General features: G+C 42.3%; 1 protein-coding gene across 1 annotated transcript; it reads right to left on the bottom strand.

Annotated features, from left to right (window-relative positions):
* Positions 1-26398: 26398 nt before the first annotated feature.
* On the bottom strand, positions 26399-140544 carry LOC115645872 (collagen alpha-6(VI) chain-like). Its single transcript, XM_030551082.1, has 40 exons — positions 140477-140544; positions 122888-122970; positions 120798-121403; positions 119788-120375; positions 117219-117824; positions 115825-116448; positions 113989-114540; positions 112462-113019; positions 111422-112006; positions 107505-108080; positions 101634-101983; positions 98170-98248; positions 90701-90846; positions 90518-90610; positions 87942-87995; positions 85636-85707; positions 84804-84830; positions 82054-82098; positions 81918-81971; positions 81553-81615; positions 79516-79581; positions 78113-78166; positions 77105-77140; positions 68778-68840; positions 68531-68593; positions 67391-67453; positions 66119-66181; positions 65528-65578; positions 61383-61418; positions 61204-61266; positions 60760-60822; positions 57581-57616; positions 55733-55769; positions 53115-53126; positions 52526-53019; positions 38463-38553; positions 37136-37807; positions 29751-29844; positions 29255-29517; positions 26399-27127 (listed from the first exon to the last, which is right to left on the bottom strand). Exons 2-40 carry the CDS (start codon positions 122955-122957, stop codon positions 26955-26957), a joined length of 8241 nt encoding a protein of 2746 aa, XP_030406942.1. The 5' UTR covers positions 122958-122970; positions 140477-140544; the 3' UTR covers positions 26399-26954.
* Positions 140545-144179: the final 3635 nt, after the last annotated feature.

Genomic DNA, 144179 nt, shown 5'->3' with positions numbered 1-144179 from the left:
TTACATAAATTATTAAAAACAATGCTACTGTATCAATATAGTCCATTTACTCTCATAACCCTCTCTACCTCTTTACCTTGAACTTGTATTGACTGCTACCTCAGCAGCTGATGGAAAGTGAGCTGAAACTGAGATTGGTCACAGAGTAGTTGGCATCCATTAGATTTGTTTTATTGGTTTTGTTTTCCCCTCTCTGCTATTTTTCTCCTTGCCAAAAGCTAAGAAAATCAGAAAGATCCATCAATTTGTTAAACACCAGGATAACTCTACTAAAAAAAGTCAAGCAGCAAGTTGAACAATCAGACAAACCACCATGCAGAAGCTACATTTTAAAAAGGTTATCAATATTCAGAGTGCTCTAATAAGCCCCGGGGCTTTGAAAAACCAACATATATATAAACTTCTGTGTCATGCTCAGCCACCAGAGGGGACACCATCTTTCTTTATTCCTGAAAGACTTCCTGAGACTAGCCTAGGAGCAGCATCAGTGGCTCTGGCGGGACTACAGTTCATCCTTCCTTAGCTGGAAGGTGTTTGTTTGTTCCACCTGACCAGAGATTTTCATTTTGGAAGAGATGAGGCATAGGAGACAAATAACACTGGTCTACAATTTTTGAGAAGTCGTCTGCTTCAGAGATAAAATGTGATATTTATTATGTATTTTGATGTGCTGAATTCAAATATGACAATTATAACAACTGATTGGCTATTGTTTCTAAGATATTTAAGTTTTTACATTTAATGTCTATGTATATTGTGTAGATAGTATTGTTTTAATCATAAATTGTAAACCCAGGTCTTTTCATGTGTTTATGGTTGCTTTACATGATAATATTTCACCTGTCCTGTTTATGGAACATTTTAAAAATCGGCAAAAGGGTTATATAAATAAAATTTATTATGAAACAAAAGGCAAAAAACTATTATGTACATAGTTTAGTCCTATTCAGTGTCTACTCGGTGCTTCTTGGCTTGTCCCTTGTATTCATTAAATGGAGCATCTCTTGTCACTGTCCAGCAATAGTCTGCAAGCATTGATGGGCTCCATTTGCCCTGATAGCCTGCCAGGAGATTCCACTGCTGTAGTCTGGAGCCCAACAGCTCTGCCTTACTCTTGGGTAGTTCCAAATCCCTGACGAGGTCATTCAGTTCACCTTGTGTTATGAGGTGTGGTTCAGAGGAGGATGGGAGAAAATGTGGGTCCTGTGACATTGATGGTTCAGGACCAGAAGTTTCATCCTCTTCCTCTTCCTCGTCTGACTCAAGTGAGAATGATTCTGGTGCATCAGGAACCGGCAGTCCTTCTCCGTGGGGTACTGGGCGTATAGCTGATGGAATGTTTGGATAATGCACAGTCCACTTTTTCTTCTTTGACACATCTTTCCCAACTGGAGGCACCATGCAGAAGTAACAATTGCTGGTATGATCTGTTGGCTCTCTCCAAATCATTGGCACTGCAAAAGGCATAGATTTCCTTTTCCTGTTCAACCACTGTCGAAGATTTGTTGCAAAAGCATTGCAGCATATGTGTGGGGCCCACCTCTTGTCCTGATCTCCAAGTTTGCAGCCAAAATAAAGGTGATAGGCTTTCTTAACTATAGTGGTTATACTGCGCTTTTGTGATGCAAAAGTCACTTCACCACAAACATAGCAGAAGTTATCTGCACTGTTCACACGTACGAGGCATCTCTGCTCACTTTGGCTAAACAGAAACATGTCCCTTTGCAAAATCAAACACTGACAAATAAGAGAGCAGGACACTGTATGATTTCTAGAGCTGATATAGGGCAATTTGTTCAGCAGAGTGATGTAAGCTTCGTTATGATTGCATCATCCATGACGTCTAGGAATAACATGATGCAATTCATATCATGTATGATGCAATACCAGCTTCAGATTGCATCATTCATTGTTTTGCCTAAAAAGCAAGTACTGTCCAAACCCAGTCATAGATTTATTCATAGATCCAGTCAAAGATGTATTTTAGTCATTTCTGGTTTCAATTGAGATCCCTTCCCTTTATAACTCACTTATCCTCCGCCATTCCCAAGTCAAGGGTCGTATATACTCACCCAATAGCATATCTTGAAAACTAGAGCCAATCAACAATTTTAAGCATCATTTTCGTTCTCAGTGACCCAGAATTAGTAAAGTTGGACTACATTTATTTCAGAAGCATTTTGGCTGTAGAGCAGTGTAATTGAAGGCTAGATACCCTCTGCTCTCTAAAAAGGTATACAAGTTTGCTTGTTTTTCTTTTTCATAAGGATTCTCTGTCTTTCAAAAGTGCTTGGATATCACTAAAGAAATCTCATAACAGAGTATAAAAATAGTGAAAGCTTAAAAAACTGAGCAAAAGATTATTTGTATTCAAGTCAATCAAATGGCACTACCCAGTGTATTTTAAAAGCTTGCCTTTGTTTTCTGATTATGTTTTTTTCTTTAAATAATCACCATTTGAAAGTAAATGTAGCCTAGTTAGACACTGTCAACAACCTGTAAGCTATATTCAGCTGTAGAAAAAAATATTTTGTGAAATTATTATAAAGCTTTTGGAAGGTAAGTTGAGTCTATTGCTCACAAGCTTGTATATGATTTTTTTCTTGGCTTGCTGAGTGGGTTCTGCCAGGTGCATGTATTTCACTATTATTAACTTCCCCATTGTTCTATGAATGTAGCTGTGATATACAGTGAGAAAAGTACAATTAACTGTACACAGAGACAAAGAGCAAGTTTTTAGTAGCTAAATGTAGCTATCCCTCAAAAGTAATTTTAAATTCCCAAACCCAAATGCCAAGTAACCCAAAACCCAATCATTACATTTACCATTTTTTCAGCAGTTGAGATGCTGTTATTATGCAGCTGTGCTTTCCTTCTGGCTCCAACAGTCACCACTGAAATCAACTTTTCTGTAAGCCACTCCATTGTGTTAAGCAGAGGGGCAAGGTAGTTAAATAGCTAAATATCTTCTCAGGAATACATATGGGCACTATGCCCCATATTATGGCTCTGAGAGCAAGCGGAATGCATGGGAGGAAACTCTTTAAATGACTGTGTAGTGTGGAGAAAAGCATTGTCCTTGTGCAAGGCATAGCGTCTCCTGGGACCGGGGAGAAGCATGCACAGCAGCAGGAATTTTATACACTTACAGACCTGTATACAAGGTATATGGTGCAATCTCTATCCTTGTGCGGGGCTATGGCTCAGGAAGAAAGCACACTGCAGCAACTTTATGGCCATCTTCTCTGAGAATACACTGTTGGGGGAAAGGTGCACCCTCTCCCACACCCAACACGCTCACTTAAATCAAGCTGTCTTATAATCTCACTTCTAGTGCAATATTGCCACAACTGCAGTCAGCAGAAGTGCTCAGGCTGGAGTCATGTCAGCAGAAAGGGTAGGAGGATGCCTCAGGGTGTTCTGCACAATGGCCCTTTGACTTTGGCTTTTCCTACCCCATTTGGTTTGCACTACCTAAATCCTATTTAGGTCTCTTAACTGCCATTGAAAATAAGGCAGTTTATAGTTTGAAATGAGTTAAATCAAGGTAAACGCTAGTGTAGAGGTGCAGACTCACACCTGCAGCACTTCCTGCTAGTAACTTCTGGGAATTAGCTCATTCCAGTTCCAGGCACCCTCTGCAGGCTAGTGATCCGCCTGTCCTCTGGCCCCCATGTCCCTCCCAGTGCCCTGTTGTCTGGGGTGCTGCCTCCTGGCAGTAACCCCTAGTCTTAGGGTCTCCCCAGGGAACCCCCACCCACTATCCCCACCTTACCTCAGAATACGGCTACTGCCAGTCATCATCTAGCCCCCACACCCTGGGACAGCCTGCAGTATCAGCCTACTGATCACTGGCAAGGTTGGGTTTGGACCTGCTGCTCTTGCCTATCCCTGGACTACCCTCTGCAAGCCCCAGTACCTGTTGGCCTTCTGCTAGGCCATAGCCTGGGGCTTTCCAGGCTGGAGCTCCCCAGCTCCTCTGCCTTTCCCCAGCCCTGCTCCACTCAGGTACCTTGTCTCTAGCTCCCTGCAGCCAGGACTTTCTCCCTGTACAGGCAAAGGAAGACTGCCAGGCTCCTGGCTCCCAGCCTCTTTATACAGGCCAGCTGTGGCCTGACTGGGGCATGGCCTAACTGCAGCCACTTCCCAATCAGCCCAGCTTAGCAGCTCCCAGCCACAACCTTCCCCCAGGGCTGTTTTAAGCCTTCAGGGCAGGAGCAGGGTGGTTACCCCACTACAGTTAGGTTCTGGCTGGCCTGGCAAGGGCAGCGGGGTGCCTTTCCCTTGGCGTGGCGGTGGTGGGACGCGGGGAAGGTGCGCGCCCGGCTCTTCTGCCGTGACTACACCTGGGGTGCCAGCCGACGGAGGGATGCGGCGATAGGGCAGTTGGAACGGGAGGTCTTAGAGCTGGAGAGGCGTCTGGCCACCAGCCCCGAGGATCCATCCCTTTGCGGAGCATGCCAGGAGGAGCGGGAGGAGCTCCAGGTCCTCGAGGACCATCGGGCTCTGGGCGCCTTTGTTCGCTCCCGCATCCGCCTCCTTCGGGAGATGGATCGCGGCTCCCGCTTCTTCTACGCCCTGGAGAAACGGAGGGGGGCCAAGAAGCACGTCACCTGCCTTCTGGCGGAGGACGGCACCCCCCTCACGGATCCGGCGGAGATGTGCGAGAGGGCCCGGACCTTCTACGCGCACCTTTTCTCCCCGGATCCGACCGATCCTGCCGCTCGCAGAGTGCTTTGGGACTGGCTCCCAACGCTCAGCGCGGGCGACCGGGACTTGCTAGAGCTGCCTCTCTCTCTGGCCGAGTTCTTGGACGCCCTCCGTCGCATGCCCACCAACAAGTCTCCGGGCATGGACGGGCTGACCGTGGAGTTCTACCGCGTGTTCTGGGACGTCCTCGGCCCAGACCTGGCCAGCGTCTGGGCCGAGTCCTTGCGGGGCGGGGTCCTCCCTCTCTCGTGCAGGCGAGCTGTGCTCACCTTATTGCCGAAGAAGGGGGACCTCCGCAATTTACGGAATTGGCGTCCCGTCTCGCTCCTTATCACGGACTACAAGGCCATCTCGCTGTGGCTGGGGTCCGTGCTGGAGAACGTGATCCACCTAGACCAGACCTACACCGTCCCGGGCTGTAGCATCTTCGATAACCTCTATCTGGTCCGGGATCTCTTGGAGCTTGGGTGCAGGGATAGTCTGTCGTTCACCCTCCTGTCCCTGGATCAGGAGAAGGCGTTCGACAGGGTGGACCACGGGTATCTCCTGGGCACTCTGCGAGCGTTGGGCTTCGGGTCCCAGTTTGTGGGTTTTCTCCGGATGCTGTACGCTTCCACAGAGTGTCTGGTCAGGCTCAACTGGACCCTGACCGAGCCAGTCAGCTTCGGGCGGGGAGTGCAGCAGGGGTGCCCCCTCTCGGACCAGCTGTACGCTCTGGCCATCGAGCCCTTCCTCTGTCTCCTCCGCAGGAGGTTGACGGGGTTGGTGCTTCGGGAGCCGGAGCTGCGGCTGGTCCTGTCGGCGTACGCCGACGATGTGCTCCTCGTGGTCCAGGACCCGGGCGACTTGGCGTGGGTGGAGGCTTGCCAGGCGGTGTACTCGGCGGCCTCCTCCGCCTGGCTCAACTGGGTCAAGAGCTCTGGCCTGGTGGTCGGGGACGGGTGGCAGGCAGGCTCCCTCCCACCCGTGCTTCAGGCCATCCGGTGGAGCACGGGTCCGCTGCTCTATCTCGGCGTTTACCTTTCTGCCACGCATCCGTCTCTGCTGGAGAACTGGCAAGGTTTGCAGGGCAGGGTGGCAGAGCAGCTCCGGAAATGGACAGGACTCCTCCGGTGCCTTTCCCTTCGAGGGAGGGCACTGGTGCTCAACCAACTGGTCCTGTCCATACTCTGGTACTGGCTCAACACCCTGGTCCCGGCCCCGGGTTTCCTGGCTGACCTCCGGAGGGTGGTTCTGGAGTTCTTTTGGCCAGGACTGCACTGGGTCCCTGCAGGGGTACTCCACCTGCCCCTGGAGGAGGGAGGGCAGGGCCTGAAGTGCCTGCGCACTCAGGTCCACGTCTTCCACCTCCAGGTGCTGCAGAGGCTCCTTTATGGTGTGGGTAGTCCAGCGTGGAGAGCCCTGGCGCACGCCTTCCTACGCCGCTTCCGAGGGCTCCGATACGACCGGCAGCTCCTTTATCTCGAACCGAGGGGTCTTCCGCGAGACCTCTCCGGGCTGCCGGTCTTCTACCAGGACCTCCTCCGGACTTGGAAGCTGTTCTCTGCGACCAGGTCTGTGGCGGCCACCGAGGGGGCCGACCTCCTAGCGGAGCCCCTGCTACACAATCCCCAGCTCCGTGTGCAGGTGGCGGAGTCCCCCGCGGTGCGCCAGAGGTTGGTCCTGGCGGAAGCTACCAGGGTCGGAGACCTCTTGGACTACGACCGGGGAGGCTGGCTGGATCCCCTGACACTCGCTCAGCGCATGGGGCTCTCCAGACCTTGCACTCCCCGGCATGTACTCCAGGAGGTGGAGGCTGCTTTGCTGCCCGCTGCTCGGGCTTACCTCGACCGGGTCCTGCGGGAGGGCACGCCCCGCCCACCCCCCACCCCAAGCCCTCCGGACCTTTTCATTGGGCCTCTGCCCCGTAGGCCCGACCAGCCCCCCCCCCCCCCGCCCCTTCTCCGCAAGCCGGATGCATGACCTGCAGCCGGTCCGTTTCCAAACCGCGCCAAGGAAACAGCTCTACACGCTCGTGCTCCACACCCTTCACTTCCTCACCCTCGTGTCCCACCCCGATACGAAATGGCGGGACCTCCTGCCATCTCTGGAGGGTGAGGAGCCCCGGTGGGCCAGCCTCTACTCCACCCTGGTCCCAAGGCCCACTGGGGATATCAGTTGGTGGCTCCTCCATGGGGCCGTGAGCACGGGCGTGTACTTGGTGCGGTTTACCCCTGTCCCGGACACCTGCCCCTTCTGCGGCGTGAGGGAGACCCTGGCGCACATTTACTTAGAGTGCGCCAGGTTGCAGCCCCTACACCGGCTTCTCATTAACATCCTATTACGTTTCTGGCTGCACTTTTCCCCTCACCTCCTTCTGTACGCACTCCCTATCCGTGGCCCCATGAAGTCCCGGGCCCTCCTGGTCAACCTCCTCCTCGCCCTGGCTAAAAAGGCCATCTACGCAACCAGGGAGAGGAGGTTGGCCGATGGAGACTCCGGTGAGTGTGGGGTTTGTTTCCGATCCATGGTCCGTACACGCATCCGGGCGGAATTCCTCTGGGCAGCGTCCTCTGGCTCCCTTGAGGCCTTCGAGGAGCAGTGGGCACTGTCCGGGGTTCTCTGCTCGGTGTCCCTGTCAGGTTCCCTTCTTATGACCCTTTGACCGCACTCCTGTCCCTGTTCTTTTATTAGTTGTCCCCCAAAATCAGTGGGATCTGTGGCCCTGTGGATCCTCCCCTTAGGCTGGGGGGGCATCCTTTAGCGGTGGGCGGGCTTCGCCCGCCCACTTCCCAGAAACCCAATAGTACAGCTAGGTTCTCCCATAGGCTTCACCTCAACCTGCTAACTTAGGTGAAAGGTAGGTACTGTCTCAGCTTCACTAAGATTTCGCCACCTGTTAGTTACCATGTCTTAGCTAACACATAATAAGAACATATATTTTCCCCTCATGAAGACAAGGCCCAAGTGACACAAAGGCAAATGTAAGCGATGTCATATAACAGTGACATTCACACCCCAGCCCAGAGGCCTGGGGCAAGGCCTATGTATCCCTCAAGTCCCACTTAGACCCACTTCCCGTATGCATCTGGTCCCTCTTGCAAGTGCAGGGTCCCTCCTAGACTAGTGATGCACACTAACAGCCAATGTCCTCACGGGGGCAGGGGAGGGCCTTGAAACACTTCAGCGTTTCAAAAAGCAGTACATCAAAGCACACTCGGGGACTTTTAGCGTTTAGCAACAGGGTCCACACAGAAAACAAGCGCGCGGCAGGTGGAAGCACTGTAGTCCCACCTCTGACAGCAGCAATGCCTTCCACCTACAGGGAGCCCTCTGCCCCTGCCAATGGGTTCTGCCAACAGGCGCAGGTAGTGACATTGGCTAAATTGTATTTTATTGTATACTTTAATTCCAATTGTAAAAGTTAGTTCACCCCCAAAAAGTCAAAATTGGTGCAACTGGATACAGCACTGAGGCACAATTATTTGGTTGGTGTAGGTATAACCCTCTCATTTTCTATGTGACATACTATGTCTCATGCCCATGACAGGACAATAGGTATATTTATGGCCTTTCCTGACAAACATCTCTTAAACCAGTACCAAAAAAAACTTTCATAAAAATTTGCCCTGTTACAAATTCATTGAATGGGTGCAGGTCATATGTGACAGAAAGAGCCTGGCTCAGAGGTCTATTCTGATGTTGCTAACACTGCTTTCCTGCTAGTGAAACAACACTGACTTCAGTGGAGCTGTTTCTGATTTACACTTGGATGAAAGGAGAATCTGGCTCAAAGATTTTGCTGTGAGGGCAGCTTTTTATACAGCACATTTGACTGGGTGCCCTGTAGATTTGTAAGCCACGGCTGTCCCAAGTAAGCATTTCACTTTGAGGGTAATATTTACATCATCAAATAAACTAAACAGGGTGCAATCAACACCAGTGAACTGGAAAGAAAAAGGCTATTATTTATTATAAAAAGTCTGAGTAGAACTGGTAGTGTGAATCTTTTTTTTTCTACATTATTTCTCCTATATTTCCTGTCAATGTTCTTCAACTGATTGTTAATCTTAATCCCAAAACAAATAGTGCAGGTTTTCTTGTCATATTTACAGGATAAAACATTGCACACCGGATAACAGTTTTACTGTGAGCAGCTCTCTCTTCCCCCCATTTGGTGGGGCTGAAATCTTGTTTATTGCCTCTCTCCCCTTTTTATTGTTACTATTTTAACCCTGAACAATGATGATGCTAATAATACTCTTGTACAAGGGATCATCTTGTGCTTTAGACAGATCGCTTTCCGAATCACTTTCTTCATAAATTCAGTGGGGTTGATGCCTTCACTCTCAGCTGGGATTCTGCATACTCTTAAACAGCACAAGCCTGAATTCAGTATTCAGATAACTCTCCCTGGAAGTACGGCCTTTCATGTTGCTTTTTAGATTTTTTGAGACTTTAAATATCTGTTCTTCTTGTCCCTGTGTAATTTCTTTTGATACACTGAGCCAACACTTTGTCTACTATTAGTTCTTCTGATGTTCGTCTCTCATTTAGAGTTAGCTAATTCTACCTGATTGATCAATAGTCACGCCAAACTGGCTCACCCAGGGGCTCTCCTCCCCAGAGGCTGAAAAACTAGAACTCACTGCATGGCCTGGACCATAGAAAGGTACAGATTAAAGAAACTGGTTTTATTTTGATCCTTTGGGGTACAGGACTGAAGGTACCTCAGTACCAGGGATCCAGCTTTCTGTAGAATGCTGCTAATTAGTTTACAGCAAATGCCCTGGATTGAAATATACATTCCACCTTCACAGAGTGTTTTAAAGGTTTCACAAAACACTTTGGAAGTTCGATAACTTATTGCAAATGTAATAGCCTGAAGAAAATTTCAAATTGTATCTCATCTGAGAGGATAAGTGATTGCTCTTACATTTTTGTTTAGAATTCAACAGTTCTCCCACAGTTATACCTGTGAGAGGAGGAACAGGAAATAAGTTTGGTATCTCACACATTACTGTGTGGTAACTGTGGAGTTTTTAAATTAAAATCCACTTCTCATTTTTCTTGTCATCTGTAGTGCTTTAGCATTCTCCTTCTCCCTTAAAACCGATCAAATGCTGCTGTGTTTCACTGGGGTGAATCCATTCACACTGCTAGCTTCAAGAATAGGATTTGGACCACAGAGGTTATATCAACAGCCCGTGCAAATATTTCCCCATTGGACGTAAAAGGAGAGAAAAGCTTTAGAAGGCAAAGCAAGTCATAGAAGGTTTTCTCAGTCTTATTTGTGAACTGTTTTTTAATTTCAGAATGGCTGGTTTTCACTGAATTAAATTCTATTTTCCTGAATCTGCTGCGAAGTGCTCAGTTCATAGCTTATCATTTTCTTGTTTTAGAAATCATGAAGTAACAGCTGGATCACGCTCAGACCCAGTTTTTGTATGTTACAAAAACTTCTACAATATTTTGATTTCTTATACAGCCTGTCTGAATTCCAGATGTCACCATAATATAATCACAGTGACAGATGGAGAAAATGATTGAATTCAAGTTCACGTGCCAAGCAGCAGATTTATTTGAAAAGAAAGTAAATTACTAAAGCCAACTTCCAGAAAACAAATTTTGAATAACATTTCTTTTATATGTCCCTCCCCAACCCAAAAACACTAAGATTCATGCTGTCTGTTCCTGGAAACACACTATATACTAGCATACATCCTCTCATCTGTCAATAATTTAATGAGGCTGAAGTCTTCCCAGATGTGAAATGTAGGCTTCTGCAGATATTCTGTGCCCAACAGAACTGTCAAAGGACCATGTTTCTGCTCAAGATAGAAATATTTTTAATTCCTTGCATGCCACTTACAGTTAAAAAGAAATGTGAGATGTCAGGATATGAAGGCCAGGTTGAAGCGACATGCTACCCCTTCAGGTGAGTAACTGATGTACAACAGTAACCTTATAGACAGACCATCAAACTCTGCTCATTGGAGCAAATCCTCTCCACAATATAACTGAGCTAGGTGCTGGGGACTCCACAGTGAACAGTGAAATGAGATCCACAGGCAATATGGAGACCCTGTGATTTTGCCACAAGAACAGTACTTTGCTTGTACATGTAATATCAGAATATTCACGTTCAGAAGGTCAAGCTATACCCTTCCCCACAAATACCCCTGTGAAACTTCAGTAGAGCAGTCCATCACAGACAGCATGGAGTCTAAGGGGGCTAGTATATGAAAAACTTAAATGGGTAGCTATTTACTTGCTTAAACATTCTCTGCTGAGTCCAAAGAAGTGGCAAAGTAGAAACCAATAGCAGGGTGTGTACTTGCAAGAAAGGTTTCTTCTTTCCTCTTCCCAACTATCTTTCTTTTGAAACCACAAATATTAAAATATTTTTACCTTGGGGAAATATGTTGGTGGAATGTTCTTAGAGCTGGGACAGGCTGTTGGCTACAAAACTCCATTTTGAGTCACTGGAGGAGGCTGATTGGCCAGTAACTATTAAGGGGTGGGAGTAGGAACTATAAATCCTGTGGGTAGGGGAACCCTGGGGGGGGAGATTTCAGTGAGGTATCATGTCAATATAGAGAGCTCTCACAGCACCTTTAGTGTCATATGCAGAATGCTAGTATCATGGTAAAGTATAGTCAATGGGAGTTTGACATAAATTCCAAATGCCTAAAAGAAACTCTACCCCCATTGGTCACACACAGTGTTTTGGGTAGTGGCTGGTTCTTACATGTGTTGTAGGCTCATTGGGGTTGCATGCTCTGGCTGCTCCCTGGGCCTAACCTACAGACCTGAATTTAGCTCCATTTGGGCTGATTGTGCTCTTGCATCCCCTGCAGTCCCTTCTCAACTAGAAGGAGAATAGGAAGCAGGATCAGGTTTTCCTCCTCTGGCCAACCAAGTATCAGGGGAAAGAGGAGGAAGAAGAGACCAGCTTCTCCTGCCTGTCCATCTCCAGCCAATCAGGGCTCTGGGCACAGGGCCAGCCTTCACTGCTGCTGATTTGTGGGGTGAGGCCTTCACAGCTGACTCAGTCTAGGCAGAGGTCTGGCTCAGCTTAGGGGGGGTTCCTCCATTTTGGGAGCTCAGGCTTGCTTCAGCCCTGATGAACTTATTCCATGTTGGGAGGTGAATATAGCTCAGGGAGTGAATGTAACCTGGGTCCATGGTGTAGCTCAGATGCCCACTCCAGCCTGGAAGTCTTGCTCTAGGTAAAGTGCTTATTCCAATCCTGAGTGCGTAAATAATCAGGATAGCAGTCAGAAGCCTTGCTGCCCTTAATGAGGGGATTTATAATGGGGGGATGATTAATTCTGAAGTTTAAATGCTCATGCTTCCTATGGGACCAGAGACTGCAGTGAATGTCCTTCAGGCCTGATAATTGGGAATTACATATATGGGGGTAAGTAGATTTTATTTTTTAGAGTAAATTATTTGATTTTTTTCTATGAAAAATAGTAGCTCTGTATCATTCTGTAAGACTGCACTGCTACCCATTGAAAGGCTAAAACACTGATACATCAAAACTGTGGTGTGATGAGGTAAGATCCCAACATGACTAGCCTTGCAAGAGGGGATTGGGCCAGGTGGGCCCACTCAGCTAATTAGGCTGCAAACAGTGGACCTTTTGGCTTAGGGCAGCTACCTACGGAGAGGCTCACCTGTGCAGGAACAGGTGGGGCAAGCTGGCTACAGACTGGTGTGACTAGGAAAGGCTTCAGGAAGGCAGGCAGTAGCAGCAGTTACTTTCTGGGAAGAGGGAGGAGTGTTTGGGGGCTGCAGGGAAATATTTACTCCCTGGGAGGAAGGAGTTGGTATAACCAGAGAAACAATGGGAACTAAAGATTAGGAAGCAGTCCAGGGAAGGAGCGGTGAAGGAAGAAAGAGGAAACCCAGAACTGCTGAGATTAGGGTCCTTGGACTTTGGGTGACCAGACAGGAAATGGGAAAAATTGGGATGGGGTAAGGGGGTAATAGGAGCCTATATAAGAAAAAGACCCAAAAATTGGGACTGTCCCTATAAAATTTGGACATCTGGTCACCCTACCTGGACTAGAACCTGGAGTAGAGGGCAGGCCTGGGTTCCCCTGCTGGCCAATGGAGCAGTGGCTCTGGGGCAGTGAATGGGAAAACTGCTTAGGGCTGTTGGTGGACTGAACTCCAGAAGGGGGAATACTGAGTGACTTAGCCAGTGTGCTAAGTTATAAAGAAGATGCTGTGGGTCCTGGAGCAAGAGGAGTTGCAGACCAGAGAGAAAGAGTGACCGGAAGGTGCCAGCCCAGCTGTGAGTGGAACACCCCAGGACATGTGGGATCAGTAATATTTTATTCTGTTTTCTGTGTGGTCTGAACTTTGTTTTACGAGTCTGAAAATTGTTTTATTTGGTACTGTGTCTGCACAGATGCAGATTGTTTAGTTTTAAAAGTTTCCTGTCATGAGTTGGTAATTTGGTTGTAGTAAACCTATATGATAAAGTGTAGAAAATAATTACAACAAGTGCTCCCCATGTAGACTGGGGTTCTTTTTTTTTCTTTTCTTTTTTTATATTTTTTGAAAAAATACAAAAGCTGGATTCTCACTGAAAGTTGCCCCCAACTTCGTATCAAATCCAAGGGTTTGATCATGTGATATGTAATGGAAGGTTATTTCAACCTCTTGTCAAACAGATATGCTTTTGCTTTGTGACTGTGAAAAACAGGAATTACTTGGCTTCTCAACTGCAGTAGGACCTGACAGGCAATGAGTCTGGATCTGTAAAAGCAGCAAAGAATCCTGTGGCACCTTATAGACTAACAGACGTTTTGGAGCATGAGCTTTCGTGGGTGAATACCCACTTCGTCAGATGCATGTAGTGGAAATTTCCAGGAGCAGGTATATATATGCAGGCAAGCTAGAGATAATGAGGTAGTTCAATCAGGGAGGATGAGACCCTGTTCTAGCAATTGAGGTGTGAAAACAAAGGGAGGAGAAACTAGTTTTGTAATTGGCAAGACATTGACAGTTTGTTTAATCCTGAGCTGATGGTGTCAAATTTGCAGATGAACTGAAGCTCAGCAGTTTCTCTTTGAAGTCTGGTCCTGAAGTTTTTTTGCTGCAGGATGGCCACCTTAAGGTCTTTTATAGTGTGGCCAGGGAGTTTTCACACACCAACTGGTAGAACAGGGCCTCCTCCTCCCTGACTGAACTACCTCATTATCTCTAGCTTGCCTGCATATATATACCTGCCCCTGGAAATTTCCACTACACGCATCTTGATGAAGTGGGTATTCACCCACGAAAGCTCATGCTCCAAAATGTCTGTTAGTCTATAAGGTGCCACAGGATTCTTTGCTGCTTTTACAGATCCAGACTAACACAGCTACCCCTCTGATACTATTCTAATGTGAACTTTCCTTGGCTATTTTTCATCTTCAGCCAGCCCACTATATCGGCAATTCACTTCAGTGCAGAGAGAGAGAGCACGAGATCTATGCACCACTCAAAATAGGGCTTAAATGATGCCTAGGCCTTGTGCATGGGTTGAAGTTCACCCTCGAAGTAACATTTTGATGAGCAGGGTTCCTTTGTCATTAAAACTTTTGTCAAACTTGGGTTATGGAGCCAGATACTGAAACAAAGGTCAGAAAACACACATGGGTCAGTCAGCCTGACATGTTCTACCCTCTCAACTGTGCAGTGCTAGTCCCTCCATTCTGGCCTCACTAAAATTAATGGGATATGTATAATTTACTTCAAGGACCCTGTTATTTAGGGCTTGTCTACACTTACATTTTATAGCACTCTAACTTACTGGCTCAGGGGGTTGAAAAATCACACAGCAAGTCTGAGCACTTTAAAGAGCTAGTGTAAACAGGCTCTGAGCACTGGGAGCTGTGTTCCTAGCACTCAGAGCTAATCCCCTTGTGGAGGTGAATTACTGGGAGAGCTGTCCCAGCCCTCGCGCATGACCACACTCGCACTTCAAAGAGCTGCTGCCAGAGCGTTCCCATGGGAGCGCTTTGAAGTTTCTAGTGTAGCCATGCCCTTAGTGACGTGCTTCTTAATCCAGAAATGTGACTTTTTTATGATTCCATGTTTCTTTTTAATCCAGACCATTTAACTTGTTCTCTTTTGGTCAGCAGAGCCTGGTTACAGTGCTTTGATTCTAGCTGTAATTGTTCACTTCCAGAGAAAGGTGCTTCACACGTTCACTGGTCCTGAGCATAGTTAGATGACTATCTAAATTTGGGTTCACATGACCACATTGGCATAGGCCTGGTCTAAACACATTCTTGCATGGGTTAAACTTAAGATAAACTTTTGTGGGTTTAAACCTCGGAGTATTTACACAGGGGTGGGATTGGTTTACCTAAAGTGGCTTTTAAATAGTTTTTTTTAAAACTGGGGTAACTTCTGCATTTAGACACACCCACATATGTCCCCAAACGTCACTTACCAAGGTTTCATATTTCAAATATGCTTCTTATTCCAGCATGAATTTTTAAGTTTACTTTATAAATCTTCCTCAGATGAGGCTAATATGCCTTTGCCCACAATGCCACTAGGGTCCTTGCAGAAGGAGCACTACCTCCTTCATAAATATTTTCCAGATGCCTAATATGCCAACTGGTACAGGATTTTAACATCTTGCCTACAGCAACTTTAAAGCCATAAGGCCCTGGCATTTCTCATAGCATGAGATGAAGAGGGTACAACTGATGTGTGTACACAAACTGCTTGAGATATATCTTTAGAGCAGTGGTTCTTAACCTGCCTAAGATTTCCAAAAGGGTCCATACCTCCGTTTCAAATTTTAAGGGTCCACAAATGAAAAAAGTTTGAGATCCACTGCTTTAGAGTATTAGGAGTGCCTGTTTATGCCACAACCATCCAAAGGAGTGCTAAGGATTTCTGGACCTAAAAGGATAATTGCTTTCTCCCAAGGAGAGCAGTATGGTTCATATTATATTATATTATATATATAAACAAACACACACAGAGGTACTAGTTACAAAATCTGTCTTTCAGAGATAATAGTAGTTAGAAAAGTCAGCCATAGGAATGTCTAATATGGTCCTTCTGATGAATTGACACAGGAGACCAGGGTGCCTACATAGGGAATGATGGTAAGGGTGATTGTAGAACCTCAAACAACCATCCAGGAGAAACTCTAACACAGCTGAGATTGCCAGAAATCTGCATTATGGTAGCATCTAGAGGCCAAGCCCCCATTGTGCTAGGCTTTATACAAACATAAAGGCAATACCTGCTCAAAAGAGCTTGCTGTTTCTCCTCATACCAGAAATTAACCTTTTGACCAGATCAAAGAATGAAGTTTTCCAGCTGAGTTTTGTCTGGGTACCAAAATGCCTCAGTTAGGCTAGCATAGGGTATACATTAGAGAAGTTTGTAGCTGAGAATGCAGAGATGCCTCAGCCCTCACTGCTATGCTTTCTCTTATCTTTTACTTGAACTATCTTGTAAAGAGGCAGAGAGAGAGAGAGCGCGCTGATGTCCCCCACTGGCCCAGAAGGCAAATGCTTGAACTTAGGGCTTGGCTACACTCAAAACTCCAAAGCACTGCTGCGACAGCGCTCCTGCGGCAGCGCTGTGAAGTGTGAGTGTGGTCGCGGTGCCAGTGCTGGGGGAGAGCTCTCCCAGTGCTGCAGTCAGGCATCTCTGCATTCTCAGCTACTAACTTCTCTAATGTATACCCTATGCCACCAAATTTAGATGTATTAATTAATCTGGGTATCTCTTTGGGAGGATTAACAATTCGCAGGTGTAAACACAGTTTATTTTTAGCCAGAGTTAGGGGTCATGGTTCTTGCCACAGGTCACATCAAGGCCCAGGAAAAAATTGCATAAGAATGAATATTTTATATACCACTGCAAGGATTTAACCAGAATGTAAACCAGAGTGTTGTTGCCCTCAAAGCAAGGATCATACTGCTAGACAACAAACCACTGGCTTGCCACCAAGTAGTGTGCATGTGGTACTTACCCTGGCTATTTACAAGAGGGCAGTTATGCTGTTAATCCTGGTCTGGGAACCACTTAATCAAGAAGTGTACTGGAATAAATATCCTGATGGTGGGACTAGCCTGTTGGATGTCCCTGGGAACCTGAACGGACACCTGCCTGCTCCCCCTAATACCCATGTAAGTACTTTAGGAGACCTTGTACCACTCCAGGCCTTGCTCAGTAAAACAGGAGTCATTTTGAACAAGAGGGGTTTTCTCATTTACCTCCTTGTAATCCCACAATGGTGCAGCTGCATGAGGAATGGAGTTCTCATGTGCCTCCGTTCTGGGCATAGACTGCATCAAGTGCTGTTAATATGGATACAGCCTATAGATGTGGAAGGGTGGAGAGAGAGAGACTTCTTCTCACCTGTCAGACTAAGCCTCTTTTCTCTGGCAGCGTGGAGGATCCATGGGCAGGACCCAGACCAGTACAATTCCCATTACTTTGCAGTCTGAGGCAGGGCATCCCAGGAGTAACAGGATTTCTGTGTGCCCAGATAGGGCAGGGCAACAAGCCTGGCACAGAGAGAGACTCTGGGAGGAACAAAGGCCCAGGAAACACACACTCTAAGGCAACGAGGAGTCTGGTGGCACCTTAAAGACTAACAGATTTATTTGGGCATAAGCTTTCATGGGTAAAAAGTGGGGGGTAAATGGGTAAGAAGTGGGGTTTTTACACATGAAAGCTTATGCCCAAATAAATCTTGGTCCTTAAGGTGCCATTGGACCTCCTGTTGTTTTTGTGGATACAGACTAACACAGCTACCCATCTGATACTCTAAGGCAGGAAGGCAAAGGAGAAAGGGTTCAAAAATGAGAGCTGGGCAAATAACTGATTTTTGCAATTCAGTGGAAATTTTAAAAAGATGTGTGGGTTGAAATTTTTCATGACTTGAAAGTCTGCTTTGGGTCAGGATTCAAACGTGGGTTTCCCACTGCAGAAATGTGTGCCTTGACCACTGGGCTATGGGTGATAAGCAGGATGGTGGTGCTAGAGAGGGAAGTGGTGGTGGTGCTCCTGCTCACCATTTTGTAAATGACCAAAACTATAGGTGTCCGATTTGTATAGTTGAGTCAACTGAAACTGCTCTTTGACAAACTATTCAAAAAAATTCGCGTGCCTCTACTCAAAACCCTGTTGTTGCTTTTTAATACTGCCTGCTCCTGAATGGTATGAATTACTCCCTAGAGAAGGGACTGCCTGCTTTTAGCTGTTTGGGACCTAGAGCTGCTGGAGTTCACAAGTTTTATCCGTGAACAGGCAGGCTATGAAGAGTTCTCACCTCCTTGGGAATCCTCCTGCCCTTGATTGAGTGTGTGTTCTCCGCCCCCTCGTGGAATTGCAGCTTCAAGGAGGCAGGAGAGTGTAACGCTATGTGCCTGTCCAACTCAAAGCCCAAGGCCCCAGCACAGCAAGGGTTACTGGCTTATGGCAGTGTCATGGTACAATTCCCCACTCTAAACCTTAGCGTCCAAAAGATGGGGTACCAGCATGAATTCCTCTAAGCTCAATTACCAGCTTAGTACTTGTAGTGCTGCCACCAACCAGGAATTCCAGTGCCTGGTACACTCTGGAACCCCCAAAACCTTGCCCAGGGACCCCCAAACCCAGTCCCTCTGGATCTTAACACAAGGAAAGTAAACCCTTTCCCTCACCGTTGCCTCTCCCAGGCTTCCCCTCCCTGGGTTACCCTGGAAGATCACTGTGATTCAAACTCCTTGAATCTTAAAACAGAGAGGAAAATCCACCTTCCTCCCTCCTTCTCTCTCCCCCTCCCAGACTCTTCCTGAGAGAGAACGTAATCCTAACACAGAGAGAAAATTAACTTCTCTCTCCCCCTTTCCTCCTTTCTCCCCACCAATTCCCTGGTGGATCCAGACCCAGTCCCTTGGGGTCTCACCCCAGAATAAAAAAAACAGGTTCTTAAACAAGAAAAGCTTTTTAATGAAAGAAAAAACAGTAAAAATTATCTTTGTAAATTTAAGATGGAATATATTACAGGGTCTTTCAGCTATAGACACTGGGAATACCCTCCCAGCCTAAGTATACAAGTACAAAGTAAAATCCTTCCAGCCAAATACACATTTGCAAATAAAGAAAACAAACATAAGCCTAACTTGCCCTATCTACCTAGTACTTACTATTCTGAGCACATAAGAGCCTGTATCAGAGAGATTGGAGAGAAGCCTGGTTGCACGTCTGGTCACTCTCAGAACCCAGAGAGAACAACAATCAAAAACTAACAGCACACACAAAAACTTCCCTCCCTCAAGATTTGAAAGTATCCTGTCCCCTGATTGGTTCTCTGGTCGGATGACAGCCAGGCTCACTGACCTTGTTAACCCTTTACAGGCAAAAGAGATATGAGGTACTTCTGTTCTATTAACTCTTACTTATCTGTTTATGACAGGCAGCATGTTACAGCTTGCCTTTGAGGTTCCTGAAAAGCTGCTTGCAGGATAGCACTGCTGCTGTGGTGGAAGGCAGAGGGAGCACCTTGAGAGGCAATGGACCAGAAGGTTAGGCCTTGGCTACGCTGGCACTTTACAGCACTGCAACTTAGTGTCTCAGTGTTCCCTCAGATGAGGAAAGGGAGAGTAGAGCTAGAAATTGATATGAAGTTGCAACTGCACAAAACACATGAGTATAGAAAATTGGAGAGGTTGGGGGGGCCCTTAGGGCCTCAGCCTGGAAATACTAAGAGTTGCCCTAATCAAGAAAACACTGAGTTTGGAACAGAAGCTTGTTTCTCACTTTATTAAAGGTGTACACATTCAGTCATGGTACAAAACTACTCATTAGAGCATTACTTTTTAAACCTGAGTAAACGGAACGACTTACAAATCTTGAAAAAATTCCATACAATGATCTTCACCCTGGTTTTCTTGAACTGAATTCTCCTGCTTCATCTGTAAGTCATCAGTTTTGTCCTTGTGTACATGTGAAATTATATACAAGCTGAGCCGTGACCATCACATTGTGGATCAAAGCCATGTTCTAATACCATGTAGAGCACTTCAACTGCACTCACGTACAGCATTAGTCTCTAGTACTACCAAAATCATCTGTTTCACCACTTTGGCAAACAGCTGATGTTTTGTCTGGCTGTGCAAACTGACATATTTCTGAACTGACTTCAACATGTGCTTCAGGTGCATGGTTCCAATTTCAGTCATGATTGACTGATTCAGCTTAATCTGTTACAAGTCAATTTTCAATGGTCTTTCAGTAAACTGACCTCACACTTGTTACATTTGGAATTATGAAAGTTTCAAGATTTTGAATAATTGTGTAACTGCTCTGGTCAAATATTGGTTGAATACTGACACTGTAAAAATCAATTACTTCCAAGAAGATGTACTTAAAAAACTAACCTTGCTAAATTTTGGTACCTAGGTACACATGTCACTATTTGCAATTTCTTGAGAACCTCTCTTTCTTGGAAGCTAAGGCGTTCAGGTTATCTTCAGTTTGAAACTTACTTCTGTGTGCAAATCTAAGAAAATTGTAGCTTTTATCTGACCAGACCGGCTGAAGTGAAGTCAACCAAAACTATGTATTTTCTAAGTTGTGTCAAGTTTGCTGAATAGCTTTGACTGAACTGGAAAAATCAAAATGTTTAAAAAATGTTGAAATGATCCAGTGCTGCCGCTATGCTTATAAAGCTTCTGGCCCGATGGCTAGGGCACTCAACTGGGATGCAAGAGACCCAGATTCATTTCCTCCTGATATGGAAAGATTTCAACATGAGGTTACCACATTGCAAATGAGTACACTGGGCTATGCTGATTTGAGTCTCTCCTGTTGAAGCTTTTCTAGTATTTTTTTATACATAAGTCATTGGAGTAGGGACTTGAGCTTGGGTCTCCCACATCCTAGGTGACCTATAACGCATATTTTCATAACACTGGTATTATGAACAAATTCCCCATAATCCTCTGCAGTCATGCTAAGGCAAAGAGAGAATACCAGTTTAAGAAGAAGGTAATCTTTGACTTAGTGTTTTTGCAAAGCAATTCCTAAGAAACTATTGTCAAATGTATTGGTAAGCACTGTATTAACTGCAGACTTAACAGAAATACACAAATATAACTTGCTAATGGTAAAGAATGAATTGGCAACAGGTGTTTGAGAATGTTATTAAACTTATTAAATGTGCCATTTAACATGCTAAGGAAGTACCAGGATAACAAAAGAACCTGAGTATAATAGTAAGCCATGTTATAAGTCAGTTTAAAACCAGGTAGAACCAAGGTCAGCTGCTACCAGCTGCAAGGGTTGAGTCTCTCAGACTGAAGTAATATATATCCCTTTCTGTTATGCACTGATTAACAGGTGTTGTTAATTGTTTAATAAATCCAGTCAAGCTGACTTATCTGAGGTCTCTGTGTTTAATAAATTTGAACCAAACAAAAACCACTATTTAGATAAGACAGATATATACATATCCGTCATTAAATCCATTATGTGCAGTGTAGTTGTAGCCATGTCAGTCCCAAGATATTAGAGAGACAAATCGGGTGATATATCTTTTATTGGACCAACTTCTGTTGGTGAAAGAGACAGGCCTTCGGAAGTCTCTCTCACTAACAAAAGTTGGTCCAATAAAAGACATTCTCTCCCCCATCTTGTCTCTGTCATTAAATCATGGAGTACTGATGTTAGGTTATTGACTTTTTTACTGCAGACCCTGGTGAACGGTACCTTAATCACCAGGATAGAGTCCCTCTCTTCCCTCTGTCTTCCTATTCATAGTAACAATTCATAATGACAGTGAACAGTTTTTAGGACCCAAAGAATGCCTTGTGATTTCAGTCCACCTGCTGAAACAGCCCCAGCTGGCTGGATGATCGCTGTGGCGTTCCTGAGCCAGACATAACCTATAAGTCAATATTATCAGAGATACATGTAGCCAGACCTGAAAGAATGACACTTTACCAAAACCTTCTCTGAGGTCCCAAATGTGTAATTAGATTCTCAAGCCTGTGTAGCTCACACTGAAGGATCAGGACCCAAATGATATCAGCATTAAAACTAAACAGAGAAAATGACCTCTCCCCCACACTCTTTTGCTCAAAAATGTTTTGATTACTAACAGACTTAAAATGTCTCTATTATTTTTAAAATAGATTTGTAGAGAAATCTGTCCAAGTTCTATAATTGCCCCTAATGTCAACTAAGATGAGATAAAATATAAAGGGGAAAGCACTGTCTCTCTCTCTCCTACTCCATACCAGGAATATATTTAGAAAATGAGCATATTTTAGTGAGAAATCTGGCTCAAATTCCAGTCCGTTGTACAAATCTCAACATACTTACTTAATCCTAAGAAAAAAATTTTGGGGATAGAAAAGGGTGCAAAGTAATTTTATTCCAAACCTTACTAAAACTTGCAGTCTAGAGAAATAAGTAATAGGCCAATTCTTAATAATTATTGTTCTTAATGCCAATTTAGAGATGGGATGCCCACTTTTTATCCCTTATGGGACACCAAAATTAAGACAAGCAAAATTATTAAAGACAATTCAAAACAAAACAAAAACAATGAATGACGGCTACTTCTGTTGCATTTTTTTCTGCATGCCTCGCTATAGTGATCTTTTAACAGAGATTATACTTAAAAGTGAATCTATCTTGCTGGGAGCACCATTTTTTCCTTTTAGGTATATTAAAGCCAAATTACATATTTTCTGAAACTAGTAGTGAATCTTTTTTTAGTGTATCACCACTAAAACAGTTTGTATAAAGGTAGGTGAATCCAAAACATGGATAACTTAAAGAATTTAAAAACAGACAAAAGTGGGTGATTTTAATTAGGTCTTATGAAATGGAGTATTTAAATTCAGTTACTTAAAAGAAGGCATTCAAGGAGCTGTCTGAGACAGTCAAACTAATGAATATTCAGAATCTTAAATTCAAATTTAATTGGCCTTTTTGTTTCTCTTGGTTTACAAATATTAGATTGTTTGTTTTCTTTCCAGGAATAATTTAATCTAGTGTTTAACAAGAGATGCTATTACTATCTTAAATTACAATAGCAGGTCAATAGCCCATTAAAATCATTAAAGGAATAATTTAAATCGAAGTCTTTGGAAGATTTCCTCTCACCATGGTGCTGAAGAAACAGTGCTGAACTGGAAAGTTGCTTCTTGATGCTGTTTCATGGCTTCTTGCTTCTTAGCTGTGCTGTTGTTGGCTGCTTCCACAGGTGTGTTGAAAGGCTGAGCTGAGAGTGCTGCATGGATTAAGCTACTGATGCGTGTTGCCTGCCAAAGCTGAGATGTGAGCAGAGAAGGCTGCTGGTTTGTTTATTGCTCTCTTAATTCAGAGGGTTTTATACCCATTCCTTCCTTCCTACAGCTCAGGGTGGCCAAACTTACTGACCCTCTGAGCCACATATGACAATCTTCAAAGGTTCAAGAATGGGGGTGCACCTGCTGGGGTTTGGGGCTTCAGCCCTGAGCTCCAGCAGGCACACCCCCTGGGGCTGAAGCCCTGAGACCCTCCTCCCCACTGCCAGAGGCGATGCATAGGGGAGGCATGTGGATCACATGTCCCCCCCCCAAAACTTTTTGCCAGGGTTTGCTGGTCCCACTCAGCCGAGCTATGGGAGCTGGGAGCTATGGCGGTGCGGCGAGGCAGCAGCAAACAGCTGGGAGCTGCAGGGATATATGTCAAGATATACAAAGTAAATATCCTTAAATCAAATTCTAGTTCTCAAGCAGCATTTTCCTTGCTTATCTGTAAACTTTGATTATTACCAGTGGAAATATTTTTTCATCTGTTTGTGCATATGTTGAAATTGACATTTACTAATTTAAAATCTAATCTTTCCAAGCCTGCATGGAGGTAACTCTTTTGACATCAGTGAACATACATCTGACTTACACCATTTTGAGGGGGTGGAAATCAGGCTCTTTAGACACTGATCCTTGCTTGGGGTTTGCTACCATGGATTTCTGGTTGCCTTACTGGAAGGTCTTCTTTAACCAAACAAGATAGGTTTTTAGTTATACACAATTACTGGACTTAATACAGAGTAGTCTGGGTGAAAGTTAATGCCCTGTGATATACAGACAGTCAAACTAGATCTACTGTTCCCTTCTTGCCTTGAACTCTATGAATATCCTGCTGCAACCCTGACCCATTTCAGTGGCATTACTGACTTTCACCATAGGAGATCAGGAGGCCTCGAGGCTTTCAGATAGGCCAGTCTTTCAGTGGGGTAAGCTTTAGAACATGTTTGCATCAGGTTTTTAAATAGAGAAATAGTTTGATTTCTTAATCAACACAGAGTATCAGGCCCCCCCTCCCTCCACACACAATCCAATCACACCACAAATATTCCCCAGCTGCAGACAAATGGATACCATTTGGTGGGTGATATCACTGTGTCACCTCCTCCAGGAGGGAGACTAGATTGCATAGTAAGTGCTATGTGGCCACCACTGATGTGGGGCAAGCTGCATACTGTTTCAAATAGGATGCTATGGGCTAGAGCCAGAGTCTCCAAACTATGGCCCGTGGGCTGGATCCGGCCCGGGGCTTCCATTTGTCCAGCTCTCCAACCAACGGGAAAAGCGAACAGCTGGGTAGGCATGCTGAGCAGGCAGGGGGAGGGGCCACCAGCAGCAGCACAGCTGAACTGGGCAGAGGGGTGAGTGCCTCTGGGAGCCAGTGACCCCACAAAAGGGGAGACAACTTAGGGGAGAGTTGCTGCTGCAGCCGAGCAGGCATGGACCCCTGCCTCAGAGTAAAAATACAGGCCAGATGCTTAATTACATCTCCAATAAATGGAGTAAAGAAGATGAAAATTAACAATTTCATAATGGTTAAATTTTAACTACAGCACTAATAGAACCCAACAATATGTGTATGATACAAATGTGTGAGCTTTTAGAAATAAAATTTTAAAAAAGTGAAATGATTTTTAATGTATTGACATATATTTTGTGTGATTTCACAGTACCTGCATCAATTAACTTTTATACCTGATTTAGAATTTAATGCAACACTGACACAGTAGAATAGTGTTGTTTTTTAATGATTTGCATTTGTTTGCATATATTTAATTTCTTTCACAGTTGCTTTGGCCCATGGAGCCCCTTCAAAAATCTAATCTGGCCCTCATCTCAAAGTCTGGAGACCCTGGGCTAGAGCCACAAAAAGTGGACTTAGGCTCAGTGTTGCTTCACTTTCTTGCAGGTGCCTTACCACCTAATGGAAGTCACCCTCAAGCTGAACACCCAGAGTCCCAATACACTGCAAGGGGAGAGTTAGGCACTGAAAATTAGGATGCATGCTGAGTGGGGAGCCACCTAAGCTAGCCAAGAGAAAATGCTGAGGAGAGGAGTGTGGCTTACACTCAGTCCCTCAAAGTCCTGATTCCTCTCTTAGAGTTGGGCGCCGAAGCCCTTTCTTGAGGGTGGGGAGGGGGAATGGGAGTGGTATTGCCACTGCCTCTCCCCACCCCTTAACCTGTAGCCCAGTGGTTAGAGCACTCACTGAGGATATGGGAAATCAAGGTGCAGATCACCCTTCTGTATGATATGGAGCAAGGATTGGAATCCACCTCTCTGGAGATTGCCATAACCACTAGGATATAGGGTATTCAGGGTCAGGTCTCTCTCTCCAGTTGAAGCTGTTCCACTTTGTGTAAGTAATTAAATATCCATTGGATCAGAAAAAAAAAGTGTGACTGACTCTATAGCCCAATGGCTAGGGTGCTCACCTGAGATGTCAGAGACTCAAATCCCTGTTCCAGTGACCATTTATTTAATTATTTATACAACATGGCACCACTTGAGCAGGAGGGATTGGAAGAGCCCTACCCCAGAATTTTCTGTAGCCCAGTGGTTAGGGCACGCTTCTGCCAGGTGGGAGATACGGATTCCAATCCCTGCACCAAATCAGGCAAAGGGATGATTTGAACCTGGGGTTCCCACATCCTGGGGGAGTGCTCTACCCACTGCATTAAAGGTCATAGGGGAACCATGTCTTCCTCTGATATTTTGTGCATGGCCTGATCTGTTAGGTGTCCTCTGAGAACACCTACCTGATTAGGCCCCACAGATAAGCTAGAGGGGGGAATACCTAGTCTGAGCATCCGGCTGGGCCTTAGGTATGAGCTGGGTGTCCAGCTGTCTGGACAGTGGCACTGTGTGCATGCTGAATGGCAAAATCTTAGGTGCCTAAGGACTTTGTCACCTGTCCTTGAAGGTGTCTAGGGTTTTGAGGACCTAAATTTTGGATTTAGGAGGCTAAAATGGCAGTTAGGCAAATAAATCCCTTTGTGTAGCTAGCCTTGTAGCTGCAAAGCCACATCGTTCCACTGGGCAATAAAATTCAGTGCCAGGTACCATCATGAACAGGCTTTAAAAGTCATAGCATGTGCACTTAAAAACAAAAACAAACTCTAGCTGTAAATCTTTGTACTTTAAAGAAAAAGACATGGCTTTCACAGCAGTACCAAAACACTAAAGACCTAACTCTTCTGTACTTGTCCAACACAATCATTGGCATTTCATCTGTGTATTGATCCCTCAGTGAAATTAATTTGAGCTATGCTGATTTATATACGTTGAGAAGCCAATCAACAAGGCTCTCAAAATCAATTTTAGAAAACACAGTGGCGCACACCTTAATATTTTAGGCAGAATGAATTTATTCATACTGGGTTCTTTTAAAAAAGGCTAAGAATGAGGCTACATTAGAGACAGACCAGAGGGACCTGTCATAGGTCTACATCTTTTGAGAGCTAAAATGTTGTTTTGGTCATTCTTTAAGTACGAAATTCATACCAGTGAACCAAAACACTTTGACATTAACATCTCACCTCCAATATTTTATAAAATGTCTGAGGTATTGATTTATTTTCTTCAGTACATTTAAAAAGTGCACATTTTGATGATATGGAGCAATATCAAGTGTTAGTATTTATTTAAAAGGGTAAGGTAAAAATTATGTACTGTTGGCTAAGAAAATAATATTTCCTAGATCAGTTCTTCCTAAATCAGGCCAACTGACCAATTTTTGTAACTCTATTTTCATTATTCATTTAGCAGGTAAGAAACAAGTAAAAATGCCCTCTTGTCACATGGATTTTAATAAGGATGTATTTGTTTTACCTGAAATTTAGAAGCAGTATTGTTAACTTAAAGCTTTTTTCTTTTAATCTCTTTTTCCCCATTGTCCTTACAGCATAGTTGAAGAAGTGAAACGGTTTGACTGTCTCCACTCTAGGAAGATGCTATGCACAAGGCTTCACATTCCTCTTGAGTTTCAAATCTGTTTTTGTTGCCTCCACAGCCGCCATACCAGAATGAAGTGCAGACTTTCTGCTCTTTGTCATAATACCACTTCAGAGCATAATCTTGACACTCTCCTCCATCATGATCCACTGCACAAGCATCTAAAAAAGGCAAATAAAAGTTACGATTAAAGTTTGTGAGGGAGAGAACCAAAATCATCAGAGCTGGTACTTCAGAGGCAAAGAATATTCTATTCAAGTTGGCAGACAAAAGAATTAGTTAAGCTTTCTCGGGTCTTACTAGAGAACATGTCATCTCTCTCTAGAACACGGTTGGTTGGAGGGGACATGATTCTACTCTCACTTCAGTTAGTGAGGTTTTGAAATGAGCAGAGCTAGGAAAACAGAAGTGAAGGGAGAAAAGTAAGGCCATATGGTTTTAGTGTCTAAGCTGGTGTATTAAACAGTTATACCTGGTCTATAGTGATCAGGCAAACCATGTTAGTGTGAACTGTCTTAACTATGTAAACTTTTATTTTATTCCTATTGTAGATGTGTTCATAAAGAGGTGTTACCAACACATCTTCCTTCCAGAAAACGACACTAAAGGCCGTGCTTAACAGGAGAAATCCATGAAAGTCGCTGATCCAAGTTCAGTGGTGATAAGTTAGATTGGGTATATGCTGTTCAGAAAACAGGGCTGGCTCTAGCCATTTCGCCGCCCCAAGCACGCGGCACGCCGCGGGGGGCGCTCTGCCACTCGCCGGTCCTGCGGCTCTGGTGGATCTCCTGCAGATGTGGCTGCAAAGGGTCCACCGGTCCCGCGGCTCCGGTGGACCTCCCACAGGCGTGCCTGCGGGAGGTCCACCGGAGCCGTGGGACCGGTGGACCCTCCGCAGGGATGCCCGCGGGAGGTCCACCAGAGCTGCCTGCTGCCCTCCCAGCAACCGGCAGAGCGTCCCCCGCAGCATGCCGTCCCAAGCACGCGCTTGGCGTGCTGGGGCCTGAAGCCGGCCCTGTCAGAAAATAAGTATAAGTAGTGTAACCTGCAGCAATTTGGTATGCAGCAGGCTAGATTTTGATCACATTTACACCAGTGTAAATTCAGACTCACTCAGCTGAAGTTAAAGGAGTGACTCCAAATTTTCACAAGTGTATGGAATCAGAATCTGGCACAGAAGGAAAGCCAGGTATCAGGAAAGCAAACAGGAGGATGTAAAACAGTGTGGGACAATAACTTTATTTCATACTCTCCATCCTACCCTTCTTCCTCATCAGCATGGATATGCTGAATTGCAAATCAGTGCTAGGTACAGCTCCTTATAGCAGGGAATTCCAAACTGTGATAAGTGTATGCAGTGAATTGATGGAACTTTATTTTTTTTAAGTAGGTGGAAAGTGCACCAATGACATTTGGGAACTGCTAGATTATACAAGTCTTTTGAAAAGTTGATATCACTATCAATGAATTAACTAAAGAACCAAAAGCTGCAGCTTGTAAGTTAGGCTGTATTTGCATTGCAGCAGTCGATCAACACACAGACACTCCCGACACCCATCCATCTGCCCTTTGTCAACAGGAATTCTATTGGGTTGTAGATTTTCAAACAGGTGAGGGGGAGACACTAACGTAAACGTGGGTAATTCTTATGGAATTTTTGTGACAATATCTAGTAACCAGATCTTTAACTTTTAGCCTATTGCATCTCAAAGAAAATCTGCAATGAAATACACACAGCTAGGTGGAAAGTGAAAGGTTATCACTGGCAGGGTATGATGAGCCTCTGTTTAGATGGGGACATATCTGATGGATGACTCGCTCCTTGTGCAAGAATGGGCGATAGTGGAATCATGGATGTACTGTCCCCAGGCTAAGGCCTGTCGTCCCAGGAAAGGTGAGCATTCAGAAGCAGCAGCCCTGTTAGCTCACTAATAATAGAGTAATTTGCTGAGAGTATCAGTATCCTAGCCGGCTTTGAGGATTCAGTTTAATCTGGACTGACAAGAATTAGCTGCTAGTTAATTTTGTTTAACTAGAACTGCAGCTTTATTTCTCTAATAAAATGTTCTAGATCCAAGTTAGAGACTAAATGACAGCACCAGCTCTGCCCTCTGTTACACACATGGAAATTGCATAAAGCAAATTAGGCTGTATTTCATTAGTGTGGCCAACAAAAAGCTTAAGAAGCCAGGGAAATGACTAAATACTATGAGTCTGAGCCAAAGCCCATTGCAAGCAGTCTTTCCACTGACTTCAAAGGGCTTTGCCTCAGGACCTAGAAACTATACCATAGTAAGCATATGCAGCTCCAATTTCTACTGTCTCCTCTAAGTTTTCTTCATTCTTCTCTGGGGCTTCTCTGTATTCCTCTAGCTTGGCCTCTTCAGCAGTGTCCTCTGTGAAATACTCCTCCTCAAAATCATATTTTTCTTCTTCTTTGACATTTACAGGTTCCTGAGTGGCTTCTGTAATTTCTTCTATGACTCTGCTTTCCATTAGCTCTTCCAAAGTCCCACCATCATCAATTCCACCAAATTCAGGGAAAGGCATCCTGCAGGGGAAATACAAACTATTGCTAAAGTAGGGTATGTGAAGAAGATGCAAAAGGGTCATTCACTCAAGTTATGCTAATGGAGAACTTAGGGCCCTACCCTGTTTCCATGAAATCTAATGGGAATTTTGCCATTGCCTTCAAGGGGACAGGTTCTTTTTTAGGAGAACAGGCTATACATATGCAATTGTACTCCTCACACCACTTCAACAATTCAGAAGGAGTTACCCTACCTCTCCAGAACAGCTACTTGCTGTTGTGCATCTCCTCGATTTAAGGTTTCACACTCTTCTTGCAGTTCTGGAGAAGGATAACTATTCATTCCCCCTGTAGAAAGAGCACAGATAGCAAAGTCTGAAAAAAATGCATGAAATTATTCTTATGAATTCAAGTAAGCATCTTCTAATAAATAAGCATAGCACAATTAGAGAGCCTGCAACCAAGAAACAGGACAAAGAGGAAATAAGTCCACAGAAAATAGCACTGGATATCACTCATACAGCCTGTCAAATAACAGAGGCTTAGGAGATTCCAGATTCACCTTGTGTAGATGCATCTGATTCTCTAATACACTGAGAATCTGGAGCTTCTGGAGCTGGAGCTTCTATTAAATGTATTCCTGGTGTGGCTTGAAATCAATGACAATTTCAAAATTATATTTGGTGCTTCTATATTGCTTATCTCAAAATGCTTATGAACATTAATAAATTATTCCTCATATCTGTGAAAATCTGGAAGTATTATCCCCACTTCACAGAGGTGGGAAAAAATGAGATAAAGAGTAATTGATTTTCCAATGGTCACAGAGGAAGTCTGTAGTAAAACCAGGAACAGAACTTAGTTCTTCCTTGACTGCACACCTGATCCTCTTCTTTAGGGAAGACAATGGGATTGCATGTGTAAAAATGTACCTCAGAATTGGACCCACAACATCATTAGACTGTAATGTTTTGTATTATAGGTATTTCTATGGTGCTCATCACACAGAATGGAGTTTACCTTCTTTCGTATACTAAGTGCAAGGGCCCCACCAAAATACGTTTATCAATGGGACACTAATCTTACATTTACTACATCAAGTCACATGACTGGGGAAAGTCTTAGGTAGTAGCAGCGTGGGCACTGGTGAACCTAACAATAGTGTTTTACCCTGTTATCTTATATTTGTCTCTTATTTAATATAATTGTGTTATTTCTCAGAAGTCTTCCACTATCTGGCAAGTAAGTGGGGATTACACTGTGGTTAGAATTTTCCTCCCAAACTGCCCTGGTGACCCTGCCAGGAAAAAGTGATTGGGGTGGAGGCACCACCAAATAAATTCATAGGGAAAAATAATGAAGATACACTCTGCTGAGTGGGTGGGTGGCAGGATCAAAAAGAACCCAGACCTGTCCATCAAAACCTATAAGAAGACTGGCATTAAAGAAGGCAACCAGGTGGAGAAGTTGGCAAGAAGAAGGCTGCTAATTGCACATATACGCATCTAAAAGGTATCATGAACTAACAGGATGAACATGTGCCAGGATGACACCAGAACATTCTAGTACAAACGCATTCCACAGAGATAATGAGGAACAGGCTGACCCATCCTAAAGACAGGATCAAAAGGATAATATGATGGATAGAGTTGTTTGTTTGAACCAACATGTACAAGGAGAGAGGCTGCACCCCAACACACAGAGGGGTTGTACCTCGATGCGTTAGGAGTGATGTGTAACTCATTTTACCTGGGTATAAGAATGCATCCCTGAGTCTATGTATTTGTCTGGCCTAGGGGGCAGTGGAGAGTCCCGCCACTGACTGAGCTGTGTCCATTGTCAGGGAGCACATATTCGTAGTATGTCCTGTAGAGTCCGCAGGAAACTATTACTGCGTTTCATTTGACAAACCTGGCTGGGTGCCTTCGTACCTTATGAGAGTCTGTGGCCACTGGGGGTTCTCTCAGTTCTGTTGTGTTGGCGATCTGCACAGAGCTGGGACAGCACACAGAGGGAACACATGCACACAGCCAATTGTTATCAACATTGAACAGAACAGAGCACCACACCAGTGACATCTGACGACATTGGTTACCCTGATCGTGATCTGGTGAGTAGGCAAGCTGTCCGCAGTGAGAATCGTGATCTAACCACGAGCTAGGGAGCCCCCTTAATCCCTCCCTGCAAATTCCCACAATTTAAAAAATATAATGGGGAAGACACATGTAATGTAATTTGTAAGGCTAGGGCAGAGACTGGCCTTACAATGTAATATATTACCAGCTATAACCATGGTTGTTAAATGGTTAAAGCAGCACTCCACAAAATTGGTGGGGCAAGTAACAGTAACAAAGAAAGAGATACAAGAATCAAAAGAAGCTACAAAGCCCTGGAATGCTCCCGCCCCCTTGCAGGGAGGCAAGCAGCCCAGAGATAACCGGCACAGAAACAGAATAAAACATTGCAAACAGCTGCAAGGAACCTACAAAAAAATACATGTGCCGTCCCCTGTTACAAATATTGGTGGTAAACAGCAGGCTTCAGGTAGCTACCTGAAAAATGGGGACAGAAGAATGTGCCTGAAGAATGGGGACAGAAGTGGGAAAAGGTGACCCTAATAAAATTAAAAGATGAAACGGGGTCCACTGCAGTGCAAACACTGCTTTATGATAAAAGCCAGGTTCTGGTACAACCTAAACCGGGATCTAGACTTGTGCCTGTTAGAACAGGACAAGTAAATGCACAGATGGAAAAAGTAGCACACAATACTTTCACTGAATTGGTAAATCGAAGGAAAAAATGGAACAGTTCACTGAGCACATTACAAGAGCTGCAACTCAATCGCAGGGGAGTGAATTAAAAAGGAATTTCAAAGTCAAGAGCTAAAACTGAGTAGGTTAACACCTAAAATTGATGCATTAACATATGGAGTTGCCCAACAACAGGTAACTGCAGGACAAAAAGGGCATTCCTTCAATCTGTTTGGCATGCAGACAAAAGCAATAGCTACTAGGCCCTCGTCCAGACTAACCCGCGGCATCGGCGGGTTAAAATCGATTGCTCGGGGATCGATATATCGCGTCTAGTCTGGACGCGGTGTATCGATCCCCGAGCGCGCTTACATCGATTCCGGAACTCCATCAATCCGAACGGAGTTCCGGAATCGACACGGAGAGCCGCGGACATCGATGCAGCGCCGTCCAGACTGGTGAGTACCTCGATTTTAGAAATTCGACTTCAGCTACGTTATTCTCGTAGCTGAAGTTGCGTATCTAAAATCGATTTTAATTCCTAGTCTGGACGTGGCCTAGGGGAATAAATTCAGATTTTACAAGGGCAGATAATTACCCCCACTCTCATCTCAGAGCCAGGATGAAAACTCAAGGTGTGGTTTCCCAACTGCGTTCACCCATGGAACCACACTCCACACTCAGCTAAAAATATAACCTTTCTCAAATATTTTTACAAACTGGTATGTTTTCTTTTATATCCTTTATCAGATTGCTAAACTTGCTTCTGCTGCTTGTACCTTATGAGTTAATCTCTCTTGGTTCAAGTCTCACTACCTTCCTAGGTAGCTCTTCACCCCCCACCCCACCTCTTTTTCCCTGCCTCTCCTCACTTTGACTCTTTCTCTGTGTTAAAAGTTATAATTTTTACAGAAACCTCAAAAAGCTAAAGCAACTGAAAACAGAACAAAACAAGAAATACAAAGAAAACAAGGTAAAAACTTTACTTTAAATGAATCCAGTAAATTAAATTATTTTAACCCTTCAGGAATGCAACAGCTGGAATTATTCCTAACTTTCTTGAAGATATGATTGCCAAGCAACTGAAATGGACACTGCTTCTAATCCGAACCGCTCACTAATATTTGAAACATGGGCTTTTCTTATTTCCATATAGCAGAGGTTTAAAATAAAGTTAAATATAAAGTAATGCAAAATTCGTTGGTACCAAATGAATACAATACATTTGGCAAATATCAATATATTTTTTATCAGTTTTTGTTAAAAATTTTAAATGAGGCAATCACTTGTTTATTCAAATGTTTAGGCATTTTTATTTTTGTTTGCCTTATTTTATATAGTTATGAATAGAATTATGGCACCATTTGTTTGTAATTGAAAGTTTGTCTTGTATGTCATGTGTGTTGTTGCATGTTGTATGTATCATGTGACTTTTCTTATTATTTTTAAGTTGTTGCAACAAAAGGCAATTTTATACTTTTAAAAATATATACATATATGTGTTACTACACTATTTAAAGATCATGGCTGGGGTATAATCATAGTATTATTAAACACCAATTTTTTGTGAAAAGTTCAAAAAGGTTTCAGTTATAAATATATGTACATATATTTGTGCCTCAACAAATAATGCAACTGCAAACAAAAATAATTATTTTATTAATCACATTTTTGTTTTTAAAGTTTTTTATTTGTTATTCAAAGAAAAAATGAAGGGGAAACCAACATTAAGGTAAAGATAATATTAACAAAATGTCAATTTCTTGTTTTGGGTTTTCATAATGTTGTTTGCACTTTTAAATATAGTTATAAGAATGTGATAGCAAAAATGTTTAAAAATAACAATTTATGCATAAAGCTAACCAAACAATTTCAACAGGTTTCTGCATTTGGCTCCCAAATACAACAAAGCATCATGAAAGTTTAATACCCTCAAAGTATTTGCATGGACCTGTATTTAAAATTTATTTTGGTTTAATTTTATAGCTGGATTAATTTTATACACTTTTCTTTTGTTATGTTAATGGGAAGCAGAGGTTAAAAAGTTTGTGCTTCTAAAGAGTTAACAAGAGTGAAATTGGTATCACATGCAAATTAATTCTAAAAAGCTTGGTGAAAATTATGTTATTGACTCTTTTACTAACAGAATATTCAGCAGGGGAAAAAAAGCAATACACCTTCTCGCAGAAGATTATGAGCATTTATTTTAGCAGTTAAGCATTACATTTAATATAAAATATTAGTAATGCAGCTCAAATGAAAATGAATGTCTACACAATTGCAGAAGTATAGCTTGTGTTATAAAAGATTCCGCCCCCATTACATAGTTTGTTTACAATGTAATAGGGAGGAAGTTAAACTTTAATACAAGGTTTGGATTACAGAGAAAAAAAACTTTACTATGTTAACTAACAAAAGTTGTTGCATCCCATAGACCAAAGACACCAGAAAATATTACACCCTGAAGACACCAGAAAATATTAGTATACAGTGAAGAAACCCCCAAGCAACAAGAAAAGAAAAATGAAGTACTTTATAAATAAGAGACTGGTCAAAAAAACCTCTATCTATCATATATGAACAATTAAGCTAACAATCAGCTAAAAACCACTTGCTGGACCAGGATAAACTGTCATTTAATTTCAACTTGGTTACTGTGTAAAAACAACTATATTATTGTTGTACTGTTGTATTATTGCTGTACAACAACATTTATCTTGTGCATAACCTTGCTAAACTGTTTAACCAACACACAGGTAAAAATCAACAAATGGAGGGCAGCAAACAACATAAAGGCAAGGAGAAACAAATTGTTTTAAAACAATTGTTACACAGTACTAGAAATTAGGTATATAAAATTCCCTGTTAGTACTGGTCAATTTGGGATCAGTAACACTGCATCCTAACTGAGGCACATGTTATTCAAAACAATTTTGTTCAGTGTCTGGGTATCAATACTAAATCATTACACAGCAATATTTGAGAAATTAGTTACTGTCCATTCAGTAGGTTTTCTGAAGAACAAAATCCATAAAAATAACTGGATCTATGTCAACTACTGGTGTATCACAGGGCAATGCAATCCATGGAACAGAGAAGCTAACCATTCCTGTTTCCTGTCCAGCAAAGCTTACCAGAGGGTGACAACCAGCAGTAAGGGTAATCCATAACATGAATGCACAGTACTGGGTAGAAACTAATTACAAGACATTTATATATAGAGGCTTTGTTCGTAGTGTCATTACTCCAAATTTCTGTTTTATTCTCATATACATAATGCTGTGGAACACACTCTAACAATGTCTATCCCAGTATTTCAAAACACTCAGCCTACTATCGGGTGACCAGATGTCCTGATTTTATAGGGACAATCCTGATCTGAGGGTCTTTTTCTTAAATAGGCTCCTATTACCCCCCCACCCCGTCCCAATTTTTCACATTTGCTGTCTGGTCACCCTACCCTACTACTACTGACGATACAGGTGATAACTGCAATTACCCTACTAGGAGTGTGTTTCTATCTGTGTCACCAAAGTAAAAGAGCCAGAGTATAACACCAGACTGGAAAACTATAGTTATGCTTGGATATAACGTGGTGTCATATATACACATACATTCTATACATATATACCCATATACGCTACAAATATATATGTCATATCCATATTATGCATATATATTAATTATTCGAAAGTGCCTCTAAGGCTCAATCATAATACTACATTCCTCAGTCATGGTCCCGGGCCTAACATTCCCATGCCCACATAAGGGACTAAAAAATAATTGGATAATAAACCAGTCCATCAGTTGTACAAGGGAATGTGCAGACTAAAGACAGGTGGGGCATGAGTATATGGATGGTAAAATAAGGTAACCACATAACAGTGTTTAGCCCACTAGGTTATCTTTAGTCCATGCATTATGCTTTTCCTGGATGATGGGTAAACATCCTCCCCATAAAAAGACAAAGTGGGAGAATGTAGTAAGATGAGGCTCTGAAACATAAACCCTTGTATCAGAGGCTTGAGGTCTGAACTAAAGTAACGGTCAAGACTTTGCTAAGGTAAAGCAAAGGGTTAAGCTGTGAGCCAGAGGCAGGCCCTGCTCACAGAAGTTGGCAAGAAGAAGACTGCTAAATTGCACATATACACATATCTAAAAGGTATCAAGTACTAGTAGGATGAACATGTGCCAAGATGGCACCAGAACATTCTAGTACGGGCACATTCCACAGAGATAATGAGGAACAGGCTGACCCATCCTAAAGACAGGGTCAAAAGGATAATATGATGGATAGAGTTGTTTGTTCGAACCAATGTGCACAAGGAGAGGCGCAGCACCCCAACAAACACAGAAGAGTTGTACCTTGATGCGTCAGAAGTGATGTGTAACTCATTTTACCTGGGTATAAGAATGCATCCCTGAGTCAATGTATTTGTCTGGCCTAGGGGGCAGTGGAGGTCCCACCACTGACTGAGCCAGTCCATTGTCAGGGCTCACATATTCGTAGTATGTCCTGTAGAATCTGCAGGAAACTATTACTGTGCTTCATTTGACAATAAACCTGGCCGGGTGCCTTTGTACCTTATCAGAGTCTGTGGTCATTGGGGGTTCTCTTGGGGTCTGCTGTGTCAGCTATCTGCGCAGAGCCAGGACAGCACACAAAGGGAACACACACATACACAGCCAACTGTTATCAACAGTGAATAGAGCAGAGCACCACATAGGTGATGTCTGATGACACTAAGCATGACACTATAAAAACTCAAAAACTTCTTTTACTAGAAATTCTTGCACTTCTCATGACTGATGGTGAATGTGCATGACTGATGGTGAAGCATTTCTCATTGCTTCAGTAACAGAAGTAAATTGGATTGTGTGCTACTTACGTTTTAGGAGGTTTAGGAAGACACGACTAAACTTCTGAGCATACTTCATTTCAAGTTTCAGAACCCTTCCCAGCTGCACTAGATGCTGTTCTGCTGGGAAGCTCGAAAGCTCTGTCAGCTCGCTGCTGGTAACATCGTTTCCAAGTGCTAGGGTGAACATGATGAATCCTTGGCACTTGGCTTGCAGTGAGACCTCTCTGAGTTTCTGTCTGTCCCATGAACTCGTTTTACTTCCAAGTATTGTAAATATGACCTTGTGTTGTCTCGGATTGGGGGCTTTGAAAAATATATTGTCAATTGTCCATTGCAGAGCATGACCAATAGCAGATGGCCCTTCCAGCTGGTGAACAGACTCTTGGATATGACTCTTCATCAAATTTTTTCCACTGTATGTGATCAGATCAAACTCTTTGTTCACTGGGCTTGTGTTTCTGTTGGAGATAAAGCTTTGAGGAGCCTGCTGCACCAGTGCCACCCTCGCCCCTTCATCCGATCCCCTCGGCTGTGAGGTGATAACAAAGTGATCGAGCATGGTACTCACAAAGTCTTTGGCTCTCTCAAACTCATCACTGTCAATGCTGTCAGAGCTGTCCATGACATAAGTGATGTCCATGTTCACCAGGACCGGTGGGGGAACTGTCACTTCACAGTTTGTATCTGGTTTGCATTTATCTAGGCAGGAAACATTGAACTGTAAGCTATTTTACAGTGTAACAAGAGCAATCACTTTAAAACTGAAGTGAGACTATTTTTTTTTCATTTAAAAAGTTTGTCCTAAAAATTATTTTTGAAAGCTCTTATAAATTGGTCTGATAAACTACACTGACTGATTCCTTCTAAATTATGTTCTCAAATCTCCTGGGACATAACACAGCAGTGGTAACAGAAAATGGCCAACATGTGTTGAAGAGTTCATCTGTTTTTTTCTTTCTTTGAAATGTAAACAAAATAAACGATACTGGAACAAACTCAATTTTTTATCTGACTGTTGGCTGTCATTCCTAAATATATCTGTCCATCAACTCCCTCTTCCTTCTCACTGTTCGAAATGTGGAAGTTACAGTAAATGAGCCTCCTTTCCCAGAAGCATAACTCTATTTTGAGTAACTTCCACTAAAAGGAAAATGCCAAATTTCATCATTTCTTTCACCACGCAGAGGACAACTAAAGAGCATTTTTCTTTTTATCTCTAATTCTTACTATCTATCTTGGCTAGAAAATTATTGCACTAATGTCCTGAGGATTTGTTGCTGTGAACATCAGCGCATGGATACAAAAACAGGCACAACTAGCACTGATTTTTGTTCAGTGAAATGAGCAGCCTTACCATAGCAGAGTGTGCAATACGTGATGCTTTCCAAGCGCTCATCCTGCTGCCTTTCCCAAATAAGGAGTTGAAATCTTCTAGTGTCATCCATCTGTTTTAAAGCAAACATGTAAGTAGCTTAACCAAGAAGAACTGCACTCAAAGGATACACTGCTTTTCTGAACTAAGGGTATTTCTCTTCTGAAACAAACTCCATCCATAACTCAGCAGGTTAATGGTTATAACACTGAACAGGCCCAAGCGAGAAATTGCATAACTTCTTGGGTGCTGTGCCAGTTGCCCATAAGCCCCAGTTGCTGTCCATAAGTAGGACAATTAACTTCTGGAGGAGACAAAACAATCAGAATGGAAGGAAAAGTTAGCAAAAATATGACAAAAATCAACCCCCACTCTGATAAAGTACATCTGAAATAAAACTTTATATAAATACTGTATCCAAATAGGAAGGTCTTGTAGGTAAAGTGTTGTACTAAGAATCAAGATCAGCTTTCAGTTCTGGCTCTGCCACAGTCTTTCTATGTGGCTTTAGGCAAGTTGCTAAACCTCTCTGTGCTAAGTTCCTGTCTGCAAAATGGAGATAATAGTGCTTCCTTTCGCCAACATTTTGTCTGCCTTGTCTAGATCTTTAGAGCAAGTATTGACTTCTCACTCTGCATTTGCACAGCACTAGGCAAAACGGGCTTCAGATCCTGGTTGGGACTTTTAGGTGCTACTGCAAACAAATAACATAGTTAAACACCACAGAACCTGATACCATGCTAACATGTAGAGAACTAGAAGAATTCTTCCACTGTCTCTGCCTCAAAGAATTCTTTCACAACAGTGACACCACTCACAATTGCCATGTCCTCACCAATAATTTAAGAAAAAAGAATCTTCTGACTGGATAGCTCAGAGTGCAGAAACCCCCACTCTTGATCATTACAGTGATTGCTTCAGGAAAAAAATTGACTACAAAATCTTTGACAAACATCACATCCACCATAATCTCTCCACTCACGAAAAGAACAGCCCAAAATCTAAGCACTGGACACTGACCAAACTGTCAAAAAAAGAGTGCGTCACTGTAGTCAGTTGACCTCATGCTTGAGGATAACTGTCCTACACCACCTACTATAAAGAACTCAGAAGACCCCACACCACAATTTACTCAGAAATTTAAGGATACGATCAAATCCTTCCTCCCACAACTCCAAGAGAAACTCCACAATCTCACCCACCCACTCATCCAAGCAACCTTCTATATGTTTTCAAGATACACAAACAAGGGAACCCAGGAAGACCCATCATATCTGGCCACAGCACCTTTAGTGAAGGAATATCGGGACTCAGAAAACCCATCCTCAAATCACTCATCCCACAAAGGGCCAGCTTTGTCCAGAATACAACTGACTTCCTCCACAAAGTCTGCAATATTAACAGCCACCCTCAGAACACCAGCCTCACCACTATGGATGTCACTTCCCTATACACCAACATCCCTCACAATGATGGCATAGCTGCCTACCACAAATATTTACAAGACAATGGACAATCCTCAGATAACTACCCCAAACACATTATCAAACTCATCCATTTCATCTTCATTCATAACAATTTTGCATTCAACAAACATTTTGTTCAAACCATGGGAACAGCCATGGGTACTAGGACAGCTCCCCAATAGGCCAATCTCTGCATGGGCCACCTTTGAAGAAGAATTGCTGGATCAATGCACCATGAAACCAATAATACATCAATGATATTTTTCATCCTCTGGACAGACAGCTTAAACTCCCTAAAAACTTTTCACCAAAACTTCAAACAACCACCACCCATCCATTAAACTCTCTCTGGAACACTTCCACACTAGCATCGACTTCCTGGACACCACAATCAGTTTCAACAATAGAACCCTACAGACAACCATGTAGAAGAAACCCCCGGATCACAATACCAAGAAATCGGTTATCTACAGTCAGGCACTCAGATACCACAGAATATGCTCCAAGGAGAAAGTCCAGGATATATAGTTTAATATACTTAAAATTGCCTTTGCCAAACAAGGACACTGCACCAGAGAAGTAGATTGCACCATGGAACCTGCTGCCCAAATGCCCCCAGGAGAACCTGCTTCAGTAAAGAAATAAAATGCGCTCTGACTGCACTCCTATAGCTGTCACCTACCACCCCACACTGGAACACAGGATATCAAACTACGGCCCATACTCAGTGGGGACCCCATCCTTAAAACAATCTTTCCTGAACCTCCCAATCCTGACCTTCAAACAAACAACGTCCCTGCCAACATCACAAGCTTATCCATAGACCAGGACATACCAATTCAAAGTGCCACCAGACCCTGCCAGAACAACAGATGCAAACCTGCAGACATATCTCCACTGCTACATTGAGCAACACCCCCCACAACACACCTTTCAAGATCCATGGATCCTACGCATGCCTATCACAACATGTGGTGTGCCTCATCCAGCGCACTAAATGTCCCAATAACAAATATGCGGGTGAAACAGATCCTCACTATGTTCTCAAATGAACTCACACAGGAAAATGATAGATAAAAACAACCTATTACCTATGGGTAAACTCATTACAGAAAGCGATCATTCTATATCTGACCTATCTGTCCTCATCCTCAAAGAAACCTGCACAGCACTTTCAAAAGATGAGCCTGAGTGTTTAAATTCATAACTTTGCTAGACACTAAAAATCTGGACATAAGAATGGCCATACTGGGTCAGACCAATGTCCATCTAGTCCAGTATCCTGTCTTCCAATGCTGGCCAATGTCAGGTGCTTCCGAGGGACAGGCAATCATCGAGTGATCCATCCTTTGTTGTCCACTCCTAGCTTCTGGCAATCAGAGGCTAGGGATACTCAGAACATGTGGTTGCATCCCTGATCATCTTGCATCTTGCCCAATGGCCATTGATGAACCTAACCTCCATTAGTTCTATTTTTAACCCTGTTACAGTTTTGGCCTTCTCAACCTCCCTTGACAATGAGTTCCATTGTATTGTGTGAAGTACTTCCCTGTGTGTGTTTTTAAACTTGCTGCATATTAATTTTATTGGGTGATCCCTGGTTCTTGTGTTTATCAGAAGAGTAAATAATACTTTCCATATTCACTTTCTCCACACCAGTCATGATTTTATGTACTTCTATGATATCTCTCTGCATCGTCTCTTTTCCAAGCTGAAAAGTCCCAGTCTTTTTAATGTCTCCTCATATAGAAGCTGTTCCATGCCCCTAATCATTCCCCTGCCTCCCTCGGTAGCTGTTCCAGTTCTAATAGACCTTTTTTGTGATGGGGCAATTTTGTTCCCCAGTCACCCAGTTCCGCGAGATCCCATTGTAACTCCTTGCAGTCAGCTTTGGAGGAGGCAACATGGGCCAGGGAGCTGAGGGTTGTGGGGAGATGGAGGGAATACAAGAGCAGTCCCCCGACATTGTGACAATAATGTTTTATTTCATGTTTTCTAGAGGCCCTACTCTAGCACAGTACTTAAACATGCTTAAGTTCAAGCACTTGAGCAGTTGCACTGATTTCAATGGGACTACTCGGATGCTTGTAAGTGAGCATATGTTTAAGAGTTTGCTGAACTGGGGCCTCAATGACAGAAAATATTTAATCAGAACTGGAAAGTCACACTATTAAACTTTAATGTTAACAGCAAAAGTGGGCCAGTTGTGAGGCTTCCATCCAAATTCAAGTTTCTAAACTTCAGATCCAAACCCAAGCCACGTCACATGAGTGTTGGGATTCGGAATTCTGAACTGGCCATTCATAAAAATAAACCTGAGCAATGAAGGTGAAATCTGGACCTAGATCTGATCTTCCTCATGTTCTGAGTTGTTTGGATTCTGTGTCCTAGTTTTGGGTCCATCTCTAGTTAAAAGTGAACTGTAAAGAGAAAATGGAATGGCAGGCAAGCTGAGAAATGTGACTTGATCATCCCTGCTAACTGGGCTGGGCACAGGAGATTGAGCAAAGAAATCCATTTTAATTTACTTTCCAAAAATTCTTTCAAATCACTATCCTCCTGCCATGAAATCTGTTTTACAGGTTTGCTAGTGATGCCCCATATTCATCATTCTGTGATACTACAGATACCAGAAGAGCTAGATGTCAGATGAGACCTTATAGCTATCAGGAGGGTTAGCATGAGATTTCTGGTACTTGTGATGCCCAAGAGAGCCAGTGTCTCCTTGTAAAACCAGAAGAGAAAGCAGATTTAAATGGTGAGGGGAAATAATTGTATATGGTTACATTAGATCTGATTCCTGACATAATTATTGGGTGCTGATATTATCACAAGAGCTTTAAAAGATCATATCAAAGGCTTGGTTTACAAATATCTCTGTTCTTCATATCAGTAGTTGATAAGTTTATGGAGGGAATGGTATGATGGGATAGCCTAATTTTGGCAATTAATTGATCTTTGATTATTAGCAGGTAAATATGCCCAAATGGTCTGTGATGGGATGTTAGATGGGGTGGGATCTGAATTATTACGAAGAATTCTTTTCTGGGAGCTGGCTGGTGAGTCTTGCCCACATGCTCAGGGTTTAACTGATCACCATATTTGTGGTTGGTAAGGAATTTTCTTCCAGGGAAGATTGGCAGAGGCCCTGGAGGTTTTTTGCCTTCCCCTGCAGCGTGGGGCATGGGTCACTTGCTGGAGGATTCTCTGCACCTTGAGGTCTTCAAACCACGATTTGAGGACTTCAATAACTCAGACATAGGTTAGGGGTTTGTTACAAGAGTGGATGGGTGAGATTCTTGGCCCTGCATTGTGCAGGAGGTCAGACTAGATGATCGTAATGGTCCCTTCTGACCTTAAAGTCTATGAGTCTATGATTGGTTCTCAACGTTTCCAGACTACTTTACCCCTTTCAGAAGTCTGATTTCAGCCCCGAGTGGCAGGGCTCAGGCTTTTTCTTCAGCATGTATATCTTAGCTTCACAGAGGCCCTGCTTGCCACCCCCTAATACTAGCCATGCACTTGCAACTCCCTCACTCAAACCTATCCCATAACCCCCTGGGGGTCACCTCCACCCAGATTGAGAAATACTGATCTAGTATATAGAGCAGTATAAACACGTCAATGTCTGTATGAAATTATAGTTTGTATTGACTTTGTTAGTGCTTTTTATGTAGCCTGTTGTAAAACTAGGCAAATATCTAGATGGTCTATCCCATGGAAGACCTCTACATAAATCTAGGGGTACGTGTATCCCTGGTTGAGAACCACTGCTTCCAACTGATAAAATACATTGTAGTAAGATGAGACCCTGAGACATAAACCCTTAGTTATCAGAGGCCCAGCATGAGGCCTGAACTGAAGTAATGGTCAAGGCGTTGCTAACATAAAGTAAAGTTAGACTGTGAGCCAGAGGCAGGCCCTGCTCACAGAAGTTGGCAAGAGGAAGGCTGCTAAAAGCACGTATACACATATAAGCAATAATAAGATGAACGTATGCCAGGATGGCACCAGAACAGCCTGGTACGAACACATCCCACACAGATAACAAGGAACAGGCAGACCCAGCCTAAAGACAGTATAAAAGGACAACATGATAGATAGACAATATGATGGATAGGCAATATGAAAGGACAATAAGATGGATAGATAGCATGATGGATAGACTTATTTGGTTGAACCAACCTGAACCAACATGTACCTCAGTGCATTCAATGATGTGTAACCTATTTGTACCTGGGTATAAGAATGCATCCCTGAGTGGACGTTTTTGCTGGCCTAGAGGGCAGTGGCAAATACCGCGATTGACTGGGCCAATCCACTGTCAGGGAGCATATATGTACTAGCAGAACTGTAGATATCTGATCCGGGGAACTAGAAACTGTGTTTTGTTTGATAGTAAACCTGGCCAGGTGCCTTCGTACCTTATTACAGTCTGTGGTCATTTGGGGTTCCCCCTGGGTCTGCTCTGTCGGCGATCTGTGCAGAGTCGGGATAGCACACAGAGGAAACACACGCACACAGCCGACTGTTATCAACACTGAACAGGGCAGAGCATCACACCGGTGATGTCTGATGACTTTGGTGACCCCGATCACTGATCTGGTGAGTAGGCGAGCTGTCCGCTGTTGGAATTGCAATCTAACATGACAGAAAACCACGAGCTAGGGAACCTCCATAACCCCTTCCTGCAAATCCCCACAGAGTTTGAAAAATATAATGAAGAAGACACATGTCATGTAATTTCTAAGGCTAGGGCAGAGACTAACCTTACAATGTAAAATATTGCCATCTATAACCATGGCTGTCAAATGGTTAAAGCAGCACACCACAAAATTGGCAGAGCAAGTAAGAGTAACAAAGAAAGAGTTAAAAGAATCAAAAGAAGCTACAAAGCCTTGGAATGCTCCCATCCCCCTCCCCCTTGCAGGGAGGCAAGCAGTCCAGAGACAACCGGCACAGAAACAGAATAAAACATTGCAAACAGCTGCAAGAAACCTACAAAAAAATACATGTGCCGTCCCCTGTTATAAATATTGGTGGTAAACAGCAGGCTTTAGGTAGCTACCTGAAGAATGGGGACAGAAGAATGTGCCTGAAGAATGGGGACAGAAGTGGGAAAAGGTGGCCCTAGTAAAATTAAAAGATGAAACAGAGTCCACTGCGGTGCAACCACCAACTTATGATAAAAAACGGGTTTGGTAAACTGGGACCTAGACTGGTGCCTGTCAGAACGGGATAAGTACATGCACAGATGGAAAAAAATAGCACACAGTACTTTCACTGAATTGGTAAATCAAATGAAGGGAAATATGGAACAGTTCACAGAGCACATCACAAGACAGGATCTGCCACTCAATCGCAGGGGAGTGAATAAGAAGGAATTTTGAAGTAAAAAACTGAAATTAAGCAGGTCAACACAGAGAATTGATGTATTAACATATGGAGTTGCCCCAAAACAGTTAACTGCAGCAAAAAAAAGGGCACTCCTGCCATCCATTTGGCATGCAGACAAAAGCAACAGACAGTGAGGGAACAAATTAAGGTCTTACAAGAGCAGGTAACTACCTCCCCCCTCAAAGCCAGGATAAAAACCGGGGCGCAGTTCCCAACTGTGCAGGTTCCCAACTGCTTTTACCCAGGGAACCACACTCTGCACTCATAGCTAAAAATATAACCTTCTTTCTCAAATATTTTTCCATGCTGGTTAAGTTTTTTCCTTTATATGCTTTCTCAGTTTGCTAAACTCGCTGCTGCTGCCCAGACTTTCAAATACCTTGATAGAGTTAATCTGTTTTAGCTCAGGTCTCGCTACCTTCCTAATTGCTCTTCACCTCCCCACCCCAGCCTTTTCCCCTGCCTCTCCTCACTTCGGCTCTCTCTCTTTGTTTAAAAGTTAAACGTTATAGTTTTTATAGAAACCTCCAAAAGCTAAAGCAATTGAAAACAGAACAAAACAAGAAATATAAAGAAAACAAGGTTAAAAACTTTTTTTAAAATAAATCCAGTAATTTAATTATTTTAACCTTCAAGAATGCAAGAGCGGGAATTATTCTTAACTTTCCTGAAAATATGGTTGCCAAACAACAGAAATGCACACCCTGCTTCTAATTCTAACCACTAATTAATATTTGAAATATGGACTTTTTTTTTCCATATAGCAGAGTTTTAAAATAATGTTAAATATAAAATAATGCAAAATTCCTTGGTGCCAAATCAATACAACAAATTGAGCAAATGTTAATATATTTTATCAATTTTTGTTAAAAGTTTTAAATAAGGTAATAACTTGTTTATTCAAATGTTTAACCGTTTTAGTTTTTTGTTTTTGTTTGCCTTGTTTTGTATAGTTATGAATAGAATTCTGGTGCCATTTGTTTATAACTGCAAGTCTGTCCTGTATGTCATGTGTGTTGTATGTTATATATGTCACATGACTATTTTTTTTTAATTTTTATTTTGTTGCAACAAAAGTCAATTTTGTACCTTTTAAAAATATATGTATATGTGGTACCACACTATTTTAATATTATGGTTGGGGTATAGCCATCATATAATTATTACCATTTTTTCCCCAAAGTTCAACAAGGTCTCAGTTATAAATATATGTATATATATATTTCTGCCTCAACAAATAATGAAATTGTAAACAAAAATAACTCTCTTTTATTAATCACAGGCTTTTAAAAGGTTTTTATTAATTAATTGTTGTTGTTATTATTATTATTATTATTATTATTATTATTCAAAGAAAAAATTAAGGGAAAACCTCAATATTAAGGTAAAGATAATATTAGCAAAATGTCAATTTCTTGTTTGGGTTTTTATAAACTTGTTTGGGTTTTTTAAAAAAACTTGTTTGGACTTTTAAATATAGTTATAAGAATGTGATAGCAAAAATATTTTAAAATAGCAATTTATGCATAAAACTAACCAAACAATTTCAACAGGTTTCCATGTTTGGCTCCTAAACATAACAAAGCATCATGAAAGTTTAATACTCTCAAAGTATTTGCATGGACCTGTATTTACAATTTATTTTGGCTTAATTTTATAGTTGGTTTAATTTTATACACTTTTCTTTTGTTATGTTAATGGGAAGCAGTGGTTGTTAAAGTTTGTGCTTCTAAACAGTTAAGAAGAGTGAGGCTGGTATCACAAGCAAAGTAACTAAAAAGCTTGTTAAAATTATGTTACTAACTCTATTGCTGAAACAAAGTGTTCAGCAAGGAAAAGCAATACACCTCATGGAAGATTGTGAGCATCTAGTTTAGCCATTAAGCATTACATTTAGTATAAAATATTAGTAATGCACCTGAAGTGAAAATGAATGTCTATACAACAATCGCAAAAGTATAGCTTATGTATAAAAGACTTGGTCCATATTACATTGTAAACACTAAATTAATCTGTGTATTAAATTTGGGTTACTAAAAACAAGATAAATGTAAAAACAAACAAACAAAACCTTTATTATATTAACTAACTTAAGAACAAAGACACCAGAAGATATCACACCACAAAGACACCAGAAGATAGCGGTATACAGTGAAGAAATCCCGAAGCATCAAGAAAAGAAAAATGAAGTGCTGCATTAATAAGAGACTGGTCAACTAAACCTGTATCTACCATATATGGACAATTAATTTAACATTCAACTAAAAACCACTAGTTGGACCAGGATAAACTGTCATTTAATTTCAACTTGGTTACTGTGTAAAAACAACTGTATTATTGCTGCACTACTGTATTATCATTGTACTATTGCTGTATTGCAAATGTTGTACAACAATAATACAATGTGGAGAACTTTGCTGAACTGTTTAACCAACACACAGGAAAAAATCAACAAATGAATGGCAGTAAACAACATGAAGGCAAGGAAAAAAAGGAATTGGTAAAGAAATTTACACAGTAACTACCCTTGGGTAAACAAATTCCATGTTAGTACACATCATAATTTGGGTTACTGACACTGCATCCTAACTAAGACACGTTATTCAAAACTATCTTGCTCAGTGTCTGGATACCAATACTACATCCTGACACAGCAATGTTTGATAAACATTCAGTAAGTTATCTGGAAAACAACATCCATAAAAAGAGCTGGATCTACGTCAACTACTGGTGTTCACGGGCAATGCAATCCATGGAACAGAGAAGCTAGCTGTGGAAATAAAGCAAAGACTACAAGAATTTAAAGAGAATTTTAATGCATGGCAGTTTTTGTTAGCAAGAGTCAGGCTAGCTGTAACCCTAATAACGCAAAATTTATAAAAGCAAAAATTATGTAAAACAAATTTTTAAAAACTGTGTAAGAAGTTGTTGCGACCTTGTGTCAATAAAATAAAATGCAGACTAAAGTCTAAATAAAAATAAATCAAAATAACCTATGTATAAACAAAATGCAGATGTTGCTTATTATTATATGTCACAAAAAGTATAAATGCTTCCTGTAATTGTTTACCTATAAAAAAACACCCTGCCTAAAAGGAAAAAACCCTGTGTCCTAGTGCACTCTCTCCCTCTATGCAATTACTTAAAAAAATAAAGTATCTAATTTTGCTGCACCCAACCAAAATGTAAGAACTGTTTTTCTCTGACATAGCCATTCCTGTTTCCTTCCCAGCAAAGCTTATCAGAGGGTGACAACCAGCAATAAGGGTAACCCATAACATGAATGCACAGTACTGGGTAGTAGCTAGTTACAAGATAGATAGATAGATAAAGGCCTCATTTGTAGTGTCACTACTCCACATTTCTGTTTTACTTCTCATATACATAATAGTGTGGAACACCTACAACAGTGCCTATCCCAGTATTTCAAAACACTCAGCCTACTACTAATGATGATACAGGTGATAACTGCAATTACCCTAATAGGAGTGTGCTTCTATCTGTGTCACCAAACTAAAAGGGCCAAAGTACAACATCAGACTGGAAAAACATGGCTATGCTTGGATATAAGGTGGTGTCATATGTACACATACATACTATACGTATATACCCATATACGCTACAAATATATATGTCATATCTATATTATTCAGATATATTATTTGAGAATGCCTCTAATTCTCAATCATACTACCACATTCCTCAGTCATGGTCCTGGGCCTAACATTCCCAGGCCACCATAAGAGATTAAAAAAATCTGTCTACCAGTAGTAAGAGGGAATGTGTAGACTAAGGAAAGATGGGGCATGAGTGTATGGATGGTAAAATAAGGTGACCACATAACACTGTTTAGTCCATTGGGTTATCTTCAGTCCATGTATTATGCTTTTCTGGGACAAAAGGTAAGCATCCTCCCCATAAAAAGACAAAAAAAAGTGGGGGAATGTAGTAAGATGAGGCCCTGAGACATAAACACTTGTATCAGAGGCCCAGTATGAGGCATGAGGCCTGAACTGAAGTAATGGTCAAGGTGTTGCTAACATAAAGCAAAGTTAAGCTGTGAGCCAGAGGCAGGCCCTGCTCGCAGAAGTTGGCAAGAGGAAGGCTGCTAAAAGCACGTGGTCAGAGGGAACACACGCACACAGCCGACTTTTATCAACATTGTACAGAGCAAAGCACCACACCAGAGGCATCTGACAACATATATCAGTGCAATTGAAAGCTTTTTCATGTGTAGCTCTCTTTTAGAAGAGTCTCCATATGCTATTACATAGTATTGTAAAACATGACATCAAAAGTAGCTCTAGAAATCAAAACTCCTTTGTCTCTTGAGTACTTGCCCTAAACGCTGCTGCATAACATCAGCACTTTTAAATTGTGCCCTTCCCTCCCCCCCTCTATCAGCAGTTAGCAGTCGCCTCTTGTTTGAACTTTCAAGAAATGTCAGGAACCCTCCAGGCAAGAAAATGAATTTGCAACCCAAGGAATAAACAACAAGACTGAAAAGTAGACAATAAATTAAAGTAAATCTGAGGCTTCACAATAGCCTTAGTTTGTTTGGATTACAGTTCCATATGGTCTTGACCTTTGGAAAACATTTGTTAGAGCAAGAATAAAATATATAGACTTGAAATGTGTTGCTTTAGCTTGCTAGTGTGACCTTACACTGTGGTGGCCAGACATACGCCTTTTACTCATCTGATTGATTTTAATATATTGCTACACAATAGGCAGATTAGCTGTGTTTAACAATGGAAAACAGAATCTGATCCTTAACTTCCTAATGGCAAAATTCCTTGTGGCTCTGGTGGTAATAAGGACTGCCTCTTAAAATGTACTGTGAATACATGTAACATGATGTTCATTATGAGGTTTTTGTTACTGAAGTTATCTGATGTTGTTAACTTCACTTACAGTGCTAGGGTACACAAGCTGTTAATGCCAGAAGGTAGATATCTGTGCTTCTGTTTTTTCCCCCCTTGCATAAATTGAAGCAACAGTGGAATAAACCCTAAAGTCTTATTTTGAATCTATATTTTATTAATCAATTTTATTTTGAATCTGTATTTATGACACCAGTGGAGCTTTAGCTTGAGTAAAGAATGCAAGATTTGGCCCTAAACATTCAAGTTGAGAGGAAAGAGGATGAGGAGCCCTGGTTAACGTTATTTTCTAATTACTGCAAATAGATGATTTATTCTATTCAGGTTCTTATACTACATGTATAACTTTGGTGCATGAGCACTAATTAATTGCTTCACTTTGCACCTCTCTAAATTGGGGCCAGAGTGATTTCAGAGTCACAATACTTGAGCCAGTTCTGGGAATCTATAGACTAGAAACAAATCTCAGGTTATCCTGTTTTTTTTTATATATATCCATGTAATATAAAAGAAAACTGATAAAGACACAAGGCCTAATTCTCCTCTCAGGGGTTGCACTGATGCAGTTGGAGAATTTGGTCCATTTTCTTTAGCCGTAAAAATAAGAAGAAAAAAAGGAGAGAAGAAGTGGAACCACTAAGAATTGAGGTTGAGATTAAAGATAATCTAGGTATGGACTAACACCTAAATGAATACTTTGCCTCAGTTTTTAATAAGGGTAATGAGGAGGTTGGGGGCTGTAGCAGGGTGGCTAATGGGAACAAGGATATGGAAGTAGAAACTACCACATCCAAGGTAGAAGCCAGACTCAAACATTTTAATGGGATGAAATCAGGGGGCCTAGATAATCTTTATCCAAGAATCTTAAAGGAACTGGCACATGAAATTGCAAGCCCAAAAGTGAGTGATTTTCATGAATCTGTGGACTCAGGGGTTGCAACCTGGGAAAGGAGAATTGCGCATATTGTGTACCTATATTTAAGAAAGAAAGAAAAGAGATCTGGGAAACTGCAGACCCATTAGTTTGACCACAAGTGAATCAAAGGTCTTAAAATAATTTTTGAAAGAGACAGTAGTTAAGGATATCAAGATAAATGGTAATTGGGATAAAATACGACATGTTTTTACAAAAGGTAGATCATGCCAGACCAACCTAATCTTTCTTTGAGAAGATAACCAATGTTTTAAACAAAGGAAATGCCTGCTATTGCTGATGATACAGGAGGAGGAGAGAACTCAGCTTGCATCTTAGGTTGAATTTGAAGGGTTGGCAACAAGAAAAAAAATTTTTTTGTTTAACTTAAAACTGAGAGCAGTTGATCTAGAAATAATTCACAGATAAGGACTATGGAACCCCTCGTCCCATTTGTGGAGGATTTCTTTGCAGAGCAGAACCAAAAATGTTAAACAATCCCTGAAATGTTTCCTTTAAGGCTTGGTAGCATATGGTATGCAATATTTATTTTTCTATTTATTGTCCTTCAGTCTAAAATCATATTTTAAGACAAAAGCTTTCTTCTCTATTGTAGCTAATGGCAATGCATTTATTCAAATGTTTCACTGAATTCAGATTTCTTTGGGAAAATGGAGTGTTTTTTCTGAAGTCTTCTGAATTTGAATTCTCCAGAAAATATGGCCCCAGGTTTGTACGTAAACCGAGCCGTATGTGTTCCCTGACAAATGCTGAGCAAATATCAATATTAGAATGGAACATTCTATGAAACAGCAAGTGAAAGGAGCACGGTGTAATTTGGATTTACACCATGAGAGCCAATAACAGAAGTGAGTCAGTTGTTTGTTATTCGTGCTCATGAAATAAACCAGGATTAATTTTAATTCAGCTGTCACTAAAATATTCCCTTCTTAAAAGCTGTTATGATCTAAACCAGCGGTTCTCAAACTGTGGGTCGGGACCCCAAAGTGGGTCAGGACCCCATTTTAATGGGGTCGCCATGACTGGCTTAGACTTGCTGGGGCTAGGAACCTGGGCAGTGGGACTCAGGTTACAAGCCCCCTACCTGGGGCTGAGGCCCCTGGGCTTCAGCTTTGCCCCCTCCACATCCACTAGGGGCTCAGGCTGGCACAGGATTTAGTCCCCCCTCCTGGGGTTGCGTAGTAATTTTTATTGCCCAAATGGGGATCAGGGTGCAGTGAAGTTTGAGAACCCCAGATCTAAAGCTTCCTTTTATAAGTTATTAACTTGAATGCATAAATATTCTCATTAATTAGAAGAGCAACTGTTAATCAAAAGGATCACTTCTCACTGAGATTTCCCATTTGCTGTAGGCAGCTGGCTTACCGAGAAGGCACGTCTGATATTAGGGACTTCACTGAAGGCAATCACCACAGGAGTGATATCCAGGGCACTGAACTCCAGCACTGCTGTGTTGATGGAGGTAGCATCCTGTGATGGGCCACTGGTGAAAAATATGGCAACTTTTCTTACGAGAACACCCTGACGAACTCGCTTGAATACATTCCTTGCAATGAATCTCATGGCCGCTCCAATATTGCGCCTGCCCGAGGACCTCTCCAGAGGTATTCTCTGGACTGCTTCCAGCAGCAAGTTGTTCCTCTGGAATTCCGAGAATCGGATGAGGTACCTTGTGTTGGTATTGTACGAAACTATGGAGACGCGGGCACCAGTCGGACAGTTGCTTTCGCTGAGCTTGATGACCCGCAGCAAAGACATCACAATATCCCTCATTCTTTCAAATGCTGCTAGGGTAACATCTTCAGACATATCGAGGGCAAACACCAGTTCAGTGGGATATACTGGACATTTGGCTGTACCTTGAAATAAACGTACTATGTGAAAGGGTATCCATAAACCAATATTGTCATAGTTTCTACAGTCTAAGGAAGAAACTGAGCATAGAGCTATTTACCTGATAAGCAAGCTAGATGGGAACGACGGGAGAGAAAAAAAAAAGAGAATTATTTTATTTTACAATTATCTTGATTAGATTGTATCCATTCAGACAGTGGCTTGAAATTACTATAAGGTGCGTGCACAACTGGTTGAAGGACTGGACTCAAAGAATAGTTATCAATGGTTTGCTGTCACATTGGGAGGACATATCTAGGCATCCTGCAAGGGTGAGTCCAGAGCTATTTAATATTTTCATTAATGACTTGGATAATGGAACAGAGCATATGCTTATAAAATGTGTACATGACACCAGGCTGGGAGGGGCTGCAAGCACTTTGGAGGACAGCTTTAAAATTCAAAAAGACTGGGACAAATTGGAGAATTGATATGAAATCAACAAATTGAAATTCAGTAAAGACAAGTGCAAAGTACTATAGTTGGGGGAAAAATCAAATGCACAACTACAAAATGGGGAATAACCATCTAGGTGGTAGTACTGCTGAAGGGGAACCTAGGGGTTATAGTGAACTACAGACAGAATGGGTCATCAATGAGACATAGCTGCAAAAAAGACTCATATGATTCTGGGGTGTATTAACAGGAGTGTTGTATGCAAGACACAGGAGGTAATTGTCCTGCTCTATTTGGCACTGCTGAGGCCCCAGCTGGAGAACTGTGTCAAATTCTGGGTGGCACAATTTAGCTTGGAAAGATGTGGACAAATTGGAAAGAGTCCAGAGAAAAGCAACAAAACTGATAAAAAGCTTAGAAAACCTGCCCTATGAGGAAAAGGTAAAAAAACTGGGCATGCTTAGTCTTGAGAAAAGACCACTGAGGGGGGACTTGAGAACTGTCTTCCAATATGTTAAGGGCTGTAATAAAGAGGACAGTGATCAATTGTTATCCATGTTCACTGAAGGTAGGACAAGTAATGGTCTTAATCTGCAGCAAAGGAGATATAGGTTAGATATTAGGAGAAACTTTCAACCTATAAGGGTAGTTGAGCTCTGGAATAGGCTTCCAAGGGAGGTCATAGAGCCCCCATCTTTGGAAGCTTTTAAAAACAAACTGGACAAGCTGGTCAGGGGTGCTCTAGGTTTACTTGGTCCTGCTGCAGCACAGCGGGCTGGACTTGATGACTTCTTGAGGTCTCTTCCAGCCCTGTGTTTCCATGAATCTATGTGATACCCTTGCTTTGAATAAAGAGCCTGATTCAAAGCTGCTTGAACCTTTGGATGGGCCACAGAATCTATAATATTTGTTTCTGTCATCAAGGGGGAAATTGTACCTTCTCTTCTCCTATCCACTGGTGCAGAGGACCCTACAGCAGTCAAACAGGTGCAGTTCTGCTGAGTAGAATTTAAGAAGGCCATGCTTAGGGTATTTACCTCCTACGTGGCCCAGAGCCCAGAGGCATGGAGGTTGTGTGTGTTCTATTGCACAGGCGGGTGGGGGCTTTATGGCTGAGGGACAGGTGATAGGAAGGTACTTTCCCCTCTCCAGCACAGAGTTCCTCAGTACCCAGTGGAGTTACTTGGGCAAGGTGCTTTGGAGAGCAGGTTAGCCCAAATGAGAGAGACACAAAGAGGAAGGAAATATTAATGAGAGCCAATTAAGGGAGAGCTTGTGCTTTCAAGCCAGTGCAACTTGCAAAGTCCAAAAGTTCAGTCCCTGTAGAAGGGTGATTACCTGCCACTACCACCAAAAGGCTAATTATATCATAAGCACAGGGGTGGCTGCTAGTGAGCATGGGGGTTTGGTCTGGTTTTTATACAAAGGAAATGAATGTTGGGCTTGCAGGTAAAACTGAATGTAGGAACAGCCATACTGGGTCAGACCAAAGATCCGTCTAGCCCAGTATCCTGTCTTCCGACAGTGGCGAAGGCCAGGTGCCCTAGAGGGAATGAACAGAGAACTATCCCATGTTGCCAATTCCTAGCTTCAAAAGTGTGTGGAATACAACATGTATATATATATATTTTTTTTTCTTTCAAAAGCATAGTTGAAATGATACATTTCTATAGCTTTGCTTTTTTCCCTGATGAGTTTGACAGTGTTATCAAATATAAAATGGATAGGCTGAAATCTATATTGACTCTGTGTGTATCTCATTTATATTTTTAAAATGAAGTATAGTACATGCAAATGTAAGGTAGCCCTGGAGAGTAACACATTGTATTTATCCATGGTATGGGTACAGCACAGGCAGTGGCAGTGCAAGATTCCCTGAACTGTCCATCAAGGTGACCCAGCCTGTCCCTGGAAGGGTCAGCTAACTGGAGGAGATGGCAGGTCAGTTTCCACAGCATATTCAGTCCACGGCCTCTGTGCTGAGTTAGCCAACAAGGTTGCTCAATAATGAGGACTGTGACCATGGTTAATGATTCAGTAACAGAAAAAATAAACAGGAAGTACAAACTTGTTTCTCATACATTGCTGAATAGCCTCCAGAGTTACAACTTTCAGTCACTACCACAACAACTTTCAGTCACTACCAGCTTGTGCCAGACTGATACCAGCCACCCCGAGCCTCAGATCCATCCCCTGAGCCATTGAGTTGCCCAATGTGTTTTCATTTAAAAAATATGGCTATGCAAATTCCAGCATGGGAAAAGAAATCAACCCAGTACTTACGGCAGTTTACTCGTGTGAAATTAACAAGTCTACAAGGCTGCGGAGGGAAAAATGAAAAGATGGTTAAGGGCCAAGAGCCAGAGCCAGCTCCCACTGGAAAATCCATGGGACTCTTTCCATTGACTCCCATGGGAACTGGATCAGGTCCCAAGTCCTGAGCTCACTTAATCCTGCATAAATCCAAAGTAACAACCTTACAGTCAGTGCAGTTACTCAGGATGTACACTGGTGTACCTGACAGCAGGATCTTACCCTAACCAGGGCCGGTGCAACCATTTAGGCGACCTAGGTGGTCGCCTAGGACACCGCGATTTGGGAGGCGCCGTTTTCTTCGGTAGCAGCCGCGGTGGCCGGATCTTCGGCCACCCTGGTCGCCGCCAGCATTTAGGTGGAGGGAGCTGGGGCAGGGGAGCGCAGGGAGGCCCGCCTGCAGCAAGTAAGGGGGGCGTGGCACGCAGGGGAACTCCCCACCCCAGCCCACCCCTGCCCCGCCTCCTCCCCAAGCACGCCATGGCTGCTTCACTTCTCCCGCCTCCCAGGCTTGCAGCGCCAATCAGCTTAGGCACTGCAAGCCTGGGAGGGGGGAGAAGTGAAGCAGCGATGGCATGCTCGGGGAGCTCATGCTCGGAGCAGGGGTGAGCTGGGGTGGGGGGGTGCCTCAGGGAGGAGGTTGGGGAGCTGCAGCAATGGGGGTGCCTCAGGGCAGAGGGAGGGAACTGCCGTGGGGGGGCCTCAGGGCGGGGGCACACGAGGGGGAGGCACAAGGTGGAAGTTTCGCCTAGGGCGCGAAACATCTTTGCGCCAGCCCTGACCCTAACACTATAGTAGAAGTTTCCTAAGTTTCATTGGACACTTAACCTTTCTCAAATGTATGACACAGATACATTCTGAACTGTTCATTTTGTATAATATATCTGTGCATTGAGATCTATAAGATCGTGGGACAGTCATTGGCCTGGCCAATGCTGCTGGAGGAGTGGAGAGGGTGGCAGAGGGGAAGCCTGATAGTCTTGGCAGGATTCTACAAGATGAGGAGAGCACTATTCTATGAAGGGCATATTTCTGCCCCTTAGAAAAGGAGCAGCAGGTGCCCCCTAGTTAGCTCATGCTATTGACTGCTAAGTGACTTTGCCTGACTTGGACATGTGCCTTAGCTACCAGACTTGTGACAGACCTGCAGTAAGTCCATAAGCTTTGTCCAGGTTAAGATAAACATTACTGATTTAAGTTTAATAATTTGAGGGTCTGTTGTATTAAAATGTAATTGTGTATGCGTTGGTGTGAAATTGTATGTAACTGTTCCAGGAGACTGACCAATGCAATCTCTGGAAAATATTAGGAACGTCAAAGGGCTTTGAGGGATAATTTGTGTAGGGTCGATTTTCTAGCCAGTACTTGGGAGGAAGGAAATGCAAAGAGAGAGGAGAATTTGCATTTCCCTCCTCCCAAGTTACTTTGCTGTTTACCCTGGAAAAGTGTGTGTTTGGGTCAAGGCTCCTTTTACCCTCTATCCTCACTCTAGCACACCCATATAAGAAGGCAGGGTCTATCCCTAAGTCCTTTTTGAGGTTTTGTAAACTAGTCTAAATCACATAACTGAGAAAAGAGTTTTAATGTTTAAATTGTTTGCAAAACTTCTGCCTGGTTTTAAAAAAATGTTTCTAAGTTCTTGGTTATTTATTTCACACAGGACTGTAACTGTTTTACTGCAACAAACACATGAAGGAAGCTTTCCTTCAATGGCTATTAGAAAACTCTGTACAGTCAATGCTTCTTAAATGGAAAAAACTGAAACTGTTAACTACATGTAGCATGCACTTAGGTTTTAGAAATGAGATGATTACATACCGCCATGGCTATGGTGCCTTTTGGTCCTTTGGTGCCCTAGAACAAATTTGACAGCTGGTTAGAAAATCACTCTCATGTTAAGAGCAGGAACATATTTAATATATATTTAGTGATGACAAAGGTGTAGAAAAAAAATCAGGCATTTCTGTGTTAGTGCACACGTGTTGTTTTCTTGACAACTATTTATGACTTTCCAAGGTGATTGTCCAGACTATTTCCCGAAATGGATGTCTGTAGACTGTTGCACGGTTGAGATGAAGACTGACACTTTGATGTACTTTCTCCAAAGAGTTTTTTCCTGCATGTTACCTAAACTCAGCATTTGCTACTGCTATGAAGTGGCATCACTCAGGATTATATTAGTTTCCAAAGTTCTTGCTAGTAGAGGGTGTCATGGTTTAGATATATCTGCACATTAAACTCCTCTCAGTATCTGAGTGTAACCCTGCCAGGTGACAGACCTCTTGCCTTCACTTCTCTGGGATGGAATCCCACGATGCTCTCCTTCTCAGACTGGGTGCCGGGGTATGGCACTTTATGTACCAATCATGATTGTTCAGCAGGCCCAACTGCATTTTGCTGCCCTGCAAGTCTCCCCTTGGGGAACTCTAACTAGTGTGTGAAATAGGGACCCAAACAGCCTTTTCAAAACAAAGTATTGTTTAATCTTATCTGTAGGAACGCAGCATAATAAGAAAAAGGATTTGACAGAAGCATGCAGACTGTTCTGTTTTACCTAAAATGTAGGCAGGCCTACATATCCAAACATTCCTATCTCTGGGACTGGGTGGACAGTCTGTACCCCTGCAGTCTCTGCCTCTCTTTCTCCTCATTTTCAGGGGCTCATGTTTTTATACACTCTGAAGTTCTTTGTTTCAGCATCTGAATGGAATTCCCCTTCCTCAGTGTCAAGCCAGGAGTGTTGAACCCAGCATGTCAGAGGTAATCTTTAAAGGGATCAACATCTGTATTGTCTTTAAATTATCAGTGAATGTGTAGCTACCAGCAATGTTCGCCCACTTTCCTGTCTACATACAAACTAACCCATGCCTAAATTTACCCATAAGTAATTATATAGCAAACACCATAGGAACTACAAAACTAGCAGATGGAACATATAATATTTGAAAAATATTACAGGCAGCTCCCTTCCTTCATAGAGGGACCCCCCTGTCCTGGGTCCCCACAAGGATCCCACTCCAGTGTGAGGCAGCAGACTCCCTTAAGGACAAAACAGGGAAGATTGGTTGAAATAAAAGTTATTTAAGTCACCAATTTTAATCATTATCTAAAATCATCAAGATGGAAACCTTAATTTAAATAACTGATTTTAATCTGGGTTTGCAACTGTATTTAAAGAAAGGTTCATTTAGTTGGTTGGTAACCATTACAACATGTTGTTTTGCAACTCAGGATAGCCTTTACACTACATTTGGTACTTCCCTTTGCTCACCAGGAGGATACACAATCGCTACACATATTTTTAAGCAATTATACTGATTAACATACATTTATTCAGATCTTTAATTTTTGCATTTCTCATTATTTTTTAAAATGGTGAATGATAGCATTCTTAGTTCCTAAAGTAAGTTAATTCTTTCTTTAGGGAGGCAGTGTGGGGTAGTAATGAGAGCACTACACTAGGACTCAAGAAACCTGTGTTCTATTCCTAGCTCAGGAACTGGTCCTGCTGGGTGACCTCCAGGTCTCAGTCCCTCCTGTGACTTGCACTCCATATGTTTTATGGAAATATGCTTATGAGTGTGAATAGAATGTAACTGGAATATGCTTTATGCAAAAGGTCTCTTGTAAGGTATAATTACAAAGCTTATAATCTACTGAGTGTGGTCATCCTATTTGTATGAATGTATCATTCTTGTATCTAAAACTAGAAATATGAAATATCACTCTGAGGTCCTATTGTAATTATGCAATGTGTTGGCCATTAATGGTGGCTTAGGATCTTGATGGCTCCCATTGACTAGAACAATTGGTTGTAAATGGCTGTGTTTACCTGTAAGCCTTCCTGTGTCCCTGTAAGCCAGGCAGGAAAGAATGGAGGCTTGAGGTCTCACAGGACATGTGACCACGTCACCTGGTACTGGAATCCATCTTAAACCTGGTGCTTTTCCATTTAGAAGGAGGGGTGGGGACCCAGAGAGACAAAAGATTCCTGCTGTGTGCCAAAGCTATAAAACAGGTGGAACAGAACAAAGGGGGCTGCCAGTCATGAGAAATCCCCTAGGTATCACCTGAGCTGGAACTAGTAAGAACTGTACCAGAGGAAAAGATTGGGCCCAGACTAAGAAGGAGTCTACTCTGTGAAAGAAGCTTATTGGAACATCTCTGAGGGTGAGATTTACCTGTATTCAGTTTCTTTAATGTATTAGGATTAGACTTGCATGTTTTCTTTTATTTTGCTTGGTAACTTACTTTGTTCTGTCTGTTATTACTTGAAACCACTTAAATCCTACTTTTTATACTTATCAAAATATTTTACATGTAAACTAATAGAGTTATTACACAAAGGTGGTATTAATTTAGTCAGTAAATTCACAGATTGTTTTGGGTTATCACAGACCAGATTTTCAAAGGTATTTAGGTGCTTAAAAAGGCAGATAGTCACTTTTGAAAATCCCACTGGACACCTAAACAGATTATAATATTCATAAAATATTACGGACAGTAAAGAGCTTAATTAAGTGCCTAACTCCCATTGAAATAAATGATATTCCCCCCAATTATGTAGATAATTAAAAAAAGCAGCACTCTTTAGTATCTGAGGTGGCCTCATTGATGCCACATTATATGTATTTATTAAAACCATTTCAATAGACTATAGTAAAATTTTGGCCTTAACACAAGTTGTCATAATTTCAAATTTAATTTTAAACAATTTTGTTTTTAAAAAGAAAAATGTATTTAAGTTAAATAAAAATCCAATTTTGAATTTTTTTAAATCAATTATTATCTTCCCTGGGAGAGAAAAGAATGAGGAAGGTACAATTCTGTCCTCAGTTAAACCCATGCCATTCCAGATTTTCTAGAGCATAGCTGAGGGAAGGATACATCTGTCTATACATGCCTCATTAGTGAACTACATTTTATTGTAACCAGCATTGTCAAATGCATGATTAATCCCAAATCCCAAGGTTAATACTCAGTTTTAAATGTGGTACCTGTGGTCCTGGTGGCCCTTGGTCCCCTGGATTTCCTTCTGAACCTGGAAAGCCAGCATTGCCCTAAAAATAGAAACTCAAGAATAGTTACCAAGTCAAATTTTCAGTTTTTTGATTCAATATTTATAAGGACAGACATGGGAGCAGATCCATCACTGACGAAAATCTCCATAGCTTCATTGAAATCCAGTTGAGGAGCTGGCTACTGCAATTTAAATAAAGATAGTGTAATATACAATATAGAACAACCCTCATAAGTAATAAAAATCAGTGAAGAACATTAATATGACTGAGATCATCATACCTCTGAGACCTTGAAGCAATAAAGTAATGAGACTGATTTTCAATCCCTTTCTGGCGAGGGACTAAACTCTAGAAACTTTATTCAAGGCCCCCTTCACATGTACTTATCAGAAAAAGAGTAAGAGTGTTTATTATTCTTACCCTTGTTCCTCTAATTCCTTTGGACCCTCTGTCCCCTTGACTGCCTGGATCACCATCTTCTCCCTACAAGTTAATCAAAACCAGAATTTCTGTAGTGAAGGAGACACACACAAAAAATATAGACACACACAGTGCAAAGCAACATATACCAAAAGCAGAAAAGATCCATTTTATTGTACCTGTGGACCAGGGTATCCTGGGAATCCAGATTCTCCCTGGTATCGGGGGAAAAAGTGAAACAGACCTTAAAATTTTATTAACCTTTTCACTGCTCCTTATTTGAAGAAGATATTTTGTTTTTAATCAGAAAAAAATTAAGGATTTCTAGTTACAGTCAATTTAAGTTACAACAGCCATTTCTCAGCCTCAACTGGCAACATTCCATTCTGCCCATTTAAAGCTACAGCAATTTAAATATTTCCAACAGTTTCTTTTTCTCTTCTAATTACTATTTTATTAAATTTTTGTTTCTTTTTTAGTGAAATAAAGTGGAATTCTATTTTAGTGATCATATAACCATAGTATATGGTTCAAATCTTACTTTTCAGGAGTTGTTTCCTAATGGTACCAATGTGTTGGGCTCCCCTTTATATCAATCAAAGGGGCATTCAGGTTCAAGTGTTAGATTGGAAATAGGGTTGTGTTGTTGTTGTGTTTGTTTTTTCAAAGGAAGGAAATTATTTCACAGTCTTTTGTGTGCTATTTGGCTGCATGTAAGAAATGTTAGTAGCTTCCATGAGTACCAGTCAGAGCTAAAGTACATTCTTTCCAGACAAAGAACTAGCAGAATTTGCTCTGTGTCTTTGTAGGATTGTCCCATGCATGTGTCTGATTTAGGAAGCTCACTCTTATGAATCTGAATAGTGATTGTCCTCACACAACCATCAAAATGGGGGGGTTGCCCAAGAGATCCTTCAAACATGATTCTACCATAATAATTTATTCCTATTTGAATGGTAGGCTTGTTTTCCTAGGACACTGCATTTAAAGAAGTGTAAGTTAGCTAGTGAATCTATACAATTTATAGTAACCTTTGTAGATTACTATATTTAAGATTGTTCCCTTTGTTGTTAGGAGGATCCCAGCTTTTTTTGGATTAGATTCTGCCTCAGCTTTGGCCAGGCACATTGTGAGGGAGAAGGGAGATAAGGAACGTTGTATAGCCCACATAAGGCTTAGAACTGGCCAAGCTCACCTAGCGAATAGGCAGACTGCTATCCATTTACTCCCCCAAAGAGTGGGAAAGGGTAGGGAGTGGATGGAGCTCTGGCTCCCCCTTCTGCTGCGGAACTCATGGCTGCAGGAAGTTGTTGAGGGCAAGAACTGTTAAAAAAGGAACTGGATATTTACACTGATAACAAAAATATCCAGAGTTAACATATTTAATAACATTTTTGCAAGGGATATTAAACCTCATGCTTCAGAACTAATCTCTAGTGCTTAGAGAAAAGGATATGATGTATGGACAGATTACCTCATTTCTGCCTACTGCAGGGCTTAAACCAGTGGTTCTCAAATGTTTGTACTGGGTGACCCATTTCACACAGCAAGCCTCTGAGTGGGCCCCCCCCTTATAAATGATGGTTTTTATATATTTAACACTATTATAAATGCTGGAGGCAAAGCAGGGTTTGGGGTGGATGCTGACAGCTCACAAACCCCCATGTAATAACCTCGTAACCCCCTGAGGGGTCCCGACTCCCAGTTTGAGAGCCCCTGGCTTAAACTTTTCTATGGAGCATTTGGCGCTGATCACAGTCAGGGACAGGACACTGAACTAGATGGACCTTGGGTCTGATCCAGTCTGGCAATTCCTCTATTCCTTGTTTCACGTACAGCATGCTGGGTCATAACATGAAAGGATTCCACGCTTGTAAAACTACATTGGCTCTTTATTAAGAGAACTGTTTACAGTGATATTGCAACTGCAGCTAGAATTCTAGCCATGAGCACAGCAACTGACTTCCAGTGCCTCCTCCAAACTCTTCCCTCCTGCAACCTGTGCTCCTCCCTCCAAGCAGGTTGCCATGTTACTGACTAAAGCTAAATTGCAATAAGCATGTCCACATAAGGTTTTGAACCAGTTTAAATCTTTTTAAAACAGATTTAAGTTCAATAAGAGAGATTCTAATATAGACAAGGCCCAAGGTAGCTATCGCTGAGTTAAGTGATTTAACCAATAGAAATGTATTCAGAACTTCCAGAGAGCACTTTCTATTGGAGCTGCCATTATCACCCTTAAGAGAGCTCAGGCTAACTGCAGCAGACTGGTGAAAACAGATAATTATTTAGCTGAAGTTTGCCTAGCATAAAATTATGAAGGAATTTTCTCTTTCTCTTAATGGAAAAAAACTCAAAAACTCTGGGGTAGGGGGTGGAGGGCTTGGTAAACTTTGCTAAGAAGAAAAGACACCAGGAAGATGGCACTTGGTATGCCATTTGTTTACATCTGAACTAAAAGGAATTATTAATGCATGCTTAAATCAAGACTGAGAAGATTCAGGGTGTTTGTGCACGACACCCTATCTAACATTTAATGTGAGGTGTATCAATATTAACAGCTAACGTGGGTATGCTTGCAAGTTCTTTCTATATTTTTGAAAAAAACTTTCCTTCCCAACATTTGTCCTTCCTTTTGTCTCTTTTTTGTTTATGGCCTTTAAGTAGAACAGTTGTTGGGGAATAGCTAGAGAAAAAATGTACACAGAAGAAAGCAGATGCAGTGGAGCAAGTTTTGAGATTGACACTCATCTATTCCCCTCGGATTTATTTTTGGAAAAGATTATTATAATATTGTCTGTTGATAGACTTTCTTATTTCTTAAATCCAGTTTTCAGTGGATGGTGTCCAGAAATCTGTTATCAACATTTGTTGTATGCAGGGTTTTCTCTTTATTCCGAGTGATATTCATAATGATTGGAATGAATATTGGTGGGATTTTTGAATTATTATTGTTGTAAAATTTTATGATTGGATTATTTTTCAAATGGTTCCTTTCAATGTTTTACACTTTTTTTGTTAGTAAATCATTGCTATCTCTCCGTTTACTCGGGAATTGAGCGAGAGCGTCACAAGCTGTTTTTGCTCAAATTTCCTCCTTCCTGTGTCCACACCCAAAACAAAACAAAACACAACTACTAAATACAAATATCCAGGGAGAAGTTCACAGATTAGAGGGCCAGATCATCAGCTAGTGCAGAGGAGTTATCCACTGATTCCAATGGAGCTACACAGAATTATACCAATTTTGGACCTGGCCCTTACTTTGGATCTTTTATTGTAAATGGTTTCTATTATTTTTAGAAGAGATTATTTAATTATTTTTGTAAATAAATATTAATTTAGGGCTAGATGGCCCCTAGCTCTTCCTTACTGAGATAAGTGCATGGAGATGTAAGTTCCCTCTCCCTCCCTCCTTTGATACCTTTGCTCAACCAATTAAGCGCTCCTCAAATAGCTGCTGCTCTCTGGCCACCACAGAAGGGGAAGCAGCTTGACTAGTACTTCCCTTGATAAATAAATTGGTTGGATGGGGCAGGAAATGGGAAGACCCTTAGCTCTGCCCTCCACATACCAGCTAGAGTAGCTGGTTGGGTGCACTCTGGAGAGGGAAATAAGCTGTATCCCAAAAATCAGTACAACAAACTGAATCCCCCTCCTTACCCCCACAACAAGGAAGGAATGGCCAGCAGCGGCTCCAGGCACCAGCGTTGAAGCGCGTGCCTGCGGTGGTGAGCCGTGGGGGGCGGCCTGCTGGTTCCTGTGAGGGCGGCAGTCAGGCAGCCTTCAGAGGCTTGCCTGCAGGAGTTCCACCAGTCCTGCAGATTCAGCAGCAATTCGGCGGCGGGTATGCCGAAGCCACGGGACCAGGGATCTCCCACAGGCGAGCCGCTGAAGGGTATCTGACTGCCATGCTTGGGGTGGCAAAAACGCTAGAGCCGCCCCTGGGAATGGTGCCTCTTTGAGCAACAGTTCTCTCCCAGGACTCCTCCTGCAGGGACACAGATGCATGCCACCACTCACTTGGGGCTGAGAGACAGCTCTCCTTCCAACCTTTACTGGCTGCGGGAGTCTGTGAATGGTGTCTGCACCAAGGCAATGTTCCAGGAGCCACTGAGGCAGAACTGGAGGTAACTACCACTACTGCAGCTCCAGATTCAGAAAGCCTGATACACAGGTACACACAACCGGGGATGGGCTTAGCCTCTCGCATTCTGGGGAGAGACTCGGGCAATGTCTGAAATTTCTTGGTCATGACAAAGAAATCTGACTGGTATCTTATGAGGCGTGATGTTCCATGACTGAGACCTCTGCTTCATCTCACCTTTGCTCCTTTGCTTCCTGCAGGACCATAGCCATCATTGCCATCTGGGCCCTGCATGGGTTGGAAAAGATACTGTTGGTTAGTTTCAAATATAGAATTAGCTGTACACTCAATACTCCACTGGCCTAAAGGAGCACTCATGATTTTGGGCCCTTAGCAGCTATGGCTGATTGTGTAGTGGAGGGTGTCACAGACACAGTGTAGCAGCTATGGCAAAATCCGTCAAGAGAGGATACAGCCTAAAGCCAATATCCTCTTCTTCAATCTACAGGGCATCTTCCTTATATTTTCCACAAAAACAACAGGAGTACTTGTGGCACCTTAGAGACTAATAAATTTATTTCAGCATGAGCTTTCGTGAGCTATAGCTCACTTCTTTGGATGCATAGAATGGAACACACAGACAGGAGATATTTATTCCAGCATAACACAACGAAGAGGGCTGTGATGTTAGTGGGAAGACTGAAAACGGAGCAAAAAGATTTTAAAATATCCCAAATGGACAAACATAGAATGAAAAAGAAAATGAGATGAACTGCAAGGCCTCACAACTCCCAGCAGTTAATACCGAATCAGAAGAGCAAGACTTACAGGCATGCCCCTTGGGCCAGGGGGTCCCAGCAGACCCATCTCACCAGGATCTCCAGGTTCACCCTATTATAATTTAAATACAAAAGATATTACACTTTTTACATTTGGCTTACCAGGGAGCGCTTTGTTTTTAGTACAAGGGGTTTGGTCACTGAGGTAAGAGTTGCACTTCCATTTTCTGCAGATTAAAAGATGCAAGTCATAGAAGTTCAATAGCAGATCAGACTCAAAGCTTTTACAGGGGCTTCGTCTCATAGGAACTGGAAGGCAATCCTGTGTGCACACGTGCAGCCAAATCCCACAGGCCTTACTCTGGCAAAATTCCCATTGTTACTGAACTGAGGAGACTGAGTGTGGCACAGCACTTCTTAGATTGTGACTTGTTCCAATAGGAAGCAGCATTATCTGCTGGCTACAGGGGGGAGACAGGGAGTTAACATTTCTAGGTTCTTTTCCCAGCTTTGGTCTTCTCGCTTCCACTCTCTTTACCTCAGGCTATCTCTGTACACATTGAGTTTAACAAAACCTACTTCAGAGAAGTTGGGAGACTGAGTCAAGTAATATTGGTAAAGCACTTTGAAATCCTTGGATGAAACACCATGTATAAATTATACTGTTGCTTTTCTTTAATAGATTTAGACTACATATCAAAGATACTACCGCAGGTAATTCAATTAAAGGAAAGGAGGGGCTAAAAAGTCTTACAAAGAAACAAATCATAAATCAAAACCTCCTAAAGTGATATCAGACCAAAAATGTGGATTTCAACCCATTTGGTCTAATATCCACTTGACCTAATCATCCCCACAGTACGCATGCTTGGTGGATTCCGATGTGATGGCCACTGTCTTGCTTGACTGGGCATAGAGGGGGAACTGTAACACACTCATCTATGGGTTACACCTGCATCCCAGCACACAGGAGCTTTTTGTGAGTGACCCAGGCCAGGATGGGAACCAAGGTATCTAGTGATTAGAACAAGAAATGGGAAGTCCACATGTATCATCCTACCGTAGCTTTGCCACTGATTGGGGAACCTTGAATAAGTTACTTAGATCCTGATCCTCAAAGACATTTAGGTACCTAACTCCCATTGAAATCAGGGAGTCAGGTGCCTAAATACACTGTGCCTGAGCTTCACTGCCCATATTTATCCATATGTAAACTATAATAATACTAACGAATATCAGAGGGGGTTTGTGTTTGTAAGTTCAATGAGATAATTGAATGAAAGGTGCTGCAGAAATGCAATGTACTTCTTAAAATGCTTACCTTTGGTCCTCTAGGCCCTGGATTTCCAGGAGAGCCTGCAGCACCTGGCACTCCTGGATTAGCCTACAATCAGAAACACAAATTAAAGGGTGCATTAGAGAAAAACTAATGTTTGCCAGAGCTTGGAATGACTCTAGAAGTATTCATTACATTTGGCCCATCTAGTGGCATTTCTCAAAGCTTTCGGGAATCACAGTAATAGTGATGTGCAAAAGACAATCATGCAAATTCTTTTCTCTTTTCCATGTAAACACTTTGAGAGCTCCAGTATTCCTAAGATATTATTTGTTAAAGCATCACAGAGGCTACACATACACAAAGTAACTGGATCTGAAAGCACGAGTCTCATCACACAATTGAAGTTTATGCCTAAATCTTGATCTATTGCTCCAGATCCTGACTGAGTTACACGGGTGTAACTCCACAGTAACACAGTTGAAGTCAGGGCCGCCCGGGGGGGGGGGGGGCAAGTGGGGCAATTTGCCCCAGCCCCAGGCCCCGCAGGGGCCCCCAAGAGAGTTTTTCGGGGCCCCTGGAGCAGGGTCCTCCACTAGCTCCGGGGGCCCCAGAAATCTCTAGCGGGGCCTGGCCCCTGGAGCTTCTTCTGCTCCCGGTCTTTGCTGGCCGGGAGTCCTTCTGCTCCAGGGCAGAAGGACCCCCCCATCTCTGAATTACCGCCGAAGCAGGACCCGCCTCCAAAGTGCAGCCGGGTCTTCGGCGGTAATTCGGCGGTGGGGGGCCCTTCCATTCCGGGACCTGCCGCCAAAGTGCCTAGTGTATGCCCAGAGCAAGCAATAAAGTTACTCCAGTATACGCCAGGGTAACAGAGCAGAATTGGGACGTAAGTGTTTTCACTGTAACCATGAAAGAGCTCAGTAACACAAAGTTTCTTTTCTCTCCTGATTTACAAACCAACATTTGCTTTCAAGTCCATTATTTTGGCACCATAATAATCAAGGTCTAAAATGACTAGCGTAACTTTCTCATTTGGATGTTCATTACTAGGCTTTATAGCAAAAAAAAATCCTCCACTTACATAGATCTTATTTACAAAGATCCAAATATAATTTTGAAAAACCACACTGTCGAGAAGTTGACAAGCAAAAGGTGCAAAATAAGGATATATTCTTTAAAACTAACCTGAGGGCTTGGTATTCCTTGTGGTCCTGGAGGTCCTCTGATCCCTTTTAGTCCTCTTAGACCCTGGTGAATAAAGGACATTTTTAAAAAAATCATAATGTTGCTAATATGCCAGGGCAGAATTTCACCCAGGGTATTTGAAATTGGTGTGAACAAAATATTCCAAAAGGAAAATAGAAAATTGAACCTAACAGCATGCTTTCTCCAAACATGTCATGCAAAATAACTCAGACTTTCTTTCTGCTACCTGTGAGCCTTGTAGGCCAGGATCTCCTGGATAACCAGGTTCACCACGATCTCCTTGCCCACCCTGCCAGAAAGTGAGAGAAACAAACCACTTTACTTCATGACACGTTTACATCTACAAATAAACTGATCAAGCAATATTACTCCCATTTCCAGAAGGCTACATGATTTGCAAGCAGCAACCACCACTGAAGAAACATCAGCTGTTTTGGGGTCTGAGATGGATGGAGGAGAGGCAGTGGGAAAGGCGAGCTGTATTTGTTTCATATGATGATGAATTCTTTTCAACAGGCCAATGTTAGCACTAATTTAGCGCAGCTCACTCAGTCAGTGCAAGAATTATCACTAGCCACAGTCTAGAGGTGACAAAAGTGGTGGGAGTGGAGAGTTTCTTGAGCCTTCTTCCCTCTGCTCATAATCTGGCCCAGCACTGAGAGTTTTCCCAGAGGTGGGCACCGGTATATACCTCCCAATTTAATTCCGGTTGCTCAGAAAGCTGCACCCCAAATCTTGGTGGAAAAATTTTTAGTTTTTAAGATCAGCAGCAGAGTATCTCTCACACAAAGCTGTCATCTGCACATGAGTCAGTTCAACTAATATCTGTGAGAAAAATCTCTTCGTATTGTCTCTGTCGGACTGAGTCAAATGTGTGGGTTAGCTCTAAGCAGTTCAGGGGAACACTGGAGGTGTTCTTTCACTGGAGAAATTATAAACATATGTCCAAGGATTCTTTGGAACTCAGGCAATTCTGAAAAACAAAGCCATGGGGAAAACTGGATTTAAAACACTGTATTCAGCATTTCTGAAGAATTCTGCCCTCTTCGTACTATGACTGAACTGGAACAGAAATCAAATGAAAAGAAAAAGAAAAAACACATGGATTTGAACAAACCTAGTGGTAGCCAAAGTTAAGATACTGCAACATAGGACATCTGTTACAATGCCAGCTTTAGAAAAATGTATGTCCCTCTATATTTTGCAGTATATGTGATTTTCTCATACAAGGCTGTCTTGTATGAGAAAAGGCACATTGGAGTTGGACCCAAAGCCCATTGAAATCAATGAGAGTCTTTCTCTGACTTCAATGGGCTTTGGATCAGGCCCAGAGATAACGCTCTCTTTTTCTTATGTGTTTCCCTTTTTTCTTTATTTCTCTTTTCTTCCTTACTACTTTCACTTTTCTTTTGCAACCTTATCTAAAACTAGTAGTGTTGTTCATGTGTACAATACACACTTCTTCTCCGAGGCTCTAGCAGACTTAGTGTCTTTCTGCCCAGTGGTTATCCTTGTCTCAGAATGGCTGCCTTTTGTAGTTCTTGTAATCAAAAAGTCATTGTCACAGAGTATTTAAAGTCTGCCTTTTTTGTTTTCCTGGAACGCAGAAGCTGATTGGAGGTGAAACTCAGAAAATAGGGGAAAAAGTGCCATGTTGCTGCTGGATGGCAAAGTACTTTATTTTTTTGTACCACTTTATCTCTGGTGCTGTCAGTTTAGCACCTTCTATAAGCCATTATAAATAGTAAAACGGCTTGGACATTAGTGAGAGGAGTTTTGGCCCTCTATGAGCAATTGAAAGACATCAGAAGTTCTTTGTCAGCCCTGATCACAAAACACTAATATTTCTTTTCATTTGAACAGCATTGGGTTTTTGTTTGTTTTAAGCACAAAATCCTCCAGGCTGCCTGATCTAGTAAGAGCCAAATCCTGTTGTCTAAAGAAGGGCTGCTGAAGACACTCGATGCAGAGGAGGCCAGGTGGTCCTGCTTATTGTGTAGGGGTGACAGCTTGTGGGTCCCCCTGCATCAGTGTGCTGTGGAGCTGTGTTCTTGCATCCCGGCACACGAATGGTGTCTGGGGTGAGACGAGGCCAGTGGATCTATGACTACATAGAACCAGCTGCCAAACCTGCCGCGGAGGAGTGCAGCAGTCAGAGGGCTGCAGCTACCCTCCTCCAACATTTTCCAGAGCTGTGATGTGTAAGGGTCTTAAAACTGGCCTGTTAATCTCACAGATGATCATCAATTACTACTTTTCGGCTGAAGCCCTAGAGTCCTAAATCACTTAGATGTCCTGCAGTGTCACCACCCCTGCCCTACAAGTAGCCATATCTGCCCTAGCCTGAACAACAACAATAGCAGTGAAGCCGCAGCAGCACGGGCTAGCCACTCAAGTACGTCCCAGGATCCTGAGCGGGTTTGTACAGCCTGTACTGCTGTCCATCTTATTCAGATCAAAGCTAGCTCAGGTACGCCTGCCCATGCATCAGTCACTGTAGACGTAGCCTTAGCAGGTAGGCAGACCAGATGGATGGAAATAGAAAGTGCAAATGAACGAACTCAGATGAATGGTGGAGGCAGGAGCAGTAGCAAAGACCAGTGACAGCAATGAAAGGTAGAACTGATTCAGTGAGCAGCCTCAGGATGTATTGTAGGTAGGTAAGTGACCATATCAGTAGGTACAGTGGAAAGCTCATGAAAGACACACAGAGAGAGGAGTCTTAAACACAACAAGAGAAAAGGGCTTAGAAGCTGAAAAAGATAGGGAACCCCAGAATCAAGGAGAAAAAAAAGAGTAATGTAGAGCAAAAAATTGACCTGAAAATGAAAAGAAGTGAATTCTGTGGCACAGAGACCCCTTTGGCAAAGAGTCCCCTGTTCTTAGCAAACAACTCTCATCTCAGAGCTGACAAACTCACTACACCAAGCACATCTTACAGAATATTTATCCATAAAGCATAATATGTACAGTATCTACAGAAGGCTTGTAACTTGTCAAGATTTATAATCATTGCCAGATGTGTGTGTGGGTAATATTTAAGGAATACTGTATTTATATTGAAAATATGCTTTAGAGACTTGGAGAAAAAGTTAGTCACCAGGTGATAATGTGCTGAGTGATGGCCCATTGGGGCTGTCATCCCATCCTGTTTAGCTGGCGATGTAATGCAAAGCTGTATTGTTTAGCCTTTCACGATACTAAGACTTGCAGTGTGAAATCATCAGAGGCAAAGCTTCAAAATCACTTAACGGTAAAAAAAAATATTATAACAAGAAACAAATAGAATAGAAACAAAAGGCTGTTTTCAGTGTAACACGAGAGGGAGAAGCAGTCTTTATCCATTCACTGAGGAAAACCCTATGTGAAGCTGGGATGTTTTCATGAATGTTTGGGACCTGCTTTTTGTGGAACCAGCCTGTTCTGCAACAGAGTGAACTTTGGGAGGTGGGGCAGGAGAAAACCTACTTTATTAGATAGGGAAGGTAACAATGAATAAGGGTAGAGTCAGGTTTGCGTTTTATTATTTTGTTTTGTATTGTAGCCATTTCCATCACTGTCCTTCATTTCTAGTTAAGTCTTTACCCTTCTTAAATAGACCTATTTTTGTTTCATTATAAGTGCTCAAAAGTGCTGTGTAGTTTACAGGAGCGGTAATTAAAGGTAACACTGGTAAACTGGGGACACTGCTTTGAGGAGCAGATCATCTGGGATTTCTGTGAGTGGCTAGTGTCAGAGGCTGGATATCCAGGGGAACTATTCAAAGGGACTTAAGGACAGTGGTGCACTTACTTTTAACCTATAAAGCAAAGACAGAGCTGGCATAGCCTAGAGGAAAGCTCTCAGGTAGCTGAAGAGCTGGTGGTGTTACAGAGCTGACATCCAGTCAGGCACAAGACTCCCTCATGCCAGAGGCAGGGGCTATCAAGGTGTCTCACCATTCTGGGTGCCCCAAGAACTGTCACAAACACATAGGATCAGATTCAACTCTGGTAGTGAAAGGGCTGGACAGTGGCTGGATCTGGAATTGAATCCCTGGCATACATCAGCTCCCAAAGGGTGCGGAGCTGCCATAATCAGCTCCTGTGCCCTCCCTTGAACCTACCTTGTAGGGGTACCTACCTTGCTGAGGGTGAGGGATGCTGCACTCTGGCTACCCTCAGTTGGCATACAGTCTCTTGGGGACGATTGCCACACAGCATAAAAAGTCAAAATGCTTGTAACTGATTCCAGCTCTGGGGTTCCTGGCCAATGAGGCAGAAGTTTTGTATTTAGATATAAACTCACATTGCACATTGTGAAGTAGGAATGTGACAAAGGCACTATCTGACGGGTTCACTGGAGACTAGACTGTAGCTGTCATTTTCCATTGGATACTGAATTTGAATCAGACAGCCCGATGTCACAAACTTGTGATGCCTCACAATAGCTCATAGCAAGCCAAAGATCAATGCAGAGTGTGAGATCCATCTCCACCATCAAAGAGACACCATAAGCTACTGGGAAGTGCAGAAGGACAAAAACTCAATAGGACTGTATATCTATTCAAAGACTGATTGGCTGAAGAAAGTGATATGCCATTGAAGAGACTCTTCTGTAGCCTACATTTTCTTTGTGTAAATTAATGTTTTATTCAATTTTGGATGCTATTGTTATTTATTAAGTTTCTCTTTGTACTTGGCACTCATTTTACATTTATTCATAATATTATTTTCCTTGTGTTGGAGAAACCCTGCAGCCGTTAGACCTTTATCATGCTCCCTAATGGAAATGCTATCAGAATAAGAAGCAAGTAAGTATTTCAGTGCATATCCTGTGCACATGGGGGAAAACGTGACAAACTCAAGTACAAGTCAGCAGCTATTTCCAGATGAACTGCAATGGATTTTTGAGGGGCTAACTCCACACACACACAACCTGAAGAAAAGCTACAGTGCTGTGGAACAGCTGTACCACAATTGCTACTTAAGCCCAGCAGCTGGAAGTGTGCTAACTGCCCCCCATACACACACTAAACCCACCCCCATGCAGTTCCCAATCACTGGAACCACATCTGCATGAACTGGAATGAAGGGGATTGCCCAGGGTGTAAATCAGGAGAGAACCTGGCTCTTACCATTTTGTAAGAGATAGCGGCCATGTATAGCATCATGTATTCACTAAGGTAGTGGAGCTCTGCTCTCTCCCGCAGTTAGGGCAGGGCCCTAAAGGCACAATCTTAACCTGAAGATAGTGCCATAGAGCCAGAGGGGAAAGCGCAAAGCTTCTCTACATTTAATTTTTGTTAAGGCAAACAAGCGAACAGCTCTGGGAAATTACTTGGTGAGATTTAGAGAAAGATGCAGACTAGTAAAAGGAGAAATGAAAAATCAGAAAAAATAATATTATCCAAAACATATGAAGAATAAGAACACATCAAGACATGCTTATTGAGGCACTATATTTTACCAAGTGACTGATCAGACATCACCAACATCATTATTTGTACTGAAGGAGCACCTAGAGGTCAACCAAGAACGGGACCTTACTGTGGTAGGTGCTCTACGGAGTAATATGGTGTCTTCCCTTAAGAGCATAAAACCTAAGCAGACAAGACAGAAAACAGGTAGGATAAATGGATATAACACGCAAGCAGAATAAACAAAGTCCTGGTTTATAAACATCATCACAGGCCCACCCAAGGGAGAGGGTTTGTTTCCCTGCTTTTAAAAATCACAGAACCTTCTTGAATTTCTTCAATGTTATTTTACTTTCGCCAACTCATTATTGGATCCATCTGCTTTGAGATTTTCTTTGGTAACTGCATTGTTGAAGTGACTCCTGAGACAAACAATTCTTTTTCAAGTACACTACTCAAAATTTAACCAGCAATAAAATGGAGACAGAAACATCTTCATCAGTTAAATCTCTCTACAGTGTTTCTCTTCTTTGGTGCATCGCAGGGGTTAAACAGTGCTAATGCTTTTATAATGGGGATACATTTTTTTCAGATTGTGATTTAAGGTTCTTTCCTGGCACCTCCAATCAGTAGTAATTACTGTGGTACAATTGTGTTCAATCTATTCCTGTAACAGATCTGGGCTCAATAGTTTGGAAGTTAATTTTTCCCATAAACTCCACTAGTTCCTGGAATTCTCTGCTGTAATTCACAGAATTCTATATTTTAATATCTTGGAGCTGATTTGCTAGTTCTGTTTGCAATCAGAGCACAGCTGTTGATTTTGGGGGCGAGGGGATGTTTGTTTGTTAGTTTGTTTTTTGTTTTTAAGGCAGTTTCATTTAAAACTAACAATCAGTTTGAAGAACAAATTATTATAAACTTGCCCTGAATCAGTTTAGGCTGGAAATTAGAAAAAGGTTCTGGAACAACCTTCCAATAGAAGTAGTGGGGTCAAACAATCTACCTACCTTTAAGTTGAAGCTTGATAAATTTACAAATGAGATTTTATGATGGGTCGCCTGTGATAGCAGGGGACAACTCAGTGACCTAGGTGGTCCATTTCCGTCCTGTATTTCTGTGTCTCAGATGCATATCTACTATCCCTAATCAAGACCATCAGCATTCCAGCACTTGGAATTTCTCTTCCTAGGCCGGCTGCAATCCTGTGTTATTTTTGTGAGCACCAGAAGCAGTTCATGTGTTGCTGGTGCTAGAGCTGGATGAAATTTGGAATTCCCAGTGCATGGGGAAATTCTGCCATTTCAAAAATTCCTGCAAACTGAAGAGTCCAAACATTTCCATTTTGGAAACAATCTTTCCAAAATCAAATATGCTCCCCAGATTCCACTGTCCCACAGGTCCAGGGCAGATCACGGGGCCCAGAGGGCTTCCAAACTCCCAAGCCAGCTGTCTGACCAACTTCTGCAGCTTGAGCAGCAAGCTGACCTGAGAGTCAAGCAGCCTGGGGAACCAGCTGGCCCAGGTGTCTTGCTCTCTGGCTGGGAGTCTGGAACCCCGAGAACCACAGCTCGAGTCGGGGCTCTTACTGCTTCCAGGCTCCCTGATGCAATGCCAGGCACCTAGACCCTGAGAGCTAGGGCTATAGCTGGGGCTCACAAGGCTCCCTGGGCTGCCACACTCCTGGTTCCAGTAGCAGGAACCTGGAACCCACACTAAGCTAGGAGCCAGGGGTCCCAGGGCTTTCAGGCTCCCAGCTCAGCAGGAGAGAGCCTGGATGTCCTGAAAGCTGACATTTTCAGGACTTCCAGGCCACAGACCTAGAAGACAAGCTACAGTCAGAACCAAGGCTCCCAGGGTTTCCAGGCTCCTCATTCTGATACTGGGAGCCAGGAAGCCTTGGGGTCCCTGGCTCTGGGGCAGACTGTCCCCAACAGCCCACTAAGTGAGCTGGCAAGGAAATAACAGGGTCTGTTGGAGCTCTGTGTGTGACTCAATGAAACTTCATTTAATCTAAAGTGTTGTCACAAAATTTCTCAGGTTTGAGTCATTGCCATTTTGCAACAAAACTCTGTTCTGTTGGAAAATTTCCAATCAGGTCTCATTGTTAGTATCCCTGTAGTGGAAGAAGAGGGAGCTCTGGTTGTGCGTGTGCATACGCGCGCGCACACACACACACACACACACACACGGCAGATGTAGAAGGCTTGAAGGAATCACTCATCTCTGTCTTGCCTTGTCAACAGTAGTGCAGATATTCACGAACCTTCAACCAAGTTTTGTGCTGGTTTTAAGGAGGCTTAATACAGTGGATCTACACCAGCTTGCCTCCCTTCTTCTCAGTGGTCAGCTTTGTCCTTCACTAACCTTTTAATTTTTAAATGATTGAAAAATGTGTGTAAGCCTTTGAGGCTAGACAATTCTCACATTCTTATCTAGCAGTGATTATAGCCCCATTATTTGACAGAAACAGCACGAGTCCCTTGGCTTAGCACCAGAGGCAAAATTCTGACTTTGGCTATCCATATGCAAACTTAATCAGTCCAAATGGAAGTTGCACTTGCATATCCCAGTGGGAAATTTGGACATCTACTTCCGGGATTTGATTCCAAAACCAGAGCCAACCTAAGAATTTGTTGAGCAAGCCTGCAAGATGGCATTTTGTTGCTTTACACCAAACATGACCAATCCCCATTCTCCATTATCACATCACTATACACAGGGCTGGCGTAAGGATTCTTTGGACATACCCCCACATTTAATGAGGTAATTTTACATCAGGTCCCTCAGCCTTGTGTTGCAAGAATGAGCCCAGCTGTTCATTCCTTATAACCTAAGTGATTGACTTACCTCAGCTGATGTCAGTTTACACTGACAAGGCTACCATCACAAAAAATGAGCTAGAAACAGACTTTTATTTCAGGGAAAGCTAAGATTCTCCTTTACATTTTTGGCCCCTCCAAATCAAAAAGACCTCTGGTCGGATGTTTCCTGGGACCTAAAGGTTGAGTAGGCTTGCAATAGACTTCCTGATTATTGAATACTTGTGTTCAGTTTCGGTGATCACACTGAAAATATCCCCTCTAAGACAGGCAAAAGCTCAGACTTAAGAGATAGCTATGTACACACAGCATATACCAGTAATGATCACTGACCGTTAAACCCTGGAGGCCTCTCTGACCTTCTGCACCCTAAAAGTGAAAGACAAGTTCAATTTATCCAGAATTATGACCAGTAAATGAAGAATAATGGCCCTGGAGCCAAACATGGTACATTAATGGGGAGGAAATGGCTATTCACAGACAAAAAACTTTGGTTAAGGTGAAATTGCGGTTGAGCGTTTGTATCAGTAAATTAAGGGTAGAAACTTTACAAGAGTATTACATTTATCAAAATACAATCATTAGAAAGGTAGGAAATTCAGAAGGAAGATATCTAAACTGCCTTCTCCAGGATGACTTTCCCATTCCCCGTCCCCACTGCTAAGGTCAGCAGAAGGAGAGTCCTGGTTTCATGCATGTTAGGCAATGGGAACTGTGTTACTCCCCTAAGTACTCTGCTCTCCCTAGCTTCCTTCATAATCATAGTGACACTGTTAAACATCATGGAGGCCTTTTGGGAGCTAACCCAAGCTCAGGATAGGAGGGACCAGTAAGCAGCCTATTCCTCAGCATTAGCAGGCCCATTGCCTTCATTTCCTGGGAGACGAAGGAGGTTCAGCAAATGTCTCCTCAGCCTTAATAGGCTCCTCCGACTCCAATGAGTCAAAATAGACTTGTCAGCTCCCAGTGAGCTTATATAGGCTTGTGGGGGAGTAAGACTCTTACTAAGGCTCATGGTTTGGCATGGAGGGATTAGGCTTGTCTTTGGTGACTTTCCAAAGTTTCTAAGGCTCATGGAGGGTCCAAGGTCCCCACTGAGCACAAGGCTCAAGGGTGGTCATAAATCAGGAATTTCTTGTATGATATATTTAAAATTTGGTAGAAAACTGTTACCTCCATCACAGACCAACTCTTCCAAACTTGAGGCCAATATTCCTTTGGTATAGATTTTTTGTTGGGATAAAAAAAGTGGGGAGCAAAATTGGGCTTATAAATGGGAACATCATTGCATCCTCAACTATGGATCAGCTACTTCCATTCCATAAAGATAACTGCTCTTACATCAGTGCCCTCTGCACCCGACTCTCCTGGCACTCCATCTGTTCCCGGTTCTCCCTGCAAAATGAAAAGTCAGCCTTTTTTAAAAAGGATTTCAAGTACATGTGTTCCTTTTTATGCCCTTCTTGATATTTTTCCTGGAAAATGTTTTCTTTTAATTGCATTGTAATCACTTGAACCACAGCATGTGTTAGACCTAGTTCTGTGAAAAATGTGTTTAATTAAAAGTATCTAGCAGAAGGAACTGGTCTGCTTTTGGGTTCCAACCCTTCAACCATAACCATCTGAGATTAGATAAAAGTTTTTGTGGGACCTTTCTTCTGTCTCTGTCTTCCAAAGAAAGCAGATGGTGGGGATTCTGAGGAAAGATTAATCAGAAAGCAGTGACTTTTGTTGTCAGAAATTCATTAAAGTCCAGCTTTTCTCTGAAAAGCAATTATGCAAAAAGGGCAGCTTCTTAAGGTCTGCGGCCTGATCCAAAGCCCACTGAAGTCAACCGGCGGGTTTCCACTTAATTTAATGGTATTTGGATTAGATCCTACATATATTTTTACACAGGGAATCAGCTTCCAGTAGACAGAGGAGTTTTTGAGATGTGACCAGATTTCATACGGATATGCCTATACCCACTGTACTCTAACTTTGGTATTTGAGTAGAACGTAGATAAACCCTTCCTTACAGCTTGGAAATCAAGAAATGAGGAGATATGCACAGAGCTCCTTTGGTTATTTTATTTGTACTGCATCATTGCCTATCAGGATCAGGGCCACCGTACACACAAATACTAAGTTTCAAGTTCCTGCCCCTATGTGTTTACAGCAAATCTAATTTAACCGGAAAGGATTCAGAAGACATTTTGTAAGCACATATCCAAATCTGAAGAGACAGGTCAGAAAGGAGTTCAGTTTACTCTTAAGGAATAAATAATTTTTAGCAAGCTGACAAGGATGTGTTTTTGGTATTCAGAATGCTTGATTTATTTTTTTTCTAAGCAATGTAGTACGAGAAATCCATGGTATTTCACTGATTAGAGGCCTATGAGAAATGAAGTTGGTAGTCTCAATCCACCCTGAGAAGTCTTCTGTAGAAATACATTCATGCTAAATCAGGTAACAAATTACAAATCATCTTCCTTCTGGTCAAACTGCATTCAGCATCCATCAGCAGGCACAAAAATATTACCAGCTGTAGACACGGCATGGCATTTCTATGGATTGATACAATAATATAAAAGGGGCACACCTCTCCAAAGCCCTATGTGCTGCAGACGCCGGTTATAAAGCAAAGTATAAAATTAAATAGTAGCTCACCCCTAACAACTGATAGAACTCAATCTTCTAAGAAACACACTGTTCTCCTCCCCACATAGCCCTGTTACCCCTTAACAGTGCAAAGCTGTGTTTACCTGCTGCCCTGGCTTTCCTTTTTCACCCTCTGGACCAGAGACATTATTGTTAATTCCAGGATCCCCCTGAAAAAGTCAAGACGATGTTAACCATTTTCAATAATTTCTTCTTTGTTAGTGTAGCTGCAAAGGCAGGATATGGAAATAGGATCAGAAAAATAATGATAATAATAAAAAAAGATTAATTCATAAGATGATGGTGGAAAGAGGCCTCTGCAGGTGCAGTTCCACAATCAAAAACTTAGAGCTCTTTGCCCAAAGAGATGAAAAGAAAGTATCTGGATGGGCAATGAATTCAAGTTTGTAATTAAATGGTTGATCTGTATGTTTAGGTATAATTACCCAGGGCCTATATAATAAGATTCCAGGACTGTCACTCTGTGTGTCATTCTGAAGCCTAAAATGTCAGTGGGAAGTGATGGAAACAGCTACATGCATGGCTGAGAGCTCTTTTTTGTTAAGAATATCATCAGGTTCATTCATCACTGGGACTCACAGTCTGTTACCACACAATTTGTAAGTTCTTAGCCATTGTGCCTTTACAGACACCACCTGTGCAGGATACAGCTACAGTAGCTCAGTGTCTATGACATGCCAAGAGTCCCAGACCATTGTGATATAAGAGGTAATTCAGCCAATCCTACCATTACCCTACAGCTGATTGGGATGCAACAGTTTCATTGGTTGCATAAGGGAGACTGCTCAGATGATTAACTGGCTCAACAGCCACACCCATACAAAAGCAGGGGTTTACATATGCTGGTAAGAACATAATCAGTGATCTTCAGCAAGATTTTATCCTGAAATGAATTGAATTATGCATGGATATTGTCCTCTTTGAATACAATACCGTTGGACTCAAGGAATAAAATTCTGACCCACTGAAGTCATAACAATGGCTAAATTCTCATTTGCTTCAATGGGGCCAGGACACCTGATTGTTACTAAGACACCTGACAGTGTTAACTGAGCATTAGAAACTGACAGGAGCCACATGATACCCTTTGCTATTTGGAAAAAAGGGCTGCAAAATACACCTGAAAAGGTCCTTAACCTATGATGTGGAGAGAAAAGAGCCTCCACTGCATTCTAACTCTTGGCCCTCAGACATTGCTGAAGCCCCACCATAAGATTAGGGCTCTGCAATTCATAACAAGGAGGGGTGGAGTCAAAAAGTAGCTGCTCTCTCCATCATTGTCCATTTCCAACCAGACATCAGCCCCCGAGTTTCTTCTGGTGGAATCAGCAGTAACTTCTCCAGATGGCTGCAAATCTTTCTAGAGGATGGGGTTTCAGTTCAGTGAGCTGTAGGGATTGCATGCCAGAATGGTTCCAGAAGGGGCTGTGTTACCATGGATAAGGAAGCAGTGAGGCCTGTGCTGCTGCCCTTCTCTGGTATTATTAAGATGGGTTTGTGTCTTGGGACATCCATAGATTTCAGGTGCCAAACCTCCAGCCATTAATGAGAGGGGAACTCTCAAAATTCCCTTTCAGACACAGGCAGGAAATAGTTTTCCCATCCAGCAAAAATCTCATCAGAGAGAGAGATAGAGAGAGACTCCACCTCCCTGGAATAGCCAAAAGTCCCCGTTTTGTCTGAGTCATAGCAAGGAACTAAACCTGCATCTTCCGCATCCCAACTGAGTTCCCTAACCACAGGTCTGTTGGATATTCTGGCATGGGGATTTCTCTCTCTGACCAGAAATTCCACCCTAGGCCTTAGAAACTGATACATTTCCTCAAAATGTTTCAGTTTTATCAAACTGGCATTTTCCAACCAAAAGCCATTTAATCATAAAAATTCCTGACCAGTTCTATTCCTGATTTCCTTGGCAGGGTAGTGCATGGTCCAGGAGTATTAGGATGCCCTCAAACATTACAACAAAATTGACATTTGAGGCAACTTCATCACAAAATCTGGACATTACATGACAAATCTGGACTCAAAGATGAAGATTAAAAGCCCTATTGCTATTCACTTCACTGAAAGTCTTTTCAGTCTGTCAAAAGTTAAGAGATACCACAGACTTTACTTACATGGTCTCCTCTTAGACCAGGCTCTCCACGCTCACCCAATTCTCCTCTAGGTCCTTTTCTACCCTAAAGTCATGAAGAAAGCACAAACAATTAGAATACAGGTAGAGAGCTACAGTATTAATGTCATCGTTAGATCTTTAGGGCCAGATCCTCACTGCCATAAATTTGCATAACTCTATTAAGTCAATGGAGCTACACTGATTTACACCAGCTGAGAATCTGGCTTTTACACTTAAAATATATCTACCCAGTTTTTATCAAATAATTAGAGGATGTGCAGTTGTCAAGAGGTCACAGAGGTTGCAGATTTGGCAGTAAAGTCAGAAAGGTGACAGAAGCGTCCGTCAGGGCTAAATACACTTTACCCGTCTTCCTGCACTGCCTTTTTCTCCAGAAGATCCAGGAGATCCTTGTTTTCCCTAGAAAAATAAAAATGCAAACAATGTTCTTCTTTCAGGTGAACCTCATTAATTTAATTCAGTACATGTGAATAAAGGTGACCTCTGCTCCATCAATCCCATCCATTCCATTTTCACCATCTTCGCCCTGTTGGTATAAATAAAAATCCACATTAGCACACTAGTGAGCATTTGGGGGCAAGGAACCTGTCTTTCTATATGTATAGTAAAGCACCTAACATGCTCTTGAATACTTTCAAAAGTAAGAATAATAGTTATTAAAAATATGAACTTCTTCAAGAATAAGAACTCTCTTTATTTTGCCATCAGTCATTTTTTCACATCTCCTTTACCACCTGCAGCATCCTTAAAATCTCTCAGCTTCCAGGATATAATCAGTTTGCATTTGATCTAGCATTTAGGTTCCCTTGTAGTTTTGGTGCTCAATTGTTTTACTTATTTACAGCGTACTATGTTCTTTTTAGGGCACTTTATATTGTGGTTCTTCTACTTCACAGCTGGTAAGAATTCATAGATTTATGGATTCAAAGGCCAGAAAGAACCTAGGCTGACCTCCTGTATAACACAGACTAGGAAACGTCCCAAAAATAATTCCTAGAGCATCTCTCTTAGAAAAAACATCTCTTTGCTGGAAGTACAAATAACTATGTAAGAGTTTTGTAAACTTTGGGACAAATAAAGGCACAGAACCATTATTTTAATGGATTTTTTTAATAGAATTGTGTTTATTGGCATCAGGGTGGATTTCGATACTTTGACTCTAAAACAGCTTCACTCAAAACTGTGAATGCCTCCATGTTGTGTTAAAGATGTCATTTATCCAAACATTCTTAGAGCCAATCTGATGGGTGTGTCATTAGTGTTGAGACACCTGCTTTTGATTACTCCTTTCCCAAGGTAGCTAAGAGCTCTGAGAGGATGACCCAGTCAGCTCCAGTGGAAAGCCAATGATTTTTCTGGTTGATCTAGAAAAGGGGTTAATGGGATCTGAAAGTAGTCCATTCAGTCCTTTATAATTGAAAATCTTCAACCAGGAGGTTTTTAACAGAACTGGTAGGACTAATACATAACACCATCTATAGTCATCTTTTTGTATTGCAGCTGAGATCATATCACTAAAAAAATCAGAAAAAATATCAGTCATTTGTGGAAGACAGACAATGTCTTATAAAATAGCAACCCAAATCTCAGAAGCTTGTCATGTGAATTTGCTGTTCAGCGGAAGAATGTGACTTCTGAATGTAATTGTCCTAAAGATTTACAGCTATAAGACATTAATTTCAGCAAGGGAACTCCTGAAATGTTTTAGAATTGCCCAAGAAGTTTTCTTTTAATTGAAAACTAAATGGTGCTTGGAGTGCTCATCTTTTCCTTCTGTTTCCCTTTACAAAAAGAAGGAATTTACTCTGATGCTCAGCAGGAATAAAGAAAGAGATGGAAAGGGACCATACATTGTTTTGTTACCTTGAGAATTGAAATGGGTAATACACAAATACCTTAAAAGTGACTTTAAAGGCCTCTTCTAAAGACCACTGAAGTCAATGAGACTCATAATCTGATAGCTTTAATATCTCTGTAAATGGTTATTAGCTTGGCCTTGGCAGTAATTAACACTATATATGACATGCTTATGAGGCAAATTGTACTAGTTAGTGAAGGAGAAAAAAGTAGACTGTTCAAAATCTATTAGTTCACAAATCAGTGTTTATTGTATAAATATTCCACAGCCACATCCTAAGAGATCACCACTTTCGTTTTTGCATTTTTTTTTAATTTTCTTTCCCATGTTAACAGATCTGAGTCCAAGTTTATAGTATCATATACTAAGTACAGCTGTTTCTGAATAACTGTCTCTAAATGGCTTGCATGAGACCAAAGTTCTGATTCTCCTGACCTTACTGAGTTACCAGTATTGAATCCTTTCTTTGAAGTGGAGAGTTTCATTTTTTAATAACTTAAGTGGACACAAGGGGCAGAGTGACTGAAGCATGTGTTATGGCTGAATTGGAGATGCACTTCCCAGAAGACAATGTTAGCAATGAAAGATATATGCTCTCCAAATGAAGTTTTGTAATGGTAGCCAAAAAAGGTGAAGGAGTCTTTGTATATCAACAGGGTGGGCTTTGATTCAAGGACTGCACTAGTTTTTAGACTGCATTTTGTCTACGGAGTACACATTAAGGCTGACATTTTCCTAAGGCTATTAGGCATTCTACTATCATTAGATTTCAGTGTGATTTGGATACCTAACTCCACTAGGCTCTTCTGAAAATCCCATCTTTGATTTCAATCTATTTGAGCCAAAATCAGCAATGGTTTTTAAATCAATCATCGGGGCTGAATTGACACTTCTTTTACTGTCATGGGTTTTAGATCTTTAGAAAAAGAGAAAGGTAAAGGAATTCAGGAAACAGACTTACCCACTCCTGGCACCTTTGCACTGCCTCCTAGAACCAACTAACTAGAGCTAGGGGAAGTTCGGGCAACTCTCTCTTGTGCCCCCAATAGCCATAATTTGGCCCTTGGAATAGTGTCACATTGGTAACTAGTGCTGACTTGTTCATTGTGAGCAATTTAGGTCAAATTTCTGCAGTCATTCAGTTCAAATGAATCACACGTCCATCGTCTCTTAATAGTCCAGGAGCAGTTCCCAACCCAGCATACATTATATTGCAAATCCACACAATATTTTTAAACTCAATTTTTGATACCCTTTACCTTTGGTCTTTAGCGAGCTTTCATAGTTTCATTCTACAACATAAAGTAAAGATGACGGGACTGTGTATAACCAAGAGCCGTTTTACTGGAAGAAATTATAGAAAGAACACATACCCGGTTTCCTCGATAGCCTCTTGCTCCCTGAAATTAAAAATAAGTTGTGTTAAAATTTAAGCTATACCAAAAAGTAGCTGAAGTGTTTTCTAGAGCTGGTGCAGGAGCAAGAAGCAGCTTGCTGAATCAATCGCAGGCAGATGCCAATGAGGGATCGAGTTTCAGAATCTACACAATGAAAACTCCTTGGTGCCCCAGGGAAGACTGAAATTTATTTTCTTGTCCTAGCAATCAGGTTTGTTTGACTTTAACTACTCACTAGGGCTCTGTAGCAGCTCCACGGGTGGGAGATTCATTGGAGAGCTGCTGAATCAGCAGACTCTCCAGCCACCATTGCAATGCTCTTGTCCTGGCCAGCACCACTAAGACTAGATACAAGGTCAGCACACCCAGAAGCTAGAGGGTCACTCTGTTATTCTGAAAACAGGGCATAGTCATCCACAAGTCCATCCACAAGCCATCCACAAGAAGGGAACTCTTCTAGGCAGGACCGGCGCTTCCATAGGGCACCAGGATTTGGGAGGGAGGCATTTTGCTGCCCTTGGCGGCAATTCGGCAGCGGGGGGTCCTTCCGCGCTCTTGGTCAGCAGCGGCAATTCTGCGGTGGGTCCTTCACTCGCTCCGGGACCCGCCGCCGAAGTGCCCTAAAGACCAGGAGCATGGAAGGATACCCCCCCCCCCGCCGCAGAATTGCCACCAACGACCAGGAGCGTGGAAGGACCCCCGCCTAGGTCTCCAAAGACCCGGGCGCCGCTCCTGCTTCTAGGTGCAAAATAGGTATATGGAAAGTAAAAATAAAAGGGGGTGGACAAAGAATGCTTCTAACACTTGCCTTAGGACCCCTAACGCCTGGGCATCCTTCTTCTCCTTGAGTTCCATTGAAGCCCATTTGACCTCTCTCCCCCTACAAAGCAAGGCAGAGCGTTACAATTCATGCATTAAAAATTGGTCACTGGTTATTTAAAAAGCTACAATTAAAGCAAGCCAGGGTTCTTTAACTATCACCATCCACTGCACGAGGGCCCACTGAAGTCAATGGGAATCCTCATATTGACGTCAAAGGGCTTTGAGTCAGAACAGTAATACAGCCCAAATTTCGCAGGGACTAAGTCATGTTATGTTTTGTCCACCACCACCACCGAGAAAAAACTTCCTGACTCTGAAATCTTGATATTGGAAGACTGACTCTTTTTAAAACTTGTCCTGAACTGAATACCCCTTTCCTCTCATATGGACATCTAGTCCTGGAAGGACTATTCTCCAGGTCTCTTAGGGATGACATGTAGACTGAAAAGACACAGATATTTTGATTGCAGTATTGTTGTAGCCGTGGTGGGCCCAGTATATTAGAGAGACTAGGTGAGTGAGATAATACCTTGTATTAGACCAACTTCTGTTGGTGAAAGAGACAAGCTTTTAAGCTTACGCAGAGCTCTTCTTCAGGTCTGGGAAAGAAACTCAGAGTGTCGCAGCTAAATACAAAGTGGAAGAATCTTTAGCAGCAATCTCGTCTCAGAGATCACATCTGTAACCTTTGAAAAAACTGGAGACAACTTTAGGAGCGTCCAGGAGCAGCCCCCAAAGACAGCAGCAAAATCTTTCATGAAGACTCTTCAGAATATTGTATTAATAAAATATCAAATTCAGGGTAAGAGAGAGAGAGATCATTTTGGATCTGATTGTGAAAGACCTTTCCAAAGAAATACAAGGGAGGAGGAGGGCACTAGGAGCCTTGTACCTCTTATGCAGTCCCTGGACCCTCTTCTTTACCAGTGTAATTACTCCAGATTTACACTAGTGCAAATGGGATCAGAATCTGGTTCCAGGTATAAAATAGTGATGTACTGGACAACACTAGACAAAAATGCAAGGGCAATAATGCATGTATTCCGGCCCTTACGTATAGCCCCGTGTCCTATTGGACACGTTAGACCTAAATCATGAGCTGGGTATCATGGAATAATAAAGCAGGGAGCCTGTAGTTAGGTGGTACTGACCCTTCAAATCCCACCCTCCTCAATGCACCACCCACCTCAGTCCAATCCAGTATAATCAGCACAGTATACCTTGTGTTAGTTATGTTATTACATTTGATTGTTTTGGCTTCCTCAAATTCTCAATGTGCTGCAGATTTTAATATTGAAGTGAGGAAAAGCTGGAGGGCTTAGCAGCTGATAGGGAAAAGTGGGGGGCATGGGAGTTGCTTTTAGGTTATAGCACCCACGAGGCAATGAGGAATCGATGCATCTCCTTTTTCTCTCCCCCTTCTGGGCAGGGATGGAGGTGACCTGAAATTTGGGAAAGTTGATTTCTTCCATTCATCTGCTGCTTAAGGTGAGTCTGGCCTGTGGGGTTGGAGGGCACAGCAACAGAGAGTGTTTTCTCCACAATCCCAGTTGGGAGGCGTTCTCTCCCACTGCCGGCTCCACCCGGGCTGTCTTCTGGCCAGCTTCAGACAGCATTTCCAGCAGCAAGGTCAAGCTAGCCAAGCACACGCTGAGAGCAGAAATTATTCCCCTGGGGCTTGCATGCTTGTATATAGCAATCTCAGAATGGGTTTTCGGTGTGTAGGCTTCCTGCCATCAATGAAGTCTTTTAGGAGAGACGTCCAAGTGACATGGCTGCAACACTGTAAAACTAGTTCTGTGTTTCTACCGGTAAAGAAATTAATTTTTGTTGGCCTTCTCTGGGTGATGTCTCAACAGAATTTATGATTTTAAAAAGGGGGGAAAGAACATTTCTAGCCTTTTGTGTGTATTATGCTGAAGTCTACAGCAGTAATAAATAACTCATTGCAAAGCCATTGGTAAATGCACCAAAAATAATAATCTTATGCTGCTTTATACTTACAATTGGCTTTTCTCATGATATGCTGGCTTATGCTGAGAGGGAAAGGATAGGCTTACGTGAGAGGCACATGACTGTAAATCAGGAGATCTGAGTTCTACTCCAAGTTCCTCAACAACCACCCTGTGATGTTGACAAATCATTTGGTGCTACATTCACCAAAAACTATGTGCAGTAGAAGTCGTAGGCAATCCCCTTTCTGTGTACAAGCAGTGGTGGTACATTTTCCAAGGTCTGTGGGTGGTTCCCAACATCCCCCTTAAAATGAAGGCAGGCAAAATGTTTACTTACAATTCCACCCTCCTCCTCAGGATGGCCACGAGATCCCCTGACGCCTACACTTCCCTGGAAGAAACAAATGAATAAGATAAAACTGTCTCAGATTTCCTTTTCCTCAACATAGTGCTCCTTTTCATTTGATTATGGGAAGGTGGCTGCAGAACTCTGCATGTGCAGCTAGAAAACATACCTTTCAAACCAGAGTCGATTATAAAGGGGAGAAAAAAGCTGCATATTAGACATTTCTACAGCCACTACTAAAAGTCGTATAAACTTGAGAAATGATAATTAGAATAATGTTCAGTATACAGTTTCAGGATAAGCCTTTGGTGTGCTCTCTGGCTGTCACCAGAGAGATCATTGGTAGGTTTGATTTTATTCAATATCTTCATTAATCATCTGGAATAGGAAATAATAGACATGCTTACAAAGTTCACAGAGGGTACTATATTGTAAGGAGTTAAATACTATTGAGAACAGAGAAACAATATATTACAAAGAGACCTAGAGATATTAAAGATATATGCAAAGACTAAATTTATATTTGATTTGGAATGATGAAAAACTCATCCTCTCTTGGGAAAAATAACCCAAAATGCAAACATTCAGTGTGCAGGAGAAGCCTGGAAAACCAAAATGCTGAAAAAGAACTATGAATGGCAGTAGACAGGCAATTAGTCATGAATTCTCAATATAATATGGCACCAAAGTTTGCTTGAATGATTGTCGGCTGCAGTTGCAAAGGCTTCATGTCACAGGACAAGGAATGTCTACATGGGCCTGTTGAAACTGCATCTTGCATATTGCTTTTACCGTCTAGGAACCATACTGCTAGAAAGATATTGACAAAATAGAGGGGTTCATAGAACAGCCGCAAAAACAAGCAAGGAGCTGACAGGATTGATTTATGAGGAAAAATAAGAACTGCATACATACCTCTTGCCTAAGTGAGGACTAAGAAGAGATATGGTAACAGAGAACAGATATCTGAAGAGGATGTTTAAATTTTCTGTGACTATTAAAAATAACCCGAGAAACTGTCTTTCAGAAACCCTGAGTGCTTGCCATAAAAGTGGTTTTTACATCTGTCTGTCCTTTCCTTCCTATAAAGTATACACTGTCAAGATGATGACTTATTTATAGGAAATAGTTAATTAAGCCTCTTTGGATGGCAAATTATCCATGAACAGGCTAATTTTGTCTGCTTCTGAAAATTGTTTGACCATTATACAGGAGCATATTCCAACATATGGGTTAGTTACAAATTATTTGCTTGAACTATTCATTATTTGTGATGTCAGACACTTCACTCTAATCACATGATAAAGTTTCACCTTCCTGAGTGGATGACAAATTTTTATAAACAGCAAAAGGGAAAACAAATCCAGATCAAACAGATTGACCAGTGCACAGATCTGCACAAAAGTCTTTGGCTTCTGAGAATATACTTGTAACTAAAAGAATGATACTATGAATGTTAGCCTAGAACGAAGGAAAAGTGTTGTGAATGTCAACGAGAATTCATGGCCCTTGTTTGAATCAATGTTTGCAAATACTTCCCCTCTCTCCTCTCCAACCCATATTCATTCTGCAATAGTGTATTATAATCAATTTTTTGTCTCTCTTATAAGTGAGACATATTTTTTGCTCTGTGTTTTATTAAAGAAGCAGATAGAATGGACTGGACCATATCCTTCCATGCTCTGTGACCAGAAAAAGAAAGGAGGCCAGAGCTGAAATATCTGGAACTTAATCTCTGGGCCTCGGTTTACTCATATGTAAAATGGTTAGAACAACAATCCAGGGGTGTTACAAAGCAAAGCTTAATTTATTTGATTAATTAATAATAAGTCTCTCAGATAAATGGCACTATAGCAACTCAAAGTATTATTATTAATTATTATAGAAGAAAAATGGCTACAGTTTGTTTTATAAACCAGCATATGTGTGGGGTGGCTGGCATGCTCCATGTTATAGCACCATTCCAAGTGGGAAAACTTCAACCAATAGAGCCCCCCATAACCTGAACTGATGGATTTCAGGAAAATATCCGAGAAAGCAACATGAGTAACAAGATGTTTTTTAACAGGAAGTTTTGGAAGGACTGCACGATGCCAGGTGTGGCAACTCTTGCACATGAATGCAGAGTGAGGTGAGAAAGAAGAACGAGAAAGCACAAGAGATGGATGATGTTGGTGGCTGGTGGGAAGGCAGCTAGCATTCAAATTGCTAATACAGCAGTAGTAAGCTACCAAAGGCAATTAGCCATAATTACTAATAAAGCTCATGGTCAGGTGAGGAAGGGACGGGGTTATTTCCGATTACTGAATTGGCCCAAGGAGTGTGTCCAATGGCCATCAGTGTCAAAAGTCACCAAGGCCACCTGTTTTCCTGTGTGTTTTACTGGTCTATATTTTTATTAAAAAAACTTATACTAGGATAAAATTTACACTAGAGAAATGATCAAGCTTTTGTTTCCTGTTGTACTGGCAAGATTTGCGGGTATTTTATATGTGTAGCACGAACTACTTTAAAAAAATGACTGACAAGACAAAATAACCAACCAGTAGACACTTTTGTACGCTTACCTTCCTCCCAGGAGGTCCAATTACACCACGAAAACCATGTTCGCCAACACACTTAGCAAGAACATTGCAGCATTTTCTTTCAGCAACTGTGTCCTGCAACACAATTTGTGATATACTAGCTTATCCATCAGGTTTTCAACCTGTGGTGGGTTTTGTCTTTGTTCATATCACAAAGGGACTTACAAGTTCTTTCTGTAAAATGCTTGGAAGGTCTGGAAATCCAATGCTCAGAGGTTGCTTGTATCCAAATCCTCTGCCAAACTCTATTTCCTGAAGTTCACTCAATTCCTGCATATTTTCCAGGCCAACCATTAAAAGTGCATCAAGGCCTTAAAAAAGAAATATGTTAAAACTGTTGTTTACCTGATCTGCTTTAATAATTAGAATAATGACCATAAATGATTTGGGTTTTTAAGTGACCCATAGACAGAGCTGGTCACAAATTTTTCAATTAATCTGTTTTGTCAAAAAAAATGTTGATTAGTCAAAACCGAAACCATTTGCAGAACAGGGTTGAGTTCAACAAATTTACCGACTCAAAAAAATATCGAGGAAAGGATTTTGAAAATGTCAGTTTCATGTTGATATTTTCAAAATGAAAAGTGCTGCTTTTCCTGTTCAGAATGACTTTTTGTTTCAAGTTCAGAAGGAACTGTGACAATTGTAGGGCAACAGTTGGGGAGACACAGTTAACCCTGAGGCGGGGACAGATCAAAGGAATCTAGGGGGAAGGGGAGATTATGTGGGGTTGTAATGATATGCTTAATCTGTTGGGGGCAGGAGATTTACACAAGCTGGGACTCGTACTGGATTTAGCCAATTGGGTGTTTACTCGGGCAGATGCAAGATGGTCAGGGCTATATCATTCCTATGAGGATAGCCACTATGACCATTAAAGCAGCACATGACCTCCCACCACCCCTGGCTGGGTGGGAACACATTTCTGTGTGGGCCACAGATAACCTGGATTGTGGTAGGGGCAGCATGGAGGTACTGCTAGAGGGAGGGAACCCTCACCCACTGAAACAATATCGGATTCCTCGAAAGGCATTGGCAGAGGTGGGGGCAACTATTGGGGAATTGGAACAGAGGGGATTGATTAGAGCAGTTGCATCTCCTTGTAATGCTGCTATGCGGCCAGTAAGAAAGCCAAACGGTACCTGGCGCCTCACTGTGGATTACAGGGCACTAAATGCTCTGACCAATTCACCAGCCTCAGTAGTGGTAGCGTATCCTGAAATGCTAGCCTGTATTGGACCCCAATTCCAAATTTTCACTGTTTTGGACATAGCAAATGGGTTTTGGTCTCTGCCACTAGCTACCTTATGTCAGTATAAAACTGCATTCACATGGGAGGGCAGACAATTCTGCTGGACAGTCCTACCCCAGGGATATTGGGACTCCTCTGCAATTTTTCACAGGTACATGAGACAGGCTCTGGAGGGGGTGGATTCAGCAAGGTGCATACAGTATGTAGACGACCTGTTGCTAATGTCAAAGGGTATGTCTACACTACGGGATTATTCCGATTTTACATAAACCAGTTTTGTAAAACAGATTGTATAAAGTCAAGTGCACGCAGCCACACTAAGCACATTAATTTGGCAGTGTGCGTCCATGTACCGAGGCTAGTGTCGATTTCTGGAGCATTGCACTGTGGGTAGCTATCCCATAGTTCCTGCAGTCTCCTCTGCCCCTTGGAATTCTGGGTTGAGATCCCAGTGCCTGATGGGGCAAAAACCACTGGCTGTACCCAGTGGTTCTGGGTACAGCCTCACCCCTCCCTCCGTGAAAGCAGCAGACAACTGTTTCGCGCCTTTTTTCCTGGGTGAGCTGTGCAAACGCCATAGCACAGCAAGCATGGACCCTGCTCAGATCAAGACCACAATCGTGGACGTTGTAAACACCTCGCGCATTCTCGTGCAGTCTATGCTGAACCAGGACCTGCAAAGCCAGGTGAGGAGGAGGCGGCTACAGCAGAGCGGCGACAAGAGTGATGAGGACATGGACACAGAATTCTCTCAAACCACAGGCCCCTGCGCTTTGGAGATCCTGCTGGTAATGGGGCAGGTTCTAGCCATTGAACGCCGATTTTGAGCCTGGGAAACAAGCACATACTGGTGGGACCGCATAGTTTTGCAGGTTTGGGACGATTCGCAGTGGCTGCAAAACTTTCGCATGCATAAGGGCACTTCCATGGAACTTTGTGACTTGCTTTCCCCTGCCTTGAAACACCAGAATACCAAGATGAGAGCAGCCCTCACAGTTGAGAAGCGAGTGGCAATAGCCCTCTGGAAGCTTGCAATGCCAGACAGCTACTGGTCAGTCGGGAATCAATTTGGAGTGGGAAAATCTACTGTGGGGGCTGCTGTGATGCAAGTAGCCAAAGCAATCATTAAGCTGCTGCTATGAAAGGTTGTGACTCTGGGAAACGTGCAGGTCACAGTGGATGGCTTTGCTGCAACTGTGGAGGGGCGATAGATGGAACCCATATCCCTAACTTGGCACCAGAGCACCAGGGCACCCAGTACGTAAACCACAAGGGGTACTTTTCAATGGTGCTGCAAGGAATCACAAGGGACGTTTCACCAACATCCACGTGGGATGGGCAAGAAGGGTTCATGACACTCGCATCTTCAGGAACACTACTCTGTTTAAACGGCTGCAGCAAGGAAATTACTTCCCAGACCAGAAAATAACAGTTGGGGATGTTGAAATGCCTGTAGTTATCCTGGGTGACCCAGCCTACCCCTTGATGCCATGGCTCATGAAGCCATACACAGGCAGCCTGGACAATAGTCAGTAGCTGTTCAACTACAGGCTGAGCAAGTGCAGAATGGTGGTAGAATGTGCATTTGGCCTTTTAAAGGCGCGCTGGTGCACATTACTGACTCGCTCAGACCTCAGCCAAACCAATGTCCCCATTGTTATTGCTGCTTGCTGTGTGCTCCACAGTCTCTGTGAGAGTAAGGGGGAGATCTTTATGGCGGGGTGGGAGGCTGAGGCAAATCACCTGGCTGCTGATTACGCACAGCCAGACACCAGGGCGCTTAGAAGAGCAGACCACGAAGCGGTGCGCATCAGAAAAGCTTTGAAAACGAGTTTCATCACGGGCCAGGGTACGGTGTGACTGTTGTGTTTGTTTCCCCTTGATGAACCCCCCACCCGTGATTGACTCATTCCCTGGGGCTTTTCCTGTCTACCTGGCCACTGCATCCAAGTTCAGATTGCTGTCCAGAGCAGTCACAGTGGTGCACTGTGGGATACTGCCCGGAGGCCAATACCATCGATTTGTGGCCACACTAACCCTAATCCGATATGGTAATACCAATCTCAGCACTACTCCTCTCATCAGGGAAAAGTACAGAAACCGGTTTTAAGAGCCCTTTATATCAATATAAACGGCCTCGTTGTGTAGACAGGTGCAGCGTTAAATCTGTTTAACTCTGCTAAAATTGGTATAAACGCGTAGTGTAGACCAGGCCACAGACAGAGGAGGAAGACAGGGAACTAACAGAGCAGGTCCTGCAAGCTTTGGCAAGAGTAGGGTTGAAGATCAAAGGGAAAAAGGTTCAGATGGGACAGACAAGAGTGACCTACTTAGGAGTGGAAGTGTCCCAGATGGGAAGGGAAATTGATAAGGGATGGGTGCAACTGATGCAGTCCCTGCCACTGCCTACTGATGTTAAAAGATTGCAAAGTTTTCTGAATCTAACTGGATTTTGCAGGGATTTTATGGCCAATTATGCAGAAATAGCCCAGCCTCTATTTGACCTAACCCGAGCCTCAACTTGGGAATGGTCAAAGGAGTGTACTGAGGCAGCAAGAGTATTAAAGGAAAACCTGGCCAGTGTTCCAGTGATGGCCTCCCCAGATGGGGAGAAACTCTTATAATTTACCCTTTGGTATCTGACACTACCATTGGTTGTGCGTTAACACAGGAGTATGGAGCAAAGGACCGACCTGTGGCCTTTGCCTCTCAACTTTTGAGTGCTGTGGAAGTGAAGTATGGATGGTGTGAAAAGGTGCTGTTGTGCACCTACTGGGGGATAGGGAAATTCAAATACCTCACAAGAATTCAGAAAGTAATAGTCTGATCTCATCAAGACCTCCTGCGGCTGTTAAATATGCATACTATCTTACAGGGACAAGTGAGTGGCCAGCGGATTGCCAAATGGTTGCTGGTTCTACAGGCAGAAAACATTAAAACAGAAGTGTTAAAGGAACCCATAGTCTGGGTAGCTGGATTACATCTGGCTGTCACCCCACACCAATGTAAAGCCAGGCCCGGTAAAACCTAAAGTCAGGTGTTTTGGGTGGCTAACCCCAATCAGGTAAAGGAGGGGACACTCGTATGGTTTTTGGATGGAAGTTGTATGTATCAGGGGAGATGGAAAATTGCAGGCTTAGCTGTTGTGGGAATCAGAGGAAACGAGATAGTCAGCACCATTGGTTTCTCACTAGAAGCAAGGTCAGCTCAGAAGGCAGAACTGGCAGCCTTGCTAACAGCTTTAAATGAAGTGGATCCCAAATTTAAGCCAGAATGTTGGGTGGTGGTAGATTCAGATTATGTATTTAGTGGGGCCACATTAATTTTGAGATGGTGGGCGGATAATCATTTCAAGGCAACAGATGGCTCCACAATCAAGCATGCTAACTGGTGGAAGCGACTGGAGGAGCTCAATCACCATTTTACAAGGATCTATGTGGTAAAAGTTAAGGCACACAAGGAAACAGGACCCCTAAGCAAAGAGAACAGAGGCCAAGCGGGCCACAACAGAGGCACCACCATGGCCCTGGAAGCCAGAAGAGAGTGTGCCTGTAGCAGTGATAACAAGAAGTGGGGTGGATACATATCGGGGAGGGCGAATTCGGGAATTGCAAGAATCTGACCCAAGACTGGCAGGCATCATAAAACTTGGAGACAGCCATGTGCCAAAGGTGAAAATAATGGAAGGGAATTATGTGTGTCTTAACAGCTGAGGGACCAGTAATGCTGTGCCCCCAGGGAAGCCGGACAGCTTTCTTAAGCTGGGAGCTTGGCAGGGGGACACCCCAGGTTTGAGGAGGCACTGGGAACTTTAAAAAGGTTGTGCTGGTGGTCAGGAATGACAAGTGATTTAAAATCATATCTGGAACATTGTTTGGACTGTGCCAGGCACAACCCACCTCACAAGGTGCTAAGAGGAGAATTAATGAGACAAGCCCGAAGGAGGCCTTGGGAAAGAATACAGATTGACTACACAGGACCCCTACCACCAAATCACAGGAAAAAATGGTTCATGTTGGTGGTAGTGGATGCTTTCAGCAAGTGGGTGGAAGCTTTCCCCACAAAGTATCAAACTTCCCGGGTAACTGCTGGAATACTTGTAAATGAGGTATTCACTCGCTGGGGGTCCCAAAGGTGATTGACTCAGACCAAGGTGCTGCTTTCCGGTCAGATCTGTTAGGGGAGCTATCAGCCCTCACTGGAATCACACAATTGTTCCATATTGCTTATCACCCACAGGCTGCGGGACAGGTGGAATGCGTGAACTGCACCGTTAAAAGTGAGCTAAGAAAGGGAGTGAAAATGGGAAGAAAAAACTGGTCACAATTACTGCCCTTTGTCTTAATGAGAATAAGGTCCTGAGAATTAAAGGGCACAGGATTTTCTCCATATGAGGCTCTCATGGGAAGGCCCATGGAACAGTGGGAAGATCTACTTACCCCAGTACCCGGAGAAGTCACTACACACAGCTTAACACCAGGGCCACCCAGAGGATTCAGAGGGCCTGAGGTCTTCGGCGGCAGGGGGCCCCCGCTGCCAAATTGCTGCCGAAGACCTGGCACTTCGGCGGCGGGTCCTGAGGTGGAAGGACCCCCTGCCATGGGTCTTCGGGGCACTTCGGCGGCGGGTCCTGGAGCGGAAGGACCCCCCACTGCCGATTTGCTGCCGAAGACCCAGAGTGGAATAAGCTCCAGGGGCCCAGGCCCCACGAGAGTTTTCCGGGGCCCTGGAGCGAGTGAAGGACCCCACTCCAGGGGCTCCAAAAAACTCTCATGGGGGCCCCTGTAGGGTCCGGGGCAAATTGCCCCACTTGCCCCACCCCCGGGCAGCCCTGCTTAACACAAGAAAGGATTTTAACTGTAATCAACCACGTAAAACAGGTACAGCAGGCGGTGGCCTGGCAAGACCAGCAAGGAGCAGCAAGAGTCAAAGCATGGTATGACCTGCCTGCGGAGCATGATCTACCCATTGTGGGAGATCTAGTGATGTACAAGATTCCAGGTCAACACCATCCATTCCCAGCTCCTAAATGGAAGGGCCCCTATTTTGTCCTTGACCAACTGGGGCCCAGTCTGCTATTATTGGGTACAGAGAATGGAGGACAGGAGTGGGTTCACTGCACGCAAAAAATAAAAGGTACAAACGGGATTGGGAAAGGGGACGTGTACATTTTGTTATGTGTGTATTACAGATTAATTCAAAAAGGAGAAAAGGATGAAAATTCCCTGGCCCTGGATAGAACAATTACTAGTGCTAATCACAACTGTCACATAAGGCAATCTGGGGCTGTTAGGAAGGTGATCTGATCTATCACCTCTAGAGAAAGGGAAGAGCTTAGAAGATGTCAAAGGAAATTTAGTTTGATAGTTTTCTGTCTGGTAAGAATTGATTTATCAATAGACGCACCTGGGAAATCCTTACGTCTTAATAGCTGTAGTTGTAAAATCTTCACTTCTGTATTGCTTTGTCATTATAGTTCCCACTTTGCTGTTTATTTGCACTGTCTGTCTGGTTCTGTGATAGTTTCTGTCTGCTATATAATTCATTTTGCTGGGTGTAAACTATTTAAGGTGGTGGGATATAATTGGTTAGCTAATCGTGTTACAATATGTTAGGATTGGTTAGGTACATTTCAGTAGAATGATTGGTTAAGGTACAGCTGTGAATATTACTATATAAATTAGGGACAAACAGGAAGTAAATTGGGATTCAAAAATAAGGAAAAAGGAACTTGGATTTAAGCTTGCTGGACATTCACCCCAATAAAGATCAAATTGTTTGCACCTTCGGATTTCAGGCATTGTTGCTCTGTTCATGCGAGAAGGACAAGGGAAGTGGGAGAGTGAAGGAATAAGCTCTCTAACAATTATTATCCTAGAATGAAAATGGAACTGGTGGCAGAAATCCTCCTGATCATACTGGGAGAGGTAAAGTCTACAAATCATTCAGGGAATTGAGAGCCCTGGTTCACCCAGAGAAGGGAGGGTGCTCACCAAGAATTCTCAGGTAGATCAGCATGAGTATGTGGAAGGTCTGCAGTGGGAGAGGCATGTAGCACTCTTTGGGTCTGTCTACATTGCAAAATAAACCAAAAAAACCACGGCAGCAAATCTCAGAACCCAGGTTGGCTTACTCAAGCTTGCAGAGCTAAAAATAGCAGTGTAAACATTTCCTTTCAGGCTGGAGCTCAGCCTCTGAAACCCAGCAAAAGGTGTGGGTCTAAGAGCCTAAGCAGAACATCTACACTGCTATTTTTGGCCCCATTATGTGAGCTTGAGTCAGTTGACCCAGGCTCTGAGACTCAATGCTTGTGAGGCTCTTTTTGCATTGGAGATTTATCTTGTGGTGCAATGCAATGCTGGACCATCATAACAGGCCATACCTTTAATGCGAAGGGAGTCTGCTGTTGTTCTGAGCATTTCTACAGTATCATCCAGCCCATCTGTAAACACTAAGAGAACCTATGAACAAAACACTGAATTACCAAGGTGGTTGGCAGAAAATATGCAAAAACAATAACCATAATAATACCACCCACCATTTTCCCTGGGTAGTTCTCAAAGTTCTGTGCAATCTTTGATGAGTTTATATTCCAGGTTGTCATAACATTTTTTCCCATCTGGACCTTAGCGTCCAAAATATGGGTGTTAGCATGAAAACCTCCAAGCTTAGTTACCAGCTTGGACCTGATAAAGCTGCCACCAGCCAGGAATTATACAGTGCCTAGCTCACTGTGGTCTCCCCAAAACCTTCCCTGGGGGACCCCCAGACTCAGATTCCTTGAGTCTCACGACAAAGGGAAATAACCCCCTCCCCTTGTTTCCTTGTTACTTCCTCCCAGGCTCCCCTCCCTGGATGACCCTAGGAGATTCCCTGCTTCCAGTCCTGGAAACACAAGCACCGAGAGAGCTAATCTCTCTCCTCTCCTCACCCAGAGAGTATGCAAAGTCAGGCTTAGTAAATCTAACACAAAGAGATTTTCCCCCTGACTTCTTCCTCCCACCAATTTCCTGGTGAGCTGCAGACTCAATTCCCTGGAGTCCCCACTAAAGAAAAACTCCAACAGGTCTTAAAAAGAATGCTTTATAAGAAAGAAAGAAAAATACATTAAAAATAGTCTCTGTATAAGGTTACAATCTACAGGGTCAATTGCTTAAAAGAAAAATGAATAAACAGCCTTATCCAACAAGAATACACTCCAGCAACTACACACGTGTAAATACAAAAAAAACAATATAAATCTATTGTCTTACTATCCTTGTACTTACAACTTGGAAACAGAAGATTAGAAAGCCTGGAGGTAGAAAAATCACTCTCAGAGCCAAGATGGTCAGACACAAGACAAAGAACTCACACCCAAAACTTCCCTCCACCCAGATTTGAAAAAGTTTTGTTTCCTGATTGGTCCTCTGGTCAGGTATTTGGTTCCCTGTGTTAACCCTTTACAGGTTAAAGAACATTAACTCTTAGCTATCTGTTTATGACACAGGTTAATTTAAAAATTACAATTTAGTATTGAAAATTGGTGACAATGTAGCTTAAAAAGGACAGAATCATGGTAATTAAGCCCCAAAATATCTCTGGTTTGACAGTGGCTCCATTTGGAAAGATTTACCTTGTAGACTGCAACTTTTATTATTGCAACCAATTCAGTTAAGTGCCCAGGTGTGCTGGGCAAGGGGCCAATTCTATTCTTGTTTACAATTTGAAGGACTTTCACTGAAGTCAGTGGAGTTCTCCAGATTGACCCTGGTGTAACTGAGAGTATTTAGAGCAAGCAGTGTTTTACCTTTGGGTGATGGCAGCCCAGGACTGGATTTGTCAGACTAACAACATAACAATGCTGGGCTGGGTTCCCTGATCCATTCTGCCTACTTGATGCTTTATTCAGCCCTAGGTGGGCAGCAGAGAAGTCCCCTAGCACACAGGAGCTCCCCACTGGTGTAAGGCTGGCATATGCAGCTGAGTCGGCTCCCGTGCCAGCCACTCCACATCCCCAGGGTAAGAGAGAGGGGGCATGTTGACACCAAGACAGGGGGTATGGTGAAGCAAAGCTTCACTACCCCATCCTCCGGTGGTATAAAATCTCCAGTGGTATAAGTTAGATCAGGCCCCCCATCTGCCCTAGTGGAGCTCAGATGCAGTGGCAAATTGAGCCCCTGCTGTGCAAATAATCTGTCACAAAGCGTTGGAAAGTACCTTTCTGTTCCCACTCTAAGCATGGTGGGATCAGTTTTTGACTGGAATAAATCTGGGTCTTGCTCAGTTAATGACTTCAAGACTGGGTTCAGTATTCCATACTCAAACATAACAATAAACAACAGATGAACAGCAAACCACAAAGAACCAGAATCTTTGTGTCTCATCCAACTGATGAGCAAAAAATTTGTTGCTGTTCAGTGACCTATGAAAAAATGAATTCATGATCTCAGTCCTGTTCTAAGTAAATAGTCAGATGTTTACATCACACACACCAGTGACAGAACAAAGGGTAATAACTGGTGCCCTTTTGGCTGTCTCAGCAGCGTGGCCAAGAATTAAATGGATATGAGGTTTGAGCTACCTTCCAACTCCTAGAATGGTGATGGCAGTGGAGTTGTACAGATGTAGCTAAGAGCAGCTTTAGATCTGCAGAATCGTTGTTACCGGTGATTATGCATGAGGAGGGAAGAACTCAGCTCAACTCTCAGATTCCACATTGCATTAGCAGAGTTGGCAGTTAGAAAAATAACATTTTTATATGTAAACTGAGCAAATTTGTTCAGAAATCGTTGAGATGCATTACAAGTGGGCCCTCATGATGCCATTTTATAGTCACCATTCAGAGAAGACCTGCACTTTACAGATTTTAACAGAAAAAGGAAAAAAAAACCCAAAACATTAGATATGCATCACTCTATGCACCTATGCTAAGAAGAAAGAATTCTACAAATGCTGAATACAGAGTTTATATTCTTACCTGCCAGCATGGAGACTTGTGTCTGCTCCTCAGAATGGAAGTGAGAATACACTTTTCAATGAGCACTCTAAATTCAGTTAAGACCATTCTAAACTAGCAATACCTTGTAAGAATTAAAATAAGCTCTCTTTGGAAGATACATTTTATATCTTAGAGGGGCTAACACGCCTTTCCTGAATAGGGATGTTTTTCTGAATTAGTGCCTTAGGTGTGTAAAAATTCTTTCCAGAACTAGTTTCTTAATCAGAAAAAAACATAACAGGCACTGAATCTGAAATCCTAGGAGGTGTCTAATTTCTGTTCAAGTGAATGGAAAGTTTCCCTTTGACTTCAGTAGGGATTGGATCAGCCCTTTAGATCTTTGCTTTCTCTTGGTCTCATTTCAACCTGGATGAACTATTTGCAGTGGACATGTTAGTCTACAAATATAGCCACTTTTCTCTGTTCGTAAATTATACACAGACAGACCTCGACTTCACTTCATTTGTTATTTGAAATTATTTAATGAGTGGTTTCTGTGAATATGTTTCTGCCATGAAACATTTGCTATGATGTTTGCTTTGAGTCATTACTACTCAGGTTGTGTGATTAGCCATCTATTACAGAGTACTGTTCTGCTCCTTAACCTACTAACTGCTTCCAAGATGGACATGTGAAAACATCCCATGTAAATGCTTGTGAGCATATGGATTTGCCCAACTATTTGAATTCCACAAGCAAAAATTCACTTACACAATTGTTTGCAGTAAGGGGACATGAATGCTGCCAAAATGAATCCAAGGATTTATCTAAAAGAACATTAATGAAGTCTTTATTTCCCATGCAATGTTCACCAGCACTAGAGTTAATATACTTTGAAACAATATAATGTATTCTGTTTTATTTACCTTCACTTTAGCAGAGGCCAGGCTGAGGGACTTCTCCCAAAACGACTGTAGAAAGGCTGCATTCAGATAGGTGTCTACAATGGTCTGTACAACTAAGAATTTCTGGAGGATCTCTTCATCATAGGCTTCAAAATCAGAGTCAAACAATGCCTGGCCATTCTGTGCAAACACTTGGTACTTGAACCTGATGTTGATTTGAGACTCAACAGTACAGCTGAATTTAGTCAAGGACTCCATCCGGTGCAGAAGTTTGGGCAGGTACTTTTGCAGTTTCTGCTTCTCGTTCAGTGCAGATATAGACTTCATGCGCCTTGAAATATCAATTCCTACAGAAACATCTATGTTGCAGTCTGAGAAGGGGGCAGGGAAGAAAATCAGTCATCAAATCCAAGCACTATTTTATGATCTTGTTTTCTATCTACACCAGTGACAAAAACATGCTCAATTTAAAATTAGAAGAATTAGAGAGCCAGATCTTCAACTGGTGTAAATTGGTGTCACTCCATTGACTTGCATTGGGCTACGTCAATTTACCCCAGCTGAGGAACTGGCTTATATTACTGCACATAGTCTCTCTCTCTCTCTCTCTCTCTCACACACATACACACACACACACACCCCCCTCTAACTGGAGGTAACTTTTGCATCACCAAAAGCATGGCTAAAAAAAATGAATTGATTATCAATATTACGTATTTAGTACCCTAAACATGAGGGGCACTAAACAGAATAAATGATTGAGATTTTCTCAGCTCCCAAAAGATTAGAATTTCAGGGCCTGATCCTGCAAACACTTACCACTGAGCACTGGGCTTCCTGCTGTGAGTAGTGCAATTGGCTCCAATGTAATGTAGTTGGCAGTAATTATTCACAGAATAGAATTATATGTTAGACATCAAACCATAAGTGACAGAAACACACAATGTGGGAGAGGAAGAAGGAAGGGATGACATGGGAAATACATCTCCACGGTGAGTGATTAGTACTGTAAAGTATGGCATATAGTCGTTATGGAAGAGTTCCTACAAAGTGTGATAAAAAATGGCCAATATTTTGTGATTTGACTACTGTTTCCCAGCCATGCTGACTCAGCTAAACCACCTGACTTGTTCTTTGTACCTTGTTCATCCCTTGATCTCTATACTGAAGTTTGTTCAGTCTTTCCTGACCACACTATCCACCTGTAGTAAACTTTCCACTGTAGTGCACTGATACAATTATATCTTTAAAACAAAACACCCTATTTCTTTTGTTTCCTCTCCACTTTTGACTATCTGAAATATTTTTAGAGGACAATACGGTTGCCTAGTTTGCTATGAATGCATCCTGATGGGCTAAAGTCATTAACTATAATTGTTCCATTTAATCCTTTCTCTGCTCCTTCATGTTCCCTTTTCTCCTACGCTTTCACTCATTTGTGTGAGAAACTGTGGAGATGGGATAACGAGGTAGCTGGGGATGTCAGTGTACAGAGAATAGAATAGACATTAAGAATGTTTGAGTTGAGGCATTCAGCTAGTCTTTACTCACCACAGACACAGAAAGCCAGGCACTAGAAAGGTGAGTTTGTGTTGTGTCACTTGTCACTTAAAAAAGTAAATCAATTATACTGGGGTAGATGCTCCAACAAAAACTGTTACCTCATTCTTTTAAGGGTTAATAATAATAATTGTATTGATTGCCAATTGATACTAACTTCCTCACTCTAATAATTCTGGGGTGCACATATCCTATAGTTAACAAAATAGATTGCAGGCTTCTGGTGATTTCACTCCACTTGGCTATAATCCTTTAAACCGTTAAAGTTCAGTACTCCCTTTTGCAGTACAAAATGCCCTCTGGAGGAAACTATTTGTTACTAAGCTGAATTAAAATCTTTTGGCTATGCATGCTGAACCACAGAGCTTTAAAAGCTAAGAAATAGCACCAGCACTCAAGCCTGTAAATCTATTTTCTATGTGACATTATTTACTACCGCATGTGTTCTTCTGGCAATGAAAAAACAACTTTCTCCAAAACAGCTAAATACACACACACTAACTCAGATTCTGAAATTATAGTCACAATATCAATGAATGATGCTAGATTTACAGTACACCTGTGTGCCAGAGATCAGCACAAGGCCATAGAACTGTGATTTAGTACTTCCATAAAATGTTTCTGATTAAAGGTTTCCATGAACAGATCACTTGTCTGATTCTAGTATATGGTCCTTCCTAGCACACAGGATGCTTGTTTTCATCAGGAGCTTTTTTCTGAGGCCTGACCTGCACTTGGACCACACTACTTGAAAAGAATTCAGGGGGCAGATCCTCGGTTGGTGTAAACTAGCATAGCCCAATTTATTTCAATAACAATTTACACCATGCTCAGCAGCTCTTGTTGATTTCAATGGGAAGTCCGTGGAAACTGAGCACATGTATCTGAGGGCATCTTTGTACTTGGGTCCAAGGATGGCAAGGCATGTTACAGACATCAGTTAATCTTCACCAGACTCATGTGACAAATATTTTACTGGTAGGGAAACAGTATGGAGAGGTAAAGCGTCTTGACTGAGTTCATACAATGAAGACATGAAGACTGAATTTTCATGACTGGAGTGAAAAGTAGCTCCCAAAGTGCCCACTACCAGTAAGTGACAATGTGAAGCACAGTGGAGTATTTTAGCTACTCCTTCCTTCCTGATGAGGTTCCTAAGGCCTGGCCTACACACAGTTTTTTACCAGCATAATGATGAGGGTCAGGGGTTGGATTTTTTTACCGAACTAGCTATGCCAGTCAAACTCGTAATGTTGGCACAACTATACCATTATAAAGATGCCTTAAATCACTATAGCTTATCCTCCTTATCCCCCTTCTCACATGAGAATAGGCTATACCAGAATAAGCACTTTTATATGGCCTGGTCTACATTTAAAACTTATACCCACATAGCTGTGTCCATCTATAGACACAGTTATACTGGCAAAAAAGGTCTTTTGCTGGAATAACTTATTTCATTCTAGGAACTGGTATAAATTATACTGGCAAAATAAGTTTTTTCTCAGTGTGAACTGAATCTATATTAGGAGGGTTTATGGGTACAGCTATGCCAGTATAGCTAAATCAGCAAACTCTTTCTATTGTAGACAAGGCCAGCAGTATAACTGCATCCACACCAGGAGGGCTATACCACTGTAAACAATACCAGAATAGTTAAAGCAATGTAACTACTGTGTATAGACAAGGCTGCATCCATGGTGCTCAGCTCCTCTTAACACTATTCTGCTGTTAGAACAGTACAGACAAATAGAACCATAGTATCAAGAAAGGAAATCAGGTAACCTATGCCTTTCCTCTATTTGCTGTACCAATAATTGAGAACATAAGTAATATGTTGCATTATTTTGTTTACATATATTTATGGTTAACTCAGACAGAGAATACATCCATTTTCTTTTCTTATTTTATTTTCTCAAGTGTATTCAAATAGATATGAGAAAAGAAGAAAAAGACACAAACACACATTCAGATATAGTATATATTACATCAGAAGAAACAGACAAATAAGGTTCACTCGAGGGCAAGTGAAGCACTCAAAAGTTTGGAAATGCCAAAACAAATGTTGCCTGTGCAACCTTAATTCAGCCCTCTTGTGCATATGCATGATAACTACATGATCACATATTATTTTTTCCACAGGACCCGTTCCTCATTCAGTACACACAAAGGATGGTGCTCACTAGATTGGAAGTTATTGAATATTTCTTTTTATCCTCATCATTGAATTGTGCCCCCCCCCCAGGCCTTATTTACTGCACTCCATCCAAACTCTGCACCTCATGCAGCATTATTAATTTCCTCATAATGCACTTCTCATAGTATCTTAGTGCTTTACAAACATTAATTAAATTATCTTTACAATACCCTTGAGGTGGGAGGTGATACTATTACTTCCATTTTACATATGGGGAACAGAGGTACAGAAAGATTACAGCCAAAATCGTTACAAGCATTGCTACCTGTGTCACCTTTTCCCAGTTCACTTAAATATATAAATAGACATTAGTGTGTCCGTAGAATAATTTCATACGTGTGTGTCTATATTTCACATACACTTACATAATACACACACACATTTTATAGCTGTAACTGTGGGCCAGATTCATCCCTTGTGTAACTGAACTAACTATACCTGGTATAACTGAAATAACTATACCAAGAGTTAATTTAACACTGCATTATGTACATTTTTAAAAATCATTATCCATATTGTGCTGTAAAATGCATATGTGAATCTGTAACACATGTAGAGGTATTCATTTGCATGTAAAAATGCTTAATTTGTGAAATATTTTTTTAAAATCTATCTGTTCATGCATCCAGATTTCTATCTTGACCCCCTATCACTGTAGTATGAGTGCCCTCAGTATGTTTGTATACAAAAAATTATTGCAAACAAATGGAAATGCAAGATTTTGGTCAGTCAGAGAGTGGGGAAAAATTTAGATTTATGTCAGCAAAAAAGGTTAAAAGGGAAAAAAAAAATCAGGAAAAATAGAAGATGACAGAGGTCAAGATAAAATTAGTTTATCAAATGGAAACAGGCAGCGGCTATATGACAAATATCTCTGGAGTTGTTTTTGAGTGGTTGTTTGGTTGGTGTTTTGGGGTTGTTTTTTTTGTTGTTACAAAACAGTGAGATCAAATATTTTCTTCTCTCTCTCCTCTAAGAGAGTTTGCATTTTTATAATGTATTTACTGTGTGGCTCTCTGCTGGTGAAGCTCACTGTTCTCTGGTGAAGGAGCACTAGGAGGTGCTGCTGCATTAGACATCATCTCCCTGATGTGACCATGCTCCATTTTCACAGCAGTAATATTGGACTTTGGTGGGGGCAGTTTTTATTTCAGCACTGATCTGTTAAGCATCTAGGTATCGTCCTTGTGCACCTCACACCACGCAAGGCTTTAGCCACTGTCTGCTTAGTTGTGGGTGCACTGGTCCTCCTCCACCAACCCAGCTTCCAAGCTGCAAGTCTCCCAACTCAGCTATAGTGCTCAGAGCAAGGCGCCTGATTCTGTGTCAGTCTTCTAGGCCTGACAGGGTGCTGGGAGTCTAGAAGCCCTGAAAGCCATGGCTGAGCTGGGAGTGTGAGAGCATGGGCTGTATTTCATTTCAAAAGTTTTTTAAATGAAATGTTTCAATCACTCCTAAAGAATTTTTGTTTCAGATTTTCCCTTCCACAGGAAGTTTCTAAAACTGTTATTTTCATTCCAAAATGGAATGATTTTTTTTAAAAGAATTTCCCATGAAACAGAATTTCCAACTTTCACCCAGCTCTGCTACCAACTCTTGCATGAAAATAGAAGCTTTATGTTTCTTAGGAGGACCTGGTCTATACTGGGAGCGGTGGGAGGAAATCGATCTAAGATACACAACTTCAAGAATAGCGTAGCTGAAGTTGACGTATCTTAGATTGACTTACTTCGCGTCCTTGCAGTGCAGGATCGATGGCCACTGCTCCCCTGTTGACTCTGCTTCCACCTCTTGCAGTGGTGGAGTTCCAGTGTCAATGAGGAAAGCGTTCGAGGATCCATTTATTGCATCTAGACGAGACACGATAAATCAGTCTCCGATAGATCCATCACTGTTCACCTATCTGGCGGGTAGTGTAGACGTATCCAAGTTAGTCTGCACCCACTGCTTACATCCTGCTGAACTTCCAGGGCCAGATTTAGTAGCATGCTTTGGCTGCTCTATGTCACTCCAAAACACGCTAAGTTATCTATGATCTACAGAAATGTGATTTCTTTCCTTTGACTAATCACAAAAGTGTGGGACACAGAGAATCTGTTGATAGATATACTCAATAAAAGATTTCTGTTACTTACCCTGGCTAGGACGATCTTCCAATTCACAGATTTCAGTGACAATCTTCCTCTCTATGGTTTTCAGCACTTCAAAATTCTCCAGCACATACACCCTGCGTGCATCACCGGCAATTCGAAGAAGCTCAAATGAATTTGGAATCCCTATGCCAATTGCAAAGATGTGTATCCCATCATTCCTCAGAGCAATAGCTGCCTCATCCACCACATCGTTAGACTGTCCATCAGTAATCACTACTAGGCTCTGCAAAACTCCTTGTTTTTTCCGGCCACCCCTGGGAGTCTCGAAAAAGCTCTTGACAAACCTCAGACCTTTGCCAGTGAAGGTGGAGGTCTTTAACTGGACAATGCTATCAATCCGTTCCTTTAGGGTTGTTTCAGAGTGGAATTCATTGAGATATATTTCTTTCTGGGGATCTTTGCTGTACTGGACCACGCCAACTTGGACTTTGTCCTGAGCAATAATAAAACTGTCCACGATTTCCTTCATGAATGTTTTCATGGCAGAAAAGTTATGTGCAGATATCCTTAATGACCCATCAATCAAGAATATAAGATCTGCCTGTTGGTTGCCACAAGCTGCAGGGGGAAAACAATTTACTTAGCTATGCAAATCTGAGAGACTTCAGTCATTGCCTTCATTCTCATTCATTTCACCTTTCCAATACCCTGCTCTCTTAGGGTGAAATCTCCCACTGTGCAGAGATGCCAGCACAAGGTCAATCCACCACATAAATTCCAGTTAAACGCTTAGGTCCTCTGTGCAGAAAGAAACTTCACCATGTATCAAGCAGCAAATGCTGGGAGAAACTAGCTCCTGGACACTTTATATACCATAACTATGACTTCTTGCAGAGAGGAGGTGAGACTAGGTTATGCAGAACTTGTGTCTGAAGTCAGGCTGTCAGTAGAATAAGGTTAATCTTTAATTCTCACTGAATGACAACTGTTGGACAGTCAGCAGGTGTAATCAAGTAAAACACCATCCCTTTCATGCCACAGTTTGAAGCATCATAGTAAGAAAACTTGCTTGCATTCTAGCAGAAGAATGCTGAGCTTCCTGACTGCCTTGAATGGCATGGGAACCAGAAGGTCTGTTGGTTTACTGGAAAGTTGGGCAGTTTCTTGTTTGTGAACAAGTTTGTGCTGCAGGAGCTCTCTCAGGTGCATGACATTTTTTACAGGTAGCTTCTAGTCGGTGAGCTTGGTACTTCAAAATGAAAGTTTATATCAGAATTGTACAATGCTTGTGTGCTTCAGTGAACAGCCAATAGGAGCTGAAGGGGTGGCACCTGCGGAGGGGGCAGCACACTGAGCCACCTGGCCATGCCTCCATATCAGAGCCAGAGGGGGGACATGCCATCGCTTCTGGGAACTGCTTGAGGTAAGTTGCCCACCACTGGTGTAGAGAGTCTTTTTTCAAGAAATGTTTGAGGTGAATTGAGAAGTAGGATATCCCAATAATGTGGGTATTTTCCCCATGTCCCAGAAGCACTTTGAAAAGGGAGGACTTTCTAGTGCTGGGAAAAATCACCCATTTTGAAAGCCTATGGCCACACTCTCAGTGCAGATTTTTCAGCAGACAGAACATTTGTGCATATATTTACCACAACTATGGACACTGTTACCACAAATGTGCACACAAATGGGTCTTTAGACACTTAAATACCATTTGCAGTCATCCTGCTAAATACAGGTGTGTTATTGTGGTAAATTTCTACAAGCACAAGTGAGCCTCTACATCAGGGTAGGCAACCTATGGCACGCATGCCAAAGGTGGCACACAAGCTGATTTTCAGTGGCACTCACACTGGCAGGGTCCTGGCCACCAGTCCGGGGGGCTCTGCATTTTAATTTAATTTTAAATGAAGCTTCTTAAGCATTTTAAAAACCTTATTTACTTTATGTACAACAATAGTTCAGTTATGTATTATAGACTTATAGAAAGAGACCTAAAAACACTAAAACGTATTACTGGCACGCAACACCTTAAATCAGTGTGAATAAATGAAGACTCAGCACACCACTTCTGAAAAGTTGCCGACCCCTGATCTACATGCTGAAAATTTGCTTCTCGTAGCTTATTTCTCACATAGTCAGAGACGAAAGTAAGCCAGTCCAGTCCGGTATGGGCATACCAGTAAGAGTCGGTACACAGCTGATCATACCGGCAGGGCCACTGATGAAAGGGGCCAAAAGGGGTAGCTTCCCAGGGGCTCAGCAATTTAAAAGGACCTTGCCTCCCAGCAGCGTCCAGAGCCCCCGGCCCTTTAAATTGCCACCACTGCAGCTACCCCAGGGCTCCAGCAGCTATTTAAAGGGCAAGGGTATCCAGCTGCCACTGCCACCACGCCAGCGGGTGAAGCCTCGGGCCCTTTAAATCACCACCAGATCTCCGGGGTAGCATAAGCAGCGGCCAGGAGCCCCAGGCTCTTTAAATCACTGCTGGAGCCCTGGGGTAGCAGTAGCGGCAGTCGGGAGCCCTGGGCTCCAGCAGTGATTTAAAGGGCCCAGGGCTCTCGTGGCGGTGGCAGACGGGAGCCCCAAACCCTTTAAATTGCCGCCAGAGCCATGGGCAGTGCAGGCCAGGCAGTGCTGAAGGACTGGCTGGGGGAATATGGCCCCAGTCCTGCCCCTTCTGGGGGCCCAGAGCCGCCCCCTCACTTTGCTCAGGACCCTGGCCACCCTGCGTACTGGTAAGTGGCTTAAGTTACTTTCACCCCTGCACATAGTGTAAATTGTCCATTTATAGGAACATAGAAATTACCATAATGGTTCAGACCAAGGGACCAAATCATTCATTTCAAGGAAGCCTTATGTAGGACAATTATGGAGTAAGGTGCCTATAAGGGAAGTTTAAGCTAACCCAAGCAGTTGGTACTTACCTTATCTCAGAAGTACAAGGGTTTTTATGCTTTATACATTTTTATTGGCTGAGTGAAGTGAGGCCCTTTACCTCAGTTTCATGGCATACTTCTGTCTGTCTGTGACCAATAAATAAGAAATAATGTGGGAAGAGGGAAGGGGATGCACATAGAGCCCCTGGCATGGAGAGGAAGAAAGGGAGACCCTGGCACAGGGAGAAGGGGGAACAGGTGGCACACAGGACCCTGGGGGGAGGGGAAATGGGGGACTCCAGTATGGAGGGAAAAGGCATATGGGGAAGGACACAGAATCTCTGGCATGGGAAGGAGAAAGGGGGGCCCTGGCATGGGGTGAAGGGAGAATGGAGGGACACACAGAATCCCTTGCATGGGGAGAGGGACATGGGGGGCGGGTCCTGGAATAGAGAGAAGGGGGATGGAGAGCACACAGAACTGCCAGCAGGAGGAGGAGAAGGAGGAAGAGGAAGAGGAAATGGGGGATGCTAGTATGAGAGAAAAGGGAAACAAAAGCCCTGATCCAGCAAAAGCACTTGAAGCACATGAATGTTCCCATACACGTCAATGGGATTAAACATGTGCTTAAAGTAAAGATCGTGCTTTGCTGGAAAAGTGCATAAGAAAATGATGGTGAAGGGCTCTGATTTTGACATGTGCTGCTTTCCATACTGGAAATTGTCTCTACCCTATTTCCATACACCCCTTCTTTAAAGTCCCCACCCCAACTCCGCCCCCTCCCTGCCTCTATTCCAACCTCTTCCCCAAATCCCTCCCCTCAACCCGCCTCCTCCCCTGTGAGTGCCACGTTCCCGCTCCTCTCCGCACCCCACCCCCGAGTGTGCTAACATTGCCAAACAGCTGTTTGGCAGTGGCTGAGGGGGGAAGCACTGGGAGGTAGGCAGAGGAGCGTGCAATAGAACATTTTAAAAATGCCCATTGCCTGTGACTGATATTGCCTCTGACAACCTAGATAGTCTGGATAAATGGCTGAAAACATATAAGAAAAAACCAACAGCTCAATTTAAAGGTCTCACTTACCTGGCTTTGCTTCATCACATACTGTATGAGTGAGGTTTTCATGTAAACTTTCCAGTTCATTATAGCTCTGCACAAAGAACAATCTCTCTCGCTCTCCCACAATTTCTTCAAGCTCTGTTCTATTGGCTTTATCCACTCCAACAGCAAAGACATTGATACCATCTTGCTTCAAAGATTTTGCTGCTGCTGGAAGGTTGGGTCTATCTGAGGGTGAAGTTGGCTGATCAGTAAAAAGTACAAGAATCCGAGTGACACTAAGAGATGATGTACGACCACCATAAGCCATACCAAATCTCTCCCTGGCAAAGTTTAAAGCCCTTGCTGTGAAGGTTAGCCCCGGCACAGGTCTCAAGTTAGAGATTGCTTCTCTGACCTGCGATTTAGCAGAGTACGTATTCAGTGAGAAATGATCCTGAGGATTAGTGCTATAGACCACAGCCCCAAACTGAACATTGTCTTTTCCAACCACTGAGTCATTCACCACAGCCTCCATGATCTTCTGAATGCCCTGGAACTGCAAGTCTGTGATGCTTCTTGATCCATGTACCACAAATATGATGTCTGCAACTTCAATCCTTTTGCACGCTGTTGTTAACAGAACAAAGGAAACAAAGCAGCAACGTTATGATCAGGTCTCTCTCCTCCTTGCTCCCTCCCTGAGAAGTTCTTTTGATCCAACTACTAACTGAAACCAGAAAGCGCAGGGACATTCCAAAAAGCAAGATACAAAGAAAAACAAAATAGGAGGGCTGTGGGCATTTCCTTTTGTCCAAAAGAAAAATATGCACCTGCCTGAAAGAAAATAAAATATGGCTCCTGAGGAAAAGCATGAGACTATGGTCTGTACAGAGCGTGGTCTTATTTTCTGCTATTGCATTTCACTTTACTATCATTGCTTAATATCACAATGGAAGAAAAGCTGAAGATCTCTACTAGAAATATGTGGGTGGGGAGGAATCAAACCTCATAAAGGATTAATAGTAAACACAACAAAATAAAGAAGAATTAGAAAGACCCAACAGGTTATTACTATCACTTACAATCCTCCAGGTTGCAAATTTCAAAGAGAATCTCCTTTTCCAGAAAGGTAAGAGAATCAAAGTTATCCTCGAAGAAGACTCTGTCTTGACTGCCAGCAATCTCCACAAGTTGGGAGTTGTTTGCATGAAGAACCCCAATGGCATAGATGGTGATACCTTTCTCCCTAATGGTCTCAGCAGGCTCTCTCACGATATCTTGGGCCTCCCCATCTGTGATCACTATGAGATACTGTTTTACTCTGGATCGCCCTCCTTTGGGTTCATCAAAGTAAGAGGAGGCAAAAGTTAGGGCTTTCCCGGTCATCGTTCCGGATTTAATCGGCCTGATTCCCGAAATGGCTTTCCTTAGGTCAGCCTTGCTGCCATATTGGTTGAGCTGGAACTCCTCCTGGGGCTCGGAACTGAACTGCAACAACCCAATCTGAACTTTATCAGACCCAATATCAGACCTGTTCACAATCAGCTGCATGAAATCCTTCATCTTCTGAAAATCAACAGGGTGGATACTCTCAGAGCTGTCGACCAGCAAAATAATGTCAGCTTTCATATTCTTACAGGCTGGGAAAGAGAAGAAAAGAGAGAAGACAAAATTCGGAATCTCCTCCTGAATGTATTTGCCAACCACTCAGACTGAAAACTACACAGAAAATCGTGTCTTCCATAGCAGACCTCAAGGAAAATAAAAGGCTGCTGTTTACTAACAGCTAACAGTTACTGATAAAGTCTAAATAGTAAGGATTTATGTTCTGGTGCTGAAGATACTGAGTTTGATCTCCACTGATGACCATAGCACGCATAAATATGTAACCACATCTTGTTACACAGTCTTCTTCCCCCGTCTCAGATTGCGGCACCATAAGATTTATACACTGCCCTTGATCCACAGCCGCTCTGGATAAGGTCAGGAATGTGGCCCTAAAATGAGTACTTCATTTTTTTGACAAACGCATCTGCTCATGCTCAGACTTGGGGATCCAAAATCAGAGCCTTAATCTATCTCCTTTAGAAGGGCGTTGTTCTGGACTGTACCCACAGTGCTGAAAATGTGCATGTATTTAGGATCTCAAATAGCCTAGCATTAGATCATAGGCAATTCAGAGCAGGGGGCTGCTCTTTGTTCTATATTTGTACAGTACCTTGGGGTAGGAACCTTCAGGTGCTACCATACTGTAAATAGTAAAAATATATATTTTTACATACATAAGTTCATCTTTAAGAATTTCAGCCCCTGGTGTCAGATTTCATTTTCTTTTGTGAGATGTTCATTCAACAAAGTTATACCCTCCCTGTGTCAGGAGGAGAAAGATAGCCTGGATTTCATCTGGCAAAGCATGTTACTTCTTCTGAGACAATTTACACGAAAGAGTGAAGTTGTTTATTCCTGTTTATTTAGCAAAGCTACCTTCAATGTGCACCACGTCTGTGCTGGGTTAATGCAAATAGTAAATACTACTCATAATTATAATGAGCACATCCAGGTGCTGTTTACTTTCTAAGTGATTGGAGTGATTTAGAAAAACCTCTTACCTTCTGGGGAGCAGATATCCTGCACAATATCATGTTTGATGAGTTTTAAGGAATCAAAGTCGTTCACAAAAAACATTCGATCTTCTGTTCCTGCAATGTCTTTAAGTTCCTTTTTAACGGCATTCTTGACACCAATGGCATATATAATAATCCCTTCTTGTCTCAGCTCTTCTGCTGCCTTTGTCACCTGATCCTGGGATTCGCCATCGGTAATGACTATCAGCAACTTGGGAACACTATCCCTGGCGGCCTTTACAAAAAGACTTTTCATATACCTTAAAGCATCTCCAGTATTGGTGCCACCTCCTAACTGCTGAATAACACGGACTGCTTCCTTTAACTGCTTCACGCTGTTGTATTGGCTAATCGTGAATTCTGTTTGAGGAATGCTTTCGTACTGAACCACACCAAAGCGAACTCCATTGGCACTGACCTGGAACATGCTGATCATCTCATTCATGAATACTTTCATGTCCTGGAAATCATTTGGGTATATACTGCCAGACCCATCAATCAAGAAATAAATATCAGCTTCCTCTGTGTCCACACAACCTAATTGAGAGGAAACAAAGGGAAAGGTGAATGATCTTTCAATTACTGCAGTGCTTCAGTATGGTTTAACAGCAATCACAAAAAAATGCTGGCTATAATATTTAGGGTTGGGAAAATTACTACATTTTCTAAGCCCAGGGCAGACAAAAATCATAGGAGTTAGGATAACATAAGGGGCCAAACACACATATAACTTAATCCAAGCACTTGGCATGTGGCCATAAGATGTTTACAAGTGTTGCAGGACTTGCAATGCCAAAGTTCTCCAACACGAGCAAGGCTACAGACAACCGATTGTCCGCATCAGTGTGCTCACACAGCCATGTGTGTGTATATATGTGTGTGTGTGTGTGTGTGCACATTTGTGTGTGTACAGGAGGAGGCAAAACCAGTTTTGTTTAGTTTAAAATGTATCTGCTAACACTATAGCAAAGCACTCTTTCAGTGGGATCGTGCCGGCTGTAAATCAACGCAGTACTTGTCCTGTACAGTTGAGCCACCACTAAGGCCCATTGCTGGGGTCAAGGAGATACTGATTGTACCTCTGAGGATGATGGTGATGGTTTGGTACCCCAGAGGAGGTTTGGTCAAACCTGAGGGCTGACCTAAATTGTGCCCCCTCCTACCGCAGCCCCTATGGGTGCTGCAGTGGCATGGAATAGGTAGAGGGGAGGGACAGCCCAGCCACACCTGCTCCTAACCCAATATGCCCCCAGTGTCATGGGCTCCTGCAGAGCTGGCTCTGTGCCTGGCAGAGAGGTCCCTGCACTGGTGGTATTCACTGGTAATGAGCCTTAAACCTGCCTTACAGCCTCTTGTGTCACCATGCCTGTATATTTATCACTGATGATGAATGGAGGGCAACAGTGCCTGTCCCCTGGCTATGACTTCCAAGGCATGGGACTCTAGAGATAAAAAAGGTCTTCCAGGGGGTCAAAGGCAAAGGGGGATGATGCCAGAGGGCAGATGAACTCAGCTGTCCTTCTCTGTGTAGGTAGGGAGAAGATCCATGGAAAGTTCCTGAGTGGGAGGGAGTCCCCTCCTCACTCCAAGCTGTGCATTCTGATACTATCACATGTCTCGTTTTTCAGTGATAATGTAAAAAGAATATGACTGAATTCATGTCCCTGGATACTTTGTTTGGCAAAGATAGAAGGCCACAGTCTGCTCTCAGTTACACTGATGCAAATTCAGAGTATACCCTTGAAAGCCAATAGAGTTATTGAGTTTCCATCAATGAACCTGAGCAAGATTTTGGGCCAGATTTTCATATTTCTCTCTTACCTTCTTTCAGGGTCCGTGATCGCACAGGGACTACAAAGGTTTGTGAAACAATCTCACTGCAAAGCTGTTTCTTTATTTTCCATTCAATATTTGACAGCTGCAGAAAAGATTCCAAGTTGGTGACATGTTTCCTTGGAGGATAAGATGCAATTTTAACCAGTTGGCTACTCTCTGAAGTATTCTTGGTGCCTACAGCATAGACAGCAACTCCATGATGTCTCAGTTTAGAAGCAGGCTCAACAAAGTCATCAAAAGACTGCCCATCAGTGATAACCACAGCTAACTGCTGCACTCCTTGATTTTTCCTGCTACCTGCCTCTTGAGTAAAAACCTTCTTCCTGAGGAAATCTATGGCAGCACCAGTGTATGTTCTCCCACCTCGATATGGCAATATTTTCAGATAGTCCAAGATATCTGATTTGTCCTCAAATGTATCCAGAGTGAACTCTAGCCTTGGTTCATCACTGTACGACACCAAGCCAACTCTGATATTATTTGGGCCAATATCCAGAGCATTGACTATTTTGAGCAGAAAAGTCCTGGTCAGCTGGAAGTTTCTTATCCCAATTCTGCTGGATTCATCCACAAGAAATACAATGTCTGCTACAGATGCACTGGAACATACTAAACGCAAACCAACCGAAGGAAAAGAAAGATAGCAAAGTTACTGTAGGTTAGACTGCGGGATCATTGAAGGATACAATTGGGATAGTTTATTAAAAGAAACCAAGAGCTCAAGTAATGAGCTAGATAGGAATGAAAGAGAAAACCAGCTTCAAAATCCTACAAACTTCAGAGAGTTCAGATTTAGATCTGAACTTCATGCTTCAGGCCCATTTTAAAATGAGTCTGAATCAGATATTAAAACACATATAAAGGGATATTAAACTCCCTTTTGTCCAGATTTTGGGGAAGTTTACAGATTGAGTCTCTCTCTCTCTCTCTCTCACAGCCAAACCAAGACACCTAATCAAACTACCACAGGACTTGAGGGAAGTTCTTCTTTGGATCTGAATCTGGAGTCTCTTGCTATGGCCCATCTCTAGAAAAAAAAGTGAACAGAAAAACACTTTGCAAAATCCTCCTCTTAGTCACAATGGGCACCCCTCTGAAACCAATAATAGGAACTCCTGGGTGTAACTGACAGCGTAATTTCACTGCATATAACCAGTTCAGGTAAGTATTAGCAACTTTATGTACACAGATGCCGCATCCTTACTGCCATGTGGCTACATAGGCAGTCCAACCTTTTACAAGCACTAAATTCAGTCATCTGCATTCTGTCCCCTTCAACCGACTCATTTGATATTTCTCTTGTTTATGGGTGAAATATAGCATTTCTTTATCTACAAATATATTCAAGTGGCTGTTTTCACTCTGGTGACATACTATACCTGCTGGCACTTTTGCATCTAGGGCAGAGACATACTGTTGTTGAACTGGTGCTTCCAAAACATTAGTAATGTCCTGGTGCAGCTGACTGATGCTCTGCCCTCCACTGATTTGGTAAACCAAGGGAGAGGTGGCTATCACCTCCATTTCTTCCCGATCAAAATTTTGGACACCGACCGAGATGACTTTCACTCCGATCTCTTTCAGCTCCTCTGCAGCTTCCGCAACATCATCCTTTGATTTGGCAGAAGTGATGACCACTGCAAACTGGGGGGTGCCTTGGCTAATTCGGCTTCCAGCCTCTTCTTTGAAAAAGACTTGGTGCAGAAACTCCAGGGCCCTTCCTGTCTGCAAAGGGCCCCCCAGGAATGTGACACGCCCCTGGAGGTGATTGAGCACGTCTTCCTTGCTCTTATAGGTGTTCAGTAAAAACTCCACAAGGCCTTCCCTGCTGTACTGGGCTAGGCCGACCCTGTATTTGTCAGTCCCAATATCGAGCTGGTCAACAATTTGGTAGATGAAATTTTTTATTTGCTCAAAGGTAGAAGACCCCATATTCACAGAAGAGTCAACGAGGAAAACAATGTCAGCATAGTGCTTTGTAAATGCTGAGGAGAAAGAAAAATTGTGACAAATGAGTGAAAGGGGTGGCTGTCAAACTGGATTTGAATTGTAAACTGAACTGAAATGGAACTACTGTACTTGTTGTTCTCTACTATTTTACTTGAGAATTCTACAGCCTATTCCGTGTGTGGTGCTGAATTATGATGAAATAACATTGTATGACCATTGTTCCTGCAGCTCTCTGGAATAGACAAGCATCCCACGAAGCTATCCCTGTGAAAACTTCCATGGGGAAAAAAAAAGCAAAAAACCATTTTTGACTAAATCTACATCTGACTATATTTATATATGTGGGGACCTAGTCTTGCTCCCACTGAATCTTCCATTTACTTCTACAGGAGAAGGATTGAGCCACTGATCTTTATGCTCTAGGGCTTCCCGTTCTGTTAAATAAACGCTTGTCTACCCATGTACCAAATTGCACTTCTACTTCTGTTATTGAGATACAATTTCCATTGACGGAGTTTATCTAGCTTCGGCTATGTCTATCTAAGGCTACACTTACAGCAACATGTAGCGTATAGGCACAACACGTGTAGCTGCACGCTGAAGTAAAAGGCAGGCTGCATCCACATGTGTTACTGTAGTGTGTGTATATACTCATTGCAGCCAAAGGCCTTTTCCCACTGCCTCCTCTCTGCCAGAGCTTTTCTCCATTGCTGGAGCCTTTCGTTGCGGCAGTAAAAGGCTCCAGCAGCAGGGAGGCAGTGGGACACTACACTGCTAAAAATAGCTGTGTAGACATGGGAGGCACTGCTTGAGCATGTGGAGGACATACCCTGGGAGTACAGGCATGCAGGCGTTCTTTTCTACTCACTTAAGCCATGCTTCACTGTCTAGACTGCTATTTATACCCATGCTACCTGAGAGTGCAATGTCTTTGCTCTGCATTCTGCCGTGAGTGTAGCTGTACCCAAAGGAGCTTATATGGAACCATCCCTGCACTATCTGAGCTCCTGGTGATCTTTAATGTCTTTGTCCTCACAAGACTCCTGTGAGGTAGGGAAATGCTAATACCCCCATTGTAAATACAGGAAACTGAGGCAGAGAGAGACTAAGTGACTTGCCCATGGTCGCACAGGCAGTCTGTGGCTGAGCAGGGAATAAAACCACTGTCTGAGTCCCAGGATAGTATCCTTGCAACGAGATCATCTTTCCTCTCAGATATTTTTTGTGAGAAAAAAATCCCTACTAAAATGTGATTTTCCCTGGGAAATGTCAAAAGGATACAAAAGTTTTCATTTAGTATCACAATTTTAAACTGAAAAAATGTTTTTATTGTTGTTTTTTTTTCAAATTTTGGGGGAAATCGCTTTATTTTTACTTTCTCTCCATTTCGCCCATTGGAAGAAGGAAGGGAGATTGAGAAAGTAGAGAAAAAATGCTTTTCATACATTTGACTGTTTAATCAACACAATTAAATGGTGTGAAAATAAAGTTACTACATGCACACACACTTTGTTTTCCAAATTCTTGAAAAGGGTTCAAAAGTGTTGGAAAGTGGTGAAACCCCAATCTCAAAATGAAAAATTTTGGGAAAATAACAAGTGTTCATCAAAAACTACATTGATTTTATTTAGAGAAAAAAATTCATCAGGAAAAACTTCATCAGAAAATTCTCAACCAGTTCTAGTCAGATGGAATTTTAGCTATTTCACCTAATCTGTGAGCCTGAGCCTGATTTCACTTAAGCCCTGACTTGGGAAAGCCCTTAAGCATGTGCTTAACTTCCAAGTATGTACTTAAAACTCACTGACTTCAATGGAACTTACCTACATGCTTAAATGTAAGTACAGGCTAAAGCTCCCCTTCCCTGAATTGGGGCCCAAATCAAGATTAACTCCATCAAAGCCAGTGGAGCTACACCAGTCAGATCAGAATCAAGATTGTTGCTTTGGTGCACCAAAAGTGTCAGAAATGCCACCATCATAAGGGCAAATTATTTACCTTTGATCTGGCTCTCAATTGCAAAGCACATGGTTTGCAAAAGGCTTCTGGGGAGATCTTGAAGGACATCATAACTGTCAATACTAAACAGAAATTTATTTAAAGGCTTGTTGGCTATTTCCTGAAGCTTGGTTGTATCCTGGACATTGATTCCAATCACATAGACAGAGATGCTTCTGGCTTTCAATTTGTTGGCTGGCATTTTGACCTCATCATTGGATTCCCCATCAGTGACAAGGATGACTACCTGGGGGACATTTTCCAGAACTCTGCTACCAGCAGACTCAGTGAAATATGTTGTCCTGACAAAATCCAGAGCTGTGCCTGTGTAACTCTCTCCACTCCTATATGGCAAATTCTGTATCTGTTCCAGAATGTCACTTTTCAGTGAATATTGATTCAGCAAGAACACCGTGAAGGTCTCATCGCTGTACTGGGCCAGTCCAACCCGGATCTGATCGCTGCTCACATTGAGACTTGAAACCAAGGTGTAGAGGAAGTTCTTCACTTTCTGAAAGTTTTCTTGGCCAATACTTGTTGAAGTATCCACTAAAAATACGATGTCTGCCAAGGTGGCTTTTCTGCAAACTACATGAGAAAGGTGACACAAAAAATGAAAAGGCAAGTTGTTTCATTTCTTTCACAGTTGTGAGCTATCTTCATACTAAAGGATAAGTTGACTTTCCCCCACCAACCAAAATTAAATGGTTTTGAAACTGGTTTTTTTTTATTTTTGACCCTGCAGAGTAGGTTTGTGTTTTGAGTCTACCAACCCATGGTGCTGTTTTGGATATTTTAAGCTAAACAGATACTTGTAGGAACTTGTCACAGTAAGTGTGTGTTAAACGTTAGTTCCCCAGAGTGCCTATATGAGGTAGAGAAAGGGAGAAGGAAGATACATGAAGTTAAGACCCATGATTTGATTGCATGTCACAGTTTTATACACTTCACCAATGAACATGAAAGAGAAAAGAGTGGGGGGGAAGGGGAACAGGGGCTTGTGGACATACCTTGGGAGACATGGGCAATTTGGTTCACCTCTTCTACTGTGGTACAAAGCACCTCTAGCATATTATGAGAGATATCCTGCAGATCGGTGAAGTCTTCCACTTCATAGACGTGCTTGTCATCTGGATCACTAGCTATCTCTCGAAGCTCCACCAAACTAGCACCTTTGATGCCAATGGCATACAGTGTGATGCCTGCATCCTTGATTTCCTTGGCTGGTTCTTGGATGTTATCCTGAGCCTGTCCATCTGTTATCAGCACTGCAATCTGAGGGACGCCTTCCTCCCTTCGACTTCCAGCAGTTTTCTTGAAGTGATTCTCCAGCATGAACTGTAAGCTCTGCCCAGTTTCTGTGCCCCCTCCTTTGTAGTGTAATTTCTGTATCTTCTCTAAGATGTATTCCTTGCGGTGGTAAGTGTTCAAGAAGAACTCAGTGTGTGGAGCATCACTATACTGAATCAGACCTATCCGGATTTTATCTTCCCCAACATCAAAGCTGCTGACCATGATGTACAAGAAGTCTTGAATGTTTCTGAAGTTCTCTTTTCCAATACTCCAGGATCCATCCACGAGGAATACAATGTCTGCAACAGAAGCTTCCCTGCAGACTGAAGAAACATAACTTTTTTCAATTCTTACTGGATGCATTATCTAATATTACAATCTCAGTTCTTGTTTGCTTCCTGGGGAAAAAATGTCTACTTAAAATAAAAATTCAGTAAAAATCCACCACTCCTGCCTGTTGAAATTCCAGCTATCAGTTCACCTGCAAAGCCTACATACTGAAGCCAGTGATAATGGATGTGCAAGTTCCTGGAATGACAAGAATGCAAAGAGATGATGCAATGTGCATTTGGAGGTCCCTTCTTATGAACAGACAGGATACTGAACTTCACACACACCTGACTTACTTATCTGGCCTGGTCACAAGAAAAGATGGTAAAGTATACACTTGCATGCCTATTGATATATGCACTTAAACATCTTCCACCACAATGCCCAGTATTTGCAGTTTGGTGATGGTATGTTGTCTTGCTGCAGTTTTAGATCATAGGAAAAGTTACTCACATGTGTTTTATGGGCCCAATACTACAATCATTTACTACGAGGCTCAGTGTTTATTAGCATGGGACTAAGGGCTCGTCTACACAACAGGGCAATGCACACAGTCCTGCAGTGTGACTTCTAAAGCATCTCAAACAGTACTACGATAAAATACACTAGACAACCTTTAGCGCCCACTAGCTGTGACCACACAGACCAATTAATGTGCAACTCACCAGTGCACTTCAGAAATCACACCCCAGAGTGTGCATTATCCCAACAGGTAGACTAGCCTTTAGTCATATTGATTTAAACAGGAGTGTGCATATATCATGCAATAAATACTTGCAGTATTAGGGCCCTGGGTTTTTATGGCAGGTCACCACCTGACAAAAGGGTAAAATGGTTATGACCCCTTGAATTGTTAGACATAAGGAAGATGACCTGCATACTGACAGACTGCCTTCCTCAATTCTTCCATCTGCCAAAGAGCGAAAGAGTTGATTACAATAGTCAAAATGTTGGAGTGCTGTAACTTATCCAGAGTTGATAAGGTGGGCAGCCTTGCAATTAGCAATCAGTATTAGATCTGAACTGCATATATTGATGGAATAATAGGCAAAGCTGGCATGAGTCTACTACCAAATATAAATGTGCTAATTGTCAGCTATTGCATGCTCATTTGTATTTAGTAATTTAGTAATAAGATTTTTCCCTAAATTTGGAAAGCACTGAATATCAGCACACTTGAACCGAAAACAAACAAGCAAAAAACCCAAAAAAGTAAAAGCAAAACTACTGAACTATTTGCCTTAAATTTAATTATGTAGAATTGTCTTTAATATCCTAATGCAAATGCACTCCAGGTGTAATTATGTTGCAAGAGCTGCCTGGAATTACACAAAGAATTAAATAGCACCAGGGTTTTGGTTTTTTACATATATTTCAATGGATAAGAAGCACAAGGCTCAATCCAGCTTCCTTTAAGGGCAAAGGGAGCTTTGCCAATGACTTCAATGGCAGCAGGAACAGGCCCATATTGTATTACCAGTCATTTGGTCAGTGGAGCAGAAGGTGGCTGCAAAAAGAAGAAGTAGCAGTGTTTTCTGGTTGTCCATTATGAAAACCTCCCTAGAAAAAAAGAAAATAAAGCCATGAGAAACATACAGAACATCTGCCTGATAAAGAACTTGTTAGTCTTTAATAAGAAAGTTTCTACAGCATCTTAATTAATTTAAGGACAATAGCTCATATGATGTTTCCTAGCTGCGTACAGGACTGCAATGTACTTCACCATGCCTTGATCTTTCAAAACTCTCCCATCCGCCATATGGACATTTACATTCAGATGCAGATAGACTGATATTGGAATGAATATAGATAATCTGATAACCTAACTGGATCAGGAATAGTCAAATCCAATACATGTAATTTGAGGGGACTCATACAAATCAGTGCTGACTCAGCAAATATTCCTATTCCCAATCCTGTTGTCAGGTTTACATTTTAAATACTACGAACAGTACTTTATCGTCATATTTTCCTCACTCACTATAGGGAATAAAGTGTTTGATCCTGGAGTGGATGAGAGTTAGGCTACTGACCTGAATGGGAACATGATCAGAGCAGGGCTGCCGAGAGGATTCAGGGGGCCTGGGGCAAAGCAATTTCAGGGGCCCCTTCCACAAAAAAAATGTTATATTCTCATGGGGGCCCCTGCGGGGCCAGGTGCAAATTGTCCCACTTGCTCCGCACCCACAGGCAGCCCTGGAAAAAATAAACCTTCTGCATTTCAGCATAAACCCAGTTTTGAGAAAACTTCTTTACAAGGTATCACTGGTTCTCAGCATCAGCTAGTGCTAAAAGGCACTAAAGCTCATTAAAAGGGTTGGACAAATATTTTCCATCAAAACTTTTTCTGGATCGAAAACTAGAGGTTTTTAAAAAGCAGAAAAAAATCACTGACAATGTCTGCTTTCCTTCAAAATTTGTTGTGGCTTTTTTATTTGAAAAGCTGAAATTAGTCTGCCAAAACCTGACTAAGGTTTGGAGTTTCAGAAGTGTGTGGTCAAATATTTGCTGTTTGCTGTGTTTGATTGTTTAAAGAAACAATAAAAAAATTCTGTTAAAAAAAAATCCAAAACTTCTGAACCACCTCAGCTTGTGACCAAACTCCCGAGCCCATCCAGTCAAAGATTTTTCCAGGGTTCTGATACTCTCTAGCTTCCTTGACTCATATCTGTCTCCATAACTCTGGGTTCATTTAGGTTAGAAAATAACAGCCATGCTGGGTCAAACCAAAGGTCCATCCAGCCCAGTATCCTGTCTACCGACAATGGCCAATGCCAAGTGCCCCAGAGGAAGTAAACCTAACAGGTAATGATCAAATGATCTCTCTCCTGCCATCCGTCTCCACCCCCTGACAAACAGAGGCTAGGGACACCATTCCTTACCCATCCTGGCTAATAGTCATTAATGGACTTAACCTCCATGCATTTATCTGTTTCCTAGAGACTGTCTCCATAGGGTCCCTCACAAACTGGAGACGGTTACTGTGGGTTTGTCTTTAGTATAGCTTATGTACATACTCCACGAACTGATCATTTGAGCTTGTTCCAGAATCTGGGATGAGCCTATGTTGTGAAAACTGAAATGCTCAAAATAGCACATGCATGTGAATGGACACAGTGCTAAAATTAAATTAACCCAGTGGTTCTCAAACTGGGGGATAGGACCTCTCAGGGGGTCACAAGGTTATTACTGGGGGTAGCAAGCTGTTAGCCTCTACCTCAAACCCTACTTTGCCTCCAGCATTTATAATAGTGTTATAAATTAAAAACACATTTTTATATATTTAAGGGGGGGTCGCACTCAGAGGTTTTCTATGTGAAAGAGGTCACCAGGACGAAAGTTTGAGAACCACTGAATTAACTCCTTTGAAGCCTCAGGGAACGCAAGGGAGGGGGGTTTCCCTTGGTAGGGTTGGGAAGGATATTGCTCTTCTCATATGATCCCTCCCCTAGTGGCTAATTTTAAATGAAGCTACCCTCCCCTGACATGAATCTCCCTATGGCACTGAAATTAAATATAGACTATAATTTGGCATTTGAGAAGTAAAAGGGATGGTAGCCCTAATGGAAAAGCTAACAGCTTGGCTCTTCTGCAAGCCTCAAACTGCTGAATGAGCTTTAGGGTGTGGAAGGCTGTGCCTCCCAAACAGCCTGGCCCTGCTCCCTATCTGACCTCCACTCACTTCCTGCCCCCTCAACTGCCCGCCCCCCTCAGAATCCCAGACCCATCCTGCTCCTTGTCCCCTCACCAGCCCCCAGAGACCCCGCACAACCACGACCCCAGGACCCCACCCCTGCTCCCTGTCCCCTATTTACCCCGTGCTGAGTCCTAACAGACCCCTGGAATGCACATGATCCAACCTCCCGATTCCCTGACCACCCCCCCAACCTCTGCCCCCTCCCTGTGCCTTGACTGTCCCTGAGACTTCCTGCCCCTTAGCCAACTCCAGCCAGACACGACCCCGCCTCTGCCCCTCACCTGGAGCCTCAGCGCATCCAGGAGCTTCACTTGACAGCAGCAGTGTGGCTCCGGCGGTGCCCCTGAGCTCCGCCCCGCTCAGAGCCGCGTGGTAAGGGGGTGAGGCTGCGAGCTCCAGGCCGAGCGGAGGGAACTCAAGCCCCGCTGGAGCTCGCAGCCCCCTCCCATATCAAACTCCCTCCCAGAACCCACACACTCTCCCACACCCCACACCCCTGCCCCAGCCCAGAGCCCCCTCCCATGCCCTGAACCCCTCCATATCTGGCCCCAGCCTGGAGCCCGCACCCCCAGCTGGAGCCCTCACCCCCTCCTGCACCCGAACCCCCGTCCCAGCCTGGTAAAAATGAGTGAGTGAATGAGGATGGGAGAAAACAAGCAACAGAGGGAGGAGAGTATGGAGTGAGTGGCGGTGGGGGGGCTCGGAGAAGGGGCAGGGCAGGGGAAGGGTGTTCGGTTTTGTGTGATTAGAACATTGGCAACCCTATTTCCACCCCCTTTCTTAACCCATGGAAGGCACAAGTTTGAGCCATGTATTCAGCACAGGCAATGGAAATTGTTGAAATGAGCAGAGAGACTTCTTTTTAAAAAACGTTTTATCTTATGTAAACTATGTGAAAACAATCTATTGACCAGAAGAAAAAGAAATGTTGAACCACAGCAATGGAGCCCAGGCTCATCTATTTTTGCATTTGCAAGCTCAGATGGGAAGATTTAATCTGTTGTTTTTGTGATATGGCTGAAGAGCCACTTCTGCTCTTTCTGCCTGGTTCCCAGCTGCCCTTGAAAAGCTGCCTGCTCTCTAATACTACCCTCAAGGTCTGGCCAGGATTGGAACTGAACTCCAGAGTACAAAGCACAGAATGTTAGCAGATGGAAGAAAATATACTTGGTAAACATTAGAACTAAAAGGGCTGGATGACCCCCTGCGCTGACAGGAGCAGAGGGGAGCCAGGTGGGTTGGTCCTGTGCAGAGGAGGGAATGAGAAAATGAGATGCAGCGACTATTAATTCTACGGCCTGTGTTATGCAGGAGACCTGACTACATGGATCCACATGTCCCTTCTGGCATTTAAATTTCACGAATATATGAGCTCCGCTTCATAATTGCCTGCTGCATTAGAGCCTGTCAAAGTCCCTCCAACCCCTATGGTTTTGGGGCTCTGCATGTCAGGATAGAGGGGTGGGAGCCAATGGTTTCCATGGTTTTCTCTCCTCCAGATCCTGTAGGTGGCTTAATATATATTATTCACACGAGTTAATGCTGCTCATTACCTCCAGCTTCTCCGTGGCTTCTCAAGCACAACTCCTGGGCAAAGCAGTCGATAGCACAGACTCTCCGAGAACCATTGTTCAGAGATGGGCAGAGGAATAGCTCATTACAGAGGTCAGACCTTCCCTGCAAAATCCCACAGATCTGCAAAGATGGGAGAGGAGTGTCCCACAGACACCTGGACTCCTCAGGCTTGGATCCCTTGGCCTGAGCACTTCCACTGCCCCCAAGCCCTTCCACTTTTAGGGGAGCAGTAGAAAGAAACTCCATAAGCTGAGCAGTATGAAGCTTTCTGGACCTCTGTCCTCTTCCCTCAGTTTTTCTTCAGAAGAGTAAAACATGGTCTAAATCAGTGCCTGGGGTAAAAACGTAGCTCTGTGCTCTACTGTCATTTTCAAATTGCTCTTTCTGAACACTACCTCCCCTACCACTGAAACTTCTTTGCTAAGACCAATTTTAAAACTTAAATACATTATCCTATGAGTTGGGGAGTAACTATATAAAGTACATAAAATGAATTGCAGAATTATCTTAATAAGACAAAACAGTTCTATTGATGTTGGGGTCTCAGGGAAGCCAGCTCAGGCCACTCCATTAGGGTGAACTGCAAAGAATGGGGTAGACAACCCCCAAAGCTGGTGAATATTCCAATACTTAGGTTTACCAGGCCAGCACAAAACAGCTTCTTCACTGGTTACTCAGAAGACAACACCACAGTTCCCTTAGAGTAACCAAGCCTTGGGCTTCCACCTAGGCTCCCAAGTCAGATATGATGAGGATTAATGAAAATCTTATTTCATCAAATAATAAAGGTTCTACCAATCCCAAAGGATCTGACACATGTTATGCTTTCTATACGATTTGTTGCAATTATATAACAGTGGTAGAAATAATGATTTGCATGGTTATATTTTAATTAGACAATGTCACACCCCTAATGCGAGATTGGTGTAGAAGAGAGCAATTAGAGCTCCTGGATACAATTTAAAGACTTTCCAACATTGATGTGAGCTGTGTTTATATTGAATTCCTTGCAATGCTTTGACCCAAGTTAAAAACCTTAGTCCATACTTTGTGAAACACTTTAGTGATCCAGGGTTTGGTCTATGTGTTGACATTAATGTTCTTCAGAGAGCATTTACTCTAAGGTTTTCCTTAACGTAGGCTCCCAGTTTAACCACTTTGGGGTTTTTTTGGTATTTTAGAGATGAGTGAAGCAAGACTATAAGGGCACTTGGCGTTTCAAGGGTTAACTCACCTTTCTTTTTTCCCGTGTTAGCTAGGTAACTTGCCTGGGCACCATGTCTTAAAGTGACACAACCATTTTCTATCATTATGTTTGAACTACAGTTCTCCTGCTTTTCAACTATCAATTTCTGCATCCACAAGGTATCCTACACGTTATAGCTTACTAAGAAATCACATGACAAATCCAAAGTGTCCATGGGTCTATTCGCAAGGCTCCTCTGCTGTGTAAAGCCAGGAATTCAGCCTTTTCCTTGAACCTGAGACACAGACTGTTCACTTTCAATATTACTTAACAAAGCCTAGCCACACTATATTTTTCCAAAGCAAATTCAATGGATTCATTTTTACTTGAAAGACTTTGGCCATTAAGCATCAACACACTTTCCTCATAAGAGAGACTGTTTACTATCAACAATGGCCCATTAAGAGTTAATTGAAGTAATAATACCTTTTCACCCCCACTAGGCACAGCCATTGACTTTTTACAGACTTCAAAGACTTCACTAAGACATTCCTTCCCTCCTGCAATATTATGAACTGCAACAGATTCTTTCTGAGCTTTATTTATGTCCAGAACTGACTTTGGCACAAGAGACAAATTACCAAACTCCTTCTGAGTTTCACTTATATCCAGAATCACCTCTGGCCCAGCAGAAGGATATTTACATAACCCCCTTTCAGGCAAGCTGCTAGACTCCATGGTCAAAAGGTTAAAAGCATCCTCTTCCTTGTTACAAGTTTCCGCACTGTCAGTGAGTAACATAGTCAAATCACCTTTATGCTTTCCTCGTGCCCTGGCTATATCATCAACCTGGTCAGACAAAGTTGTCATATCTTTACCCAGCAACACAGTAGCAACAGGCAAAATAGAAGCATCAGAATTGCTTAGTCCCTGGGAGCTATTTATGACATTAACTAGATGCAACCTAGGGTATGGCTACACTTACAGCTGTACAGCGCTGGGAGTTACAGCTGTCTTCGTATAGCTGTGTAGGAAAGCGCTGCAGTGTGGCCACACTGACAGCTACCAGCGCTGCAGTGTGGCCACATCTGCAGCATTTGCAGCGCTGTTGGGAGTGGTGCATTGTTGGCAGCTATCCCAGCATTCAAGTGGCTGCAACTTGCTTTTCAAAACAGGGGGGTGGGTTGGAGTGTGACAGGGAGCGTGGGGGAGACAGAGAGAGTGGATTTTTGGAGCTGACACTGTTCTCAGCTCCATGCCTTGCAAGTTCTAAGGACTGGAAGACACACAGCACCTACCTTCAATCATTTTAAAAGTTTTGACCCCTTTCCCCACCCCTCTCTTATTCACTAAATGCAAATTATGCACTCCTAAATAGCCTTCAGACCACATAAGCAGCTGCTCAACACGGACTCCCCTCTCCCCTTCTGCTGTGTGGCTTCTCTCCTCAAGCAAATAGCTGTGAACATTCCAAAGCAATTCCCCTGCCTCCTCTCGCTCGCTGGAGCAAACAGCAGCTGTGTTTGTTTTTTAGATAAGTAGCTCCGGGGAGCTCGAAGTTTAGCCATTCTTCCGGTTTGTTGTGGACAGGAATTCTGGGATACCTCCTAATACCCTGGAGGCCAATAACAGCGCTTTTGGTGGCCACACTTGATGAGCAGCACTGCATCACCAGCGCTGCAATCGTTACACCCCAAGCAGACCAGGTGTACAGCCAGCGCTGCAGCCAGGGAGTTGCAGCGCTGGCTGTGCTTTGCAAGTGTGGACACAGAGTAAGTTGCAGCGCTGCAACTCTCAAGTGTAGCCATATCCCTAGTTACAATGTAATTCCCATTGTAGACACAAATTTAGGAACATTCTGTCCTCGGCTTCAGTTAAATCCAGAATCAGCTCTGAGACAACTGACAAACTTTCAGCCGTCATAGGCTGACAGGCTTCTTCTGTCTGCTTTACAGACAGAGAAGAGCTGGAGAAACATTCCCATTTAACAGACAAACAGCTTTTGATATTGTTTCCCTTGTCCCAGCATACATGGCTGTTCACAGAAAATTGCTTGGAGAGTGGGACAGCTTCTTTAACATGCAAGTTGCCACTTCCAACAAACGCATTGCTGCTTTTCCCAGGCAGCAGCTCATCATACTGAGCTACCTTAAGTGGATTACTTTTATATTGGTTAGGCTCACTTTCACAAGCTATACTAGCCAACAATCCAACACTGACCAAGAATGTATCCCTTTCTTCCTCAGCTAGGGTTTTAACCGGATCACCAACTTTAATTTGCTCTAGAAAAACATTTCTCTGATCAATGAGTACTTTCTGTGCTTTATCTAATTCCAGGAGTACTTGTGGCACCTTAGAGACTAACAAATTTATTTGAGCATAAGCGTTCGTGGACTACAGCCCACTTCATCGGACGCATAGAATGGAACATATAGTGAGGAGATACGTTCTCTGTATGTATATATGTTCCATTCTATGCATCCGATGAAGTGGGCTGTAGACCAAATTTGTTAGTCTCTAAGTTGCCACAATCGAATGTTGGACAGTTGTAGGGTTACGTTAACATCTTTGACTCTTTGGGGCCCATATATTGCATCTAAATTTATCTAACAGGAGCCAGCGCGGTGCTCTTTCTCTAGCCTACTCTGGCTCCCCCTGGGACTTAGCAAATGAAGAATTCTGCTTCTCTTTCCGCCTCAGCCAGGGAGATGTGACCAGTGGATGCCTCCTCACAAGCCACTTGAAGATCACATCACACTAAATAATGCAAAAACTTGACCACAGAAAATACACTAGGAACACCAGGAACAAACCAAACCTCAAATCAGCTGTTTAAGGAGGTTTGATCTCACACAGTGAGGAGCTCTTATTATACAGTACATGCCAGGAGAAGGTGTCAATGAAATATGGTTTAAATAGAATTGAGTCTTCGTAAATTGTGACTCCCAGTTACATGTGAAGGTGTAGTGTGTAGAACAACAATGAAGAGGAAGAGAGACTGAAAGCTAGCTAACTCTTTCAAAGGATTTATAGACTGAGGGTTGATCTGCAAAAAAAGAAATGCTTTGAAAAGATTTACATTGTACATGATGGCCTCGTCTTATACAAAGCAGAAAAAAAGAACATCCATCTGGAGATCAGCTGAGGTCAACAAAAAGTACAGCAGGATTCACATGCAGAGAAAGACAGGAAGCAGACAATGTTTTCACTACCAGTGGACATACTGTCATCAGTATCCGATTTTCCTTTTCAATAATGGCAGGCCAGCTGGTGAATAAAATATTTGTGGAAAGTATCTGTGATGATTAAGATCATTGAAACTGCAACCTCAGATTTAGTAGTGACAGTCAGGCACAAATAAAGTTTAGCACATTAACCCAACATTGTTTATGATAAACATATTAATCTTAATCTCTTTAGAAAGATAAATAATTTACTCTGATTATACAACGATAGCAGCTGTCCAGATCTGATATCAGTGGAATGAACACGCAAGAAAGTTGGGTTTATGACAACTGCTCCCAACCTGTGACCTTACAAAGCTGTTTTATACTCATCTGCAAGGCATTTTTTACAGGAACTGGAAAAAATGTTTCTAGCAATTAACAGGAAAAATGAAGCCAGACCAGAACAAAGAAAACAAAATTAGAACTGAAAAAGAACATATGGAAACCTTAGGGGTGAGGGTCTCGGTTTTGAGAGAGGACACGAGGCCATGCAGTGGTAATTATCTTACCTATGTGTTTGAGCTCACCCTGTGAAATAATGAACAAGTACCAGAACTGAAGAGCTCTATAAAGCACTCCCCTCCCCTGTGCCTGGTAGGCTTTTATATTTCAAAAGGCTTGGTGCATCCTGACAACACCACTCAAGTAAGACACCACTTCTCCCTCCCCAGTGAAGCTCAGGGTCATATTGGGAAGAACTGGTCCCTATTATTTTCATAAATAATTATCCAATAAACTATTTCTTAACTATCAAGTAACTAATACTTGTGCATTTAAAGAACTGTTTGTTTCCACAGTAGACTAGACTGGTGTCCCTGCAGCAGTTTGGTCTACCATGATCATATACTAAGCAAAACCAGAAAGATCTGGAGGGGAATACAGAGAGGAATAAGCAATATGCACATTATCATGTTTTAAATTTGACTCATGATTGAGGAAAGCCTGTGTATCTTCACAGAGGAGTTCTCCTTCCCTTACTTTAGCCCGGCCTAGGTTAATTGCAAGTTGGCCCTGTTCCAGTGATTTGCTGGAAGGGGCTCTTAGGAAGCCCATTTTAGAATTCTAGCAGCTGGAAAGATGGTTGGGACTATTTCCCTGCCTCTGGTGAAATTCCACCATGATCTAGTGGACAAGGTACTGCACTCGGACCCAGGAGATCTGGTTCTGTTCCTGGCTCTGACACTGACCTGCCATGTCACCTTCAGTATGATGAGAAGTGACTTTATTTCTCTCTCGCCCTTTGGCTATATAAATTGTAAACTCCTCAGGGCACAGGTTGTGTTTCTTACCTTATATTTCTACCGTGCCTAGCACAAGGGGGCTCCAATCTCAATTGGTACCTCTAGATGTTACAATAATATTACTACCACTAATAATAAGAATGGTGACCATGTGTGCAATATTCCTTGAAGTGTGGCAAATTTTGATGTTCTTTAAGGCACCAAAAAGAATTCTTCAAATGCTAGAATGTGGTTTGATTTGGTGTTAGCAGGAGATTATTTATTTTGCTTTTGTTGAAGGTGGCAATGTAAGCGGAGTATATCAGATTTAGTCCCCTCTGTATTTAGGCTAAGGGTCCCCCAAAGGATTAGAGCTGCAAAGTACAGGAATCCTCTGAGTTTATCATATCAAATGAGCCTAAAGTGTGAAATAAAATCCATGTACACAGGCTTTTTAAAGTTCCAAGATCTGTGCTAGGAGCTGGCAGGGTTTCCACAGGAGGTTTTTGTTTTGTTTTTCCCAAGGAGTTTATTTATGCTTCTGCTGTGAGTGCTGAAATATTCATGCAAATCTCAGGGTAATGAAACATTATTAGCAATTATTCATCACAAACATTTATCCCATCTTGACTTGCTTTTCTGAGTGGAATGTAGTTGAGGGTTGAAATCTCATAAACACAGATTAGAGATTTGTGACTAGATATCTTTAGTTGGAAACACATAAAAGTGTCTCCAAATAACGTAGAAGAAATAGAGGAAGCCTAATTTATAAGACTGGGATTGTGTGTATGTTTCTGCATCATTTCTCAATAGTTCTGTGTAGAAGCCCTGCCTGCTAAATTCTAATATAATCTTCTTACACATTCTGCTCAGGTTCCTTCTCCAGAGCGATGACTCCAAATCTGCCTGGTCTGATTGCTTTTGAGAAGGGCACGGGTAGATTTCACTAAGCATGCCTATGAAATACTCCAGATGCTGTGAAGAAGAGGCTGTCCAATTTCCCCAGTGTACCTTCACATATCTTTCTCTCTGAGTTCTTAATAACTCTGGGCAATATTCCTGCCAAAGTTATTATACTCAGTTAAATTGAAATGGCAATGTCAGAGAGGCATATGCTAGGGAAATTTGGATTTAAGTCTTAAATATGAAATGCAACTCCAGATGTACTGGTCTCAGCATGATACCAGAAATATAAATCCCTAAGAGATGTACAGCCTAAGAGAGGCAGGCTCTGGCTGAGCTAAGCTTGGTACAACACAAAAGTTTGGAGAAAAGGGGGGCTCTAAGACACCTTTTTTGTTCCCCCAATCCTGGGGTCACCAAGGGGCTGATTCAGCCCCAGAAGCAATTGCTTTATGCTACTATCAAGGTAACGGCCCCCCTAGAGATCATTCTATTGTATGGGGATTGTCAGAGCATGAGGTTCTAAGGCCACGCCTGCTCTGGTCTCCAGCCCAACACACCATCCCCACTGGCTATGCACCTCTGGGGGATTTTGCTGCACAAGAGGAATCACCGGCTGCCCATTTAGGTAGCTTTTCAGGCTCTGAGCAGCACAAAACAGGCCGAAGGAAGCTCAAGATCTGCCCCATATAAGACTCTCTCTAATATCTGATTTAGGGTAGAATGTTGATGTGACTCTTTAAACCTGTTAGATGGGCTCTTCCTGTCCAGAGCCAAAAAGCAAGTGATCTTGGTTTAGAATCAGTTACAAAAGCTGTGGTACATGATTAGCGATGTGCTTGCACACCTGTGAGCTGACTATTTTAGTTTTCAAGTTTGTGAAATTCCTCTCAGTTTTGAAAGATGGGATCAAATTAGAAACTAGACTTCAGCTGTGGAAATTGCTCCTGACTTTAAGGTCCATTTAAAGGCAGTGCTCAGTTTTAGCACATCTCCAAAAGACATCACAGACCAACCTATGATGCTAAACAACAGAAATGTGGATTGATGCCGATCCCAGGAAAAACCTCACTATCCATGTTTAATAGCTGTTGGCAATGTTCCCCCACCACAGCCATTCTGATGAGCAGGAATTGCAGGGTCATATCTGCCATCCACCTTATGCTACAGCAACCAAATTATAAATGCTGTCTGGTGCTTCTTCCTGCGTTCGCTAGCACTCTCACGCTGGCATAGCCATTTTGTGGCCCACCAGGCTTACTTAGTTGGTAGACAAAACAAGTTCTTTCAAAGCTCTTGTAATTCTAGTGTGGCATAGACCAAAGCCATCATAGTTCTGTAGAGCGTTATGGAAGTGAACTTTTTCATAGACTCATAGACTTCAAGGTCAGAAGGGACCATTATGATCATCTAGTCTGACCTCCTGCACAATACAGGCCACAGAATCTCACCCACCCACTCCTGAAACAAACCCCTAACCTATGTCTGAGTTATTGAAGTCTTCAAATTGTAGTTTGAAGACCTCAAGCTGCAGAGACTGTTCCAGCAAGTGACCCGTGCCCCATGCTGCAGAGGAAGGTGAAAAAACTCGAGGGCCTCTGTCAATGTGCCCTGGAGGAAAATTCCTTCCCAACCCCAAATATGGCGATCAGTTAAACCCTGATCATGTGGGCAAGACTTACCAGCCAGCACCCAGGAAAGAATTCTCTGTAGTAACTCAGATCCCACCCCATCTAACATCCCATCACAGACCACTGGGCATACTTACCTGCCGATAATCAAAGATCGATTGCCAAATTAATTGCCAAAATTAGGCTATCCCATCATATCTTCTCCTCCATAAATTTATCAAGCTTAGTCTTGAAGCCAGATATGTCTTTTGCCCCACTACTCCCCTTGGAAGGCTGTTCCAGAACTTCACTCCTCTAATGGTTAGAAACCTTCGTCTAATTTCAAGTCTAAACTTCCTAGTGTCCAGTTTATATCCATTTGTTCTTGTGTCCACATTGGTACTAAGCTTAAATAATTCCTCTCCCTCCCTAATATATATCCCTCTGATATATTTATAAAGAGCAATCATATCCCCCCTCAACCTTCTTTTGGCTAGGCTAAACAAGCCAAGCTCTTTCAGTCTCCTTTCATAAGATAGATTTTCCATTCCTTGGATCATCCTAGTAGCCCTTCTCTGTACCTGTTCCAGTTTGAATTCATCCTTCTTAAACATGGGAGACCAGAACTGCACACAGTATTCTAGATTAGGTCCAACCAGTGCTTTGTATAACAGTACTAACACCTCCTTATCTTTGCTGGAAATACCTCACCTGATGCAGCCTAAAACTGCATTAGCTTTTTTAACAGACATATCACATTGGCAGCTCATAGTCATCCTGTGATCAACCAATACTCCAAGATCCTTCTCCTCCTCTGTTACTTCCAACTGATGTATCCCCAATTTATAACTAAAATTCTTGTTATTAATCCCTAAATGCATGACCTTGCACTTTTCACTATTAACTTTCATCCTATTACTATTACTCCAGTTTACAAGGTCATCCAGATCATCCTGTATGATATCCCAGTCCTTCTCTGTGTTAGCAATACCTCCCAGCTTTGTGTCATCCGCAAACTTTATTAGCACATTCCCACTTTTTGCGCCAAGGTCAGTAATAAAAAGATCAAATAAGATCGGTCCCAAAACTGATCCCTGAGGAACTCCACTAGTAACCTCCCTCCAGCCTGACAGTTCACCTTTCAGTACGACCCGTTGTAGTCTCCCCTTTAACCAGTTCCTTATCCAGCTTTCAATTTTCATATTGATCCCCATCTTTTTCAATTTAACTAATAATTCCCAATGTGGAACCATATCAAATGCCTTACTGAAATCGAGGTAAATTAGATCCACTGCGTTTCCTCTGTCTAAAAAATCTGTTACCTTCTCAAAGAAGGAGATCAGGTTGGTTTGGCACGATCTGCCTTTTGTAAAATCTTGTTGTGTTTTGTCCCAATTACCATTGACCTTAATGTCCTTAACTACTTTTTCCTTCAAAATTTTTTCCAAGACCTTACATACTACAGATGTCAAACTAACAGGCCTGTAGTTGCCTGGATCACATTTTTCCCCCTTTCTTAAAAATAGGAATTATGTTAGCAATTCTCCAGTCATGCGGTACAACCCCTGAGTTTACTGATTCATTAAGAATTCTTACTAATGGGCTTGCAATTTCATGTGCCATTTCCATTAATATTCTTGGATGAAGATTATCTGGGCCCTCTGATTTTGTCCCATTAAACTGTTCAAATTTGGCTTCTACCTCGGACGTGGTAATATATACTTCCATGTTCTCATTCCCATTTGTCATCCTATCATTATTCCTAGATCCTCATTAGCCTCATTAAAGACTGAGGCTAAGTATTTGTTTATATATTGGGCCGTACCTAGATTATCCTTAACCTCCATTCCATCCTCAGTATTTAGTGGTCCCACTTCTTCTTTATTTATTTTCTTCTTATTTATATGGCTATAGAACCTTTTACTATTGGTTTTAATTCCCATTGCAAGGTCCATCTCTACATGGCTTTTGGCTTTTCTCATTTTATCCCTACATCTTCTGACCTCAATAAGATAGCTTTCCTTGCTAATCCCTCCCATCTTCCACTCCTTGCAGGCTTTCTGCTTTTTCTTAATCACCTCTCTGAGAAGCTTGCTCATCCAGCTTGATCTACAACTCCTACCTATGATTTTTTCCCCCTTTCTTGGGATGCAGGCTTCTGATAGTTTCTGCAACTTTGACTTGAAGTAATTCCAGGCCTCCTCTGCCTTTAGATCCACAAATTCTTCAGCCCAATCCACTTCCCTAACTAATTTCCTTAATTCTTTAAAGTTAGCCCTTTTGAAATCAAAAACCCTAGTCCCAGATCAATTTTTGGTTATCCTTCCATCTAGTTTGAACTGAATTAGCTCATGATCACTTGAACCAAGGTTGTCCCTTACAACCATTTCTTCTGAGGTCCTCACTACTCACCAAAACCAAATCTAAAATGGCATTCCTTCTTGTTGGTTCTTCAACTACTTGGTGAAGAAATCCATCAGCTATCACATCCAGGAAAATCTGAGCCCTATTATTACTAGTAGCACTTGTCATCCAGTCTATATCTGGGAAGTTAAAGTCTCCCATGATCACACAATTCCCATTAGTGTTTACTTCATTAAAAACATTAAAGAGGTCTCTATCCATATCCAGATCAGATCCCAGCAGTCTGTAGCACACCCCAAGCACTGTCTCAGGGGAGGCTCTAGTAGCTTTCTTTCCCGGTGTGATTTTTGCCCAGACAGACTCTGTCTTATCCATTCCATCACTTCTTATTTCTTTACAGTTAATCTCATCACTGATATACAGTGCTACTCCACCATCTTTCCCCCTAAGCTAGTTGGAATCACATGAAATGTTTCTCTGGACAGTGAAACAAAATCCATTTTATATGAGGATCTGTGGAAAAATTGATGTATGACCGTAGTTTCACTCTCAGCAGTCCCTTACAAACTAGGCAGATATGGAAGGAAAGTACCAAATTGAGCTCCCAAAGTCTCAGAGTTACAGTTCAGGCTAATCTCTAATAGAAAGAAGTGTTTACATTAGAAAGTGTGTGAAAACAATGTTCTTATAAGCCAAGATTATCACTTGTAAACTCATTTTACCTTTTAACTGTCTTTAAACTGACCCCCCTGTGCAGATGCATTTTATATTCATGGTTAATGTGGCATCTGTGTTTTTCTCACAGAACAACACTGCTAGAGTATAAACATCTGGACAACATTATTAAACCAAATACAGTAGAAAAAACTGGGGTAACTTCCTGATGTTCATGAAAAGCCATGGACCACACAAGAGTGTTTGTCACACATTAATTTACAACCAGACTTACTCCCACAGAGTTTTTAAAAGATAATTTGCAATCAGCATGCAACCAATATACCAATTGCTAAGTGTAGTGTTCTTTTCTAAGGATAAGACATACAAATACATACACAAGTGGAAAGTCTGTCAAGAAAAACAAGAACAGCTCTATAAGTTATACGTGTTCGTGGTGCAAGGGAAAGGATTTTCTTAGTATGACTAGCTAAGGAAGACATGTCTAAAGTGAAAACATGATATTGATACAAACAGTGGAACCCCTAAAGCAACATTTCCTAAAATGTGGGGACATGCCCAATCCTCTTCACCTCTCCCCAGAGGACCATGAAGAACTAGTCAGGGGAGCAAGGAAGATCCTTACATCAGGATGGGAGAGCCTTTAATAACATATGGAAGGGTTGAAAATGAAACAAACTTTCAAAAGTTTGGGAAACACAGCCCCAATGGATGGCAACAATACAAAATTATCACAGCTGCTGTAACATAAAAAAGATTTCCCACGGTATATGGAAACAGCACAAGATTTTGAAGACAAACCGGAAATGCAAGAGAATGCAGTACTCAAGTTTTCAAAGCCCCAACAAAGGACAAAAGACAAGCCAGTTTGTTGGAGACCAGAGTTAACAGAAGGTAATGGGCTACATCATTTGGCTGAGATTTGGGGGATTTAGTCACACAGCTCCTATTAATTTTCAGGAAACCAGTGAGGCTGTATCCTTTAGTTGGCTTTGAAAATCTCAGATGTTATTCCTGTAGTGAAACCATCTGGTGCAATATTAATTTATGGCAATTTCAAAGTGACCATCAGTCCTGTATTCCAAGTGGATTAATAGCCATCACCATGCACTATTATGTTAAAAATTACACTTATCACAAACTATTAAAATAATTGAAATTCAATAGAAATAAGTATACTAGTTGGTACAAAAAAGTCTGACCACTGAACTCATGGAAGTCAAATGCCGGCACCTGGAACCAGCTTAAGTGCTAATTAGTTTTTGATAGCAGTAGCCTCTTCTGCAGGTACAGAGAGACTAATTTTCTTCATTTTTTGTTTATTCACCTAGTTTAGTTCAATGACTAGTTCATTCATAATTAAGAAACCAATTCAGAGTTGTTGTTTTTAAAGCAGGAAAGCTTGTTTTTCTCTTCCAATCTATGAATAGAAATTAGATCTAAGAGAATGAAAGCTACCATTTCTAAAATATTGAAGAACAGAATGGCCAGAAAAAATCAGTTAAATTCACTGACTACTTACTGCCTTTGTTTAATAAGTCAGTTAGTTGTAAATGCAAAACATGTTTAAGTAAACTTACTTTTAGTTTCTTATATATCCAGCACATTTAAGGTAGTTTTATTCAGCTAATTTAAAAAAATTGGAAAATACTGTTTTTGTGCATTTTTAACTGAATTCTAATTTCTATCCAAATGTAGCTGGACACAAATCACAAGTAGAAAATTCATCATTATCTGGTAAATAAGAATTGCATCATTCACCATTTTCTAACTTAATACAAAATATAGAAATTAAAAATCTAAATACACGTAAATTAAGATCTATAATTGCTTAAATAAATGTGTATAGATATTGTGCATCCAGATGGTTAGCAAAAAGAAGAATCAAATTTAGCATAAAGACTATATTTAGTTGGAAAGCAACATGTTTTAATAGTTACCAACCAATAAGAATCAATCTTTCTTTAGGCAAAATAAGTACAAATGAAAATCACAATTCAAATTGGTCATTTAAATCAAGGTTTCCTGCTTGCTGATTAAAATGATGGTTAAAACTGGTGATTTAAATCTCTTTGATTTAAATCAGTCCCTGCTGGCTGTCTCCAACCTCCTGGCAGCTACTTTAAATAAATAAGATTATGGATTTAAAGCAGATGGTGATCAAGCTCTCCATTTGCTACTGTCTATTTTGCCTTATTTCCCTAGAATCACAGGGACTAACTACTTCTTACAGGCTGCATAGATAGCAGGCATAGAACAACTTCATTGCTAGCTCCAAGAGATAACTTCATGGCCTTGCCTTAGGAAACTCTTATAGCAAATAATTTAAGAGTACGGTATCATGGAATCACACTCTAACTAATCAATTGAGGAACAAATACATGATGCCACGCAGTATTACTAATTGCTGCCAATTAGGTTAGTAATCCTTTAACTCCACATGCATCATGATCTCTCTGCACACTCTGCCTATTGCTGTACACACATTAGTCTTCCTTTTCTCTCTCTTTTTTTGCCTCAATTAAGCAGAAAGAATGATCTTGCTCATAACATGTTCTAGCCCCACCTCTATCTGCTTGAATGAATGTGATCAAATAGGTTTCTCCTACCTGGTGAAGCACTTCAGTTTGGTCTCTAATTTTTCTGTACTACCTTCATTCCTTAGGAAGTGGTCTGGAAAAGCATAAGCCCTGGAGTACAAAGAGAAAGATACACACAGCTTCAGTCCATATGTCTAGTTTTTTACATCAGTTTCTCTCATCCTCTCTTTCCTCAACCCAAAAGCAAATTAGAAGCCTACATTCATCCAGCAAAACATTCTCGTCCTACAAAACAGTGAAACAAATGAGTCTCCCCACGCCCACTTAGTTTCACTGAAACATTTTAATGCTAAGAGAATGACAACGCATTTATGAAAGTAATGAAAATATTTTCCAAGTGTTAACTCTCTAGGCAGATAAGGGAAACTTTGATCATTGGATGTTACCTTATCTACAGGGAGGATTGATGCCTGGAAAATACTTTCATTATTTTTATAAGTGCATTATCAATCTTTTAGCATTAAAATGTCTCTATGAAAAAAGTTCCATCCATCTAAGAGGCTCTAAGGGGAAAGCATATTTTTTCTGATGGAGCAATACACAGACATATGGCAAAACACTAGATCACTTAAGAGAGGATTGGAGAAACAAACATAATGCAGTTGGTGGCTTACCTAATTGCCTGGAGATCAGTGTGATTAATGTGTCATAGGTCAGCTGTTCCAGAGGTTGCTCTCCCTCCTGCTTCCCAGAAGGTTGAGTGGCTGTAACTGGCTCGGCTAGGGCCACTAGTGGGAGTTAGGTGGGGAGTGCCCTCCCACACCGGCAGACCCTGCTCAGTATACTCCTGGGATAACCAGCCCCCTGCCTCAGCCTGCATTCATCCCTAATATCAAGGCATAGACTGCTGCAAGCCGTCAAGGGTCTGCCAGACACCAGGAGGAATAGGTCTATGCTAGGAAGTTGCATCTAGACTTACTGAAAAAGCTGGCCACATGGAAGTTCATTCATTTACTGCTAGCTTCTTTATAAAGACTTTCCATCTTTCTTTCCCAAGTGGTGGTTTAAAAGTTTACTTGCTTAACCGTTTAGATGAATGCTTAACTATTAATAAGATAGAAAAACTGCCTTCATTTTGTGATGGGATTCTGAATCCCTTTGGTTGTTTGTCTGTAGCTTTTAAATCAGCATTTACATTTTTTAAAATGTCTAAAGATTCATTATTACTAGTGCATTTATTTTTGCTGCTGGTGTGAAATGAAAAAAATACAATGGGCACCAGACATAAAAATTCAGATCCTGATCCAAACTTTCTTAAAGTTCCAGTCATCCAATGCGAGCCTCATGTGAAGAACAAAGGATTTACTAACCAGTCCCAAGAAAATTGCAATATTCCTCTCAATTCAGGAGTCAACGCATTTCACTGGACCTAGTAGCAGCACATCTAAGTATAAGGTGTCTTAAGCTCAATTCAACCCTAACGATGGGGCCATTAATGAAACTAAGGGGATTACTCATGTGTTTACAATTAAGCACATGCACAAGACCAGTGTTCTGCACCTTACAGAATCAAGCCCTAAATGCTTATTTTCCCATTCAGGAAATGTATTTCCCAGTTTTCTGTACAAAGTATTTTTCTGTTATTTGCATCACCTGCCAAATATAGTTTCATCCAACTCGGTCTGTGGCCTTAAGACCAGAACAGTTTGAAAAAATGGATTTTTTTCAATGGGGACAGCTTTGATTTTTGGTGGAAATTTGAAAAAAAATGGTTGAAAACCAAAATATTTCAATTTGGAAATGCTGCTGCAATGTATCTTGGGAGTTGTAGTTCAAGTTCTTCAAGAGCTCATTCCCCTCTATAGGCCAGGACTCTGGTTGGACTACATCTCCCATGATTCACCACAGCCTACTTTCTTAGAGGGAGGAAGCAGCACATCATGGGTCATGTAATCTGGCTGGGGAGCCTAACCCATAGAGAAAGGAGACATGAGACAATTTAACTATAACTTCTACAAAGCACAGTCTGCAGCATTTCCAAAACAAAATATTTCAGTTTTGGGATGAAATATTTCAGGTTTGGGCCTTTTGTTTCCTTTATACAAAAATCTAATTTTCTGCAGAAAACAGATGCTTTTTATGAAAAATTTCATTTTTTGAAAACCTATTTATCTGTCAAAAACAGATTTGAAGAAAAAATTGTAATCATCTCTACTTTATACCTTTATCTAGCTCCTTTGAGAATTTCACAAATTATGAGTGCTTACAGCAACTCCATAAAAGTATTGTTATTTGTAATATTATTATTTTAGTTACAAAAGGTTGACATGAGCTTAACCTGAAGCACAAGTCACCTCATTGAAGTCAGTGGGACTATCACATGCTTTAAATTAAAACATGAAAATAAGTGTGTGCAGGATCATAGTAAAGGCGTTGATTAAAGCTAATTTCCCAAAAAAAGAAACCAATCCCCTGGAAATTTCACGTGGCACTTCTCATCTCAGGCTAGAATGGGAAATTTGAAAATATAAATTAAAAATAGAGTTTTAAAGTTATAATGTTTTAACTTAGTGTCCCCGTAGTTGGCACTGACAAGGGTCAGCCTTATAGTGTTTACTGGTAGAAAAGAAAGAAACAATGATCAATAAAAATATTGGAATAGTAAACTAAAGCTATTCTAAAAGTATTGTAAAATGTGGTCTCTAAACCCCTAGCATGATACAGATATCTGTAAGTATCTTTGTTACATTCATTTACTGGACAAGTAGAAAAATGTCAGCAGCCTAAAGGTTAATAATATCAGATCTACTTACAAGATTCACATCTCTTCACTGACCCATTTAGTAGAGAATAAGATGTTGAATAATCTGTCATAGCATTCCCTCTCAGATCTGAACCTGAGAGTTCAGAAAATGAGATACTAGCACCTGAATCCTCTAAGCTTAATTACCAGCTTAGATCTGATAGCACTGCCACCACCCAAAAATATAGTGTTTTGGGCACTCTGACCTCCCCAAACTTCCCTGGGGACCCCAAGAACCCAGATCCCTTGGGTTCTTAAAACAAGGAGAAATAAACCATTCCCCCACCTTTCCCCCTCCCAGAATTTCCCTCCCTGGGCTATCCTGAGAGATACTGATCCAACCTCTAAATCACCATACAGAGAAGCATCTCCCTTCCCTTCCACAAAGAGGTAAACAGATTCAAGGAAAACAGAGAGAGATTCTATCTCTCCCCCTCCTGTCTCCCCCACCCATCCTGGTGAGTTATCCCAATCCCCTGGAATAAAACAAGGGAAACAAGAAAAAAAAATCAATCAGGTTCTCTAAAAAGAAATCTTTTAATAAAAGAAAGGAAAAAGTAAAGAATTATCTCTGTAACTTCAAGATGTAAATATTACAGGGTCCTATAGCTTACAGACACCAGAAAGAGACTTTCCCTCCAGTACCGATACAAATCAAAATATTCCCAGCAACTACACATATAAAAGTTAACCAGCCAGATCCACAACTGCAAATAGAGTAAAACAATCAAAAAGCCTAAACCGCCTGTTTTTACTTACTATTTGAAAAGAAACTTAGAGAGCCTGTAGTAATGTCTGGTCTCTCTCAGACCCTCCGAGAGAAGAACACACAACGGACAAAGAACACACACAAAGGCTTCCCTCCACCCAAATTTAAAAGTATCTTGTCTTCTGATTGGTCTTCTGGTCAGGTGTCCAGTTCCCTGCTTGTAAACCTTTACAGGTAGGAGAGACATTAACCCTTAACAA

Source organism: Gopherus evgoodei, chromosome 2 (assembly GCF_007399415.2).
Source record: "Gopherus evgoodei ecotype Sinaloan lineage chromosome 2, rGopEvg1_v1.p, whole genome shotgun sequence".
NCBI classification, from domain to species: Eukaryota; Metazoa; Chordata; order Testudines; family Testudinidae; genus Gopherus; species Gopherus evgoodei.
This window is presented reverse-complemented; position numbering and strand designations above follow the sequence as displayed.

Coding starts and splice junctions, on each gene's coding strand:
- LOC115645872 (XM_030551082.1), bottom strand. CDS start 122,957: ATGGACAACCAGAAAACACTGCTACTTCTTCTTTTTGCAGCCACCTTC. Junction 90,847..98,169: donor AGACTCCCTTCGCATTAAAG/GTATGGCCTGTT, acceptor TTCTTTTTTAAG/GCCTTGATGCACTTTTAATG. Junction 57,617..60,759: donor AAGGGCCACCAGGACCACAG/GTACCACATTTA, acceptor AATTTGTTCTAG/GGCACCAAAGGACCAAAAGG.